Genomic DNA, 144,179 nt, shown 5'->3' on the forward strand with positions numbered 1-144,179 from the left:
AGTAACAGGAAAATAACAGACTTGCTCTCTTTGAAGAATTGTGGGAACACTGCAATGCCCTGAGTGTTTGCAACATGCCTCTGAGCTAAATCTCAATTCAAGTAAGCTTACTTTTGAAAGAAAGCCAGAAGATGGCTAACTCTGGCTTTCTTTGGAATTCTCATGATTTTTATTTACAGCTTCTGTGTTTAAAGAAAAAGTAAAAGAGAGAGAATTTCATATGGCTGCAGAGAAACATGATCTGAGCAAATCCTAGTAACTGCAAAGTCAGAAAGCAGAGTAAAGGGTTTAGTACAGGTAAGCAGGCCTGTCTTTTAAGGTCTAAACTACAGAAGAGCTTTAAGAGCTTTTAAAGCTAAACTACAGAAGTCTCTAGAACACTGTGGTCTTGGTATGGTCTGTCAGGAGCTCTCAGGAGCTCTCTCTCCTCCCTAATAGTATTTATCAGTAGATAAATTAGGTTTAACAGTATCAGCTGTTACTCTGAACTCTGCAGCACAAGGCAGTGGGGCTGGTTTCACGATCTCTGTGGTCTATAAGTCTCTCCACCAATTCTGAGTTCCTGGCTTTCAGTTTAGAAATCCTTAGGGCTACCAGTGCCAGGAATGAAGCAGAAAGTAGCAGAAATGTTGTTTGGAGGGGAAGTAAGTGACAGAGGAGAAACAGATGGGAGGGGGGAAAATCACCTTATTCCTATGTCATTCATATGTTTCAATTAGTTTTTTTTTTTTTTCCATGTGTTTCCGTGATTCTTTTTCCACTCCTTCCTCTGCTCTCCTTTTCGTCTTCTCACCTGCTTAGGTTCAAATATTTGATAGAAAACATTTCTTCCTACTTTTTATCTGCAGAAATGCATAGAAGAGATTAGAGTTTAAGGCACCTCTGGTCCAGGTTAGAATTTGTGTAACAAGAATAGATTAACAGCATGGAAATTTGGCTGAGAATATTTTGGCTCTTCTGCTGCTAGAGAATAGTTGGTCTTAGAGCTCATGAATTTGACTTGACTGGGCCAAATGGGAGCTAATCGGTGCTAAACATGAGACTTTGGACTTTTTTTTTTTTTTTTTTTTTTTTAATTGGAACAGCTGTACCCAGAATCCAGTCCCCAGCACCTCCCTGGGTGGCTGTGTAAAAGTCTTTAGGAAGTGAATGTGTTGTTGGAAGGTCCCTGCTGCTGTACTTTGTCAAAGTTGGAGCTCCAGGGGGTTCTGCTGCCTGCTGAGCACTCAGCACAGCAGCTCTTTGTGCCAGACTGGAGATCTTCTGGGAGAAGCAGTGGGCAGATCTCCAGAGATTTCTCCTGCAGGAGGTGACTTCCCACCCCCTGGGCCTCAGGGAACACACCTGGAAATGAAAGGCATTGCACTGAAGAGGAGAGAAGCACATCTGGAAAAGGAAGCAGAACGTTGTGCCAGCCCAGTTTATAGAAATGATGTGTTTATTTAACAGGAGGGGATCTTCACTGGAAGATTTAGTGGAGAAGTGTTTCTGCATGCTGTGCCAGGGGAAGGTGTCAATAGTGAAGCTTTTTGAGCTCTTGTTGGCCACATGTGTGGTTTCTCTTCTGCTCTGAGGTGTGAGTTCTCCACAGTAATATTTCCAGAAGGGGGGAAAGGAATAAACTTGGGCAATCAAAGCAGTAACACTGGCAGTTCAGGTATACTCTGTGTATTGTTAAGAATGTGACAAAGCAAGAGTGATATAAAGGTTCAGAGCTCTAAGTCTGAATTCAGCCACCATTTGTTTTGCCTGAAGGAGTGGTTGAATTTTTTTTAACCATATCCTGGTGTGCATCAGGAGGTCAAAGGAGGGATTGTCCTGCTCTGCTCTGCACTGGAGCAGCCTCTCCTTAAGACCCTAGGGCTGGCTGAGTTCAGGAAGTGTTTGGACAATGCCCTTGGGCACAGGGTGGGACTCTTGGGGCGGTCCTCTGCAGGGCCAGGGGCTGGAGTTGGTGATCCCTGAAGGTTCTTTCCAGCTCAGCTTATTTGTTGATTCTACAACGTTGGTTGAATAATGGCTACTTCAAAGGAAATTACAATCCTCTAATTTGCTGAACTTCAAGTACCCCATTGAAACAGTGGACAAAGGCATATTTTGCTTGTGATCTCAAAAAAAAAAAATGTTGCCAAAACCACTTCTAAGAGCTTATCAAAGAACTAAGCTATTATGGATTAAAGCAATGTCCTGGTTTACCTACAGGTTAAAAGATAAATGATGAAAAGCTTTTTAGTTAAATTTCATCACAAAGCTGCATTAACTATGACATACCTTAGGATATTAAGACCTCTGTTAAACTGCACAATATGCAAGGAACTGGTTTTTTCTGAGGTTAAGGGAGATGGATGTGAAAGGGACTACAAGGAGATTACAGATCTCAGTGCATTCCAATGGCAAATTAAACACAGAATCAATAAATGCTATATAATGCTAAAGGAAAGAATGAGTGTATTTAAAACATGAGCACTGAAGAGTTGTTAACTGATTAATGAAAGGCTTAGGAAAAGGCTTGAATGTTGCTGTGCATTGCTCAGCAAACTGTGTGACAGGTCAAAAGACAGGTACCTAACACATGCAGGACAGAAAAGGGGGCTGGAGATGTGCCATAGCATGGGAGAGCTCTTACCTGATGCCACATTTGGTCCTCAGCAACCTGGGAAGTACATTAGAAAATGAAAATAACTTATCATATCATAGAGCAGACAGAGCTTTTTGGGATCATTGCACAGTGTCCCCAGAGTGTTTGGATTGTGTGTCACACCCTGGCCTGGGGCAAGCTTGGGAATGCACACAATCACTTCAGACTTGTGCTTGTCTGTCTTTATTTGGCATGGCGGTCCAACAGCTTGGCTGCTTTTTGTGAGCCTGCACAGCTTTTCCTGGAATGGCAGAGAGAATGCAAGGGGAGGGGTCTGCTTTTACCTTCACCCACTCGTGCCAGGGATGGGTATTTCAAAGACAAGCAGACACTTCTGCATCACCAGCTGCCAGGGCCAGCAGGGAGGTTGCACTGGAGTCCTGGACCAGCAGCTGAGCCAGGTGAATATTTTGCTCTGCTTGGCTCTCTCGAGTCAAGCCAGCTGTCCTGGCAGTTTGAAGGGACAGGTAAAGTCTAGGACAGAGGGCAATAGCTTGGACATCACCTTGATCACACGTTTGTGGTACTTTGAAGGCTGCTGGGTTAGGGCCAGCCCTTGGGTCTGCTCAGTCAGTGTGGACAGAGGTGCCTGTCCCTGTCACCTGATCCAACCCTGCAGGGATGGGGAGGTGCTCCCTGCCTGCTCTCTCATCTTTGGGCTCCTGCTCTAGGAGTGCAGCTCAAGGCAAGAAATCTTCATACACAAGAGCTACTGAGCATTTTCTCACTTCAAAGGTTTTGCTGTGGAGAGGGGGAAGAAGGGAAGATGAGGTTATGATGTGATGCACGAAGGTTTCTCCTTGGGAAGGAGGAGGAAGGAGCAAACGCCTCAGGCTTTCACCATTCTTTCCAGGTGACTAAGCAGCAATTTTATTTTTAACAAAAGCTAATGCTGGGGAGGTGAACAGAGCTGATGGTACATCTGAGAACTCTTGTGTCACTTCCTGCACTGCAAAAATGTGCTTAGGCTGTGGGAGATGCATTGCATTGCGTTGTATTGATTTTTCTCCTTCGGGATCAGTGTGCCTGGGAGCTTTCTCCCCTGTGACAGATTAGCTCATCCCTGCTGAAGGTCACGATGGCTTTCCAGCATCTTTCTCCTTGCTGGAGCTTGGGGTTTTGGCTTCCCTGTCTGTGCTTGTTTTGGCCAGCAGAGGGTACTAAATGAAAGGTTAATAAAGGAAAAAGTTTTCTCATGCTGTCAGGCTGGGCTCAAAGTTGAGAACAAAAGCTGTGCTTCTGATAATGGGGAGGCTTCTAATAGGCAAAACCCAATTAGAAATGCTGATATCCTCAAATTGGCTTTCTATGCAAATTTGCTTTGGTTTATGATTAAAACATTTGAATTTAAAAATTGCTAGTCTTGTAAATGACTGCTGGTTTTATTCAGTATTCCATTATCAGTGTATGTTGTTTCATGTCCATGATGGCATTTTTTGTAGAAATTAATAAATGATAATAAGAAGGCTTTTTTTTTTGCAAAAATGGAGCTATAAAAGCAGTCGTGAAGAGATTTCATTAGGGGGAAAGAAAAAAGAATTTCCTTTAAACAATACATATTTCAAGCTAGTGCTTGAAAGCATCAATCTGAAGTGTTTATCCTGTAAGATTAACATGGAATTTTCACTGGCTATTTTTATCCTCTTGCCACTTCACTTCCTCTTAGGTCAGAGCTGGTGTAATCCATCTCTCATTGCCAGATGTTGCCTGTCCTGCACTGGGAGGGGCACTAGACCCCCCTGCTCTGCCTCTTTCCAGCCAGGCTTTTTGCACAAGCTTGGACCAAGATCAGGCTCTGCCTTTCCCTGCCCGTTGCTGCCCTTTTCTGGGAGCCCCAGGCGCTGTCAGTCCCTGTTCCAGCGTGCAGCTTCCTCCTGGCTGGAGGAAAGGCAGACTGGAGGGATCCTGGGAGGATGCTCTGTGCCAGCAGCACCGTGTCCCCTCTGTGTCCCCACAGCCAATGCAGCCTGGGTGGCATCTGGAGCATGGTGACACAGGGATACAGGCAACAAGTCTCCCTGCTTCAGCTCATTCTGTGGCATCTCCATGGGTTTGAGTTCCCCCTGGCCTGCCACCTCTGCAGAACAAAGGTTAATGCTGTAATATTTCACTTCAAAATTGTGACCTGCACTATTTTTTTTTATTTTAAATGTGTTATTGCCATTTTGCTAACTTCTCCAGTCTAACCTTGTATTCCCATCTGGGAGTAACTACATGTGGAAGAGTGAAATATAACATTTACCAGGAAAAAATAGGGCTTTCAGGATACATTGTTAGAAAAACAGGCTAGAAAGAAATAATGGTGGCAATTTTCTGCTTGAATTCTAGTACAAGTTTATGTTACATCTGGGAAATTCTTTCATCCAGCATTAGAATGGTATTTTTAGGTATATTTCATATAAAATATGTTTGTCCTTTTGTCTTCCTGGTTTGTATGTATAATAATATGACTAGTAAAAGTGCCAACCAAGTATTTATCAGCAAATGCAATTTAAGGTTGAAATCAAATGGGAGTGAAATGGAGAGCTGGGGTTCAAAAAATCCCAGGTGAGGTTCAAATCCTACTTCTCGCCTGACTTGTGACCCCAGCTCCCTGTTGGATGTTAATTGTCAAACAAACACTGCCAGCAGCATAGGGAGCATGGTGAGCCGTGGCTGTGTGGAGGCAGCCTCAGAAAGGCAGCACAGGGGTGGAACAACCACAGTCCTTTGCTGATCTCAGCACTCTGCACCTTTCACCCTATAAGCTGCAAAAAAAAAACCAAACAAACAAACAAACAAACAAAAAAAACCAAAAACAAAACAAACAAAAAAAAAAATTATGGAAAGCCACGACCTTTAAGGATTTTGTATCAGAAAGTGAGAGGGTGTGAAAGAGGTGTTGGGATGGAAGCTGGAACTGGACCTGGACGATGTGAAGCATGTGTCTGCTGGCTGGCAAAATCAAATGGGAAAGAATGTTCAGAAACCTTCCCATGATCTCTTCCTGCTTCTCCAGTTTCTGCCTGCTCTCCTCCTTAGTGCTGTGATGAGGCTGCTGTCTGTCCCTGCTGTCTGGAGTCCCTTTCCTCCCAGCCTGCTCCTGGGGCTCGGCTTTTTCCCTAGTGATTCTCCCCATGCCACCAAAGCCTCTTGAACACCACAGAGCTCATATCATGCACAGCCTCTTCATCCTTCTGGGCCAGTCAGCTGCCTTCAACATCCCTCCCTGTGCTCTTCCTCCCCCAGTCTGTGACCCTGTCACTGTCCAGCCCTTTGTCAGCCCTTCAGCCAAGTTTGCTGGAAGGTTCTTCTGGAATGGTCTGAGAGGCTGCTGGCAAGGTTACAGGAGTTTGGATCACATTTTCTTCCTCCTCTGCAGCTTGGCTGCTGGAAGTCTTGCCTACAAAGCCCCAAAACCACTGCCTGATGTGTAGGCTTCAGTACCCTTCTCTTCTGAGATCGCTTCCCGTGGCCAGTCCTGCTGGCTCCATCTCAGTGTTTGCCTTAGCACAGCTTTTGAGCTTTCCTTTCTGACTGCTGTGGGCACCACCATGTCCTGGTGTGACTGAGGGTGCTGTCTGCTGTGTGTAGAGCATCCGTAGATGTCCTTATGTACAAAAGGGGCCTTTATTTCACAAGATGACCTGTAGGGAAAGCTGTGGAGGATCCAGCTCTTCCTTTCCCCATGCACTAAGCCTCCTGCTCAGATTGTAACCCTTCCCATCTCTGTTAGTGCACCATGCTCCTCTCCATTTTAGCAAACCTTCCTGCACGCTCATGGCAGGCTGAGGCAAGGACTTGGTCTTGATTTAATCTGGTTTGCGTTTCCTCAAACCTGAGGAAATCCTTCCCCCCCGCTCTGTTTTAGCACATGGGATGTTACTGACCTCTCCTTTGGCTGTTTTTACAGTCTAGTGCCCCTGACCCCTGGGCAGTGAGATGCCAAACCTTGCTTCTGACTGGCCCACAACAGCTTTCACCAGCCCTTTGGCTATGGCAAAGTTCTTGTTATGTTTGATTTCAGTACAAGAGATTTGTTCAATTCCTCTGGGCCTTCCATAACAAATATTAGCAAAAATTCTACTGAAAAAATCTATGTGAATTTCCATCTGAATCTTTTCCCAGCTGTTCTGTGTCTCAACTACAGACTGAGAGGTTTAAGAGTCAGACAATGCTGGTGGTGTGCTGGGATTGCTGCCTGTCACAATGACCAGTGCTGTTTTATTGGGTTTGCACTCCTGTGCTTTCCCCTGCCACTCCTGCCTTGTTCTGTACTAGATGTGAGCCTCTGGCAAACAGACAGCTTCAGGTCTTCTCTCTATCTTATATCTCCTTCTAACTGACAGAAAGGATTAGTGGACAGAAGTTAGTGGACAAAATGAGCCCCACTACTATTCCTAAAATGAGCACCTAAACAAAAACTAGAGGAGTTTAACTGATAAACCTAGATTGCCATACCTGCCTTTGTTTGTTTGCAGCATAATCTCCCTGGAGAAACTCCATCAAAGTGTGAGCTGGGAAGACTATCTCCACTGCCAGGGATGGAACAGCCCTGCTGTGTTGGAAAGGTGATTGACAACGTGGAAAGTAAAAGTGGGGTGCTTGATTTAGAAATCAGCCCCACGATGCCACGTTGTGACTCTGAGATCAGGTGCTCAGCTGGTGCACAAACCTGCTTCCAGAGGGGGGTGTGAGTCATTGAGGCTGTTTAGGTATCACCTAATATTGCTGCTGTATTATATATTAAACTGTGACATAATCCTTACTGATATTACCTCCTTGTACTGCTAGACCAATTCTTGAATTTCCTAGTTTTATTTACCTCTTTCAGAGGTTTGTCTGGAGATCTCTATACAACTCAGATCTTTAAGTGAAGTTTAGGAATTTCAGTAATTTTCAATCCTGTTTTCCCTCAGTTATTTGCTAAGTGTTCACTTCTGCTCTTGGATGCTCAACATGCTGAGCAAGTCAGATGGATTTTTCTAATTCCTAGATTTTTTCAAAGCCTTCTAGCATTTAAGCCACAGAATTCTGTCTAAAATCAGTAAAAGCTGTGTGTCTTCAATTCTGTGTAACTGCCCTGAAAGACTAACTGTAGCTATCATTTAATACTTCAACAGTATTTTTCTGCCTTTGATTCTTAGGAACAGCTGTAGGTTAATTAAACTATAAACTAAGCTTTCAATGAGTGATTATCATCATTATTTATTCAGAATTAATAAGGCTGGTGAACACAAGTCCTTGTGCTGTGACAGAAATTGCTGGTGTGTGTGTGTGCACTCAGGACAGAGCCCCACGAAGCCGTGCACGCAGCCTGCCATCAATCCTGCCAGCTGCACCCTTCATTCATATTTTGTGTGGAACACAGCTACACACAAAATAAAGATTCATTGTAAAACTCTCCCAGGGCCCTGCTGTGGGCCTGGTAGGTCAGCAAAGTTCAGCTCCCAACACTGAGAGCTTTCATGTGCCAGGAGCACAGGAGGAGAAGGAATCGTGTTGTACAGTGCCACATAATCACAGAGAGCCCTGTAACTGATACTGCTGCCCCAGGCTTGTTTTTGCAGTTTGGGCTAGACTTTACAACTAGTCTGCTGTCTGAGGAGGAGCTGAAACGTGAAGCAGCCTTGTCCTGCTCACATCAGAATCAAACAGAATGCTGGCCAAGACAGCCATTAGTGAGTTTGCCTCAGTTGTGATTTCACATCCTGAGCTCCTGTGAAGAAAAGCACAAGGAGCTGCTTACTTGTGGTGAGGTTTATAGAGCATCTATGCCAGGCACTGCAAAACGTTTTTCAGTCTTTTAAAGAGCTTTGCACTGGTAATTAGAGTAACTAATGCCTCATAACTGCAGTGCACCCAGGAGGAACTCCTGCTCTGAGCAGGTGCCCGTGCCTGGAGTCTGGAGGAGAGGCTTCATCCATTAACACTGGTCTGAGAATACAAACCCATTTAGCCAGCTGTCAGGGCCTCTGGTTACTTTCAATTCCCATCTGGACAGATTTGAACCAGTGACATAAAGGTAAAAAGCTTGCTATCCTGTTAAAAATCCCCTGAAGCTCAGCTCCTGTTTCACCAGCTCTCTGTGCTGGGAAAGCTTTTTCTGTAATGGCTACCTTCACATCCTGGCTGGATGGGGACTTCTCCCCATCCCTGGCCTTAAAATCCAGGCAGCCTCACGACTAAATTACAGTTCCAGACCATCAGTAATGTTTCTAAAAATGCCTGGCTGTCTTGAGCATCCAAGAAGGGATTAGCCCAGAGGCATCTCTTAGTCTAATTGGATAATCACCCTGTGCTGTGAAGGCAGCTAAGCATGTGTCCCCCCCCACCATTTTTCATACTATTTGTATGTATTTGGGTGACATAATTACCAAAATGCTCTGAGTAGCTGTTGATGCTAATTACAAGGCTGCATCTGGAAATACTTCTAACCTCTATTTTTGCTATGATTTTCCAGTTTGAAAAACACTATCAGATTTTAAAGCTATAGATTGCAGCACAGAGAAGAGAATGTGTGAGCAGTCCCTTGGGATTTTGCTATTAAACTGTGCATTCACAGTTTATGCATCAACTTTTGATTCTAAGGCATTATACAATACCCTGAAATATCATTAATTCAGCAGAAAGGAGAAAGAAAGCTCATCCAACTGTATTTTCATTTTTCTCAAGTAAAATTCCACATCTTACAAAGTATTTTTTGTATTATTAGGGTAACCTTATTCCTGTGTTGAGGGTGTAGTGTCAGATCCAGTGCAGATTCTGTCCCTTTAAAGTGGAACTCAACCCCCCTGTTCATACAGGCCATAAAACCCCATCCCAGTGCATGCTGTTAAACACCTCCCTTCATTAGGCAGAAATTGCAATGACTCCACAACAGTCACTTCCACATTTTATTTATTTTCTGTACACCTCCTTAGGAAACTCTCAGAAACCATTCAAGATTCGGCTATCCAACGAAGTACCTCATTTAACAAAAACTGGAAAGCAATTTATGTGAGACATGGGAGATGACTGTGTAAATTATATTTTGAAAATGTTTTTCTTATGTCTAAAAAGATTTTCTTTAGCATAAAGGAATGCAAACTGTTCTGGACACTTTATTTTACAGCTGGAATATTTTGCTTATTTCTTTCATTAGGTGAGTGTTAGAAGTAACATTTTGCATTTTATTCTGTTGGTGTAATGCTTAAGAGTCTAAAATAACTTATGCTGGAGTTTTAGTTGCTTCTGCAGTATCAAGCCATGGTTCTTTTCCATCAGACCCTAAGTCTGGCTCTGTTGATGTGAGGCTTCTGTGGGGAAAGCCCCTCTATGTCTTGTGGCCCTCCTTTGATTCCTTGTGTCCTGTGCTCCACAGCTGAGGGATCCCACACTGGGATAAGCTGGGGGCTCCCTTCTGCCAGCCCCCAGCACACCCTGGGGGCTCTCAGTGTGTGCAGAAGAGGAAGCTATGCAAGTTCTGGTGATTTAGGGTCTTGTTTATGTGTCTAGAGACATTTCAGGGAGGAAACAGTCCTCTCCCCTGAAGGGACAGTACAGCATTTTTACAGGGTTAAACCCCATAGACAGTCTGGATTTAGCTGGGAGAGAAGAGGGAGCAGCTCCTGTTAATGCCATGCAGCTGCTGAAATGAGCACATTGCTGGCTGGAGGCAGCAGCACAGCTGCTTTAAGTGGATTGCTGTTTACTGCTGCCCTTTTATTTCTTCTCAAAACACAGACAAAAAAAAATTATGTTTGTTCTTACAGAATAAATACCTGTTCCACTCTTTCTCTAGGAAAAAAAAATTGAATTGCTTGCTTCTGAAAAGCAACACAGGAAGTTAAACAGTAAGCACAAAGATGTATCCCAGTTTCCCATGCTCGTTTGGAACAGGCCCCTTTTCCTCTGCTCCATACCTTAGGGTAGAGGTTTTTTATTTATCTCTCTTTCTCTCTCTCTTTCTTTCTCTCTCTCTCTCCCTGTGCACCTTTCCTGATGGCTCCCTCTCACTGATCTCGTGGAAGGTGGCAGAGGATGTGGGAAGAACAGAGAAAGCCTGGAGCTGTAATTAAGGCACTGGGTGAGCATCTCTGAGCCTGGCCCTGGGCAGGCAGGGTGGAAGTCAGCACATTGAACTGCTGCTGTTCTTCACCCCCTCAGAGCACATCAGCAGAGGATGCTGAGAGGCCTCAAGCTGGTTCCAGTTTGTAGTGGCTGTGCAGAATCTGGATTAGAACCAGGTTTGTTAAAACAACTTCAAAGCACAAAGGTTTTACAGGGCAACCTCTTTTCCCTGCTCCTTTCCCCGTGTGGAGCCTGCAGAATTGGGATCTCACACGCTGGTTTTTCACAGCCTTTGATACATGTGCATAAAATGCTGTAAGTGCTGGTCAGTGCCTCTTAGGCACATAAAAAAGGGAGAAAAGATTTCCATTATCTATAAAACTCAAGAGCATAATTAAATCCCATGCTGCTGAGGCAATACAAAAATAAAAAAAACCCAAACACTGGCACTCACTCTTACTTTATTTATTTTAAAATGTGAAATTATTAAGCAGAGCATACCAGTTTGTTAAATTATTTTGTTATAGATGTCTGCAGTATAGTGTGCAATGTGAATTCAAATCAAAACAACTGGCTACTAAGGAGCCAGCAACAAAACAGTTCCTGTATGAGCTTGTGAAAGGAGCCAGCATTCATTTTATTTTTAGATATGGGCCTGGAAACATCATAAAACTGAAATTGAATACTATAGAGTGAATAATTGCAATCACACTGTAACTTTATCTAAAATTGAGGAACCATTTAAATATCTTTCCAGAGAACACCCCATTCTTTTGTAGAAATAAGGTTTCAACAATAGAAATACATTAATGAAAGCCCTTACTGAGAATTTAAATTAATTACTGAACTTCATAAAAGGACTTAAATTATTATATTAATATCGTAGAAATTCATAACATTAATTAAAATATAAATGGACTATGAGGGGAAAAAACCCTTCAAAGTTACTGCTTCAGTGGGAATCTTCCATTGACTTCAGGAAGGCTGGGTAGGGCTTTGATTGCAGCAGAGCTGGAAGGAAGGGCTGAAAGAAGGCGAGCAGGGAAGGAGTACTCAGTGAGCAGGGAAGGAGTACTCAATGAGCAGGGAAGGAGTACTCACTGAGCAGGGAAGGAGTACTCAGTGAGCAGGGAAGGAGTACTCAGTGAGCAGGGAAGGAGTACTCAATGAGCAGGGAAGGAGTACTCAGTGAGCAGGGAAGGAGTACTCAATGAGCAGGTCTCGGTGAGCAGTTTTCTGGAGGTGATGTGGGAATGGGCCCCAGCTGTTCTCCCTGTGCAGGAGAGAACTGGGCTCTCCCTGGGCTGCACCACCAGCTCTGCAAGGCTCCAGCACAGGGGTTACAGCAGGCTTGGCTCTGCACAGCCCCCAGCAGCTCCCAGCACAGGGAATTGGGGTTAATCACCAGGCTGCAGAGGGGTGACTGGACCTGGACAGCAGCAGGTGTCAATTACAGCTCTCAGCAGTGTCAGGATAGGGTTGGATTGAGCAGGGGCTTGGCAGGCATGGAGCTGTTCTGGGGCCAGCTGGCCTGACCCCAGGGCTTCCCCAGCTCCTGTGGGGCAAAACTGCCCTCATTGTGGCATGTCCAGCAAGTGCAGCCCAGGCTGTGTCCCCTCTCTGTGACATGTCCAGCAAGTGTATCCCAGTCTGTGCCCCCACTGCTGCAGGTGCAGTCTCTGTCTCAGACATGCAGATTATAGGAGCTCTTTTTGGTGCTCTAATGTCTCTGAGTGCCAAGGATTTATACATCCTAGCATCCCTCTGTGCACAAACTCCATCACAGCACCAGGTATTGATGCAGCTTATCTGTCAGCTGAGGAAAAAAAAATATCTCTGTCCTTGAGGTGCTTGTGACTGGAATAGAAAGAAGTGACTCATCCAGAAATCTCCAAAATCTGCACGTTCCACCAGTTCCATGTTGGTAGGGCAGTCCATAGAAATGTCCTGCACTGATTCCTGCTGTTTGTGATCAGGATGCCTGTGTGCAGGAGAAAAGGGCTTGGGTGCAGTGGAGAGTATTAATCTTCCATGCCTAGGAGCTGGGTTAGGTAGATGGACATACCAACAGGAGCATGTGGCAAGAATATTTTAAAATTAAACTCTTTTTGCTCACCTAATTGAAAGTGCTATGCTGTTCATTTAGCGTTTCTGGGCTAGAACTTACATGATCTACTTCAGGCGATTGTACAGCTCGAGACAGTATAAAAGGAAGAAAATGGCTATTCTGAATAGAAAAAGCTCCTAAACTATAATTACTGCATCAGCACTTAGATCTGGTAATTTCACTACAAATGTCATTGCAGTAACTCAAGAGCAGATGGACAGCATGCTCTGTTCATGTGCTAACTGCTGAAACTTTTTTCCTTTTCTCCTTGAATTTTCTCTCCCCTTTTGTTTAGGCTGGATATAGTGTTTGGGTATTTTCAAATATCTCCCATGAGCTGTCATACACTTGGAAGAGTTAACCTGCAATGTGTTCCTCATACTGCATGTAGGGTTAAACTAATAAAGGGTGCTTTGGAGAAACAGAGGGAGCTTTAATCTGCTTTGCAGCCCAGGGTGAGCAGCACTAATGCTCTGCTCTCCTCCAGAGCTGCACCGTGCCCTTGGGAAGTGACCTTTGGGAGGCTGAGTGCCTTCACAGGGTAACAATATACTCACTATACACACAGCTGCTGAGGCTGCTGGGCAGAAACTGCCCTCCTTGCTCTTTCTTTGGATGATCTGGAGGGAACTTCAGCATCCACTGTGTTCTTTCTGAACATGGTGTCTCAGGAATGACAGCCCCCATGGCCAGATGAAGAAAGTAACGCATGTAATATTCTGGAGTGGCTAGGGTCAGGCTTCTAGCACAAGCAGCCTGTTTCTCTGCTGGCTCAGAAGCTCCCAGACTGATGACATATGACTAAGACAAAAAGCCAAATGACCCTCGTGCAGCTGGCCAGGTCCCTGGAAGACGGCTGTGTCCTTGCCTTTCTGCAGCCAGCCTTGTGAGCGCTCCCATTTGAGACCGCAGAGATTTTAGGATGCCATAGGGTAAATGCTTTGCAGAAATGACTGTTATTACTGTTCTGATTGTTGTTATTACTGCCATAATTATGGTGATGGTAAGAGCCAAAAGCCCAAGAGAGCAGCCCATTGATCCAATTTGAGATAGCTTCTCAAATTTTCAAGCTATTTACATACAGTGGACAAAAGAGAAAAAAGAGAAGCTGGCTTATGAAATTGGATCAGGCAGTGTTTGAGCTGAATGCATTCCAGCCTGCAGCCAGTAGAGCTGTTACAGACTGGGGTAGGGGGGGAACTTTAATTAATTTTCTATCAATGTCCTGTAGCTGTTATCCCTTGTATTAACTATAAGGAAAATTCTGTAGCATTTGCAGGTTAAACTTCTGTGTGGCAAACATTTTGTTGATGCAGAATTTGCTGGATGCCCTTACACAGGTCCATTTCATTCTCATAAGCACATTAAAATCTATTTTAGATAGCTATATCGAGTGCTCAGATACCAGAAAAATTCCTCTTGGATCCCTTGGGGTGCAGCTCCCTCATTCTGCAGTGTCATCCTGTGGTGCATCGTTCTGCTGTATCACTGCAGACAAATCAATTCCCTGGCCCATTCCATTAACCCATGGGACTCTGGTGCCTCCTTAGCACATGAAGCAGCTTTTCCTGTTCTTTTGATGGTACAAGAGGAGCTCCCTGCTAAGGACAGAATGTACCAATGGTGAGCAACACACAGGCAGCACTGCAGAGCTTGACTTACTGTACTTAAACTCTCTTTTCACATTCACAAGCAAATACTCCTGTAAAGAATAGTTCAGACCTTTCATAAACATTTATTACCGTGGCCTAGAAAGAAAAGTTTGTGTTCTGCACTTTGATATGCTGTTATGGTAATTGAAAAGTGTGAAAACAAAGAGTCTTACTGGAATTGGCATTGTGGGAAACATCAGGAGTATTCCTGAAGCTGATGGGAGGTAAAAGCTTTTGCAGTACAAGTGTGCCCTTGGGTTTGTTTGCAAAATGTTTGTCCATGCTCCTACTGGAAGTAACTGCTAACACTTGCAGCTCCACAGCATTCTAGTAGTGAGGTTATGTATCAAACTGCCTGGAAATTAGTGGGGGAAGTGCTGGGATAGGATTTCTTGCTTTTGCAGGAGGGTTTTCCTGATCTTATTTGTTATCTAAAGCTTTGCTTTTGCAAAGGATTTCAGCAAGTGTGCATAGGTGTGTTCCACTATGCTGTGTTTTTATAGGCTCCTTTGAAAACTGCAGCTCAGTGGCTTTAGATAAAACATGAGAGCAACTCCTGTTACTGCCATTCTAACACCAGGAAGACAGACCCTGAGAGCTATTCCAGTTCTGCTTGGGCAGCTTGAAACAGTATATTTTGCAAATCTGTACCTCCAGACCACGCTGAATTTGTCCTGTCTCATCACTGGTGCCAGAATATTTGCCAGGAGTCACCTGAAGCTTTTTCTCCAGTGACTGGCTGAATTGGATTTACTCCATGCTATCTGGCTTTGCTGACAAGCACCCCATTGACTGAAAAGTGTTTCGTGGTTACAAGCTCCACATTAATAAGGTAATGCAAAAAATATTAAGTTAGTATCTATGTATCTGTCAAGGTGAAGCAGAAATATTATAAGCAAAGATGAGTTATCACTGATAAACAAGGGAGAATAATAGGTGTAATAATAGCAATAACAGTTATGGTGAAATAACTCATTAATATTTTTCAAATAAGGACTTTGGTGGGCACGTCATCTCCAGCCTTGGTCAACCCATCAGAGAAATACAGTTCTTAGGGTTTTTTTGGTTAGTTTTTTCTTTAGGCTTGTTTGTTTGTTTAGAGGGTGCAGTGTGGTAATTCTCAGTCTGAATTTGTCCCAGTTATGGTATCAAATATTCAATATGTAAAATAGTTCAGCCCTACATAAAATGTTGATTTTATGTAGATGTTTGAGAAGTACAAATACGTGATGTACAAGTACAATGAGATTTCCATTATATGATTAACTAAGTATAGGTCAAGCTTTATTTTAAGTCATGTGATAATCATCCTGTGAGCATTAATGTATCATCTCCTTACAGTACAGTTAATAGAACTGGATTATATTATAAGTAATAGTTAAGCACAGCTTCTGAATTTAAAATCTCAGAGAAGCCAAGAAATGAAAAAGTGTAGCACAGTATTCAAGTCCCAGGCAAAGCCTGCTGTTCATTTCAGAGAAGCACAGAATTCCCTGAGCTGGAAGGGAACCTCAGGGACCATCAAGTCCAACTCCTGGTCTGCACAGGGCAGCCCCAGGAGTCACCCCCTGTGCCTCAGATCATTGTAAAAATGCTTCCCGAGCTCTGGCTGCTTGGTGCAGTTGTGTAAGAAGCCAACAGACATCACCAAATCCTGTCCTGAGGTTGTGTTGGAGCTGGCAGCTCCCACCCATTCCTTTGCTAACTCCACATTAGAAAGATTAGAAAGAAAAATAGTATATCAAGCTGTTAGAAAGCAACTTGTTCTTTTCATAATTAATACTAATGGGACATTGGTGTTCCTGCTGCCATTGGGCTTGTGGGACCCAGGAGAGGCTCAGGCCAGCTGGACAGCACTTATCTAATATCCCTCCCTACAAAAATGTGTCCCATCCCTGGTGCATCCCTTCTGGAGAACTTGGTATGGAATCTGTCACTACAGAATTCCAGTTGTTCATCAGTCTGATCCTGACAAAATATCTGGAGGTTGTTGCTGCATCTGTGTTTTATTGGCAGATCACTGATTGCCAGTGGAGAAATCCAGAACAAGCCTTTTGTTCTTTGTGCTCCAGAACCAAATATCTGGACCTGGAAATTAAGTTTGAGTTTCTTGCCAAGATCTAGCAGTTCAGAGTTGGTTGGAAAACGTCTCACCTGTCAAGCTGAATGTTCCTAAGCCTTTCCCTTGGGAAATTATAGAAGTGATTCATTTAGGGTGAATTATGATGAATTTGAAAAGCTAGAAGCATCTTTTTTTCACTCTTGAGCTGCACATACAGTCAGCCCAACTGTGTTTTAGCCAAAAGAATGTAACAATTTAACTAATCCTCCCTCTCAGCCACCTATTCAGGCCAGTGCAGAACAGCCAGTCTTGATACTTCAAATCTTCCTGGCAGCATAACTAGGCTGTGTGTCACAGAGCACCCTCATGAGGAAAGAGAATATTCCCATAAAGGTCTTGTGAGGCTGATCAAAGCAGATTTTTTCTGCCACTGCTGATATGCACAAGTAAGCAACTTCTGTGCAGCTCTGCAGCGCTGTTGTAACTCATTCAGGCACCTGGGATGTTCTCTGAGTTAATGGACAAGGATTTTTTTTCTGAGCTAATGGATAATGTGAAGGATAAGGATTAATTCTAAATTTTCCCAATCTAGCAACCATTTTCCCAGTTCAAGTTGCCTCCCTGCTCTACTACAGCTGCTGTACAGTTTTACAGTAAAATACTGTAATGGGCAAAAGTACTGCTAATGGGAAAAAAATTTAAAAGCATCATTTGGAAAGGTGCATGTGCTTTCTTTGCCATCCTTTCAGGAGGCAAATTCATGTCCAGTGGCTTGGGTTCAACAAACAGCCATGGTCTCCAGATTCCCTAAAACTGTCTTGTTGTGGCTGCTGATAATGTTCTATTGCAAAACAATGAGGATAAGAAGACCTCTTCCAGAAAAATGCAGCCTCCTGCACTGTAGTCAGTGCAGCTAGAAAATACACAGTGGCTTCTAGAATTTTTTAATCTATTTGGTTAATTCATGAGCCTTTTTCAACACAGAAAGAAACAGCAAGTTCTGCATGAAAGCAAGAAGAAAAGCATGATTGGAAAAAAAATGTAAGGCAATAAAATACTTTGAATATGCACAATTATGGGGGGGGGGGGGGGAATACAGCAAATCTCTTCTTCCCCAAAAAGTAGACCTGTAAAAACTGTTTCTAAACCGGATGCCATCTTAGTAATCTAACTGCTGTTGTCCTCTTTATCCTGCAAAACTCTCCTGTCTATGGCAGAATGAGCTGGAATCAGTAGTTAAATCCTCTTTAAATAAGCAGCAGTTTCCAAATTGTTTTTGAGCTTAACACATGGCACGTGGGCCTTCCACAGCTTTCCTGCCTGGAAGGCATCTTTGGTAGGATAAAATGAACTATTCCAGCAGCATTCCAGGACATGATTGCACTGTAAGGGCTCTGAACATCACTGTGTGAGAGCTGCCAGGTTCACATCTCTTACCTGTTGGGGTGATGCCTCTGATCTAACCCAAGTGTCAGAGCTGGGAGAATCCAGCTGTAATGGATGAACTGAGTGGAGTTTAAAGTTTGGGGTTAGATGGACTTCAGCTCTCTCCTTCACACAAGACATCAATTCTCAGCTGAAGAACAGTGCCTGTGCTTTGGTATTTTGTGTTTAGCTTTGCAGACTGTCAAAGGTTCTCACAGGAATGACCTTAAAAACCCTCCAGTAATAAAATCCTGCAGAAAATCACAGCTCAACCCAGGATAACTGCTCCATTTACATCGCAATCCAAGGAGCAGCACTTGTGATTGCTGGCTGGTGGGCCACGGTGAATTCTTTTGGTTCTGAGCAGTGAAATGGCCAAGGATATGCACAGCAAGGCAGATGGGATTGAATCATTAGAGTTCAGTAGGTTATCATTGCTGTAGGAATAGGTAATGACAGATATTCTAATTAGAAAAAAGGACTCTGTGTTAGGGTAAATTACAGGCTAGAGCTGATTTGACCCCAATCAGTACAAATGAGGGTACAGTGCTCCATCATGCCGACAGCACCAATAGCATCAGGGTTCAAAAGCCAGCTGTTCCTTCCAGCCTTTTAAAAAAGTGTGCTCAAGGGTGTTTCTAGGACTCTGGTGTTTCAAACTTCAGTCTGTCACACAACTGGTAGTGATCTGGGCTTCTACAGGGCAATCATTTTAATTCTCCTTTAGGTCATTGTTATGTTTGGGTAAATTTTAGCTCAGAATTACCATGACTGCATTAACTGGAAATTTTAGCTAAGTATTATTTCATTTTCACTTGAAAGTAATAGATAGAACTAGCAGTTCATTTAAATGAAGACACTAGTCTTCATTGCTCCAACTCTCATGGATTGGTGTGGGTGGTCTTGGCCTTGAGCAGGTAGTGACATAGGAGCTTCCCCTCTGATCTCATATTTCTGGTCATTTTTGCAATTCCAAGGGCTGAAAAAGAGTGTTTAAGTCATTTCAAAGGAGATGATAACCTTGAGGCATAACTGCAAGGAACTGAATGGAAAAGTGAATGGATGTTTTCACATCAGCTACAGCAGATGCAGAAAGGGGGTAGGAATGTTTGAACCAGCTGGGTAAATAAGTACAAGGATTCACAGCAAACCTGAGAAAACGGGGGATTTCAAGTTTTACCTACCTCTGTATTCAGCCCCTTCCCAGCTTTCAGGGGACAGTGTCCCATTGCACTCAGAGCTCTTAGCAAGGACTAAAGCAGCCTGGGTTCCTTTGGGCCTGGCTGTGGGGGACATGAAATCAGGGATCTGATGAGGAACTGTCATCAGATACTCCCAGCTGGAGTCCCATGGGTGTCACCATCATATTTTCTGGAAAAATCCCCTTGCCCAGGATTCTTCTCCTGGGAAGCCGAGAGGCCTCAGAGAAAAAAGGAAAACAATATTATCTCCTTTGCTTCTCCTGTGTTTTGCTGCTTTGGAATGTGGTGGGAGATTGTTTATCCAACAGGTGATTGTTTCATTGGTTTCATGTGAATTGTTTTTGACTTATTGGCCAATTATGGCCAAGCTGTGTCAGACTCTGAAGAGAGAGTCACGAGTTTTCCTTAGTATATTTTAGCCTTCTGTTGGTATCCTTTCTGCGTTTCTTTAGTATATTTGAGTATAGTATTCCTTAATATAATATAGATCTTAAAATAATAAATCAGCCTTCTGAGAACATGGAGTGAGATGCATCATTCCTTCCAGTGTCAGGGCACCCTGCAAATACAAGACACGGGTCCTGAAAAAATTAAAGCAAGGAAGTGTTGTAGTCTTGCAGTGGCTTTTGCAAGTCAGCCTTGGAATGTTTCACTTTTATGAAAATGTGTGATTAGCAGTCAAGGTCTTGGTGATAATCAGAGACTTTGTGTTTTAGTATTCCCCTTATGGATGAAGTCTTTAATTGCTAATGAAAGTTATTTAAGGAAGAACATATGTTGAAATGTCTGACTTAAACTCACTGTAAATTATTTGATAATGAAAATCTACTGCCATATAAGCTGAAAAATGGGGTTTTTTGGGATCTATATGCTATTCTGGAGTATCAGGAATTTTAGAAGAGGTATATATTATTATCCATATCCCACTTTTGTTGAAATGGAAAAATAAATCAGTTAAGGAAGAATTTTTCATACAGTCCAAATATGGAAGAAAATTTCTTGGATAATGCATCATATGACTTAGCAGAATGTTAAATAATGCTAATTGGATATTGCTAATTGGACCTTGTATGTTAGAATATAATGTTTAATTGAGAATAGGAATAAATTTTTAATTAAAGAATAAGAAATAATATTCTTTTTTTAAATATTAGTTTGTAATTTTTGTATTTTTTGGGCTTAAGAAACCTAATAGAAATACAAATAAATAAAAAATACAATAAATACTTTGCTAAAGAAGGGACAAGGTCCAAAATACAAACTGAGCAATATTTGCTTATTTTGTGTAAGAGAAACCTCACACTGGTATAACACTTGTGTGGTTTTGATTCCAAAAATAGGGAAATAACCCTGGAGTAAGCTTTTTTCAGTTGATAAATATTGGCATTGGAGTAAGCTTTCCATATTAAAGCAGCTTTTTTCAGTTGATAAATATTGGCAAACAGTCTTACGAAAAACACAGCTCTTAAATAAAATAATGCATAGCAATGTATGATGTACCCAACTTTAAAGTACATTGTAAAACCAGTTTGGGAAGACAGAAATGTCTCTTTTTTTCCCTTTTATTCTTTTCTATGTAGTTCTACCTTGTTCATCAATTTTTTTCCTAAAAGGATTAGCTAAAGTGGAGTTTAGATTCCCTACCCCACCTAGTTCAGTTGTTTCAGTTTATGGATTGCTGATGCTTACCTCTTTGGTAGAGAGGTCTCTCTTCCTCAGTCAATTATTTTTCACACCTTGGACCCTGCTCTGCCTAGGCAGCTGTACAGGAACTCTTAAGCTTCTCCAAATGGAGCTAAAGTTCAACCTGGATCCTTTCCAGTGAGGAAAAAACATTACATTCAACTAGTTCTGTTTACTACAGCTCTATCCAAGGTCAAAATGCTCAAGAGAAAGGATGTTTCAGTCACAGCCACAGTTTAAAAAAGATCAGAAATAAATAATACAATCCTATCTTTAGTAACTGTTTAAATCCCATTGGCTTACAGTGATGTGGGGGACTGAAAGATTGGTGGGGCAGTGGCAGGTTTCCCCTTGGCAGCTTGATTTCACTCCTTCAAGTGTCACTTCTAACCTGTGGAATGCTTTGACGAAATTAAATTTAAAAGTCCCTTTCTGCTTTGGGCTATGGTAATTCAGATTTTACAGCAAATTTTACTTTGCATTATTGACAGCTCAATACCAACAAACAGCAGGGCCCAAAGAGTGGGGAATTGCTGTATCCCACTCCCTGTGAGACATGGGACAGGAGATGTGTATTGCCAAGGGCCACTTCAGTGCTGAGCACCCCCATTTCTGGGGGAGCAGCTTGGCAGAGCTGGGTCTAAAGGGCTTCCTGGGTGCAAACCCCTCCTGTGTTCCTGTCACTTCTGCAAGACAAATCTGCTGCCTGAAGTGAGCATCCAGAAATGTTGCATGCTTCTGAAGGTTTCACTTTGTGCCTTACTCAAGTTCACGCAGTAAATTTTACAGCAGAAGCAGGACGCAAAATTCTGGAGCCCAACTCTGTGGCCTTAACTCCAGTGCATCACAGGCCATCAATTTTAGTGTGACAAAGGTTTTTGTCAGAAAGTCAAGGAAAAGATGCAACCAAACAGCAGCATCCGGTCTGCTCCTAGGCCATATTTTGTTCTTGGAGTATTATGTTGACACAACACCTTTTATCCAGGATAGAAATCACCATATCACATTACTGGAGGTGTGATCTGCAGTGCAGGGAGTTTAATTCTGAATAATTCTCTCTCTATGCCCTGAGGTGAAGAATCAGACTTTTAGCTTTACTTTACGCATTTCTTGAACTGCTTGGACTAAAGGCTTTCTGTTCTGCTCTTGGAAGCATTAAAGTCACACATGAAAGGGAACCACAGATTAATTCCTCTTTTCTGCTCTTTAAAGGCTACCGTGAGAGCACAGAAGCGTTAGTTTATGAAGCCTTAGGATCATGTTCCTCTTGTCATGGCTGCTTTTTGATCGTGAACTCCATCTTGGTATTCCACCAATGGATTTCAACACGTTGGGAATAGCTTTATTGGCTGTTAAACACGTGCTCATGCAATCTCCATGTATTAAAAGTGGGAGGGAGGGCAGGAGCAAGGCAGAGAGAAAAATTCTGTTGCTTTAAAAAGGCGACAGGGATTTAGCACCTTGTGGGATGAGCAGGACAACAAAAGAGCTCAGTTTCAGAGGTTTTTTTGATCAGATTAAAAGGTTGTGGGTGGAATCTTTGCAAATATAGTTGAAGAGTAAAAACTCCATGGAAGAAGAATTCACTTAGAAGGAATATCTGTTAAATTACAGCTAATTAATTAAATAGGCCTTCAACAGCAGATGTCACTGAAGCCTTAAGATTTAGGAGAGGATTTCAGAAGGCAGAGGAACTGAAACAAATGAACCTTGCTGTCACTTTAACCTTGATCATACTTAGCATGTACATTACTTTTATTACTCTGAGACTCTCATCTCTGGAAGATGCAACAAATTAGCATTTTTTAAATTGCACTCATTACTGTTACATTTGACTCCAGCTTTGCTAATTTACAGCTGTGCTTTAAGTTTTTCTCCTTAAAATTGCCTTTCATATTTATAACTCAATTTTATCAGCAAAACTGCTGATAGGAGTCTGCTGTGGAGGAGGCATTGGGATAAAGATTGTTCATATTTGCCTTCAGTCTTCAGCCCCTGATCAGACTTATCCTGTTCTGCACAGCCCTCAGTGAGGAATGTGTTGTTGTAGCCTATTTAATGCAGATCCCAGTGACGAATGTTGCTTGAAAAAACTGCCTGCTCTCACCGAGCTGAGGATCAGTGAGAAGCTCCATGGCCTTGGGGCATCCTCTGGGACGTGTGGCTCAGCTGGGAGCCTGCGTGGCTGTCCCTGTGCCCATGTGGCTGTGTCTGCAGCAGGGCCAGGTGCTTGTGTGGCTGCCCCAGTGACCTCAATCACTGCAGGACCCAGATCTTCCCTGGCCCAGACAGGGCGAGGTGTCAGCAGAGACCCTGAGAAGGAGCATCCTGAATAAAGACAGGAGAGATTAGTCTCCACATGGTGACAGTGATATTAAGCTGCTCAGTTGTCCCACTTTTTCAGGTCTTCTTAATAATGCTGCTTAAAGTGGAAGGAAGATTAATATCTGTGTTGGTAGTAGTGCTGAGTGGTACAGCTGGGGACAGCAAAGCTGTGTGTAAGCAGGGTCAGACTGATTTTCCTGTACCAGATTTTAACCTTTCCTCATATCCAGCTTGTTTTGTCACCTTGTGTTAACATAAGGCAAATGTAATTAAATTTTCAAGAAATTGACCCAGCCTGTCTGACTGTTCTAAAATAAAGTGAGTGGACAGTCACAATCAATTAGGGCTGGTGTGGATAAGCCCAAAAAATCCCTATGGATGGAGTTATAAAACATCTACATCTGATTTTGTATGTTAGACATTTGCCTTTTTAAACACCTTTTGATTAGGGTGGGAGACTCTGGGTTATCCAAGCTGAAACTTTCATGGAGGAATAGGAGAATGAATCTACAACTCTTCATTTCACACTCTGTTGAGATGATTTGCATAAGAAAATTTAGATCATGGTATAAATATCACATGCTTTCCTGTTAAAATGTATGGTGTGAAAAAGGTTATTTTTTTTCCTGTTTTCATCTGCTTCTATTAAGCCACTGAAAACAAGTCAGCTTCCCAAGGTCTTCTGAATAGCTTCCTAACCCAAAATATCTGAAAGCACCATTATTCATAACAGTAATTCATTCCTGTTGTGTAAAAATAATCTGAGTCAAGGTCAGAAAAACACCTCACATTAGAATCCTAACCTTAAAGTGCAGGAATTGTAATGAGATGGTCTGAACCCACAGGTAGATGTGCATAATTTAGGTGGGCTGAAGAGGAAAGAAAAAAATTCCAAGCTGGTCTCCCATGCGAGCAGAGTGGGATGTGGCAGAAGAACTCCCACGTCCTGGAGGTGTTTGGCACCACGTGGCTGGGCAGAGCTGCCCTTCCCTCTCCCAGTTCTCCATCTCCCAGCCAGGGCTGGCTCTGGCTTTCTGGATAACCACACACTGCTTTCCTGCCCCGTGCAGCATGGGGAAAGCTGAGCACTGCTCGACTTACACAGATGAATAATGAATACCGTGCTGGAGATGTTCAGGCTCAGCTCCTGCACACCTTGTAAATATGGAGAGCCTTAGTAATGCTCCTGCTTTATTATAAAAATTCACCAAAGGACACTCTTGGTGATTCACCTTAGAAAACTCTGAGCTGTTTTGCATTGTGGAGGAAAATCTCACTGCACTGAGCTGACAAGATTTCCTGGCACACACACAGGCTGTATTTCATACCTTTGCTTTTGTGTAAGTGATTGCAAATGATGAAATCTGTAGATACTTTTGCCTGTTGCTTATGAACAGCCACAGGTCAAGAAGACTTCCAATTTTTAGCTGTGCTCTCCAGGGATCACTGGGAATTCTCCTAGACAGACTCCATATAAACAAACAACAGAACAATATTTCAATTTATATTGTAATATTGCCACAGGTCCTATAAGACATTATTAAAGAGTCTCATCATGTCAATTTTAGCTATTTGCTTAATTGTTCAGGCCCAACTTACTCCAAAGGATAGAGTGCTCTCAGGCACAGAAATAAATGGGATGGCATAGAGATGCTGACAAGCTATTTAAACATGTCTGTGGGGTAAAACACAACTTCTGCAAAGAAACCAGATTCAAAGAAGAGGCAGTAGGTCACAGTGACAGAAGAATTACTGAGGGGAATAAAGACACATCACAGGCTATACCGTAGTCATTGTATAGGACAGGAATAAAAAACCCACATATTTATTAGCAGCACATGATGATAAGTAAGCAGAGACTGGAGCACAATGTGTGTGCACCCAGAGGAGGGGATGTGCACTCATGCTTGGAGTTCCTGAATAATGAAAGCTGAGCCATTTAACTAGAGAATTTCTCCAAACAATTTTTTTTAATGCAGTGCTTGTTAACTGGTGATAACACTGGCAGACACTAAGGAAAGAGAATCAGAATACATTCTTTTCTCTCACTGCTCTTATTCTGCATCTGTTTCAGTCAAAAGGCAATTTCAAGAAACAGTTGATGTTTTTTTTCAAATAAACAATAACCAAAGCAGAGTATGAAATGAAGCACATAACTTTAAAATAAGTATTGATTACTGAGAATGCACATTTCAGAACTGATCTGAGTGCTGCTATGTCCAGCTGTGACAGCTGTGCCATAAAGAGAGATTGTACTGAGTTGCCAGTTGCCAAGCAGAGAAGCCGAGGTGGCCAGGGCAGCAACAGGGGCTTCTATGTTTGTTTGGAGACTTGCTTCAGTTCCCAGCACTGCAGAACACTTCTCCAAAGCAAGGATGCTTTGCCTGTCCTAAATTTAATCTAGTGGAAGAAATCTTTTAGATTATAGCTGTGTCCTTTACTGACCCTCAGCTCTTACCAGTAGGTCGTGGTGCCAATATCTTAATTTTTCATTTTATGCTGCTTGCTTTAACAATGTGTTCTTTGGCAGGCAGCCATGTCTACAGCACTCTGCTATTAAAATGTCTGCTCTCTGCTGCAGCTGTCCGTTTACTTTATGAACTGATCAGCCAGTCGAACGTAATTTAAGAGAATAGGGATAAGTCATAGCTGAGGGCACAAAGTATCAGCTGATGTGCTGTATGCAGGTCTGTCCTTCAGAGATTTCTGAACCTAACTTGTCATACTATATGCTTATTTTTTAATTAGTGCAAAATGAGAAAAGAGTGACTTGGCATGCTGCACATAGTGGGTGAAAAAAACTAATCCTGCCCTTGTGGAAATGCTCGTGGTACCAGGAGCACTCAGGAGCTGACAGAGTGGACACAGAGCATAATACTTTTCCTACTTAAATGTTATTACAGGTCTGGAGGGCAGACTAATTTGACTTTGTAATGGCATTAGCTTTAACATTTAAATAAAGATGGCCAGTTCATAGGGGACACTCTCATACTAGAACCAGACTGTAAGCTGGATTTTTACATGGGAGACATTTCATAGAATGTCCTATTTTCCCGTAAGAATGGTTTGTAAGAGAGGGTGGACAGGGTGCCTGCAGAAGGCCAGGAAACAAAAACAGCTACTGGTACAACCCAAGCACTGGGTTGACATCATGTCTGGTAAACAAGGGAGGAATGGAACCAGAAATTAGTGCATCATAATTGATGTGCTGGCAATTAGAACTAACTGGCAGGCAGGGCAATGGAGGGAGGGGGGGTGACTCTGCTTCTTATGTTTTCTGAAGTGATTAAAAATTGTGGGAAGTGGCTGTTGAGAAAGGCTGGGAGGATGGAAGGAATTCTGCTGTCATCTCTGCCATCTTCAGTATCCCTGGGATTTGGAGAAGCACACCTGCTTCCCCCACACCCTCCTCAATACTGCATCCCTGTTGGGCCTGACCCAGAGATGTGCATTGATGAGATAAGGCAGAGATCAGGAATGTTGAGATTACAGTCTCATTCCACCAGCAAACAAAATCTGGGACTACATCTTCTTTGTTCTCTGCCTTATTTTAAGTCTCCCAGCTCTTTCTTTTAAAAACTAGGCATTAGCAAGCCATGGGAGGCTCTGTCTCAGTACTTCCATGAGCTGCTGGCCTGAGAAGCATTTAGAGCAATGCCTGAAATGGCTCAGCAATGGTGTCCCTTTGCCAAGTCTCCTAGCAGCCAGTGGGACTGAGTGCTTGAGTTCATTCCTCTGAGGACAAGCTGCCAAGGCTATCATATAGAAACATATATATGATGTATATTCTTACAGATATAAATAGATGTGCAAAATGGAGACAGGAAAATGAATGCTAAAAATAAGTATAAAATATGTATCTAGTTTTTGTTCTTAAGTACAAACAAGGAAGCACCAGATGTATCATAATGATGATTTTTGCCCCTTTGGTAAGAAAAGAAACAGCTTTGTAGACAGGTCTCCAGTATATTCCTTCCTTCTTATCCTTCCCCCCAGTTTATCAGTAAACTAAACAATACAGAATTTACTATGCTGTTTAAAATACAGTCTCCTGCTGTTGTCTGCATTTTGATACAGAAATGTATTCTCACTTGTATATATTATTGTACAGAACTCTGTTGCAGAGCAAATATAAGCCTCATTCTCACTAATCTGGTTTAACTCTTTCTATCCACATGGATAAACTTTCAGTGCCAGCTTCATTCCTTCTTGGCAGTGACCAAAGAGCATCAAATACAGAGCTTTAAACATATTATTAGCCTTTAAATGGTAAATTTCATATGAAATTACATGCTCTGCAAAGACAGAGGTAATGGATAATAAGATCTTTATCTCAAAGGAGCTGTAAAGGGAACATAGTGAGATTTAATTCACTGTCACCAACTGGGTCACATCTCAGTGCAGGCAGTGTATTATTTCTGACAGACAATATGCTCTGATGGCTATTAAAAGAGCAACAGAGTAAGTTTTAGTCCTAGGCTAGTCCTCAGAGATCAAAGTGCCACTGAAGGATGGTTTTCTCAGTGGTTATCAGCATTTCAGTCTTGTGACCATGTGCTCTTCGTTCTCTAAGATTGAATGTTATGCATTTTGGCAAAAAGGCCACAGACTAATTAGACATGGGTTCCAAAGTGTCTTCTCCTCTGAAGAGGATTTCCTAGCTCTGAAGAGAGATATGTTGGCAGTGGAACATATATTCCCTAAAGCTGTTTCAAAGTCATGTTGAAATAGAGAATTATGGTTTTCCAGTTCCTTAACTTGGTACATTTATCATCATAGCTTTCTAAATTTGTAAGAAGCTGAAATCATCCTCTGTTGAATTATTAATCATGGAAATATCTGAAAAGATCCATCAACATATCTGTGGGTTGCTTTTCTTCCAAATTAACTTTTACTGTAAGAGCTGACATTTGTCATCAGCTGTGGACCCCTGCAGTAAGTCTTGGTGACAGTAAGCTGGAATAAACATAATTTTGGGCAACATCCTGGGGAAGAAAGCAGACAGCTCAGTGATTTTCATGATCCCTAACAGTAGTGAGAGATTAGGTATACATATTTTTAAAAACAAAGACCTGTTGAAATGCAGGAAAAATGGTTGTGTCTTCTAATATACCCTTAATTAAAATACTAATGTTTAAAATTCATTTATGAGGGAACATTATCTTAAGCAGTAATTCTAGGTATGTTCATTGTGCCTAAGTCAAAAGCTTATGAGGAAATGCTTGCATATCCATTATGCACGTACAGGAAATACGTGTTTGGGATAAATTAATTTTAAAACTATTTGAAAATAAAATATTTGAAATAAAATACTGTCCAAGCTGATATTGGATCTACAGTTTGTACCTGGAGGAGCAGGTCAGAAGTGACAGAGAACTGCAGATTCTTGCTTAAGCTTTTTTAAAAAGCCAATAACCTTGGTTACTGATATATCAACATTGCCAGGTAAGCATTTCTGCATTTAGAACTACAATGGCCTCTCTGGACTCATGGGATGGCATCTATTAATCCAGTGACAAAGGGAGAGTCACATAAACACTGATTCAGAAAGCAGATCTAAGGATGATCATGCTTCTATCCCATGCTTACATTATAATTCACTCATTGAATATGCAAAATGTATATTTACCTAAGTACTTGAAATTGGCTCAGGTGTAAAATTTTATAGATTGTACTTGTGTCTCCCCAGTGATACCCTTGTGCATCTCTCTCATTAGGGGGTGCCCCTGCAGGAGCATCAGGAATTAAAAGCAAATGGAGCAAGTACAAAGCAGGGGCTTCCACCACTGCAGGGGAAAATGACAGGACTTTTTTTCACTTCTCTCTTCAACATTTCATGAGACATGATCTCTTATTAACAAGGTCATCTTCTCCTTCTGAGTTTAAAAACTATTTTGTGACTCATTTTGCAATTTTCTGATTCCCCTTCTTCCTAATCTCTTATTTCCCTATGTCTTCTCCCATCTTTGGACCACTCTGGGCCATCTGCATCTGGAGAAATGACACTTCACATTCCTATCTGCAGCTGCTTTGATGCTTTCCAAAGCAAAGTTCTTTCACTGGGACTACAGGAGAAACACAGCTCCAGGGAAAACTAAGGCTCATTTTTCTTAGCTGGAGCCTGCAATACTGCTCATGATTTAGGTGCATCAGCAGCACAGGTTACTATTTCCTTAATATTGAAATAAGTCACTTCAAATGCACACTGTCACACTGTCTCTGCCAGGATGAAGGGTACAGTTACTTATTTAGGAGATTATACCTGTAAAAAATTCTTTCCTAAGGAAAATTACCATAAACCCTTTTTTTTTTTTTTTCCCGCCCCAACCAATTTCTCTCTAGTGATGTATTTTGGAATCAGTAGGAGAACTTTAGTAGCTGAATTTTCACATCAGTGAGGGTTGTCATCTTGGCACATTTTCACAGGACTAATAAGGTATCTCTTTTATAATGAAAATGGCTCCAAACCCCTTTTCCCTCTGCACACCACAGTGCATCTTGAACTAATTATGGTTAGACATTCTGGCTCCAAAAAGAGTTTTTTTTCCCTAAACTGCTTTCTGATGAGCAAAAGAAGATTACGTTCCATGCAAAGGTGTGTCACACTGAGTGTCACTCACACAGCAGCAAAATCATGAGTCTTAGCAGAAATTAAATACTCCAAGCATTCAGTGATGTGTGTCAGTGTGTGCACTGGAAAGCCTTAATTCAGGTAGCTCCATTCTCACTGTGGTAAGTGAATCATGCAGAAGAACATCCCCCTTTCACCAAGATCCTTCTTTCCCCACAGATGCTGTATTCAAACCCAGCAGCTGTCATTATATTACTGATTTCATTCTCTAAAATATTTGTCCTCCCTTTTTCCTGCAACTTATAGAGTCAGCTTGCCAGAGTACCATGCTGGCCTTGAAAAAGCCATGGCGATGGATTATAAAAGTGTAGCATAAAAAACCCCCAGCAGACATATAAAACATGTTTGCAATCAAATAAACAGCTTAGAATGATATTAAATGGAAGAAAGCCAGGCATTCCCTAGAAGTTTATTCACTTATCTGGGCATTCTACGTAGGTTTTTAATTTTCTATGTGCTTATCTACTAATACTTTCAATATGTGCATGATTGCAGTCTGAGTTAGTTCTGTACTTCAACTGCCCTCTCAGTAAGGAGATAACCCCCAGCTTCTTGGAATTGGCCTCTTCTTCTGGGAGCAACCCTGGGACTTCTGGAACCTTGGATTTAACCATCAACATTTAGGCAAATATCCACAAATACTATTTCTATTTACTCACAGCTGTTCCTGTTAAAGCTGTTTTGCACTCAGTGTATCAGGTTTGATTTTCTTTCTCTGCACCAGTTTGGCACAGGATAGTTCCATATAGGGTCTGCATGGGTCAGTCCTAAATGTATGGATCTGACGGGGGGGATGGTGGATTCTGCCTCTGTCTCTGCCATGAGCTTGCCAACTTGATCCTGGCACCTTTCTACATTTCACTTTATTTACAGTTAACTAGAAGTACCCCTAACTCTGTCAAAACAAATTCTGAGGGTACATTCAAGTTTGTACCACACCAGGAATTCCTTGATTTCAAAAGATCTTGAGTGCAAAATATTTCTCACAACTGTCTTGATAGTGAGACTGAAAGAGCAGCAGCTCTTCCCATGATTTTGCATTTAACTTTTTGTCTGCCAACATTTTCTATTTCCTACCATAAAATAAAATTTTCATTAATCCTAAAACATATTTTTAGCCATTAAAATGCCAGAGTCATGCTGTTAAGAATTTGTCATTGAGCCTTGTGACAACCATGGAAAGCATTATTATTTATTGCATACATTTGTAAAATAGTTCAGTCTCTTTCCAACTTGCCACTATCTACAATTAGAAATTATCAACTCAGAGAAAAACACCTTCTACACCTCCTGATTTAAAATCACAGCAAAACCTTGCCTTCCTAGACAGAGCAGTGACTGATTCTCTGGTGCCAGTATTTCAGGAAGCTGTCAGAATCTCTTGGGATAAATTCCTTCAGAAGTCCATGTATCAAGGGCAGTTATAATAATAAAATTTCTGGTTGGTCTTTGTGAGAATCCAGCTTTCTTGACAGGAAAGCAGGCACTTTTCACTCACTGCAACTGAACTATGTCAGACTTTGAAAACAATGTCCAGAAAGATTCAGTGTTTAGGAAGGACCCTGGAGACAGTCTGAGGGCTCATCCTTTGGCCCATGCTGAGCTGGGCTTCCCAACCCCATGTGGAGGAACAGACACTAATGATCCAGTAAATTGTATCTCCAGCTGCCCAGGGTCTGTATTTATCAATCATCTAAACATCCACTGCCAGTCTCCAGATGATTCCCAATACCTACAATTATTTTTATATTTTTATATCTCTATATATGTACACGCAGAGATGTATGTATATACACACATATACACATGCAAGTAAATGAAGATATATGTAAAAGTTATGCTTTATAGAAATATATTTTTATTTGTATACATGTCCATATATAAGCACTATTTTCCTGAGTAACCAGGGTTAATAAAATAGGAGGGATGGAGTAAACATCAAAGAAGAAGAAAATTTTTATAAAACATTTTGTGAGATAATATCTCATGATTTTCTAAGCGTGGATGATTTTGGGCATATAGTGTTACTGTTGTTGATGTTCCTGTGGAGCTGTGAAACACTGTTGTTCAGTTAATTACTGCTTGGTCACACATGATTTGGGCTAAGGTCAGCTCACTCCTCAGTGCACGTGTTACTGCCACGTGCCCAGAGGAAAAGCAATTGCATCATTTAATCTGATCTTTGGTTTTCGTTGCCATTTAATACTGCAAATGTAATGGAATTTCAGCTTTCATTTTTTATCTTCTGATGCTTTGACATGTTCAGAAAAGAAAGATTAGGATCAAATATATACATGGAATAAAAATATTTTTAAAGTCCTGACCTGTATTTTGAAACCTCTGTGTGCTATTGGAGCAGTCTACTTGTAATTTTTAAGATAATTGAAACGAATTAGTTGCATATTAAAAAAATAGCATGATTGGAGTAGTATTCATGGAAACAACATCACTTGGAGTCAATTCCTTTCTGCAGTCTGATTCAGCTATGAATCAAGACTTGAAAAATATATGAATCCTCTTGAAACTTCTTCATGTTTCATGTGAGCTGGCAGGAAGTATTCCCTGTGGCAGCTTCTGGTGGGCTGGAATCCTGCACAGAGCCTGACTGCTCACACACCAGGTGCTCAGCCAAGGACTGCCCTGGTGCACAGGCAGCAGGGGCTCGTCAGTGGGAGGAGAGAGGAGCCAGGCTCGGGGAGGTGGAACATGATCTGCATCTGTCAGGCCAGAGACTGAGCCGTCACTCTGCTCTCCAGCAGGATTTGTAGCCTCATCATTTCAGGCTGCTGTGGCCAGAATCCCTGTGAAGTAAAGCAACAGTGCAGGATCTGTTTTCTTCCCTGTGATCTCTCTTATCTATCTGCAATGAGAAGTAGGTAATTAAATTGATCAGAGGACATATTTTAATAATTAGTGCCTCCTTACAATGCAAAAGCATCTCATGTAATAGTTTTCTCATATAATTCCCTAATCAGTGAGTGGGAATTTTCCCTAAGAAAGGAAGGTGGGGTTAATCTGTAAATCTGTCTGGTTTAGGATTCTTAAACTGAAAGAGGGCAGGTTTAGATAGACATAAGGAAGAAGTTCTTTTCTGTGAGAGTGGCAAGGCACTGAACAGGCTGCCCACTGAATGCTCCAGTCCTGGGACTGTTCTTGACCAGGCTGGATGGTGCTTGGAGTGACCTGGTCTAGTGGAAAATGTTCCTCCCCATGGCAGGGGGGCTGGAATGAGATGATCTTTGAGGTCTCTTTCCATCCACACCATTCTGTGATATCACTCTGTCATTCTTATGTAGTCTCTCATTGATTACAGAATATCTGTCACTGGTACAGTATCTAAAGAAACAAAATTGTAGCTCATAAAGGTAATTTTGGGCACTCCTTAAACCTCTGTAGCAAAATAGCAAATGTTACAGTGAAACAGATAAGGAAACAATGCAGGTATCTTCTAAAAATATTTGAGTGAACATCATATAATCAAGCTATTGTTACGGCTGGCGAGATGACTGGCACTCCTAGAGGAAAAGGTGACACTGAGTTTGCCAAGGATCAAACTGCTCTTTGTGTATCACATTTAACTGTGTGCTAACAGCATGTAGGAAACTTTGGTCACCACACCACCCAGGTGTCCTGTCCTTTCTAAATATTTTTTGAACGAGACTCAGAAGAATCATGTTTAGTTCACTTCCAGCTGTGAGTCTTCCCTGTGGATGCAAGTCAACAGGAATGCTGTTCTTCAAGCAGTCAAATGAACACATAATTATGATGCTCTTGCTCTGTTCTTCTCCTAGAGGATTTCTTTCCTCTTACATTTCTTAATATGTACAGCTCTGTTGGTCCATTATCCACTGTGTTGTGTACTGATTATAAATAGATTACAACTTCTGCAAATCTCAGGATGAAAAACTGTAATGATATCATAAAATGGAGGACGCTGCCTATACAAACAAAAAAGCTATCATTTCATCGTCACTAAACATTTTAAGGATTGTAGAATTTAATATGTTATTAAATTACAAAATCAGCAAACCCACAAATTATCCACACCAATCAGTTTTGGGATCAACATTAATTTAAAAGCTCCTTTGTAACAGTGTTTACATAAAGATAAGCCATACAGCCGCAAATAAATTTTCATCTTTATTACTGATTTCTACTGAGATTTCATTGAATTCCAGTTAACTTTTCTCATTCTGTTAAATTCGAAGGCCATTATTAGAAACATGACTGTTGTCTTTTCTCTTGTGTAACCGAATGCCTTCACAGATAAAGAAAGAATCCCAAATACACGAGATAAAGTCCCTTAACAATGTCACTAGTAAAAGGCTATTTTTTGAGTTCTGAGATTATCAGTCAACCTTTCAGTTATAAAATGCAACAGAAACATTAATCTGTCCTGATTTAGAAAAAAAATTAATTGCACATAAAGAAATAATTTCCATAGCTGTATATCAAGCTGAAATAAGGAGGAGTTTTATTTATGTTCCAGAATCCTCCAAAACCCTACTGAATAAAGGAAACAATAGGCATTTGGATTCCTTTGGCCTTTCAGCCTACATGAACCCAAATTAAGTCACAATTAAAAATCAGGAAGAAATGGTATCAGACTTAAATGTGTTTTAACATTCAGACACTGAGAAGCAGTATCTTCTGTAAGAAGAAAGTCGGCACACTTGGATTTTAGAAATGTGCCACACCATTTTAATGACTGCCCAGAAAAACTTCCCTGTGTTTGTAAAAGTGGTGTGGATGGTTGGAATGTGGCTGCCAAAGACGGTGCAGAAAACCAAGACTGTATTCTAGAAGCACCTTTAACCAGGCTTCTTAAATTGTTTAACTAGTCTGCTTAAATAAATTAGATCTAAGTAGGTCTAAATTATTTAGACTAATGTAGTGTTTTGAAACATCATGCATGGTCAGCCCTCAGAAGTAAGAGCCCAGCAGCAGCAAGGTGTAGAGATTCCTGAGGTGGGTTTCAATTTTACTAAACTGGTCCATTCTACTTCTACTCCAGCAGCACTGAAAAATAAGAGCAGTTTAAGCCCATATAAATTCACTGGTTTTCCCCACATGAACAGACAGTGTAATGCATCCTGAGCATCTCTGAATGTCAGCAGGGCTGGCACAGAATAACACAACACAGAGTTTTAGAAACACATCCTGGACTGATATTTGAATATTCTTTCAGCAATGTTCAGAAGAAGAGTTTGACCAAAATAAACTTTTCTGAAAGAAGGGTATGAAAGCTCACCAAACCCATAAATACAGCAACACTGTCTTTGCAAGGTATGCATCTGAGACAATTATTTAAATAACAAAGCAGCTGAAACTGCAATGAATAGGTCTTCATTCCAATATTGCCCTGTTAACTAAATATTATTTAGAAAGTGGTAGATAGCACTGAGGCCTGAAAAGATCCCATCTTGAATTGCTCAATGTGGATTCTTTTTCAAAGCTAAGAAAAACAAAAGACCTAGTCTTAAATGTGACAAGGTAAACGTGTATTTCAGCAGAATGAGTTTGAGCTCATCTCTGTGTTTACCCTTCAGTAAAAAGGAAGGAGATGCATTGATGGGGAACCACTATAAGACCTCAACTTGCACCAAACCCAATTCTTTTATTCCTATACAGAATAGTATATATTCTTTAGTGCAGAATGGTACAAAGTTTCATTACTTGTGGACACTATACATGTGAATAATACATACACACACATATGACCACACTCATGGTAAGTATTTCTCTATGTGACATTAGCCCATTGCTTTCCTTATTATCTCAGTAAAGAAGTTCATAAACTTGAAATATCCATTTCAGTGAGTATTTTTAAGGTAGTACAAAACCGAAATTACCCATAGTTTAAAAAGTACAAGAAGTTGAAAAGTAAATAGGTAATTTTGGAGGCAGTGACGCCTTAATGTCAAAAGAAAATGTGTAAAATATAAGGGATATATTCCTTAATGAAAAAAAAAATAATTTGTAGAGACTCAGATTATGAAGACAGGTGAAAGTTCATTTTTGATGCCTGCTGATGAATGCATTTTACAGAATAATGAGACATTTTGAAATGAAGAATTTCAACCCTTAACCATCCAACTGCCTGCACTGTCATACATTTAATCAAAAGTGCACCTAGATCCCAAGCATATGGTTTCTAATTTTAACATCTGTTTTCCTTTTCTTGAATGTTGGTGAATTAGTGAGAATCCATGCTGCAGTACTTTGTAAAACTAAAATGCTCACAATGAATACATTATTACTTATATGTGGGGGAAAAAACCAGTGTCACCTGGGTGCTTAGCCCTTTTGAACCTGAAAGAATGCAAACCAAGAAAATACAGCTCATCTTCAGACAGCATAAAATCTGAGTTCAAGCAGAATGTGTTTGAAGGCAGTAACAGAATGTGGATGCACAAAGTAAAAGTGAAATTACTATGAACAGATTAGTTTGCAGCAGTCACAGCATATGAACTACGGAGGAAGGATTTTTTTTATGGACATCATGGCAAAGTAATTTTTATGAAGTGATGCAGGAAGCAGACTGTCCTTGCTTTGAGGATAATTTCAACTCAAGCAGACTAACTCAGCTTCATTGTAATGAAGAGTATTAAGAATATCTAATTCATATTTTCTAAAGTGTAGGGGTCTGCTACATGTTCAAATTTGAGAAATCCTTCTCTCCTTTTCCACTAGAGTGGAGTCCTTGGCATGTGAACTCTTGGGGCTGGGAGAATATTTGTGTGAATATCACTAACTGCACATCCAGCTCTTCTTGGGGTGGTTGCTGTCACCCACTGCTGTGTCTCTGGCTTTGGTGGCAGCACACTGCCAGGTCAGTGAGCAAAGGGGATAATAACAAGCTTTTAGTCCATCTCCCAGTGTAATATTATGTCCATTTAAATCAATTTAATAGAAAATCAATTCAAGGTGAAGACCTCAAGCTGAAAACATGTGATAATAAACTGGTAGGAAAAGATACTGCAGTTGATCATAGCTGGCCCTCAGACTGCAGTCTGTCTGTAGGGGGGTTAACACCATTTCCTGAAGCAAGCAGTCAGAAGCTGAAGTTTTGTATGTAATGCTTCCTTTTTTAAAAACTCTGAATTCTGCCTCAAGACTGGATCTTAATCTTTAGCTTATATAAGCATATGGAAATCTGTTAAATGCCTAAACAGATAGTGGAGGTTCTCAAATCTGTCCTAAAATATCTCTAGGTTGCTTTCTTCTTTTACATGTGTAGTTTTCTTTCAGAGCTCTGTTTCATAACTATTTCCAGATTTTAAAAGCCTGATCTGGAGTTAAAAAAAAGTGGTCATACCACCACTTCCAGGTCAGCACACACAGCATATGTGCCTCCTTTGTGCTGGTTACAAGGGTTCCTGGTTCTCTGATCTCTATTCCTTGATCTTGCCCACTGTGCCTCAGAGATGCACCAGGGGAGCTCCACAATTGCTTTGTGAGAGAGAATTTCAAGTACTGATGTTGAAGAAGCACCCGCCAGTGCCTGCAGAAAGGCAGTGGGAAATGTAACTCTCCCAGTGAGTCTCTAATAGAATTTCTTTAATTTTGGGAAGGAAATGGAGAAGAAAGTTATTAGGAAGAAATTTCACGGGGAATGGGGAAGATGTTTTGATGAACAAAGCAGGGAAAAATCAAATCTATGCTAATGCAGTGGATGCTCAGAAGCTGGGAATGACTGGCAAGAAAGGATGATTGTGTGGTTAAAGCCTGACTGAAGAAATCTGAGTTCATTTCCGGGCTTTGCTATCTTTTCAGCTTTGAGCAAGAGATTTAATCTCTCTGCTTGCCTTTTTTTTTTTTTTTTCCCCCTTCCTGTACCACAGGAGAGTCATTTTACTTCAGATTGTTCTAAGAATAAATGCATTAATGTGGCCAGTACATTTAAGTTTAAGCAGAAAAAAAAAAAAAAAAACCACCATGTAAAAGCTTCAGTTCTTATTCCTTCTTTTTCTAAGAAGGCCTTTCTGCTGGGGCAAATGTACCAAAGTCTTCATGCCCTGTATCTAGAAAGATGAGGAGGCATTGCAGTGACTGGGCTGACATCTGGGCACGCCCAGCTTCTAGTCAAGAGGTGAAGAAGGCTTATCAATTACAGGGTGTTGGTTTAATTTCTGCACAAACATAGCCTGAGGTGACTGCACAGCTTCCTCCCTCTGGGAGGCCTGGCGAAGCAGGCAAGCAAAAGCTTAGAAAAATTGGCTATCGAAACTTCTGAGAGAAAAGAAGCTTAAAACACCTGATGTTGAAGCACAGCAATACGAGATGGTGAAATGCTGTGACAATGCAAACGTGAGGCCCCAAACCAGGAGAGATGCAGAAACACAAGCCCCAAGGCAGAACATTGAGGTGCAAATAATGACTCAGTGATTCACCTCACTGGCAAGGAACTTCCTGAACCTTCTGTCAGTGCCTTCTAATTCCTAGCACAGGCAGAAAATTTGAGGAAATTAAACTCTCAATTAATACTGTGAGCACCGGCATGGAGAATGCCTGGTCTCCTGTGGATGACTGCAAGTCCTTCAGGATTTTTGTACAGCCAGGTCACCACCTCTCTCCTTTGAGCACCTCTGATGTAGTGTGGGCAGCAGGACCAAGGCAGGGATCATCCCAATCCCTGTGCTGGCCACTGCTGGGGCTGCACCTCGAGTGCTGCCTTCACTTCTGGACCCCCACTTTACAAAGGGCATTGAGGGGCTGGAGTGTGTCCAGAGAGGGGCAACAAGGCTTGTGAAAGGTTTAGAAAATATGTCTAAACTGAGGAACAGTTGTGGGAGCTGGGGTTGTTTAGTGTTGAGGAGGTTCAGGGTTGGGGACATCATCGCTCTGTGCAGCTCACTGAAAGCAGGCTGTACTGAGAGGTGGGGCCAGTCTCTTCTGCTGTGTGTGGAGAGAGGAGGAAATGGCCTTAAACAGGAGAGAAGACATTTTTTTTCACAGTTTGGATAGTCGGGCATCCATTTTGGCGTAAGTTGTGCAGAGAGATGGTATGGGTTTGCCATGGGGTGATGGTTCAGGGCTTACAGCACAGCGTTGGGCGGATGGCCGCACTGGGTCATGTTAAATGTCTCTTCCACCCCTGACGATGCCATGATTCCACCCTTCCACGCCGCAGGGCCGGGACACCCGCAGGCCGATTCCTGCAATGCTTTTACCAACTCCCATTTGCCCTTGGTTCTGCCAGCCACCTCCACGACTGCTGGGGCGGGCTGGCAGGGGCGGCCCGCGGGCCCTGCCCGCCCGGCGGAGCGTCACACGGCCGAGCTGCGGCGGCCGCGCTGGGCCGGGCTCCCGGTGGCTCCCGGGGCACGGCGGAGGGGGCGCTGAGGGCGACGATGGAGATGAGGCGATGCCCCCGGCCGCGCCGCCGCCATGGGCAGGGCGGGGCGGCCGCGCTGACGTCAGGGCGGGCCGAGGGGCGCGGGGCGGCTGCGTGTTCCCGCCCTCCGCCCCTCCCTGCGCGGGCCGGCCGGCCGGCGGGACCCCAGGGCGCGGAGCGGGCCTGCCCCGGGAGCTCACCTGCGCGCCGGCTGAATGTCACGGGAGAGCCGCCTGCCGTGCTGCGGGCCCGGGGACAGCCCGGCACGGCGGGCCCGGCGCCGGGAGCGCCCCGGTGGCGGCTGTGCGGTGCTTGGTGCGCCCTGTAATTCGGTGTTCGGGCAGACGCACCTGCAGGTGCCTGGGAGCAGCTGCTGGCAGCCCCGGTCGCAGAGGTCTTGTAGCGTGAGGTTTCGTGTTTCGAGGGTTTTAATCTCCGGAAAGGGGAAGAAGCAAAAGCACCCAGTGTGTGTTCATAGACAACAGTTAAAAAAAAAAAAATAGTGACGGTGGAAAAGAATTGTAATGGTGGCATTTCTACTTTAGCAGTGGTCTGTTGAGATTTATACCGAGGGGATGTTCTGTACGTTGTGGTGATTTCACTTTAATGACACCGAGACTTTGCTTTCGTCACCCAGAGCCTGCTGTTCCCTTCGCGTTCTGTCAAATGTACTTTGGCACACAATGAAACGTAGGCAACCTCAGCCTTTAGACTTGAGCTGGAGGAGGTCGAGCTGTTTATCTTCAGTTTAAGAAAGGAAAACTGCATGGGAACTTTATGCTCTAGCACAGCGTTAGTGTCCAGGCCAGACGTCGAATTAAGGTAAGGATTGTCGATCTGGTACTCCATCTGGTATGCTATGTGAAGCACTTTTCAGGAGAACTGGTGCATCTTGTAGGGTTAGAACTTCATGTCTATAGCAGGTTTGTTCTTGGTGTCTGCGGCCTTTGAGCCCTGATTTGGTGCATAGTAGAATTTTTTGTTATGATGGTATTAGAAGTGAAATGAAGTTGAATCTAAGTCCTCGTTTTGTTACATTTTTATAATTGAGAGCCACTTCACATAGGTATGGAGACTTTAGTAAATTTCTCTCTTCCAGAGAAATACACAAAACTCTGGAGTTAGCAGGTAGTAAATATTTACATTGTTTGCTGATAATGAATGAAACTGGCAAGATTTTTTCTCATGTTTGTGAACGAAGGCAATTGAAGGCAATGATCACATGCCTTTAAATTCTCTGGGCCTGTTTTGAATTACACGCCTCCAAGTTGAAGAGGTGATGGTCTAACAAATGGGACATCAGTAAGGAGCAGTTACCTAAATGTCAACCAAGGATCTATGTCAATATACAACTTAGAGTAGAAAACTTGTTTTTGAAGTTGAAGTCTAATTTCTGCTCATGGATAGTATTTTTCATTATAAAAGTATCAATGTTTGGGTTCCAAAAACTGCCCAGAATTGTCTTTTAACTGTAAAGCTGTTGAAAGGGTAGAAATAGCCTCAATTAACATAATGATCTCATTTAATGTATTGTTATACTAATGAGTAATCCTGTTTAATGGAACTGTTCGTGTAAAAGCTCATTGGAGTAAAATCCATTACTTTTGGACCTGATCATCCTTTAAGAGGGATTGGTTATTTGGAATAAACCAGTTAGTAGGAAATGTTGGCACAGGCTCTTTAGATAAAAAGCCATCATGCCATCAATCTTGAGATGAACATTGCTTGCCTGGAATCCTTAGAAAGTGTGACTCTCTCAAAATGGAGAGGAGATGAAGGAATATAAGATTACAGAAAGTAATATGATAAAATATTTCAACAGTGGTTGTGATGTTCTCTTTCAGCCACTATTCACTGAAAACAGCAGCACCATCTTCTTAATTAGAAGCTTTCAGGCAGGGTTAAGTCCCGTGCCAGCAGGGATGCTAAGGAGATCAAAATACTAATGGTGCTTTTGATAATTAGGTTGAAAATCCTATATTGTGTTTCAATCGGAGCAATAAAAACAGATTATGTAAATCTCTGGATACCTGCACACATGTATGTTACAGTAGAATCCCAAGAGCATTAAATAGTTGTCCCAAGGTTGAAGTTTGGCTGGTTAGGAAAGGTCTTTGCATTTCTTCACAGGTCTTGGACACACACCCCAGCTCACTCTTAAACTGCTACCAAGTAGGTGCATTTTGGAAGATATTCTGAGAATGTTGTTTCCTCCTTAATCAAAAGTAGCTGGATTTGCAGAGTTTTGGACTTTGCTCAGTAGTCATTCTCTGCTCTAAAAGGAGGATTCAGCTGCAGCAGTTGTGCTGACAATATCCCATAGGAATTGAAGAGTCTCCTCAGGGTGGGGGTTTTGCTTATCCCTGGTCACATGGGGAGCTGGTGTCGCAAGTTCTTGCTAAAATGCCTGATTCACTGCAGATTGTTGGGTTTTTCATGAGCACTTAGTCTGTTCTGAGCTGAGGTCCTGCTCTGCAGAGTGCATTTTAATGGCCTTTATTGAAGAGGTACTGGCGCTGCTGGCAATGTCCTCACTGCAAGGAGGCTTGGCTTCTTAGCCAGAGGAAATGGCTGATAAGGATTTACTTTGATGAGGTGGCTGAACAACTTATGGATCAGGAATAACCCTGAAATTGTACATAATTTCAGCAATTATTCCCTGAAGCCTAAGAAATTCTGTGCTTTTAGGTTAATCAGCCCAGATGGCTTGTGACACACACAGCACAAGAGAAGCATCCAGGGAGAACTGAATGTCCCAGCTTCTCTTGACTCAATAATATGCCTACTTTAAGCTGGAGATTCAAAAATCTCTTCTAGATGGACGCAGAGTTTATCACTACAATGTGGAGTTGGATAGTAATTCGATTCACACTCTTTTTGTAAGTTGGTTTAAAGATTGGCTTTACTTAAATGCTATTTTTTTTCTGATCTTATATGTTAAAATACTTACGTGGCCATGTTGATATATGTTTTCGATGAGTTGAGGGTTGCTGTGGCTTTTGAGTAACCTTCATCACAGTAAGGCAAACTTGCATAGGTAGAAACTTGGCAAGGCCCAGGCTGCTGCTGCTAGCAGGAGACTTGAGGGGAGGAGCACAATCTGTCAGCCTGCATAGCCTTGTCCATCAGTAAACAGAGTTAAAAACAGAAAAAAAAAAAATCTCTGTGTAAATCTTTTCATCATGGAAGCTTTCTGAAATGGTAATTTGGATACGTATAGCTTTACTATGACTCCATTGAGGTCCTGGTTAAGCAAAACAATATGTATTGCCTTCCTGTAAATTTGAATAAAACACAACATAGATGACTAACTCTGAAACTGATCCTGTGACAAACTGTCACTCGTAACTGAAGTTACATCTCAGTTTCTTGAAGAATCTTTTTTTTTTTCCTTCAGTTTCAAACCTCTGAGGACATAACAAATATCTGTGTCTTCCACATTGTAGGAAACTGACCTTGAGAAGTACATTCCAGTATAGCTGTTGGTGTTCCAGAAAGCTGGTAGGAAAACACAAAACACACATTAAAATCCTGGAGGCTGCCAGTGTGTTGTCAAAAACATGCTGGTATTTGTTATGCTGTGGGAAACTTGCAGAGTTGTTTGGTACTCAAACATTTTCAGGGAGTCTGGTTTTGAGACTGGAAAGTGATTTATATCAGTGGAATTGTAGACAGAAGCTGCGTTGAGTCCGGCACTAATGAAATGAAACTCAGTAGCAAGAAAATGATACTTTGAAGATGTATTTTACAAATAAGCAAGTTTCAGCTGAAAGCTGTAATACACAGGTGTGTGGCTGCAGTATTTTTGATCAAGAGTGGATGTTAAAGAGAAGTCAGACTTCAAATAATACAGTATCTTCAGGAAAACACATCAATGTGAAGCAAACTGGTGTGTTTGGTAGCAAGGAGAGCATGTATCAGGTGCTGATACATTGCCTCTTCTGGCCATGTAGGGGGTTTTGAAGCAGTTTTAGTATTTTTCCTTGGGAATCCGTGCAAGACAATGAAATAACCTTGAAAGAATTGTTATTGTTATTGGGGCTCTGGAACTCCTTGCTTAAGGCAGTCAAGGATGCAAAAAGTTTGGGGCTCAAGGACAGGTTACACGAAGTAGTAGACAAGAGATCTGTGGAGGGTTCCCGAACAAACTGCATCAAATTTAAGAAATTCTATGAGTTGAGAGCAGTTGAAGGTTGAGGAAGTTGCATTCTGTCTTTGCCCTAATCATCCCTTCCCTGGTGCATTTTTGTTTTAAGGCAACCCCAGGAGTTAATGGGGTTTTTGTATTCCTCACCTCTAGAATAAAATTGACTGGAGGAACTATATGGAGAATTGAACTGGGCATTGAAGTGCCATGATGCACACACAGTGAAATTCCATAATTTATATATTTCCAGCTTATGCAGGATTCACTGTCTGTCTTTCATGATAGCAGTGTTAAGGATTTTCTCTGTCAGTTCTTTTTCTGGTATTTTTTTTAATCCAGCAGTGGCTGACTTAACAGTATGATTTTTTTAGATACATAGCAATGTGCTGATGTGTTCTTGTTTCAAGATCATGATCTTCTATGAAAAACTGAACTATGCTGAAATGGCATTGGCAATATGTAGGAAAGAAAATCTCAAAACTATTTTTTGTCTAGCTTCTTTCTGCTTCATCTTGTCTAATCTTACTCGGTTATCACATGTGAACCTCTTCAGGCTCATGGAAGATATCCCAGTACCAGTGTGTCTATGAATTACATGCAGTCCCTTCCAATTTTTTCTGCTTGCCATTCAGCTTAACCTATAACTAGAATTCTTACTCAGACAGCATGAGAAAGAAAGAAAGAAAGAATAAGTGTATGTGGCTGGAGGGGGGAAAAAAACCAGCTTAGATATTGGTTGAAAGCACAGCCTCACTGAAGATTTAAACCCATGGAAATTCTTCATCTTAAAATACCCACATACATAAACTGTTCAGCAGCAGTTCAGACAGGAAGTATTGTTTCTGTTATTAGTCATTATTTAATTCTTACAAAATATATATTGAAAAATATGTTAGTATCAGTGTGAGAGGCTTCTAGCTCAAGATAGCTCAGTGTTTTTACATGGAGAACATGCATCAGTAGAACAAACAAACCAAAGGAGTAGGATGGACAACATGGCAGTCTAAAGAGGGACATTTCCAGTTATAATTAGCTGTATACCAAGTTTCACTTGGCTTTCAGCCTGCCTGTTCTTATGAGCAAGAAAATCCTGCTCCAGCTAACATGTTTGTATGTAAGAAGTAGAAAACAGTAACTGGTAACCAGCTCTTTGAGTTTGTTACTGAGTCAATGGTGAAGTAAATCTTTCCTGGAAGAGTTAGAAATGGGAATAGTGTGTTTGAATCACTAGGTAACAGTGGATAGTGCTGAGGAAAAAAAGGTTATTCCTCTGTTTTTAAGTGAAATATTTGCTGGGGAACAGCAGGTGATTCCTACTGGTTTGCAGTAGGACATTGCTTTTGAGACAGATGCAATCTTTCTGGATTTGTTCTTACAAGAGAGATTAAATTACCCATGTGAAATGCTGTTGCTGAAGGACTAATACCATCAGCAGAAGCTGGGGCCTGTTTCTGCTGTCAGTTGCTTTGATGCTGACATCACAAAATGTTTTAAGGAGAGATCAGGATCTGTCATTTCACTGGTAGAAAGCTTTAATTCTAGACTGCAATTGATGTTTGGGATTTTTCAGTCAATCCTAGCCACAGCATAAAATTTAAATTGCCTTTATGATGGTGATGCCACCTTTAAAAGTCTTCTGAAAGGCAGGTTTCTGATTACCTTCTGCCTTATTCTTCCTGTAAGAATGCCAAAAATGTTTGAGAAACCTTGGAAAAAAGACGCTGATGGGAAAGAGGAGAGTCTTTCCAAAATCTATGTACTTGCACACAAGTATATACACAATTATGGCTTATCTTCCAGGACAGAAATCTTGCTAAATGCATGGAAGTATTAAGACAGCATAGGAACCTAGATAAAAATGTGCTGTATAGTCAGAGTATGTTTGTTTGGGGTTGTTTTTGGAAGGGCTTGGGAGGTGCTGCTGGTGAATGATTAACAGGTTTTGGCTTCTTTGTAGCTGTGTGACTTTGTCTCTAGGTTGCAGAGCATTGAATCTGTAAGACAGGCAGACAGTGTCTGTCTTTTCTTACTTCAGTTTTTCCCCTTTCTCTTTGTTATCCCTGCAAATTTGGTAACAATTTAAAGTATCATCAATGAGAGCAACATGTAAAGGCTTTTTGTTTCTCCAACAAAGATGTTGAAAACATCTGGATCTTTTGCTGTTTAAGAGCTATTAAGCAACCCTAGTGAAGAAGCTTGACTTGCTCACTGGGGTGGAATCTTCTGGGTTGGTTCATTCCACAGGAGGCTGTTCCTTGCATAACATAAGGAGTGAAGTAATCCACGTAATAAATTCGTTCTGGCAGGGGTGTTTCAGCCCTAGAGCCAGATGTATTGGTCATGGTTATGGTAATTGTTTCTGATATATGGCAGTATATCCCTCCCACCTCTTGCAGCATTCTTGGGGTCAGCACACCTAATGTAGTGCTCTTATCATCTGGGCCTTGTGTTCCTTGGATGCCAGTGAAAGCTACTGTGCTCTGGGTCTCGTGTGTTGGTTATGCAAGGGCTGCCTGGTGTTTATATCTGCAGGTACAGGCTTGACATTGCTCATGCAGGTTGAACAAGGTCTGCTGAAGAAAGGAATTGATGACTTCCTGCACGAGGATGCATCAGATGCAGAGCAGGTTCAGAGAAGAGTCGTGCATCTCCAGTGCTTTATTCCAGTTTCTGGCTGACCTGTCCCTGACAGCAGTTAGGCTGTCAGCACTAGGGCAGGAGAGTAACTGTCATTGCACTTCACATCTCATTTATGAGCAATCCATAATAACCTGCACTAACACTTAAGAGGAACCTGAAATTTCACTCTTTCTTCTTGTTTACAGACCTTGATATTCTCTTTTACTGGGAGTAATTTGTCTGTACCCTCAGGTATCCTCTTCCATCTTCTTTGTTCTGAAGCTGTTCTTTGCTGCAGCTGGATAAACATCTGGACCTTAACTGCCTTCCACATTGTTAGTTGTGTAAGAATTCCAAAAATCAGTGCAGCTTTACTTGTTTGTGAAACAGGTTTTTAGCAGTTTTTCTTGTAGGTAAAATTTGCATGGCTTTTTTCAATACAAACTAAAGGGGCTTATGATAACTCATACCCTGTTTTGTTTAAATGTTTTGGTTAGGTTTGATGTAAAAATTTGGAGTTTAAAATGCAGAGTTTCTGTTTTACTAATATGGAAAGCACAAGTGGGGAGCAATTACAAAGTATCCTTGTCTGGGCAGATAACACTTAGCCCTTTTTTACTTCCTTGAGGTGCCTGATGTTCTGTGTAAACAACACTAATGGCAGAGTGAACTGACAGAGTGGCCCTGAGGGATGCAGAGGGAGTTTTTGATTCTGGAAGTATTGTGGTAGCTTTCTTCTGCAAAACAGAGCTGCATTTCTCAATTTCTTTTTCTCCAGTAAGTGCTTATGTCCTCTTGCCATATCAAACATTAAGAATTCTGATGAATAGCAAGAATGCTTTTAGAGATGACAAGGGATGTCACATTTTCTGCTGTATTGACCCAAGATATTGCTCAATGTTAGACATGCTGAAACTCTTTGTGATGTATTTCTTGCTTCCTTCTTTCTCCCTTTATTCATTATCATGTTCTGCTCCTGTTCTTTGACCTAGTATATTTTGACAGTAAATTGAGCACAAGAGCAGCCAGGATAACTGGTTGTTTGGTGTTTGCTAGATCAGCCCTTCCAAGTGGGTAGAACCTCGTTAGTGTGAGGGAGGAAGAACAGAAAAGAGCATGTATCTAAGCTGTTTTAAGACCTGAAAACAAAATCTCACAATTTGGGACACACAAAAGGAAGGTAATTTCAGAGAAATAGAACAAGAAGCCCTCGCAGTCTTGGAATTCCTTGCTGTACTTCCTGACTGTGGTACCTTCAGAAGGCAGTGTCAGGGAAGCTGGTGTTAATCACTGCAGTTTGGACATAGGAGTAGGACAGTGGCTGAAATTCAGGGATGCCTTTGTAAAGCATTGGAAATTGATTCAAGAACACGTGTTTTGGAGAAATGGAAGACAGGAGAGGAAGGCAGGCTGGAGGATTTTACTGCAGAGCTGATAAATCTTACTGGATCTTGGAGTGAAGGTGGCACTTTGGCCTGAACTGAAACCACACTGTGCAGAGTAAACACAAAAACTTGTAAATACTCAAAGTTCAATCTTGAAGCCATCAGCATTTCTGGTTGCATTCTGATTCATTTTAATTCATACAGCATGCATTATTTCCTCAGGATTCATGATCTTGAATTCCCCAGGTCTTGTCATGCTCAGAGCAGGTGTTTGCCAGCTGGATCTCTTGCTGTTTTCTTCTATTCTGTTAAGCTCCCATGGTCCTCTTAAAGCTGAAAACTGACTTGCAGTTCTGTTGCCCATCTTGCAGTGTTCTTAAGTGAGTGCTAGGGAAGCCTTTTGCTGCTTCTGCTGTAGGGACCTCCCAGATTTTTCCCTGATGACATTCAATACCTCCCTACATTGGTGGAAACAAGGTATTTTCACATAACACATCTAATACATTTTTAATAACTCAGAGGTGTAAGAGGTGGTTTTAAAAGTTGTGCACAGGACACAGTTGAAATACACATGCATTTAAATTTCTGTGAATGAAACCCAGATCTGAAACTGCTGCCATGGCAGTAGATCTGCAGAGGGGAATTGCTCTGGCCTGTCACCAGTCTGTCAGATGTGTTCCATCCCTCAGCTGGGTATTCCACACTGCTGTGACAAGAGGAGGGGAATTCAGTCCCATTCAGGAATCTGGAGCTGGAAAATGCTGTTGTCTTCTTGCTGGCAGGGATCGTAGGGATTGCAGTATTTTAAGGTGCTTAAGCTTTCAAATGTTTGAATCTTTAAGCTGTCTTCTGTAGGGCAGAGTCTCAGATGCAAAGCTGGACTTTGCTGGGAAGCTAATGTATAGGAAACTGCCTTCCTGGTGGTGCTGAAACGAACTGTGAATGAAATTACAGTGAATGTTGTACTTGCCACTTGAAACTAAGAGTGCAGGATTTTATTGAGGTGTAAATAATCCTGTAGAGGAAGTACCAAGGAGGGTGAGAATTAATATCCTTTTGCTTATCACCAGGATCTTGAATATCCTTGAAGGTAAGGATGTAGCAGCTTTTCAGTTAATTCAGATTATACTTCAGAGGGGGTCTGTGGATTTTAACTCCTTTTCCCTGGATCATTATGTAAGACTAGGCTCTTTATAATTAGCTTAATTCTGATTAGGCTTGTGTGCACTAGATAATGTATTTCCCAAGGCAAAGAATATAAAACTTATTTGCCCAAATGCCAGTTTTTTAAAAAATCCATAGATTTCTTAAGTCTAAAAATACTTTGAATTTCTTTATAGTACAGTAGGCTGCAATTTAAGTTGTATTGAACTTGAATCTTCTGGGATGCAGAAATCATACTCTTAAGTGGTAACGGTGCTGCTTGGTAAGGGAGTTTAATTGTGAGGCTGGTGTAATCTTTGCTAGTAAACATAGCTAAAGATTAAGGAAGTTTTAGAGAACTTAATAAGAAAATTCCCTGTTTTCTGGAAAACATCTGCCAGGCATGATGCTGTTAAGTTTTAGTGGTTTTTTTTCGATGACATTGTGTTTCAATGAAACACTTGAAACCTGGGCTTGAGGAAGTGGCACAGTAGTTACAGTTATGTAGCTAATAAAATACAGAGAGGTATTGTTTGTTTTTTAATTTAATTATCTGAAGTGTTCTGGACTGTCAGTACGGTTTTGTTGAAGATAATGTGTTGTCTTTGCCTAATCAAGGATAAATGAGCAAGAGCCCTTCCTAGAGAACCCTAAGGTCTCCTTTTCAAGTTTAATTTGCAGCACTTGGTGGAGGATTAAAGTAATCTAATTAAATGGCCTCATTTAAATTTTGCAGTCACCTAAGAGATGGTAGACAGATGTGAAAAGGGAATTATCCATAAAGCATGCAAGTTAAATTAGCAGCTTTCTAATTTAACTTTTTCAGTTTGGAAGATTTCTTCACAAGACTTGCCTTTTCTTTAGAGTTAGGTTATCTTCTGAGGGATCTGCAGTATGATGCTTGCTGGGAATTAATTCATCAACATATTAAAGGCCATTTTTTATTCATGGAGTTATTTAAAAAGGTATACTTTATTGTATGTAGTTGACATGAAATAAAGATCTTTGATGTTGCCTGATATTATTTTCCTGTGCAAGGTATGCAGGTGCAGTGTAGGCAAGAAGTCTGGCATTAGACACTTCAATCCACATGCAGGCAGGTGTCATACACGGTGAATGAAATGTTCTGCTGGTCCCAGGGGGAAATACTTGTGTCCTTCTTTGCACACCTGGGTGAGGGCAGTGTCTCTCGTGTGCAAGATTTCACTGAGTGTTTGAAAAGTCACAGTTTGTGTATTTCAAAATGGACGTGCACACACCAGTTGCAGAATGTGGATTCGGATGTTTTCACAAGTTAGGAGCCCCTAAATGCCCTCTCTGCAGTACCTTTTTCTTTCAATCTTTGTAATGTAATTCTGCTTCCAGAAGTACTGCTCTGGGGCATCCTATTCACTGACAAATCCTCAGGGTATTTCAGTTTGCATGAATTTAATGCCGTTTCGATCTTATCTTTGATTTTATCTTCAATTATATCACTGAGAATTTAAATGTTTCTTAGTGAGTCTCGCAGCTTGGGAATGATTCACTTTAGGGTAATGCTTGCTGTGGTTACACAAGATATTCTGTGTACTTTGAATAAGTAGAACTTCTGAATTTGCTTACCAACACTGACCTTATGCAACTGTTGCACTGTACTTCAGGTTTTATGTGTGAATAAGATGATTTCCAAAATAGACTACAGTCTCCATACAAAGTGGAAACAATGACTAGGAATGTGAATCTTGATTTGGGGATATCCATAAGGTCTGGGAACAAAAAATGTTGTGGTGAGATGTATGATGAGTGGCTATTTCCTATATTTTAGGCATTGGGGAAATGGAAAACAATCTCAAAAAATTAGCTTTTAGTCAGATTTTACATTATCATTTTTTGCAGGTTTATGTTGCTGACCACAGGTTTTTGCTATGTCATATTTGTGGCTTTTTAAAAAATACTGAATCTTAAGTTTATAACTTAGTAATTGTAACAGTTGAAAAGTTCAGTTTGTTGCTGAAAATGGGTAAATGAAAAAAAAAAAACCCAAAAAAAATCATCCAACCTCTTCTCAAGTTTATTTTATAGATTACAAAAGGAAAACAAAAAAAGATGGTTTATGTAGAAGAACGAAAGTTGGGAGAGGGAGCTGTTGTCTGAAGAACATATTATTGCCAGATAACTGCTGCAACTCTGGAGTTCACAAAATGTGTCTGGGTTACTCTTTATGGTGGAGTTAGGCACAGAAATCTAGGAAGCATATAGCTGTAAATGTATAGAAAACTGTGTTTCATGTGTGGTTGATTCAGGTTTAATGTTGCTTTATTTTTCTTTCTTAGATTCAAGCACCCTTTAAGGACCAATGTACCCAATAGCTCATGGAAGAAAAAAATCAAAACAGGACATCCTTGGTTTCCAGGCTACCGAAATATGGAACGAAAACTTTAGGGGCTGTTTTGCAACCTATGCCAAACGGGACGGCTGTGAACTTAGCAGGGAGTAACGGTGGCAAAAATTACAACAAGCACAATGGCACTGTTGGAATGTCTTCCTTTGCTTTCAACTGGAAAAAATCAAATAAATATCAGCTTAATGATCAGAATGGGAGAGAGGCCAACGCCAGACGCAATTCTAATGAAAAATTAATTGATTCTGAGAAGTACCCTCAGTCTCAAGGAGCATTGGGCAATGATGAGCTCAGGGTGGGATTGAACAGTACTGCTTCAGTTGCGTCAAAAGCAGCAAAGCAAACCAATATGTTTGTATCTTCTACTGAGGAATTAAATCCAAAGTCTATACCTGGACTCTCTAGTTCAGCTAAGTTCACCAAAGGTACCCTGTCAGGAAGGACATACTCTGGACTCAATGCTCCAAGATCAAATTTAAATGGATTTTATGGAAATCGGCCAGTGGTAGGTTTGCAGAGGCCTAGAGCTAATTCTGGTGCCACAAGGACAAATTCTGGAGAAAGCCTGGCACAATCTACAGACAATGCTAGCAAGGCTTTTTCCTGTGACAAAATGGTAAGATCACAAAGTTTTTCACATTCCATTCAGAATTCTTTCCTTCCCACTACATCTCTAACCAGGTCACATTCCTTTAATAAAGCTGTGGATCTTACAAGGCCTTACCATAGTCAAAATCTCGCTGCCAGGACGTCTCAGAGGTCTGCTCTGCTGTCAAGAAACGCGTGTCAGCTGGATGTACCCAATGGAAATGAGCCCATGAAGTATGGATTTACCAGAGCGTACTCGGCTGTGTCAGCTCCCTGTTCCAAGAAACCCCCACTGTCAAATGGATCTGGGTCAGCACCTTCCTATGGATACAGATTAAGTCGGCCTTCTCTGCTGAAGCCTACCAGGCAGCGGTTTGCTGGGAATGCCGTGGTGGATGGCAGCAAAAGCGCTGCTCCCGACACGCGCGCGGTGGAGAGCGCGGAGATTTCAGCAACCATCAATAGGGCCGTTGATAAAAACAGCATTCTAGAGAGCAGGGCTCAAAGAACAGAACCTGGGGAGGCCTTGCGTGAAGGTCTGGGAAAACATGGGTCAAAAGTGATGTGTATGAGCGATGATGGAGATGAAATATCTATATCTTCTTTGTCATCCTCTGAGAAAAACGATTTGAGTGAAGACTTCAGTGACGATTTCATAGATATAGAAGAGGCAAACAGAACTGTACAAATCCAGCAGAAGGAGAGCTGCCTTCAGGAATTAGAGCATGGGAGCAGAACATCCATCGAGCCATTTACATCTCTCAAGGAAGGTGGAGGATCTTGCTGTAATGCTGATGACTGGCTTGATATAAATGTGTCTGGTAAATACATTTTTATGTTCTGTTTGAAATTTTAGGTGCTGAATCAAAATTCTGTAATGGTAATTAAGTTATTTAATATAATTGCCCATTGCTTCAGATTTGTTTCAGAATGGAACTGCTCTATGCTGACATATGTATTTGCTTGTGCCTTTTCTGCATTATAGTTTTTTGTTTTTCCCAAGCATTACTTTGAAGAGCTCTTTGTGATAAAATTGAAGGTGACCTCCTTTAAACACATGTGCGTTGTGATTGTGGGATCCCTCATATCCTTGCTATGCCATTCATTTTCTGGGTTGATGATATTTTAAGAAGATTTCACCTTGTGCTCCCTCCACCTCTGTAGGCAGAGAACAGCTGTAACTGCTTCTAAGTAGTGGAAATAAGTGTAGGATGTGTAATTGAATTAGTTCAGTTATAAACAGGATTGTTACTGGGTCTTTTTTGGTTTTTTTTCTGATGCATATTAATTCTTTTAGTTGAAGACAAAAGAAGATGCTTTTGAAAGTCACATTTTCAAATCTTTCTTGGGCTTCTCATGATACAAGCTTGTTGGAGAGATGTTGCAATTGAAAGACTAGATCCAAAGGGTATATTTTTGGACCCACCTTCTAATATGTTAAAGAGATGCAGATTTCTAGAAAGTAGCTTCCACAGTGGGTGAATTAGGGCAATGTAAAAGGTTAGCAAAGATGCTGGCTGGAAGTTTCCTTGGTTGTAGCTGCCAAACCAGCTTGAGCTTTTCCCCCTTCTGGGCTGAGGGAGCAATGCTGTAGGAAGCTTGCAGGTATTTGTGTTACAGTACAGCCCCAGCAAAGGTAGCACACCAGTAACAGGCATTTTAGTGTTTATTTTCTGAATATTGGATTGTTTCTGTAATCTTAACTGATGCCATTTTCTTTAAGCAGTGGATGACAACAGTGAAAGCACAAAACACACTACTGACAATGTCATCTCTTCAGAGATGAACTACAGAGCTGGCTCCTCCTTTGAGCTTTCTCCATCTGACAGCTCTGATGGCACATATATGTGGGATGAAGAAGGGCTGGAACCTATAGGAAGCGTCCATCCGTGTGGAAGTTACGACTCTTCAGAAATGAACAGCATAGTATGTACCTGTATTCATAACTTGCATTATTACAGTGTGTTTAGTTTATTGCTTATTAATTATTTTTTTAATGTTAGTTATTTTTTTAAAAAAATATAATTGTTCCCTCTTTCCGCTGTAGTTGATTGCTCTGCGAAACTTCTTGTTTAGGGTCTCCTGTTTCTGGACAGGTGACCTTGATCAGGCTGTTTGCACACATTTTTTTCTTTCTTTATTCTAAAGTCAGGACAAAACAGGTCCTTCCTTATGTAATCTCATAGCAGTGCTCACAAAGAGTAAAGGAACTTGATTTCTGCAAAGGATAGGTTCAATACCTCCTACTAATCTCTAAACATAGGAGTGAAAAAGCCAGAAAATAGCTGTTGCCTCTGTGGCTTCTTGTATTTGTTGTTCTATACTGTGTGCTCATAGGGCCCTCGTGAGCTGAAGCAGACATTTGATTTCTCTGTCCAGTTAATCATATCATCTTTGAGGTAGAGACTTGGCTGTAGCTCTCTGTGGCACAGCTGTGCATCTCCAGTGGGGTACACAAATGCAGCACAACATTTTCTTGCTGCTAAACTCAAGCTGATGTACAAGAAGCATCATGAAATATAAGGAGAGTGGATGGAGAGTTGTTGCTGTGCTGTGATCCTCTGAGATCAGAGAGCCAACCTTGGAATTTTAGTGGGCCTGAAGAAAATTCTGTCTGTCTCCCCTCATTTATACTGCTTTATCTGCACGGACTTTTGAATCAAGCAACCTGGATTTTATTGACACGATGTTAACAATCAGAAGGTTTGACTAAACCAATTTGGTTTAATCAATGTGTCATGCTTTGTGTGTTTCAGGTGTGTTAGGTACTGTGTCACCACTGCCAGTTTAGTGATGTAGATACCACTTTCAGACTTGGGCACAGATAGGTAATTATATTCTTTGTGTATAAGTGAATAGAATTCCTGATATATTTTCAGCTGCTTGTGGTATTGTTTGCTCTCAGTCTTAAATTATGATGTTGGGATCTAGTGCTTGAAAGAGTTTAGCTGTGGTTATTAACTTTTTGTGGCAATTGTGACCAGCTTGGAAAAGCTGTTAGAGATTTTTATAGTGTGAGTTTTGTAGCTTTATTGGTGTTTATAGGGAAAACCCAAGTTTCATGGAGGCCACTGCAAAAACAAACACCTTTGTCAACACAGGCATGCGCATGCCAAGAAAAAAAGGAAGTTTTTATACTCTGTCCTTGGTAAGTTTTAAACATAGGTCTTTTGATACATATTCTGAAAAGTAACAAAGTAATGGAAGACACTTCTTTTACTGTGCTTTTGGAGTATATATCTAGGTTTTGATACATGTAGCCTCCTTGAATTAATTTGTGCAGGGGTATGAGTTCCTGTTGAATCAATGTGCTGATTGACAGAAGCTGTTCTAAGCGGATGTGGAGCAGAGGTACATTAGAAGCCTTTGATATTCTTGTTCACTATTTTGGATTATTTCTTTGTTTATTGAAAGTAAAGAGTTTTTAGAGAGGGCTTAAGAAAGGAAGAATGTATTTACTCGTTTTTAAGGAAGTGGAGAAAGGACATTTTAAGCCTTGATGTTGAATCTAGAAGATCACATGTTGTTTCTATCCATTTTGATTTTTTTTTTATCCTGTTACTGCTTTTCCTGAATTTCAGTGCTTACTGTACTGTGACATTTATCTTTTCTCATCTGAAGGAGAAAAGCATCAATAGCACGTTTCATTTTTGCAAGGCAGAAATGTATTTTCAGTAGCTTGGGTTTTGAGGGGAAAAAATGTAGCTCTGAAGTGTTGAATTGCCTCTTAGTAGTGGGATTTTTTTTTTCTATACTTGTGGTTTTGGTAGAAATTATGATATATTCGATTTCTTTAGGCTAAAGATTAAACAGTGATCTTTTCTAATCTGAAGATGCAGAGGAATTTCTGATGCAGTTTTTCATTCTTTCTGAAAAATAGTACTCTTGAGTAGGTTACTATAAGCTTTTGTTCCATGTTTTTCCTTTTCTCTGCAAGCAGGGAGTATAAAGACAAAAATGTGAATGCATTGAGAATAATTATTGTGATTAGTCAACACGTCAGATGTTTTGATTGCTGGGAGATACGTGATCAAATTATGCAGTTTCTATCCTCCAGTTTGGTGAGTTAAAAGCAGTTCATATCTGTGTGTCAAAATCCAGTTGATGAGAGTCAGATTTAAGAATTTGGAGTGCTTGGGCTAATGCCAGCCTGCCTGCCCCTTGGATTAAGTATTTCCAGGGCAGTCACCAAAGCAGTAGTTCTGGAGTTCCTGTGGCACCAGGCTGGGGTGAGTAGAAGCAGTGTGGCTAAGTGACAATTTAGGGAACTATGTGCAGAGTAATTGGTCGTGTTTACTGCACAATTGGCCTTTTTCTTCCTCATTTCCATTCTGCTGTTGTTCTGGTAGTCTTTTAAGCTTTATCCTTCTTAGTATCAACAAATGCTAAATGCTTTTCCTATGCTTTTCCATAGATGGCAGTGCAGCTCCCACTAGGGTGATTTTAGTTTAGGAGTGTTTGGACCATCTTTGGAGGGGCAGCTTTTGCAAAGGCATTTTAACTGGCTTTTTGAAAAGAGAACCAGCATAGGAAGGCAAAAGCAGGAGCTTGCTGGCATCTGAAGCTCATTGCTCCTTTTTGGGGAGCAGAAAAGCCAATATATTTGCTATTCTCAGTGCATCTTGGTTTTAAAGACATGGGGATGAAGAATAAAAATAAATTTCACCTCTTTTAGTACAGTCCTTCTGTTCTTTACTAACTGAGTGAACGGCTGTGGAGAAAATGCGTAATCCAGTGTTGGAAGTTTAAAAGTCATACAAATCTAAATAATATCACAGGGAGGACTTGGAGCTTGGTAGGAATGTGTGAGGTTTTTGTAAGGATGAAAGTACTTCTATTGTCTAATTGCATAAGAGAAAATAACTAATTCCACTATCCCTGTTGTTGTTCTATTTCCACTTTCGAATGGAAATTTTGGTTAATTTGGATAACTTTCTTAGTGCTGAACTGCTTTCAAATTTCTAAGCACTGATTTTGTTGGTGCCCTTTATAGTTTTCTCAGCAGCTGGTCTTTGCTGCTGAGCACCAAGTTCAGTTCTGTGTGAGCAAACTGATGCTTAGCAGAGCAGTTGATGGCTCTGTAGCTTAGCAGGAAGGGCAGTGTTTATTCATAGGTGCTCTCACTTGATTTTAGCTGTGCTGTTTGCTCCTGTCCTGGGTTTTAGTCACTTACTGCAGTGCCTAGTTCCTTTAGTGCTTCATGGCAGAAAGCTGCTCAGCAGTGCGAGGTACAACTGCTGGTTATAGTTGAGTCTTGCTAGATTTTTGTTTTCAGTAATTTTGTCTGAAAATGCTGTTCACCGTACATGCAAGCAATGTGTTCTCAAACAGGCATCCTGATTGGAGTCTCATGGCTCCTTTGCTTGCCTTCTCTTGCTGTAGCAAGGTTTGAGCTGTTTGCTCATCTCCAGCACATTAAGTAAGCACATGAGAAACAGAAACTTTAATGTGTGTTTTTTCAGAGTGAAGCTTTGAATGTTTTTGGCAAGTGCACATCCTTATTTACATTGAGAAGGGTGGGTACTACAGCTGTTCTTGTTCTGAGGTATCTGCTTGTTTTTAAAGATGCTACAATATTCTAGAGCTCAAAGTCTGCAAGAAGTAAAACTTTAAACTGAAAATATTCCAATAATTTTGGCTTCTTTCTGTAATATTCTCTAGAGAAGAAGTCTTTGCAATATAATTCGGGGTTTGCTTTTTTTTTTTTTTTCTTTTAAAGCAATTTCATTTGGGTCAATAGGCTTGGACAGGAAGCTTTCAGAGTGTTCCCTGTACTGTCAGATCGACTCTTTTTCCTGTAGGCTTCAGTAGCAATGTGAATCTTTGCTCTGTGTTCATTTTTCCTGAAGTAAATAAAGCCAGTATTTTTGGGTATGTGCAGAGTGAACATCAGTGTAATTATAAGGGCATAGGATTAGGGAATAATAATTGAAATCTGGCTTGAGAAGACAGATGGGTTTTAACTGCTTTGCTGAGAATTTAATTGCTGTTGGGATGAAATCTGGATCTCACTGGAATGAATCAGTTTGACACATGGCCAGAATTTTAGCCGGAGTATAAAATAGTTACATTTTTCTCTTCTTCCAGGCAATTTTTGAAATCTTGTAAGATTTTTGTTGTTGTTCTTTGTTATATTTTTCCCCTTTGTGACTGTAACTTGGGCAGGGGCAGTTCTGAATTAGTTTTTGAGACTGGGCAGAATGCTTTCTGTCCTCTAAAAGACTGGTACTCAGTGAAGTGTGCTCTACTTCTTAGAGGAAATGAACTTGCTAAAAGAGAATTGTTTATTTCAGTTATTAATTTCTTTCAGTAGTTATTTACAAGTAAATTAGTGTTAATTAGCTTAATTTTTTTAATAATTCACTTTTCAAAATGACTCTGTAGTAAGGTTTAAATTGCTAGTCTGATTTCTCAAATGAGTAATTTATTAATGTGAATTCAGACTTGTAATATGTGTAGTTCTAATACATTTATTTCCTTTATTATTTTATTTATTTCCATTTATTGTACTTTCTTGATATTGCCTTCTACACATTCTCCTTTCTTTAGCTGAACTTTCTTTTCGGGAGGTTACTTTCTTTTCAGGAGGTTAATGCCAAAACACTAATTCTTGTTCTGTGAGAAGCTGGGCTTTTTAAACTTTGTGATGTTTGGTTATAGCTGTAATGAAAATAAAACTGCAAGTACGCTAAAGACAATGTAAAAAGTATGTAATCTTTCCTCAACACAAACTTTTCTTTTTTTGCTATGACTTTCTAAAAGAGTAGTCATGAAATGAGTCCTTCAGGTGCAAGCTAGTTACAAGAAGCACACATTAAAAGCCTTTCATTTAATGAGCCAGTTGAAATTCAGGTTTTTTTTCTCTTTACATTTTTCAAAGAACAATGAGTATCTTGCTCAAAGCAGAGAAGTGCATTAAAAAGACACATATTTCTTGACAGGCTGTACTCAAATGAACAGTGTTGACTTACTGCATTTCCTCCTTTCTTAGAATACAAAAGGTGAGGTTAATAAAGAGAATTAATTGCATTTTGTGCTCCCATGTTGTTTCCTAAAAGTAATTTGTGTACTTCAGTTGAGCACTTCTTAAAGAAGTGTCTGAGTTTGTTCTGTACCTGAAAGCAAAGGATGATTTCACCTCAGTGCATTTTGACTAAAATTCATTATGGAATTAATAAATACACACTTCCAATTTTGTATGTGGTTTGAGATTTTTAAATTTTTTTTTTTGCTAGTGAACGTGATACAGTGAGAACTGATGATACTGTTAGATGCCAAATACTCTAGTGAGGTTGTGAGGTTGGAAAGAGAGAGAAGACTTTATTTTTGTGGTATAATTATTTAATGAAGTACAGTTGTTCTAGTCTTAGGGAGTCTTGTTATATATCTGTGTTGGGGTGATTTGAATTTTGAAGCCTGTTGCCTTTTTGCTGCCTACCAAGCCTGTAAAACCACAGAGATTTTAGTTTTCTTGCAGCTGCCAAGTTTTATCTGGCCACTGTTGTGACAGGACCATGGAGGAGGAAACTGGGCAACCTCTCCCTTCAGGTGTGTGGGGGGATACCAGGATTCATCAGTGTGTCAGGGGAATGAGGCTATGAGAATGTACGTGTGACTGTAGTGCCAGTGAAAGGGGAGGTGATTTTATCTGCCCAGGAGGTATTCAAAAAACCAAGGTTTTTTTCAAGTGCATTCAAATGCACTTGAAAAGTCACCTCATACAGGTGTGGAGGTGTGTATGGGCAGTGATAGAAATCCTCAGTGGCAGATACTCCTCACTGGCTGTGGGTACGCTGCAGTGTACAGTGTCTGTGAACCTCCTGGGAGTGACTGAGAGCAAACCCAGAGAGAGTCAGATACTCTGCAATTTGTGTTGTCCCTCCTTCGATATTGCTCTCCATGACCAACATAGAGGAGAGCACCTTCTATGGATACAGAACACATAGCATCACTAATGTGGTATGGTGGTATGGAGTTCTGTTTTCTGCTTCTGCTCAGGGAATTTTCATTATTTACTTTCATCACCAAAAAAATTCTGTCCTGTAGGACAAATTTAATTCATTGGTCCTTCACATTCCTTTACCTGAAAGCCTGACTTCTGGGTTAGACCAATATATCTCTTGGCAAGAGGTATCACAGTAGCACATGAGGTCTTCTGTGAGTGCTTAGCTTTTACTGCTGCATTCTAGATAATGTCAAACAATGTGTGAATTTTTACTTGGGATACAGAAAGATTTCTTGGAAATACATTATCTGAGAAGCTGCCATTCCTGTAGTCAGACTTCCTGCCCGTATGTGTATGTATATATATGTAAAGAATGATTCTGGGACTGGAATCTAATACACATGTCAGCCTTGAAAGCTGTTTTTCATTGGAAGCTGTGTATTGGAAGTTGCTGTAGTTGGTAACCTCTGTTTAAGCTCCTAAATTCATGTCTAAGTTCCAGGTACTTTTGTCCCAATATCTTCATGTCATGTTCCAGAATCTGATAAAAATTACTCAGATTTACTTAAATTGTACTGTTCTAACTTCACAGTTTTAATTTTTTCCAATAATACAAGTACAGAAATCTGGCAATTGTTTTTTATCTTCTTAATTGCTAAGAAGCCTATACCTAAAAATGTATGTTTGGAAAACCACTGGACTGCTTGGTTCTGATTTCAAAGCCTCAAAAGTCAGTGTCATCTTTTTGCCTTTAATCTTCGTTATGAACAGATAATATTAGTGAGCATACTGAAGTAATGGGAGAACATCCTTGAGTAATATTTCCACCAATAAGTTTTTAGTAGAAAACTGCAACTGCTGTGAAAAATTCAGTCTGTATTGTTGCTTGTCAGTACAGAACTAAGGGCACAAACTCATTTCAGTCTGTTACATCAGCTCCTCAGCCATTCCTGCAGTGGAGTTTGCTGGCAGGCAGTTTTCTGCTCATGGCAGAGAAAGGAAATGTCATTACATTAGAGACTGATTTTTAGAGTGAAAATAGCCACCATCTACTGTCCTGTCTCTTCTCCAGTCTTTAACTTTTGAGTTGAACTGTAGCAGCAAGGAGAGGTGGTGAGAAACTGAATTACTTAATGAGATGGCACTTCTATCTGTCCTGTGTTATGTGGGTGTCCCTACTGTCAGACATTATTAGGAGGTAGTATGACTTTATTACAGTGCACAAAACTCTTGTGATACTGGTCTGAGAGACATGACATTTGGTGAACATCCTTTTAGGCAAATGACCTTTTTTCCTTTGGGAAAGCTTATATGCCTTTGAGAGCTGCATCCTTCAGAACTGACACTGGTAGAAGTTAGGACTAGGTTCATTTCCTAGGCTTGTAAGAGATGTTTTCTGTATGAGCTGGTGACTTGCATGTCCACATGTGAGCTGGTTCTGAGCTTTTGTGCTCTTGGCTGACACTGTGGAGATGTGTCAGGATGATGTGGCATAAACACATTTCTGCAGTAATGCAGTAAGTGGGGCAACACTTGCTGTGTTGTTAGTTTGGAGAGATTGGTCAAAATAGAATAGAATAGAAAGTAGCTTGGAGATATTTGAGGATGGTTTTGGTTTTAATTAGAAACAAGTATATTAAGCTGGCTGTGTAAGAATAGAACACATTAATGCTGTGTAACGTGTCATAGTCAGGTTACTCCAAAAGTCTCTTAGGGTAGAATTAAAACTCTTGCACAGAGGAAACAACTGAGCTCCTGGTACAGCCATGCCCACGCTGTTCCTCTGAGGTTTTTGTTTGGTTCCTTTCTCAGCTGGGAATTATTTGAAGCATCTATATTTTCCTTAAACCAAACATTGTGCATTTAATACAAGTGCAAGTCAGTGGAGTGAGAATCATTCACAATCATTTCTGCCAGTCAGAAGTAGCTGTAGCAATTACACATTGCTTAATAGGGTAAAATGCTCCATTGCTGGTTAGATAAACTGTAAAAGCAGTGCTGAACCTCTGGTATTGGTAGGCTTTTTGTGCAAACAGACTGGAGGCAGTGAGTAGGAAGGACTGCTCTTCCTCCTCCCCTGCTCTTCCTCTGTCACTATTTATGCTCACTGCTGACTGCTTTCTGTGATTGTGTTTAAAAGTAAACAGGAAACTCTCTATTTAAAAGCACCAGCCTATTAAAAAAACCCCAAAAATAGAAAATCTTTTAAATTTTGCTGGAATTCTATTGAAGGATGGTTACAATGCTTCCCCCTTTCAGCTTTCCTCATTGCTGGAGGCTAGATGGCAGTCAAGGAATGCTGCATGTGGCAGTGGGTGTAGCTTGGGCTGTGTGTTTCAAAGTGCCGTTGCTTATGAATTGGTCAAGTCTCAACAGAATGGCTAATGTTTCTGGTTTTCCTCTTTCTCTTCTTTCATTGTGTTATTGAATTTCAGATTTTTTACACAGTCTGACATCTGATTTTATATTTTAAAAAAAAAAAAAAAAAACCAAACCAGCAAGTATAGATGCTTTAGATACAGCATGTAATAACTTAAGCTAATAATGAATTCCTCTATACTTTCAGTAAACCTAGGTATAACATGCCTCTATAAAAATGTTTTCAAGAACAGTGAATCTTTAAGACCGTTCTACTTAACAGTTAAACCAAAAATGCTTTGGATTTTCCAAACCAAGTTGTTGTTACATGTGTTGCCACAGCAACCTTCAGTTACAGAGCATGGACAAAATGACAAAATACTTGTTTGCCTGATTGGCCTAATTATCTTTAATGTGACTTGTACAGAGTACTCCTTTCCTATCCTGTCTTTGGTGACCTGCAGAGTTCTATCCCACCTCTTTCCTGGGAGGTTTTCTCTGTTTTAAGGACTTCATTTACATGGGGTTTTTCTCTTCAGCCCTATGGTACACTATGTGCTGTTCCTCTGTCTGTGTTTTCTGCCTTCACTTAAGAATTCTGTTCAGTTCCTATATAATGTCGCCTTTTTGGAGACTTCCTATTTCTTTTTTTATCTCTATCTCGGATGTTGTCAAATGCTGAAAATAGCATTGAGAAAGACCCTGGAGGTTTCCCTCTTTTCTTCTGTCAGCCTTGCCTTGTGTTTGACTTTGGCAGTTATTCTTTAGCTGCCCTTCAGATGACTGATTTATCCAGTCTACTTTCTGTTTGTTTTTAAAAGCCACTTCTTTTTTTTCATTCCTCAAGCACCTGAAATGATGGTTTCTTAGTTTTGGTGCTACTCTCAAATGCTTCACTTGAGTTTTTTGGCCTGATTCTCCTGTAGTTCTTTCCCTTTACTCACTCTTATCTTCTACTGTGGTCTTTTTTCAGCATCATCAAAAACAAGACCTAAGTCACTAAATCAGTAATAAAAACAATTTGTTATTTTCCTTTAGCTGGCTGTTTCCTAAAGGTGGAACAAACAGGTGAGGTCTGAGATTGTGAGTTATGGAAACAGGTAAAATGTTGTTCCTAACGCTCACCACCAGTTCATGACTCCCTCGAAGCAATTGCTTTTCCTGCAAAATATCCTGACCTGGAATTGGTACTTTGAGCTCAGACTCTTCTCAATTCTGGTAACGCTCTCTGAAATTAGTTGAGGGCTTTGCATTTCTGCGCTAACCTCAATGCCTGACTTCATTTTTTTAAATTCCATTGTAATATACATTGTGTTATAAACTTTCAATGGTCAACATTTTTAGTTTAGTAGGGAGAAAATGCAGATATCTGTCTGTCTTCTATTTTGGGTACTTTGTGCTTTACTTTGGTTGCATTATAACCTTACAATACTTCATGCAGGAAGTGAGAAAGCTGAGAATCAGGCCTCTTGCCTAGGTTCAGCTGTTAAGCTAAATTGAACTCAGATTGGTTGGTGGACTGAAAAATAGCATTCTTCAGTTTAAGAAAAAGCTTATGATGCGTGTTGCATGAGGAATTTTTGAAAACTGAACTTTTTGAGAGGAATATTTTGCACTCCAGTTCATTATGGTGAGCATTACTTTATAATGAAATCTGGAGTTTTGCTTCAGCAAAAGCAGCTCTTCTGCATGGAGCTCCCCAGTCTTCAAAGCAGTGGTCTTGATGTTGTGTGCCTCCCTAGAAAGAGGTGCTGGGCTCCATGACTCCAACAAACTGGGTTAAATCCCAAGCTGTGGGTGAGTGCTGTTGGGTGTGCTTGCTGAACACAGCATCTGAGGACAATCACTCCAGAAAGGATTTGCAGAACATGGAAGTGAACTTGCTGAAAGTGGTATGACACATGTGGTGTGCCTTGCCCTTTTAGCCTTTTCCCTTCTCCTTGTGCAGCATGAGGGCTCCCTGCACTGGGGTGCTCGAGTTCCTCAGTTCTTACATCAGGACTCACAGATGGTCTGTCTCACCTCATGCTTTCCCTGTTCTATTGCAGGAAGCCAGCAAAGCACGCTGCCTGTGTCCAGCAGAAAAGCTTTGTGGAGAGAGAGCTTGGGGACAGCAGTGTAGTTGGACCTGGGATTTCACAGTCCCAAACTCAATCTCTTCCTAGGTTGTACCAGCTTGAAAATCTAGTGCTGAATCAGCCTTGCGAAAATCATACCCCTTTTAGTATACATTACTCTTTTTTTCACTTCTACAAATAGAATGGGATTCTTCTTTTTCTGTGACTAGTAATAATTGCTGAAACATGTAATATTCTCTAGGGTTGGAGCTGATGCACTTGGAAAGAATTTCTTTATTTCCTGTTCTGTTTGAGCTCATTGCCCTGAATCACTTCATGATGCTAATTGCTGTTAAGCACACATTATTAACTATGTTATTCCCATGTAATTACCTGCAGTTCCTTATGCAGTAGAAACAACAACAGTAGAACTATCCAAATTTTATTTTTTTAAATGCACTAATGTGCTGATGAAACTTGTACTTTATCTTATGGCTATGTCAGGACGACATTGCTGACACCTATTTGTATATTGTGTTTCCCAAGTAGCTCTCAGGGGGAAATGCTCAAAGTGCATTCACACGTGGCCCAGTGATTACAAAGTCTTGGTATTTGCAGTTGTGGGGTTTTTTTTGTAGCATGGAGTTTCCTTTCCTCAGTGTGGTGAAGAATGTGTAATTAGGGAAGCATAATGGAGTGTGCTGTTGACAGGAAAGTATGTCTGGAATCTCAAATACTGACCTTCTGTGACACCATTACACTTCCAAAGTTCTCATTCAGAGATAGTAAGGTGGCTTATCTAGGTTTATTAGTAAACATTCTGGCATATTGTGTTTTTATTTTGTGCATTTTTAAATGCATTTGCACAGTGATGGCAAAGCTTTTCCACTTTTTGTCTTTGTGGCCACTGTTTCCATTTTATTTGTCATGCTCATTAAATTTCTTGCAGTAGAAGAAAATAATGCTTGTTCACACTAATTTGGAAGATGAAAGCATTGCATAGAAATAATTTATCAACTACCAAACCAAAGCTGCCTCTCAAACATGCCTGTATTTTGCAGAATTACTTGAAAAAAAATATGCATTAGTTTAAAAACTCCTGGTTCCTGAATAAATGGAAGCAAAAATAGCATAAATATACGGGCATTTTGTTGTCTCAAGTATTAAATACATGTTTCCTTTAAATGGCTTCCATTTTTTTGTGAAGCTTTTTCATAGTTGGATTTATTATTATTTCCAATGCCTTGCTATGTAGGTTTTCCTGATTTTTCCTGTAAATGCATAGAATGCTACTTGTGGACAAAGCAATTCAGATAGGACTTTGAAATATGGCAGAAACAGGTGGTTTTGTCTCAAGTATTCCATCTTTCTTTTGTATTGCTCATGTTTTACAAAGTGCATAATAACTATTTTCATATCACACTCTCTCTCCTAAGTCAATAAATAACTTGCCCTGCAGAAATGCGAAATGTTTAATGTCCTGTGTCACAACCCAAATCCCCCCAAAAATCTTAAAATGTACTTAGCTCTTGTCACCATTTGCAATAAAATACAGTAGTGCTTTGTGAGTGCTGTAGGAAGGCTGCTGAAGAACAGCTGGAGAAACATTTCAGACAAATGCCTGTTAATGTTCTTCCTTTTCACCTGTGCATCTGTGACAAAGCGAATTTAACAAACGATGGCCAGCAAGGGGGTGGCTTTGCAAGGGAATGTTTTTGTGCAGTGTGTTCATAGCTTGTATGCCTGTATTCATGTAAGTATTTAATGATCACGTTACTGTGAGAAATAATTGTAAAACATCTGACTTACTTGACTTAATATTTGGTAAATTATACAATATTGGTGCCAGGCATCACTTCTAGGAGTAGCCAATAAACCAATAAACCTAAGAAAAATCTATGGTTTTGCTGTTAGGAAAGAGGTCAATGTTTGGTACCTGAGTCTGGTCTTAGGCCTTAAAGGTATGATTTTCACTGGGAACTCAGGAGCTGGAGCTGGATATCCATAGGAGTTTCCTCAGGCCTGCTGTGTGTGATTGTCACTTGGTGTTCGGGGTTTAGTTTCCTTGGAGTACTGGAGTGAAAGGGTTTCTGGTTCTCTGCCCAGGCTGCTGTGGCCGTCCAGCAGCACTGGCAGTGTCTGAGTGAGCTGTGAGCTGGGTGTTCCACAGCCTTGACCTCAGTTCCTCCTCCTCTTGGAATTCTTCAAGCAAGAGGGTCAGTCCCTGTCTTTTTAACACTGACTTGGCTTGCCCTCATTGCAGTACTTTAATATACCTGACTGTATTTAATACATATAATTCATTTAGCACTAAATAGCATTTTTCTTGTGCCATTAGCATACCTGTACAATGTGATGGTTTATTAGTCCCTTTAGGAACAGCTTTATATGAACCACAATCTGAAAGGCAAAAAGAAGCAGAGTTTGGTGCTCATAATAGCATGTTTGAAGCTTTGTTGTCCCAAAAAGTCAAGATAACATAGATTTCCCTCACTTCTTTCAGTGATTTCGTGATAATATGAGAGCTGAAATAAGAGGAATTAACATCATCTCTTCACAAAGCTGTTTTTGAATTCTAAGTAAACAGAGTAGTTGAGTTTCAAAATGCTCCCAGCTGCGGAGGAGGCAGGATATTAATGAATACAAAAGTCTTTGCAGTGTTCCATAGGCATCAGGCAGAAAAACGTTTTAATCCATCTTTGTTTCATGTAGCACTGTTACTGTGTCATATTAGCAGAGGTGTGATGATTGTTTGTATAGATGGTCTGAAATAAGGCTGTTCTTCCCTGAGTAGAGGAGGCTGCTGGTAACACTGGATGTTTGCACAATAAAAATGTAACAAAGCTTTTTGTGATAGTAGGGTATATGAAATATCGTGGAACCAGCTCTATCTCACTTTTCCTTTCTTGCAGGATATCTTGAATAATCTTGATTCATGTGATCTTGAAGATGATGATCTCATGCTTGATGTGGACCTGCCCGAGGACCCACCTCGTGACAAAGGTGAGTAAGGCAGCCAGGCAATCTCAGTATGAAAGTGCTTCATGGGCATAAGAGACTTTTTAGTTGCAGTCTTCTGACTCCTGACTTAGTAAGTCCATGCACTCATTGGGGTGGTTTTTTTAAAAGTAACAACTCCTTCTTTTGTGAGATACAGGAAGGGAGATATTTCTGTTTTCCCAAATACAACTCTTACATTTGAAAAAATCTGAATATAGAAATGTACTACCTTGAATAAAAGTGCAACCTCGTTTCATACTGGTTTTTTCCTTAGGATTATTTCTATAGAAAAAATTTGAAATTTTTAAGTTAGTCTTTCAGTGTCATGATTCAGCTATATTTGGAAATGCTGGGACAGTATTTTCTTTCAGCTTTGCTGAATGGCAGCATAATTCTTTGAGATAAATAATTTTCTTCTACAAAAAGAAAATATCTCCTAATAGATAAACATACACGTCAGGGTAGCAGAAGATGTAAAGTTTAAGATATGTGTTTTCAAATTGTGTTTTATGCACCCTTGCTTTCAGTGAGGGTGCTGACAGACTTTTCACAGAGAGGGTAGAGGTACCTAGATGTCCCTGAAATAGAGCAAATTCAGAACAGAATGAACCTGGTAAGGGAAATTACGGCTGCACTTACTCCAATCTCAGACTGGAAAGGCATTTACTTTGTTTATGTTTGAGGCATTTGCTTTGTTTATTCCTGAGCTACTCATGGGACTGATGAGTATTGTTATTATTATGAGCTACCGTTGTGTGAATATGGGTGTTAGTTTTACCTGCAAGTTCAGTGAAGGGCAGTCTGTCTTCAAGTACAGAAACACTGAATGTGGAGCACTGTCAGCCCTACCCAGTGCAAACAGGCACTGAAAGGAAGAGGCCTTCCCTTGTTTTGTGTAACATTCACCTCCTTGCTGAAGTAAATTCAGGGGTTTTTGAGAGCACCTCTGAGTTACCTGGGTGAAGACTCCTTTGTGCATGTTAGATATGAAGCCAAATTTACAGTAAATAAAGGACAGTTTTCCATCTGTGATGATGGTGGCATATCATGTTTTAATTCTGTGCACATGTGAAGTGCAGTTCTTAATCTTTTAAATCTCAGAATGAGTTTTTCAAAGTGCTTGTGTGAAATGATTGAGAACATTGCAAGTATGCAACTTTTCAACCCTGACAGGTATGAATTTTTTACTTTTTTACTAATTTTCCAGAATGGGTAACAATGCAAGCCTAAGGCATATTCTTTCAGTAGGAGTAATTTAATTCTGTTAGGGAAAAGCTAAAGAAACAATTTTAAAGGGTAGATCAATTTCTCCTAAGTTTCCTTGTTTATATGAAACACGCACTGCATTTGCATCAGTAATTCCATTACAAGTTATTAATTTGAAAACTGCTATATGGGCATGTTTTTAAAGGTAAATGGTTACCACAAAAACATTCGAAACTAATTGGTGCTACTTTTGACCGTTTTTTAGAGGTTGGGTTTCCTTGTAAAATTAGCCTGGCATAAACTGGGTATCTCTGCTTCTTATCTTGAAAATCCTGTGTTTTCAGCAAAGAGGATCTGAAAAGAAGAATTCAAAAGCCACTTCCAGGCCTTCCCTTATAGGCATGACCACTTGACAAAACAAAACTTCTCGGTTGATGTCCACCTGTCTTTATTCAGTGTCTCAGTATTTACTTTTCCAAAGCTGAAAATCATAATTGCTTGTAAACTTACTGAGTGCTTATTTTGTTATTAATTTTCGTGTGTTATGAGCTGTAGAAAGACACTGCTAAAGGATAATAAATCTTGTTAGTTAAGGTGAATACGGTTATTTTATTATGCAATTTTTTGGTTATTTGCTAGGTGATAAAAACTGAATTGTAGGTATGAGTACTTGTTCTAGTAATGTTTAACAGCCCTTTTTCCCAACACTTTTTCCATAATTATGTGCGACTTCACTGACGTCAGCCTCTTAAGACTTTCCAGGTCCTAGGAAACTCTCCTGGTTTCACTTTGGAGCCTGGGATGCTGCTTGGCCACTATTTATAGCAGCACTTGTAGCTGCACAAGCATGCAGGGAGCGAGGAGGGCCGTGTAAATCACAGGGTGACGCGGGGCTGGCTCCCAGCCCCACGCAGGCTGGGAACCCAGCAGGAAGGAGGGCCTGTTCGGAGCCGTGTGCGCAGCGGGGCTCGGGGCAAACACTGCTCCCTTGTGCGGAGCCGCTCCCAGGAAACCGCTGACAATGTGAGGGAAAGCTCCTTGGGTAAGTGAAGGACGAGATGTGGTGGCAGAATAGCAGTTTAGGATTGTTTTTGCCTGGTCTGACTCCTGGGTGGATGTTGTTTTGGCTTTCTCTCAGTCGTTTCCGGGCTGTTGCCAAATTTAGCGTTTGTTCCCTTAAGATGTTTGTGGAATTCCTGTGGCTCTGCAGAAGTTGGTGTTTTAAAGAGATCATTTGGTTTCCTTCTTTTAAATCATGCTGGTTGTCCAGTTAAATACAGATTAAATGTCTCAATCTGAAAACCAAACCATGTGAATAGGGCGAGGTATATCTGTATTTTAAGTAACAAAGTTGTTTTCTTTTTGCAATGCAATGCTCGCCTTTTTTTTACAAAGTTGCCTTTTTGTGTTTGTGTGTTGTTAGAACATGTTGAAGGCCTGGAGATACAATCAGCAAGAAAGAGAGACAGGAAATTGTTACTTTTAAATTTATTTTCTTCCATAATCTCTAGCTCCTCCAAATGATTTTTTTTAAAGTGGAAATACTGTTAAAGCTGGAATCTTCAGTTTCTGCTACAGGTTGCTATTCTTGTAATAAGTTTATACTGTTTTGGATCAGTTAAAAAAACCAAAACAAACCCCACAGACTTTACACTGAATCTGTTACCAGCACATAGTTAATATTTTATTTGCAAAGTCCTGGGAACAGGTCTTATGATTTTTTTAAACATTATGCTCTCTGTAGAGGAATGTGAAAATATGAGCCGCTATGAGAGACAAGACAGAAATGCGAGACCGCATCAAGAGGGATTCTGGAAAAGAGCACCACAACAGCGATGGAATACACAGGAGCACTATCATCTTGGCCATACTGACCATTATATCCATGGTAAAAATGATTTAAACAGGTAAATCACTTTTCTATATCCTGACAAACATTTAAACCACCAGTAAGCAATTCCTTTTTGGCACTAAGGGATCTCAAGTGATATTGAGTACGAGTACAACATTTTCAGAATAGTTTTATGTCTGAGTGGAAGCACCGCTGAGGGTTGTAACAATTTCTTTTCAAAACCTATGCTTCTGTTTTCAGTCCAAGTACTTGTTGCTCATGTTGATACAATATCATAGAAGTTGATTCAAATAGCTTATGCGTTTCATGGAAAACCATTGCAATGTCTTACTACTTGGGTTTTGTAAGTTTGGGCAGCTTTTTGCAGTTTAATTTGTTGGTAAAGTAAATGTAACCTTATAGTCTTTACAGGGTTGAATGACAGTTTAGAGAAATTCGGCTGTACTGACTGGTTTTAGGGTACTGTAGTTTGTAGTCTGAGAGGGGTCTCTGGGAGTGGAAAGGAAAACTCTGGATTTATTCATATATTTTATGCTGTGTGCCACAATATGTAAGTATAGCCTGCATTACATAGCACTTTCCTTCTTACCATCCGCTGTCTAGCTCCAGTTTGTCATGTGTATTTTTCTGTTTTGTGTTTTTTTTAGGGGTTCAAACTACCTGGAGCCCGCCGTGGGTCCCCGGGAGAGCTACGGGGCGGGCAGCGGCTGCGCGGCGCCGCGGGCGCTGGCGGAGAACACGGTGATGCTGGACGAGATGACCCTGCGGCACATGGTGCAGGACTGCACCGCCGTCAAAACACAGCTCCTCAGGCTCAAGAGGCTGCTGCACCAGGTGAGCTCTCCACAGGGACTAAGGCATTAAAATAAAGAGAAGACTGCGCCTGGGTGGGTTTATGTTCTGTTTGGCCTTATTAGGATATTGGTGTTTCATTCATAGATTGAGTTACAAAGTTCCAGAAAGTGACTATACTTTGTATTGCTGTTTCCAGTAGTGCCTTTTCTGCCTTGTCAGCGCTTTGCTGACTGCAAAACACTCTAAGTACCAAATTTTTTAATATATATTCAATATTAAAATTTACTTCACCGAGGAAACATCAAATTAAAAAAAAATCAGCGTATGTGAAAACCAGCTTTTATCCAATAAGATTCAAAAAAGCTGAGAGTTTAAAAAAAAAAATTTAAATTGATCCCATTGATCAAACTTGTATTCAGCATGTCAATGCTATTAGCTTTTTCTTAAGGCTTTGTTTTCTGTGGTAATCATATTTTTTAGAAAAATCTCTTTGCTTAGGATTCTTCTCCTGGGAAGCTGAGAAGCCTCAGAGAAAAAGGAAAACAATATTATTTCATTTGTTTTTCTTGTGTTTTGTTGCTTTGGAATGTGGTTGGACATTGTCTATCCAACAGGTGGTTATTTCATTAGTTTCATGTGAATTGTTTTGACTTAATGACCAATCAGGGTCAAACTGTGTTGGGACTCTGGAAGGAGTCATGAGTTTTCATTAGTATCTTTTAACCTTCTGTAAGCATCCTTTCTGTGTTCTTTAGTATAGTTTTAGTATAGTATTCTTTAATATAGTACCATAAAATAATAAATTAACCTTCTAAAAACATGAAGTCAAATACATCATTCCTTCCTTCATCTGGGAACCCCACAAATACAAAGGTTTTCCTCATTCTTTTAATCTTTTCTTTGTGTTTTGACAAGAAGCTTAGCAAATCCTGCTGGGTCATCTCTATTGGAAGTGTTCAAATTTAACCTTCCTACGTTATGAAATTGTCATAAGCTTTTAAGGAGCTTTTTCAGTGTACCTCAAAACTTGGAAAATTGTGGGAGTTGGTAAAGTGCTGAATGACTCAGCAGATGTATGGCATTTCAGCTACAAAAATTTCTTTGTTACCATAATAAAGAACAGTCCATGAGGGTTTCTTTTGAGGCATACACAGATTAGCATTGGAAAGTGTATGATGTTGTCTTTCAATACCAAATTCATAGCTGTTCTTTTTTAATATGATAATGTAATGGGAAAAACTTTGTGCCTTAAAAGTAAGGAACTAAAAACACAACAAAACAAAAAGCAAGTCAACCTTGAGACTAATTCAAGGGTGTGATTGTGCCTTTTAGAAATGCCCTTGCTTCCTCTGGTGAGATCTATTCCTGATTTTGTCAGGGCAAAAAACAATTGCAACAAAAATAATGCAGTGTCAGAAGGGGAAGGTGTGTTCTTAAAACCCAATGTGTGAGTGGTGGGCTGCATAAACTGTGCCCCCCAACAGCCCCAGGCATTAATACAGAGGTGACAGGGAAACTTTACCCAGGACTTGTAATGTCTTTAACACAAGGACAGTTTGGCAGCTTGATGGATGATCTGTGTGTGTGGTTCATGGTATAAAGGCTTGCACGTTATAGCCAAGTCATGTGTGGCCCTGCAGAGTATCATGTGTAAAATCTTGATCTAGTTTGTAATAGCCAGGTTGCAGTACAAGAGCTTTGCCTCAAGTAGGTCATATTAACTTTTTTTAAAGAACTTAAGTGCACAGAATGAAGCAGTTACTCTTAATTATGTCCGTTTTTCAAAATTTGCTCCTGGTCTTGACAAATGCTTGATCCTTCTTCCCTGTACAGTGAGTTTCATAACAACAGGTACTACTCTTCCCTTCACACTTTGTCAGGCATACTTGGCTGTATTTTCCTGACCTAAATCAACCCTGTTTTGACTCACCACTTCCAAAACTCATCACTGGACTTCTGAATATTTATTTTACTTTCCTGTGTGTAATCCTGTCTTTTAATCAAAGAACATGAATAGTAATGTAAAAGTAAATTAGCCTGCTACAGAGGAGGAAACTTCAGACCTTTACTACCTAAATTGCTAATTAGGGCAAAACTTGTATGAAATATTTTTTCATTACATTAAAGTGTTAAGTCTTTACTGTAAACATCGAGCTTCATACTAACAGGAATCGGTAAAAATACCACAATTCTTCTTTACTTCTTGAACAGAAATACAGTTTTGAAAACAATTAGTTGGACTTTAGCATTCTGAACTCTGAACTAGAACTGGATCACAAGCAGCTTCTTGCAGAATATAAAAAAACCAAGGTAGAGAGTCAATTGCTTTCAAACCCCAGTTTTATTATGGAAGCAGAAGTTCTTCTATTAGCTCCACCAACATTACACATTTAAGTGTACGTGTTGTCTTTCTCCAGTTGTGGCATTCAGCAATAATATTTAATTTGTATAGGTAGAAATAGAGCTGTAGTCAGGACTTACGCTCAAGGTCCCAGAGGAACAGTTACAGTAAAATAGGAAGAGTTAGTAATTAAATTCAGTTTTATACAATTATCTCATCAGCTGTAGTGTGACTTACTGTAGAGCACAGCACGTAATGAATGTATACCTAGCACATTCCTGGGGAGGCTTAATGTGCTGTCCTGGATTCATTGCTGTGACTGGAGCTCACATAACTGGATATAAATTAGCTGGTGTATTGCTAGCAACACAGCTGCAGCACTTGGGGTTGGTGCTGCATTCCCAGTTCAGCTTGGAAGAAGAAATAGTTCTTTGAGTAACAGAGCCTTGGCTGAGCTCCGTGTGAGCCGTAACGCGTGCTGGCTGCTTACTCCTCACTCACTGCCATCTTCCTGTGCCTTCAGACAGTGAAATCAGCAATAGGAGTCACCCTCACACAGAACTTACAAAACTTTCACAATAGTGTGTCTAACCTTCTCTGACTTCTCAGTAATGTAATGTAAAATAACCTATATGGAGTGAAAAATGTGGCTTGTTCTTGTACTAAATATAGCCATATTTACAGAGAGGTGTATTGCTGGAGAGTGTTCTCTCTTTAATGCTTAACTGAAGTACTAACTTTGGATTGTAAGAAGAAAATGTTTTGGAAGTCTAATTCTAGTAATAATTGACATGTAAATGTTAGTCCTTCTTAAACATTGACTAAGGTACTTCATTTGCATGATTATTAAGAAATAAGTTTCCTTCTGGTCTTAACATTTCTTCCTCCTCCTCAGTTAATTTCATAAACTTGCTGCTCTGAGTGGAGGCTAATGTGTTAATGCAATTTTAAATAAAGTTTTTCTGTTGCCCTGGAGCCTTTGATCTTTCAAAGGATTGACCATCCTCTGTAGTAACCCAGCAATGACTTGCAGCCACCCTGTCTTACCTCAGATTATCACTCACTGCTCTTGTAGGGAGGACTGAAACATGAAGCAGTTCTCAGAACTGTGAGATCTGTGAAGCCCTTTTTTCTGTGGGAGGCAGGTTTTATAAAATATGTTTCACTTCAACTTATCTTTCATGAATGGAAATGAAATTCTATTTTTCAAGCACAGCTCTTCACTGTAACTTATCAGATATGGCCCATTTGAATGAAGAGCTGTGAATGAAAACGTGAACCATGTAGTGCAAATTTGTTAAACGCATCAGTACATTTTGCTGAGGCTTTAGATCAGTAAGTCACTTGTGTACCTTTGAAATACATATTCGTTGTGTTCTTTTTGCATCTGGTGAGATTCACAAGAGAGATTAATATTTGTTTATGAGAAGCCTGAAGTTAAGAAAGAAACAGAGTTACAAAATAAAAAGACGTTTTTGTGTCACGCATTAAGTTGTATAAACGCCTCTACAATTAGTATTTTTTACTAGCTACAAAATAGTTCACCTCAGTGACTTAGTTGTGCTTGAAAGAAACAGAGCCAAAAGAGATGAACAAACAGTAGCAAATCAAATTGGCAAATTGTAGGTTTAAGCCATTGTTTAACTGTCAGATTGTCACTGTGACACTGTTTGACGGTGGCAGTGAGATTGACATGGCCTGGATGAAACTGCGCTCAGAATGCCAAGCAGGCAGCAGGTGAATAGCACCCTCTGCCTGATGGCCACTTTACACAGCTTCTGCTTGCATCATTATAGAAAAGCCATTAGCAGAAGAGTCTATTCAGATCAGTGATTTGTACTGAAGAGGGCTTGGAATTGGGAATCAAAACCTAGACCTTGGTAAAAATTCAGTAGACCCCGATAAACTTGCCACTGCTCTGAATAAGTGATTACACCAAAATAAATAATGTGTTCTGCTATGGTAAAAATGTTAGCAGTAGTAGCTTTCTATATTGCCTGTTGTACTGTGATGTGCAATGTGGTGATACCTTTATAAAGTTTACTGTATCTTTACCAAAAGATTTAAAGCAGATATTCTCTCCAAGTTTCCAAATTTGATGGCATCTTGGTATATTTAGTATTATTTCTAGCCTACCAAAAATAGCATATGCATATAACCAGGTGCATTTTCTTTGCTGATTCTATCATCTTTTTGGTAATTCTAATACATTTTTTTGTACAGGGATGACTCTATTTTGCTGATTTCCCCTGTTTCATTTTAGCAGTATAATGACAAAGAAACAAAAAGCACAAGATTCACAAAGGATTGAAAAAAAAAGACAGATTTTATAGATTAATCCTAGCATGTGTTCAAATGGAGGCTTGAGTTCCTACTGATAGAGTTAGAACTGTTTCTTTTCCAGTAGTGCAGTGTTCTCTACATGTGTACTGAGGTGATTGCAGCAGTGGTGAGGGAATTGCTGCAGATGACCTTTGTCCCTGCTTTGCTGGTGAATGAGTCAGGTGTAGCACAGGCCTGGAGTACGGATTTAAATCACCAGGGGCTGTGTGACATACTAACCTGCTTTGCAATCGGGTCTTAATCTGCTGTTGTGGAATGTCTTATTGCTCCACTTCCCTGCATTTTAATAGCAGTAAAAGGTATATTGGAGGTGCAGAGCTTTGAAAAGCCATGTGAGATAATTTTGCTTGCAATAGTTTGTCTTGTTTTGTATTTTTTCCCATTCCCATGGTGACTCTTTCACAGTTGTAACTGTGACCATCTGTGGCGTCACTTCTGAGTGTGCATATTTGTTTGAATCATTGCTTAAAATAAAATGTTGGTGACATTTTTTAATTGGAGAATATAAGATAAATATAAAATACAATATAAATATGCAAAAAAATATTTTGTAAAACTGAAAGTAATTCTAGGATTCTAATTGCTGCATTTTTCCTCTAGCATTTTACCAATGTTTTGAACTAACTAATGTTTGTATTTTTAAGCTATTACTGTGCAAATTATTTCAAAGCACTCTGGTAGAACTCTCTGTGACATGGTGTGTAAACTGCTGCTTCATCAGTCTTCCATTTGCTGGCCATGGGCCTGGAAGGGATAAGCAGCTGCTTGAGAACTGATGACAACTGAGTGCTGGACAGTGTAAACTTGACTGTTCTCAAAATTAACAGTCAATTTATATAAAAGCCCAAGAAACAAAACAAAAACCCAAAGGCATCCAAACCAAAACAGCACCAGAAAACTGTGAGATGTAAAGTTCTATCAAGTTATAGAAATGAGATATAAGTGTATGTAGCATGGGCATTACCTGGGCACTGTACACAGGCTGCAGCAAGGGTGGCTTTCCTGTGGGGGGAAAAAGGAAACTTGCTGTTTCAACAGCTGATTCAAACTTGTATTCTTGTCTGTGTCCCCTGGTAGAATGATGAAAATGTGTCACTCCAGGACATCACATTCTCGGTTCCATCGAGTCCAGAACCACAAGAACCTGAGTCAACTTTTAAGGTAAATTGCATTGATTGACTCTAAGAAATAAGACCTGTTTATGTTTAGAAAACACACCCAAAGCTTGTGTGTTACTGAAGTACTGCTTCTTGCTTCTTTCTTTGTTTAAATGCTAACCTAGGTGAACCCCACAAAGTCAGTGGCAAGTTTGTTTTTTAGAATGAGTATTAAAGGCAGAAGTCGCAATAGATATTGCAAATGGGGTCATCTTTTATAGTTGCAGACTGGTAACATTGTGTTTTCTGTGGTGGTAATGTTTTGTAGCATTACTTGGCTCTTACTGTAAAATCACTGTACAAAGATCACTAATTCTGTATTTATGGGAAGGAAACATTGCTTACTGGAAATGTAACAGGGCTATAAATACTTCATGAAGTTGAAGAACACTTAAAATCTAATGCTTGTTCTGAGTTCAGTAATTTCTGTTGTTGATAGAGAGGACTGTAGGTAGTGTTTTGCTGACTAGGCCTTTTCATCGGCATAATGTCACTTGTTTGCACAGCACATTAATTACTGCTTCAAAAATGCAGCTGATTTACTTACCCTGGGAGTTCAGTGGGTCAGCTGAATTTGGCCTCTTAAAGGGACTTTTAGTCAAGTTTCTTCACTCTTTACCTGTGTGCCTGCAGCCCCTCTCTCTGTGTGAATAGGAGGAGAGCATGTGCTGTGTCACTGCCATGCCTCCAGGCATGTCTCATCTCCTGTGTCCTGTAGAGGTGTTCCTTAGATCAGGCAGTCCTAACACAAAACCACTGTTCTGTTGCAGATGGATGATCTGCTGAACGAGATCAGGCAGCTTAAAGATGAACTGAGGAAAAAGGATGAAACAATCAACCAACTCGAGCAGCAGCTTGTAAGTATAATCTAAAATGTTTAGCAAAATCCCAGGTGTGCTCTGCAGAGTGCAACTTCAATAGGCAGTACTGATGAAGGCTCTAAGAGACCTTAGACAGCTATTTTTTTCTTGCACTTTCACTGTAACAAAGGTAGGTTTGGGTTCCCAGTTGTGCTCCTGGGATCTTTAATTCCATAATCTGGTCATGATTTTGTGTGGCACTAAGCAAGGATATTTATAATGCTGTTGAAGGTATTTAATTTCCAAAATAGTTTTGAACATAAAATTCTAGAAGCTGCTCAGAAAGAACACTGAGGAAAAGATAAGGCTACACTTGCAGTATTTTAAAAATGGATGAGGATTGGGCCTATCATTCTGTTAAAGATTTTGTTACTGTTTTTTTCTCCCTCTCCTTTCCTCTACTGTCCATTGTCTTAATAAAGAATTACACCATAGAATTTAAAGCTGAACAAATTCATATTCTAAGTTGATTGTTTTTTAAGGAAACAATACAAAACAAGTTGAATATTCAGATTTAATCTGCCAGCTGGGAACAACTTATGTGTCACTTCATCATAAATTAGGTTCAGGGAAACACAAAGCCTCAAGCAAAAGTCACATGTGCCTTTTACCTCTTTGCTCTTGTTCTGAGTTTGGATTTGCCATGCATATCTTTGCATTTGGTTTTGTTAAATTCACCTACTGTGATAATTCTTGTAAAACAACTCCACATTTTCCAGCCATTTCAAGCCACAGCTAGATCCTACAGGCAGGGTAGATGAGATGCCAAGAGGTGCACGCCATACATGTTTATCATAGCTGGTGACAGTGCTTGTGTGACCATAATCTCTAATGAAATGTTAAACATGTGCTTTTGTAGGTGTGTGCAGTAAAGCTGAGCTGTGGCCTTCATCCTCTCCCTCTGAAACAAAACTGAGAGGTGAAGATTTGGTGTTTGCTCTGCTGTTTAAACAGCAGAATTCCAGATCACAGCATACCAAACCAAATTACCTTGTTTGTTAGCATTTAGCAGTAAGTGTTGGGTTTTGTGTACACTTAGTCTCACTCTTAACAATAAACCCAAATTGCTTGAAGGAAGTTTCTCCTTCCCTGCTCAGTTGTGTGATTGTGTGACCTGATTGCTGGAGTAACCTGTAACTGCTGCAGTGGAGGAACTCTGCTGTAGAGATGGGTAAAAATTACATTTGTCATGACTGAAAGATGACTTGAAGAAGTCAGTGCTTCAGAAATTTAAGTGGAAAAACTCTTTCCAAAAGTCAGCATTTATTCTGGATTACTTCACAGTATCCTTTGGGAAAAGCAGCAGTTGTGCAGTGCTGTAAACAGCGGTTTCTACAGTTTAATCATATTGTGGTCTACAGTCAAGTCATGCTTGATGTTTGAACACTGGGCCTTGACTATACTTTTCAAAAGGCTTGTTTAGTTAATTTCTAACTAATTCTTATTTGTTTTTCTCTTTTTGGGGGTGATTAAGGCCACTAGATGTAACTGCCAGAAGGACAGTCAAAAATCTCCAGGGGCAGTGCGTGCATGTGCTGATAAATTCACACAAACCTCCTGGAGGAGGAGTTCTGTGAGTAAAGTTGGCCCTTCATGCTCGGGTACCTCTTTCTGCCTTTCATTCCCCACTTCTATAACCTTGGCTCTCACACAACTCAGCCCTGTTTAAGAGATTCTGTACTGTGTGTGAGTAGTGTCCTTTCCACTGTGCAACCCTTGCATTTTTTTGTAGCCCTGTTATGTAAACAAATATTGCAAACATTTATTTCAAAATAAATAATTAAACTCTAGAAATCTTCTCTTTAAATAATCACCCTTTGCAGTATTTAAGTTGCAGTCAATTCTAGTCATACTTAAGAGATTTTCTTATATTCTGACTTCAAAGTACTCTTTGGGGTTTTTTCCTGGTCAAATTTTCATTGTTTATGTTTTCGTATTTGTTGAGGAAAATAAACAGTGTATTCTAAGTTCTCATGCATAAGTGTAAAAGCAAAAGTTAATATTGTTTAATTTTTTTTTATAATTCATTTTTATAACTTGAATCATTAAAAAATAATTGTGTGAAAATCACTTTGACAAAAGACATCTTCATTCCCATATGTTGTTGCATGGATCACATTTGTTTCCACTATGTAAAATTTACATTCTTCATAAAACACCAATAGAATATTTAAGATGGGGGAGGGACAACATATTTGATATTATATAATAAGAAGAAATTACCTTTGCTAAACAAAGCTTTTGTTAGTCACTAGCAAATAGCATTTGGATCTTAAAGCTACTGCTCTAGCTAGAAAACATTTTATTAAAAGCTAGGACATTTTATTAAAAGGTTAAAAATGGGTTTGATTTTTTTTGTTTCTTTGTTTTTATCCTACTTTGAGTTACTTGATGTAAGCTTGTAATAAAGATTAATCACCCTGTTTTCTTTCTAAAATTGCTCTTTTAAATACATAGCACTATAGGGCAGAAGCACCACCACCCTGTGTGTTCACCAGTTACTGGCAAACAGCCTTACCCATGTTTTCCAACCTCCTTCTTTCTGTCATGAGAAGCTGTCAAGAGGTTATAACCTTAAGTAGTTTTTGGTTTGCTTTGACACCTCTGCTCCCCCATGTACATGTAACTTCTTGGTTCATCACATGTGTTTCTTCTCCTTTTACTTTGGAGCTTCTGAGCCCTTGCATTGTTTCTTTTTCCCAATTTAATTTCATGTGTGTGCTGTTCATGGCATGTCTTTGTGCATTGATACTGTTACAAGGTTAGTGGCTATTGTTGCCATGTTCCTTTTTTTCTAGCTCATTTATCACATGGCTAGAGAGTCAAAATTAATAGTCATGGAAAGTCAGTGGATAACTACAGGAGTTTTAGTTTGTGCAGCTTGTGGTGTTACTTGATAAGACAAAGATAGTGGAGAAGATGGGGAATTTGAGTTGCTGTCTCAAGTACACGAGTCACTCAACACCATTGTCTGGTTCGGGTCAGGCTGGCCAGTATATTTTTTGTAAAGTTGTATTGTAGTTGTGTTCAACAAGACATTTTTTTTGTCAGGAAGAAGTTTGGGTTAAGGGACAGTATCTTTGAGAAGAGCTAAAGGAGCCTGTGCTGTATTTGTGGTTGGGTGTGTGGATATGTGCATATGATACCCATACGTGTTTCTGGGCATGTGATCATTGCATGCACAATCCAAACATCTTGGTATTTTTATCCACGTACAAAGTTTCTCATGAAATTGATAAAGGACTTAGGAAAAGTCATGAAATGTTAACAAATGTTGAAATTCTGCTGCTTTTCAGGACCTTTTAATAGCTGGGAAGTTTTGGGCAGAATGTTTTGGGCATGTTTTTTGGGTATTTTTTTCAATGTCTTCACCTGCATATTTATAAGTTACAGGCTTTCTGTCAGCCAACAGAAACAGGAACTCTGTAATGTGGGATTTCTCCAAGGAGGACAGTGGTCTGACTGGTGCAGCCGAATTTCTGTTCCAGTGGTCAGACCTCACCTTTCTGGTTTAATGCTTCCTCTGCTAACATGCATTTGGATGCTTCCTTGCATGTAAAAGTTTTTGATCTGAAACCTAATAACAAAAAAGGTCTCTTGCAATAGAAAGGAGACACAATCAGCTCTTATTTTCTTGAGGTAAGAGTACAATAAACAGAAGGAGACACCTAAGTAAAGCATATTCTCACTACTCAAATCCCAAAAATCTCTCAAAGAAATTCTTGTGCTTTATGAACATTCCTGTTCAGTTTAGTTCAATGGTCTTGACCTAAGAATAAAAACTAAAAAAAATCCTGTTTATATATATGTAGTATAAATCTTGAAATACTGTTAATGCTCATGAAATTACCAGGTTTTTATGTAGACTAGCTTTTTTTATATAGACTAGCTGTTTTTTTTTTTTTAAACCAAATTGTAATTGAAGTTGTGGCAATGACAGAGTGGCTCCTTTGAGGCATTTTAGCTTTTTGCTTCTTTAAGCTTGTAATAGTTTTCAATTTTGATGAATATTTAACTATTTCAGTTTTTCCTATTAGTGTTGACCTGCCAGTCATTTCAAATTATGGTGGGTATTAGGTATTTCAGGTATCAAAATTTTCAAGATTAATGTGACTGTACTATACAAATCAGAACTGATACAATGTATTTATTCCTCAGGAGTTTGTACCAGTCTGAGAACACAGTGACTTAGTGTTCCAAGGAATGCTTTAAATACTTACTGAAATGTGCCTAATAAACATTGATAATCCAGTGTGTCATAAAGAATAAATGCTAATGAACTAGGAAACAGTGAGAGTGGAAAGCAGCTATTTCAATTAGGAATTTAAGACCATATGAATTACAGCAATTCAGCTGGCCATTTGAAATGGCTGCTATTTCTGATCAATTCATGGTTCTGTCACTAAATAAATAAATGGATATCACTAAATATACTAATTTTTAAAAGTCATGTTCACATAGTTTCTTTGTTATTAAATATTTCTAGAAAATGGCCCATTCTGATGTGATTATAAACTTGTCTGGCGTTGTTCTCTTCAGGGACCACAGTTTTTCAAAGAACTCTTAAGATTTTTTCAGATTTAAAGGTAAATATGTACATAAGTGGAAGCTGTAGAACTTTAACTTCATCCTTGGAACTTAGTGTTCACGTAATAAAAACTAGGGGCTGGAAAGAAATGTTTGGGAAACCTGGTTTCTTAAAAATTGATAGGTAGCTACCTATTGCCTGTCTGCTGTGTCTGTGATATGGTATTTCTTGTAAGTGTCCTGTGAGGGTGCTCAAAATTTAGGTAACTTTTAGGTTAGGTTTGTGTTTTATTCTTGGTTAACCATCCGTGGGATAAAGGCTTGTAGAAATATTTGCTGGCAGGGTAGACCATGACATTTCTGAAAGGGTCTCTTACAGGTCTCTTATACAGAATGCATTCCAGTTAGTGTGTCTTATGATTTTACTATCATGGAAGAAAATAATCAAGCCCTTGAAGAAGATAAAAATTACCTGAAGAAACTGATGTTAATGAACAGCTTACAAGAAAGAAAAATGTGAGCATCCATTGCCACACTTGCAGCATTGTTTCTCTAATAGTAAATGCTGATGTTTTTAAGACTTTGAGGATAAAGGGATTAGAAGTCAAGTTTTTTTTGATAAATAGTTTGTTTTCTTGGGCTGGGAAGGATGTTGGCAGATGCTGAGAAGTAAATAGACAAGCAAGCAAACTGCAAAACCCTGAATTTGATCCAAGATACCTGCAAAAGATTCTGGCCTGTGAGGACCAGCTCCTCCTAGTTGCTGGTTGCTCTTCCACTCCCTGCAAGAGGAGATAGTGTGTACAGTAAAAGCTGGGTATTTCCCCTTGGTAACAGCTCACAGTGATGACATGAGCTTTGCTGTCTAAATGTACATACAAGTTCATTCTTGTCTCTGCTGAAATGACATCAGAACCTCTCACTTTGCATGGGAATGTGCATGGTCTTGTTCTTTGCTCAATCTTTTCTCTACTTTTGCACTGAGATATTCTTTGCCTTCCTTTAGAATTTTCTTCCACTTTGTCATTCCAAAGCCTTTCGTGTCAATTGTTTTGATGAACCTTTGTAATCCTTTGTCTGTCTTTCTGTATTGCTGGTCTTCTGGTTTTAGAATCTTCCTTCTCCTTAGCCTTAAACATCCTGTATGTGTCAGCTTCACAGCCATTAATTTAAGCTTGCAGCTTTTGAGGTCCAGTCATTGTATGTGTTCATCTTCACAGCCAGCCTCTGTTTCTGTCACTGTCCAATGCTCTGCTGTTTGCTTCATGTTCTTGTACATGTACTTGGTGAAACAAAACCATAGGTGGACTAGGTGGTTGTGCTGTGCACCTGTCTCTTGTGCTGTGACTGTGCATGACACGTAGGGACTACACAGAAGAGAGGTCCTTGAACCCTTCACAAGCAATTCTTGTTGGTTTTCTTTAAACCAGCACATAAAACTGGCTTGGTGAAGTTTTTCATCTGAATACTTTCAAAACTGCTTATTCATAATCTCTTTCTGGGTGCAAGGCCAGTAGGAGAAGACTGCTGCAGAAACATTTGGTTTGCCTCGGTAGTGAAGTCTGTCGTTCTAGGTTTGTTCATGACGTGGAGCTCTGAGAGTGTATGAAACAACAGGCAGTGCTTGGTGAGAGGCAGCAAAAAATACCTCCTCATTGAAGTGCTCAGAGGCTCCAGCTGTATGGATTAAAAAAAGGATCTTTAATGTATTTGTATTTGTTTCTGCAGCAGGAAAGACTTTTTAAAGCAGTAGCAGTTTTGCATGTGTATCCTTGGGAAAAGAACTGAAGTATCTGGCTGTTGGACTAAAATGACAGTGTGGCAATAGCTTAGAAATATTTTGCTTCTCCTTTTCTGGCAGAAGCAGTTGCTTTTGTTCACATGATTTCTTACTCTAAGGTTGAAGTCTGCTCATAACTAGCAATGGAAAACTCTGGCCTTTGTCTTCATAGTAGCATTTAAAAGAAGAAAGAGTCACAAGGTTTTCCCAGTGCAGTTGGGAGTCTGAACTTCATAAAGCATTTAGTACAACACAAAGCAATAGTACAATTCATCAGCATCTCAGAAGAACGTTTGTCCTTCTGATTTGTAGCCTGCTCTATCTCAGCTGCTGTTATTTTTCCACTCCTGAATCTCATGTTGTTTTAAAGTTCTGATTCACTTCTCTTTGGGGATGCCTTTGCTATTTCACAAATCCAGTACCTGGAAAATAAGAGGAATGGGATTTAAGAGTAGTGGCTGGATGCACATAATAGCTGTGGGGAGGGACTGTTCAAGCTGCTGTCTAAATTAAAGTCTTAGTGGAAAAAGTTGCTTCAGAGTCCAGGAGATTCCCACCAGATATTTTTTGTTTGGGTTTGTTTTTTTTTAATAGAAGTTGAGGTAAGTCATGTTCTCATCTTTCAATTCTAGAATTCCATGCTTGTGAGTTTTATAGACATTGTAACAAATTCAGGTGATTCAGGTTTTTTTTCTTTCTTAGTTTTAGTAGGAAACTGTCACATTATCTGTGCATTTTGAATATGTACTATCATCTGAGGAGATGTGGTTTTTAGTGGGTTTCTTTTTTCCTCCTCTTTTGATTTCTTGGGAACCATAATGCACATTTGAGTAATAGGAGATGAGTTGATGTTTAAAGGAGAAAGCTTGGTAAATTTCCTGGAATTTTGTACAATAATTACTATTAAAAGAAAATTAATCTTTTTGTAAGCCAGGCATATTTGCAGATACTTAAATCTTAATGTGCTATATCAATGGGGTTGCTACATCCTTTATAATTTTTATGATCAGTTTAAATCATAACACTCATCTTAATACATTCCCAGTGCTGTATCTGCTGATTTTTACTTTTTCAATTGATGTTGATTTTATCACCTTATTTGTTGTACAATTAAACAACCCTGGTTTGGGGTATTTTTAGAAAAAAATTATTTATTCGTTTATTACAAAAAAGAAATCTGGCATTTAGTTGAAACTCACCTATATGGAGCAATGCAGCATTTGGGAGAAAGGGATTAAAATATGCCTGGAGACTAGTTCAGTTCAGCTGGCAAAAGATTCAAGGAAGCTACTTGCACTTTCTTCATTTGCCTCTCTAGTCAGAGCAATGATAGAGTAGCATGAAGAATTATTGAGATGACTGTACTTAGCGCTGGGCTTTGAAGTGCTAATATGGATGCTTAAAAATTTCTGGAACGTATCAAGACATGTAAATGTTTCATTGCCTTTACAATAGCGTCTTAACTGTTATGTAGCTCAGATGGCTTGTGCTTCTTTTAATCTCTTTTCAGAGAGTAAAAGGGAGAGATATAAAATTTTCACCTCCCTTCTTAATGTGTTAAAAATTTCAAAGAAAAAAGCCCATTGCCAACTCAGATGAGTCTCTGCAAAATCAGACTTGTGCCTGGTGATGATATGCTTTCTACTATTTGGAGATTGAGTTATGTTTAGGGAATGGAAAGAGTTTTACTTGGTTCCAGTACCCTGGCACAATTTTGGATGAAATGTGACCAAACCTGTAAAATGTAATGTTGTTTTGTACAGCGCTATGAATCCAAAGCGTTGGATAATTTTCTCATCAGTCAGAGTGATAATTCGTGTTCACAGGACTATTTATGTATCCAGTGTATGTACCTGTTCAGCTGATGCAGCACATTATATTATTTTGTCACATTGCTTGACTGAAGCTGGTACTGCTCCAGTACTTTCATGCAATCGTCTAAAAATTGTGATCTTAATGACTGCTGATGGAGGACTGTAAAAACCCATTAGGTAATCAATACGTCCATCTAGAGATAATCAGACTGAAGAACTTGTTTCATTTTTCCCCTTAGATTTTGCTGCAATAATTGTTTCATCTCAGCTTCTGAAGAACAATAAAGGAGTCTTGTCAGGCTTTTTTCTTTTTTTCCTGCTCTAGATGAAAAGTGTTCTGACTAGCAGGTTCTAAGACTTGGTTAAATGCATGTGTTAAGTTCAACTTAGCAGTACTGAAACCTGGAATAGTGCTGGATAAAATCTGATTAGGTAAGGATAACAGGAATATCAGGGAGGTGTTTAAAACTCTCCTAAGACAAATAAAAGCATAATATTTATTTATAGAAATAATGTGATGTTTAGCATTGTTTTAAAAGAAGAATGGAAATCAAATACTTTATTATTTGTCCAGCTGTGGCAGTATGGTCTGCAGCAGAGAATCTGGAGGTGGGGGCAGACTGGGTTCCTGTTTTCTATGATGTGGGTGCTGTTCAGATAGCTTCAGCCTGCTGGCTCACAGGGTAGCCACAGTTAGTTGCTGTTGGTCAGGAGGTAGTGGGGCAGTCATTATTGTAGTACCAGTGTTCCAGGACTTAGAAAAGCAGTTTGCAGCTGCTTAAATGGCAAAAGGATTGTAAATACTTAAACCTGCCCTGCTGAAATAGGAAATCAAGATTGTGTTGTTTAAGAGGGAAATTGCAACTTGGATTTGCAAAGGTAAGGATGTGAGAAAAAGGAAAAGTAATAAGAAAATGGCTTTTTCTTCTTTTGAGAACCTAGCAAACACAGTGTGTCACACTTGTGGTGATTTGAGAGCTCTGACAGGCAAACCCTGCACTGCATGGATCTGCACAGTTCCCTGATCCTTTAATGGAAGACTCAAGCTCCAAGAGCAAAGTGCAAAGAAAACAGATCTATGTCACCTCGTCTCTTCCACAATAAAGAATACTGATGAAATTGGAGTAAAGTGGCCTCTAAAGCACCAGGAGTTGCTGGAAAATTTGTTTCAATGCATTAGAAATTTTTGTTGTAAACTACAATTGACTGGTTTTCCAGTAGATTAGAACTTAGCAAGCTACTACTTGGTGAGGCATTTCTAAAACACTTTTGAAAGCTGTGTAAATACAATTTTCTCATAATTTTTAATTATGAAAAGCTCAGCTTCTGTACTCTTCCCCTACTGAGGACAGAAGTGTATGCTTATATATTGAATGAAAATGGAGGTATTTTGTAAGATGTCTAACTAGTTTAGGACATCTGAGCTCTGGTAGCGTGTAACATTTGCTTTTACAAAATAGAACAACTGGAAATATAACGATACCTTTCTGGGGGAAAAAGAAAAAGAATGGTGTGGCTTTTTGGTGTCTTGTTTTTCCCTGTTCTCTTTTTTTATTATACTTCTCCCCCTCTCTCTTTCTGCACAGGGTGGGTATTCTGCTCCCTCCTTCTCTCCCTGGCAGGGCTCATTCCAGGGCATCCCTCGGAGTGTTCCACCGCACCGCAGACAGAGTGAGTCTGTACCTCTCACTCATCTCCCTCACCGTGTTCCAGTAGAAGCTTCCCTTTGCACGCACCGTTCATCTCGTAGTCTCCTCCTCTCTCAGGCAGATCTCCAGGCATCCACCATAGTCTGTGCCTAACAAACCGCTTCCTTCAGCCAGCCTACGAGCAGCTACGACTTATAGCTTTATAACAGTTATTAAATGCCAATAGACCTCAGCAGTTCTTCAGGCAAACCCGAGTAGGCCCTTGTTTCCAGTCCTGTCTTAACATCAGTTTTGCTTGCTGCATTTCCCTGTTTTCCATGGCTGTGATGCACTCTCCCGTCCGTGTGTGTGTTCTGTTTGCTCACGCGTCTGTGGGCGCATTCACGTCAGCGCCTCGTGGTTGTACAGAAAAGTGTTGGTGGGAAAGTGTCACTTGCATTGTCTCTCACAAAAAGTTTTAACTTTTCAGAGTGGCTTCCCTCAAACTAATTATTTTCCCACCCATTTCTTGGTATTTGTTGTAAAAAGGCTTCTCTTAATTCAAGTGGCTGTTGCACAACTTGCATGATTTATTAACGTTCCTTATGTGCTAGCTACAATGTGGGCTGATATAAGATGCATTTGTTCACTTGGCTTGGATCTGCAAAACAAAAGACAATTGCTGATTTTAAAACTGTATGCTTACGTAGACATAGAGAAATGGTAAGTCTTATTTTGTGCTTTGGTATTGCATTTTGAACAGATAAGTGTTTGAAGAAATATAACTACCTCATAACGCTAAAGTTATATTTTTTAATGTACTGTAATTTGCAAAATTACAGTGCTTGTCTAGCAAAGCTCAAGAGTGTATTTGGACAAGAAATAAAGGCAAAGTAAAATTACGGAAACAAAGTACTATTTCCAGGGCCAGTGCAGACCTGAAGAGAAAGCTGCACCTTGGAAAACTAAGCTTACATATATTTCACACTGCAATAATCTTTACTTGTATCAATCACCAGAAAAAAAATCCAATATTTTGTAAATTGTGCTTCAAATACTCCCTTGACGCTTGTGTGACGATGTTCATGTAAACAACTCATCAGGAATGCACAGCCTGTTTCATGGGCTTTTCTCTGTGCAATAAGGGATGTGCTTCATTTTTCTGTGGTGTTTGATGTTGGGACTCTGTGTGTGCAATGAACATAGAACCCCAAAATCTTACGATTGTGTCTTCTGTTGGTGAGTGGAGGAGCCAGCAGTAGCACAGCCTGGGTGATTCACTGTCCTAGCAACAGAGGCTGATTTCAAGATCAGTTTTAGATCTGAGGATCCTATAAATGTTACGGCTTTGGGGCTTGGAGACTGGAGAGTCAGAATGGGAGGATGGTGTCCCAGCTGCCCCGTGAGCCTCTGGTGTCACATCACAGTGGCTGCTTAGCTGAAGAAAACTTTACTTGCTAATCTCACTGGTTCTCTGAGCCTCTACCTCATCCCTCACTAACAAAGCTGGCCTCTTACTTGGGATTCTGTAGTAAATTTTTATTACTGAAGCAGGTTGGATTTTTTAGTATGCATCTCATATGTTGCATTCAATGAATTGCTAGTAAAGGAAGTGAAGTAAATGAAAATGGGCCCTTGACTAGCTAAACTAAACTGTAACTAATGTATTGTTTAGGAAAGTAAGTTTCCACTAGTGGAATGTTCCTAGCTTTTTTTCTTTAAGCCTTAGGTTTACTCTATAGACCAATCCTAGGAATAAAAATAAAGTATACATTAGGAGTTTCCTTAGACATTTTTAATTAAATTCTTGAAAAATCAATAATTCATCACTATGTGAACAGTTCTGTAAAGTAGAACATTACTGGAACAGTCACTAGTATCCTTCTTTCCCACTTGGTTCAGTGATTTCAGTGTTCAGATTTTGGAGCTGATATGAAATGTCAAATATAGGGAAATATGCCAAATATTTAAGTCAAATGCTGAGCTGAGCATCACCACTGGGTGTAGGACAGCCTGAAACACCAATGTCAGCGTTCTTTTGCACTAATACAGAGAAGATGATGGAAACATTAAGTAGTTTCAGATTTTGTCTGGTTGTGTTTTCTGCATAGACTTGGAGGTCAAGCATTTCTTTCCTAACTTCTGGATTCTGAACCTAAATTATCATCTCTGCATGTGAATTCTGCAGGTTTCTTCACTGTGCTGTTGATGGGTGATGGACACATAGATCACTTACAGGCACTATAGATTATGAGGGTGTAAATCTGTATACTGTTCACATTACAGTGTGTAAACAACTAAAAATAATTTCCCTCCTGCTGTACAGGACAGGAAATATATCCCTGCTAGGCAATATTGCACTAGTGTAGGTTTATGGCTCTCTCTAAACACCAGTCACAATGTCAGCACACCTGCTGCTGAGCTTGCCTTAGCATATCACTGCACTGCAACACACTTCAGCACTGGATTAATGTTTTTCACTTTTAATGACAATTTTTAATGCTTCCACATTTATTAATTTCATGTTTTTTCACCAGCCTTGGAAACAATTCAGCAGTTTGCATTTCATAAACAATTTGATAACAGTACATTAATTTTGTCATTTTAGGAATAAAAACCAAATTGTTTTGTTCCTGTAATTCCCACATGTCTTGAACTAAACTCCTGTGTAAGGGTCATTTCTTTTTTTTTTTTTTATCATGGAATATATTTTGATGACATCTCAAACTTTGTTCAGTACAATTAAACCCTTTCCATTTGTGTTCTGGAGCTTTAATTATACAGCTCTAGAAATAAAGATTTAGAGTAAAAATTGGTAAGGAAGCAATCATGACTTTGTGTTGTAATACAAGAATATTACACCACCTTCTCTAGGCCCCTTACCCCAAGTGCTTCTCCACACAGAAATGCTGATCAAAACCACTTTGTTATTCAAGCATTGCAGTTGTTACATCTCCACTTACTGTGCATGTCCTGGAAGAAGTATTTAGACTTTTTGTGTGTAAGTATTACAGATAGAGATAATCTAAGCAATTATAGAAGGTGACACACAGCTTGTTATCACCAGGAAGAAAGCTGCTCTATGCCCACTGACTATAAATCAGATCCAGGCTGTGCTTTTTCATGCATTTTCTTTTAAACAAAGACATGTTGCTGAAATGTTTCCAAAGCTTTATGGAATGCTACAGCTTTGTAGGGTGTACAGAGTGTTTATGTTAGCAGAAACAAGTTGCTCCAGAGCATTAGCTGGGAAGTTCTCTGACAAATTACTAAAAAGATCCTGGAATCATTACATTTACTGCCTTTTTAATGTAATTATTTTTGCTCCAAGAGTGCTCAGCTGTATGAAGGAGAGTCTTTTAGGAAAAACTCCTTTCCTCCCAACTTCAGTACTTGCAGAGTCAACTACAAGAGAGAGGACTCTTGTACCAAACAGAATTTATGTTTGCAAAAAACCCCTTGACTTTGTATGTGGTCATATTTATCTGCTTCCTGCACATATATCTATATTTATGGATGAAATACCTGCCTTGATGTAGTTATTTATTACTTGAAGTAATTTTTCTTTGAAAAAATAGTTTTCCAATTGGGATTTCTGTACAGATTATGCAGAAAGAATAATAATGCTTTGCCACATTGCTAATTATTTTACTAGCCTCATGGCTGTGGTGAATTATGCTTAAAAAATATGGTTGTTTTGTGTCATCGTTTGAAATCATTCTCCATACTGCAGAATCCTACATTTTAATGCTGAAATGTGGATATAATACAGCTAGATCAAAGGAAAAGAAGAAAAAAAAAGTTCAAAAAGAAGGTATTAGCGTGCTACAGATTTAAGGTGTGAAATGTTGATGTTTTCCAGAGTTGGAAAATGAGAGCTATCTGGTGCAGCCTTTCAGCAGGGCTGTGTCTGCACAGGCTGTGGTTTGAACTGACAGCTTATCCTGTGCCAAGGCAGTGAGAGGAGGGATGGCAGAACTGATGAGGAAATGAAAGAGTTACATAGAAGTGTTTGCGACCCTTCCCTTCCACCCCTTTCCAAAAAGAACCTGTGGTAGTTGTCTCTTCCAGCTTGTGAGTGAGCTGCTGGGAAGACTGAGCTATGAAAAATGAGGGCAATATGATCCAAGGATGGAATGCTGTGCCTTTAATGACCTTGCTGTTCAGGGTTAGATATTGAACATGCATATGCATGGGTGCTAAGATTTTTCTTTTATGCAGTTTTAATGATACACACAAATTCTAGTTGCAGTATTTGGAGTATAAGAGGTTAATTGCTAAAAACCTTGAAGTTGTAAGAGCAAAGGTCTTGCTGTAAATGTTTTTGTACTGCATTACTTAAATACTGTTGCTTCCTTTGTTTCTTGAAGGAGGATTAAAAACCAGTGGGGAACACGGTAATTGCAATTGAAGTGAAAAGTTGCAGTTTGTCATGGCAATTGCTCATTGTTTTGTCTTGGTCCTCTGACATCATTGTCCTTGTCTTTTTCTTGTCTCTGCTTTCCATTATGCCATTGGCAAGGAGTTGAGAAGTTAGTCCATTACTTCTGTGATAAAGCGTGGTACAGTACAACTTCAGATTTATTCCCATCTCCTCCTCATGCATTTTCACTGTTGGGTTTTTTCTTTGCCCCGTGCATGATGCATGTCTGTGGGAGATGTGCATGCAGTTCTCAGATTTTCCATTGCATTGCTTCCCTCCTTCCTCAAGACACTGCAGGGAGAAAATTACTTTATTTCATTCTACAAGGTATTATAAAGGGAATCAAGATGGGGATCAAGATAACCAAAACTGAAGGGAATTTTCAGCTAATGAATGAATATCACAGCCATGACCACATTTTTAACTTCTTTAATAGTCCATTTAACTTCTTTAACAGTACAACGTGATGTTTGAGCTTTCCAGCACAAAGCTAATACGATCTCAGTAGTTTGATAACTGTACAGTAGTGGTAATCCTTGTCGTGGATGTCATCTTTCTCTGGATGGTGTAACAGCCAGTTTCACTTGAGAGAAATAATAGGAAAATCTCTTAGGCTAACGAAGTAGGGAGTGAATTGACTAATTTTGATTAGTACATCAATATTTGGAAGGCTTTGAAGCTCTTGCCAGTACAGAAAAATCCGTTTCTTTGTACAGAAAGGAGCATGTGCCCAAAGCACTTTGTCAAATGTACTTTCAGTTTGAGGAGGACTAAGTGTCCTCAGTTACATTGTACTTGAAATGTTTGAGTCCGGCTTTGCATTTTAGTGCCATCCCAAAGGAGTGCAGGTGTTTGCCTACCTGCACGTTTTCTTTATGGGACATAAATAGAAGTCTGGATAGCATGGCAGTCTGTTCCAAATCATGCTCTGTCCCCCCCCCAGAAATATTACCAGAAGTGCATTTAAAACAGTGCAGATAAAACCCTATTTTAGGACTTGTGTGAAATAAAATACTATGCCTGGAAGGCAGAATGCTTCTGTATATATTTTTCTTCCTTCATGTGATGGAATTCACCAAGTACTTCAGTCCTTCAGCTGGCTTATTATTTTTACCAGTAACATGGTCAGAATTTCAAAGACTTTCTTTGTGAAAGGAGAACTTGTATTTAGTACAAAGATATGAGCTGTGGGTGACAATAATGTCAGTGCTGGATACCTTGTGAACTATTACGTGCATATTTTGCAAGTGGCATTTTGCTGCTCTTAGTGTCATTTTGAATGTCAATGCATATAAAAATTTGATGTTAAAATCTGTCATTGTGATAATTGGACAGATCTTGAGCAGAAACACACAATTACAAATCAGTACAGTATGTAAAACAACAGGGCAAAGATGATACCAGAGCTTTAGTGTCCTCATAATTCTGAGCACATAGCCATTTTCTACCTTAGCATCACTAACTTTCTGGGTAATAAGCTTCTTAGACCATTTAAGGTTATGAAGGATAATGAGGAAAACATGTACTTGGCTATTTTTATATGTAAAATGCAAAATTGCCTGAAGGGAAGAGCTCAGATACTACCTAGCCTTTGTCAGAAGAATGCAAAATAGCATTATTGAAACCTTGATGGCTTTTTGTACTTCAGGTGTGTTTGTGTTTAACTCAACTTTCCATACAAATTTAGTTTCTTCTGTAACTTAGCAATTTTTAAATTTTGTTGATTAGTATTGCTAGAATTATTTGATATTATGTTAGAATTTTTATTGATTAGATTAGATATTTATCTGTGTTTTTGAAGACTAGCATTTAAAAACCCTTCCTAGCTGAGGGACAAAAATTTTCTGACAATTATTTTTTCAATTATTTTTCAGTTATTTGACTCAATACTGTAGGCTATAAATGTTTTAACTTTTTTTTTTTTTCAAGTGGGATTAGGAAATAGGATTTGTTGTAGTATTTGCATGAGAATTGGGTACATATTGCTTTGATTTCTGCATTCATTAGCAGTTTTGGTTTTGCAGGTGAGATCTCAAATCAGTAAATCATTTTGGCTAACATCTGGCTGTCAGCTTCTAGACTGGAAGAATAATAACTTCTGTAATAAACACTGGAAAACGGAAAAAATATCTGGAGGACTAATTTTATTTAAGGTGTAATTCTTTCCATGTATGCAATTACTCCTTGTGTTTAGCATTTCCTTCTTGTAGGCTTGTATGTTTAAGAAGGATTTACAATGTTAAGCTAGTTTTGGGCAACATAAGGAATAATGTTTTGGTACTCCTTTGACACCATTTTGGAGGCTTTTTTGCCTTTTTCAAAAAATCTTTTCCCTCTTTCCAAAACAATAATGTTTTGACTGCTCAGGATATTTGCCTTATATGTCTGTCAGTGATAGTGGATGTCACTGGTCCAGATTTTGCCTTTTCTTATGAGATAACTGTTCTATTCTAAAGGGAAAAACTGCCCATAAATAACAAATAGACTGAGAAATCTTGATTTTCCTCTCATTAAACTTCAACTTTTTTCTTGATGAGGAATTTTGAGGATTCAGTTTTCAGTAATAATACTGCCAGGGAAAAGATGAAAAGCCTAAAGAGTCCTGAGATGGGCTATGGCCCTAAATGTGGCATTCATAGCAATCACTGCATTCTTCCTGCTAATTCAAAGAAGAGCTATGAAGACCAGACAAATAATGGGTTTTCTCTTTAGAACTTTTGAATAATACAGGAGAGTGACTAAAATGACACTTTTAGTCAAATCTTCCAAACACAAACATTGCTTTTTTTTTTTTTTTTTATGACTAAAATGACACTTTAGTCAAATCTCCCAAACACAAACATTGGTTTTTTTGTTTTTTTTTACTCTATTTCTCTAGTAAACAGAATAAACCTGTTTACTGTGTACATGCAACCTGTCAGCTGGTAAGAATCCAGGTAGTTGAGTGATGACTAGTTGGCAGGAGTTCAGTTCCCCTCCTTTGTAAAGAAAATGAGAAAAATAATGTAAACCTGCTAAAACCCTAGTTTAGGTTTTAACAGATTTTGTGTTTTGCCATGAGTTGCAGAATTTTTAGTAATGCTTCCAAAATCTGTATCCAAGTCGCAGGTCTAGGATGTATTGTGAAGCTAGTACACCATTAATCTTTTAAGTCTCTTTACAGGGCAGAGCAAAGAGAATAGAAATTACCCAGAAGAGGTACTGGCAATTCTCTTGTCTGATGCGTGTCTGATCAGATTGTATCTTCTGATAAAATGTAAAATCTTCTACAGTTCTCTTTATCCCATGGCTATCAGTGTGGTAGAATGTGGTCTCTACTTTCACATGAACTCTGTTTCTTTATCAGCCCATTCGAAATCAGTTCAAGATAGAACAGTTACCTAAGCTTAGTCAGTAGCCTGATTAGCACATACTTCCACCAGGCTTTCTGGCCTCAGTAAGGCAAGGAAACGGCCTGTAATCCATGTGGTCCATCCAACTCCTTTCCTGCCTGTGCAGTAAAAAGGTTGGGGTAGTTGAGGTCAGTATGCAGTGAGCAGAAATTGAAGCTAGACACAGCTGTTGTGTTGGGTTAAGCACTTGGTTAGGATTGATCTGCACCGACGTGAATTCTTGAGCTGTCCTGCGGATTTGGGTGAAACCATCAACCATGCCTTCTTCATCTTTCCTTTGTAAGCCGGTCGGTTTCCTTTTTGTCTTTATGTTGTTGTTTATTTCAGTGCTGATATATTTTTTTCCACTTCAGTTACAAGTTCCATTTGTGTGCGTCCCGTGACCCATCCTGTTTTGCCGAAGTCAAAGTTTTGATTTAAAAACCCAGATATACAGCCCTTATCAAACATCCAGTCAGCTCATGTTGGATTCTGAGTGTATCTGGTGTCTCCTGTGCCTAATATATTCTTGTATTATTTTATCTTCAACAGCCTCAAGTACTACAGCCTTCCAGCAGCCTTCCCAATTCCACAGACCTCGCCCAGGGAAAACTAATAAAAACTCCACGTATCGAGGCCCACAGTGAATATCCTAAACCAGATCTGCATGACAATAGAAATCATCAGAGTCGAAATGCTGCACATATCTCTCTCCAAAATAGCCTGAATGACGTAAACTCTTCAACAAATGTACAGTTAAATACAAAAGATGAAAATGCATCATATTTGGACAATCTGAAAAGCAAAAACACCGAAGACCCTGGAGAGGTGGCTAGTAATAAGAAAGGTACATTACCACCTCGTTCCCACTTTCAGACCTCTGCACGAGCTGATGCTCCGGAGGTGCAGACTGGCTTACCTGTGAGAGGTCAACCCTCATTCACAAACCAGGCTTCTCAGCCAAAGACTTCGAGAATCGTGAAACCCCCAACTGCTTTAGTGCCTCCTACCATGGCCGTTCCCTTACGATCTGCAGATCACTCCGCTGCTGCCAAGGAACTTCTACCACTGAGTAGTTCAACTCAGCCACAGCCAACATCTGGGCAGGATAACCTAAAGGGTAAACAGAGTCAGAAAGTGTCTAAACTTCGCCCACCAACTATGTCCTTCGTCAAATCCAAGCAAGTGAGCAGTCAGAAATCCACACCAGTACCTCCAGAGCCTCAGAACACCTCCCTAAAGTCTAACATCCCAAGGCCACCAGTGCAGAGAAAGGAGAACGTGCAGACACACTCCTCTGGTGTGCATCCCGGGGACAGCATGCCCTCCGGTCGGCATTCCCGCCTCCCGAAACCAAAGACACACTGAGGCCGTTCCACATTCACCGCCCGATGCCACGCCATGTCCCACTTCCCTTGTTGTGACTGCCTTGGAGCCTGCCGTACCTGCAGCCTGCAAATCCTGTGTCACTGTTCCAAATTGCATCTTCGTTAGGGTTTGCATTCTCCATCCTGCTGTGTTCTGAGGCTGATGTTGTGAGCTGTGCAGTTTCTCCTAAGAGTGCTTTATTTTATCGTTGGTCTGTAATAAAGATGGTATTGCAATCTTTGTAATTAAGCAAATACTGAAGTCTGTGATGACCACAAATGCCAGAATGCTGCATATTTATTTCAGGATGGCAGAAATTATTGCTTACCTCTGTTTGAGTTATTAGACAATGCAATTGTTGTTCTGTTGAACTTCTTGGTTCTGAGTACTCGTTAGGTCAGAGTGGTAGAAAGTTAGACTGACTAGCAGATGTTTTATTGGCCATAATTCTGACTCTGTATTCCAGAGGCCTATGCAAAAATCCTTGTATTTATCATTCTCTCAAGACTGACATATTTAATGTTATTTAATCTCATGGGTTGGGTGGGTTGTGTTGTTTTGTTTTGCTGTAATCTGAAGTAGCTCTGTTCTTTATTTATCCTGTTTTCACTGTTCACAGACATTAGGCAGATTTCACAGGGTGAAATGAATCTTCTCGTTTAAACATCCTCATTTGTTAAATGATTGTGGTATGTTTTTATTGTGTTGAATAGACACATTACTGGTAGATTCTTGAAATGCAGTGCTAAGGATGTTTGTCCAAACCTTCCAATGCAGGCTCTTGGGAATTGGTAAGTAGGGAGCCTCTGGGAATAAGGGGTCCAGAACACCTATGTTGAGGTTGCACAACATGCATTTTAATTAATATTTTAAACTTTTATTGTTCTGCTTGTATTTATTGATTTCTGTTTAATATTGAAAGGCTCTGAAGTACCTGACTTGAAATTTTGCACAAACTTTGCCATATGTGTAAGAATTTGAAACTATTTTACAGAATAAAACTTATATTAAAAATGCAACTATTTTTTAAAAAAGAAAAAAATTAACCCCACTTATTTGCTTTGAGCAATCCTATTATGTCCTAGTGCAGAGCTGGTACTCTTAAGAGTTTTTCAAAGATGTGTTATTTTGGTTTGTTTTTCTTTTCCCTTTTTTTTTTTTTTTTTTTTTTGTAATTTCTGAAGAAGTGCATAACTGGTAAGGAGCTTCTTGGGGAAATTAAGTAGAAAAAAAATCTACATTTTTGTGCTCTGTAGGAGAAGTATTTTTTTCTGAAAGTAGTCTTGGTGCACTCTGGGACCATGACACGAATGATGCGAGTTACATGCGCGCATATCCAGTGAAGCTTTCCAGAAATTTGATGTTATGTCCCATCTCCAATTCCCAATTCTTCCCATCTTTACCATTACTCTTTTGGATGTTACTGGGTTTTTTTTTCCTGTTCTCAAGTTGGTTTTAAAATCAGCAGCAGAAGGCTGCTGCAACAATTTGGCCCAAAATCTGTTCCTGAAGAGCACATAATGTCAGTAAAATGCAACACAGTGTTAGTTTGTTCTAGGCTCTGGCTGTAGGACATTGACATGTTACAGTATTTTCTTTGAGAGAATTAAAGTGAGTAGGTGTAGACATTTCATAAATGAATTCAATATTCAGCTTCTATAATATAAGCCCTTTAACTGGGGGTATCCTGATGGATACTTCAGTTGGGTGAAGGAAAAAAGAGTCATCTCATCTGAGTTTTCAGTACATCGTTGATATTCAAGATTGTTTTGGATTTCTTACACTGTAGTTTTATTTAACTGAAGATGAAGTGGAAGAATGAAAAATTTGGGGAGGGAAATGGGTAGGGGGAAGATTCTTTTTCTGAACTACTTAGATCAGTCTGAAATAAGGGACCTGCAGGACCTTCTGTGAACTGAGGTGATGACAATGTAAGCAAGACAGACATAACAAGACAAATAATGTTAATTGTTATAGTTGGTATAGGATCAGAAACCACAACTTGAGATTGCAGTAACAATTATGCTCTGGTAATAATTTATTTCTATGAAAAGCATTGAATTAGTGGTATTTAGTGTACGCATTTGCTTTCAATAAGAAAATAAAACTCATTTTTTATATTCCCCAAAACTAGCTCCTGGCAGCTAACTGTGTTTCTCAGGAGTTTAAAGACTGCTGAGGGAATGATCAGATTCCTGGTTGATTTTCGGTCCATATAGATTTCTATGGAAGGTGTGTTTTTTAAGTTTACTTTCCTTGAAGAGAAGCTGATTTTATTGTTTGTTTTGTATGATTTTGTGTAAAAATACAATTTTCACCTAATGTTATTGACAGAAATTCATCATCTTCTGCTTCTTACTATGGAGGTATCGCCAGCCTGATTTAGTGATGTTTCAATTTTTATGTTTACATTTGAAAGTATAGATATCTATACCTTTATTCATATCTGCACCTTTACTGAAAATTAAGGAGCTAATCAAAGCAAATTAAGCAAAGAATATCGAGATGATCAAGGTTTTCATTAAAAAGACAGTTCCTAATTTTTCTTTCCAGAAGAAAATCTTATATTTATATGGGTGTGTATATATGCATTAAAGGAACATAGGTAGATTACAGTCCTTCTTTATAGCATTTCCCCGTTTTGTTCTGACAGGTTAGTGAGACACTGAGCTGGAGCCAGCAGGATTTGATCATGGATGAGACAGATGCTAGCCTGGCTTGTGTTTGTGTTCAGCTGCTAACCTCGCATCCCTGTAGGACAACTGCATGTTTGGGCTCTTCAGAATTTACCAGGGAAGGCTCTGTTGCATGTATAGTAAGTCCAGAGTATGGCAAAGCCTGTCACGAGATGGGCAGCTGGGAGAGAAGTGGTGAAGTGAGGTTTGAAGCTTCACCTCGGTGAAAGATGGGGTTTGGGGAGTGATGGATGAGAGGGCACTGAGAGTGCTTGTCTAATGGGATTAAGTGAGTGTTTTCAGGTATCATATCTACCTTATGGAAGGTGCAGATATATCATCAGTACTGGTGCAGATTATCCAAAATGTGTACATTTAAGTATTTGATATCTTCAGGGTTTTTTTTTTTAGGTTTATAAAACTGATTTATTGCCATTTTTTTTTTCATTTCTCATTCTTTTGTGCAATATTCACAAAAGTATTAAACTACTGTTCAGTATGCGTGTACAGAGGCAATTACGCGTTTTAACAAGTGAATAAACACAAAAGAAAAGAACAGAATTGCACTTTAAATGAGCTTTATTGCTTGGAGTTGTGCCTAAAATAATCTAGATGCCTCCTGCTGTGTGTGGCTTTGGTTTGAAACAAATTTCCCTGGTAGTGTTGCTGTTTCCAAGGTATTTTCACATCACTTTCACAGGATCGATATGCACTCTAGCATGTTTAAAAGCATTCATATAGTGTACTGCGTTTTTGTTGTGCAATGACTTTAATTTAACCGTGGAATTCTAACACTGATGATACAGCCAGATCATTATGACCCTCCCCTTCCCTGAAGCTAGCACTTCCTACTGCCAATCAAAGCCAGTGGCAAAATTTCCCTAGGACTAGCATAGCTCTTAAAGAATAATGGTCCCAGAATATGGTTGTGAGAAAAGAAGTGCAATATTATCTCTCCAGCTTTCTCGAAATAATTATGAAGGCCCTGAAAATCCAAAACGACACAATTTTGATACAGTTTGGAAAAAGCAAGGGGTTCCTCGACTTTCTATTTTACAGCAGTGAGAGTAGGCATAGCAACTAGACTGCATTACAGGTCAGTACAGTTCATTTCAGCCTTGATCTACATGCTGATTTGTTGTAACAATGCCTGAAAACTGAATACCATTTGCGTGATTTCCTTTGTTTGCATGTCACAGCCATATGCGCATTCTAAAGTGTCATACTGGGATAGGTTGCATGTTGGGGGGGGAAGTATTTCTGGTTTTGCACAGCACATAATCCTCTTAATATGGACATTTTATTGCCGTACAAATGGAAATCAGTTCTTGAATTGGGCTTCAGTAGCTGTTCCTTATCTCGTTACAGAGGTTTTTTCTGAGCAGAGTGGATTTCATGTGGCCCTGGTGGTAGGGCTCAGTGTAGTCATATTACAACTGTGCTTTCAAGGAAATTCAGTCACTGTTATGGTAAAGCTGCTCACTGCCTACTAATTGTAAAAGCACCACCATAAAGCCAACATAATTCCTGTGTAGCAAAATCTTCAATTCAATACTAGCTAAAACAAGAGGTACCCTTACTATTTGCTTTGTTGTTTTTGGTTTTTTAACCCAGGCCAGAGTAAATATTGTATATTGGAATTTGCTTGTAAAGTTGATTAAAAAACCTGTATGTATAAATTCTTTCCTCAATGTTGCTCTAGTGAATAAAAATAAAAGTCATAATTCTAATAAGTATCTCTTTCTCCTGACTATTCATGTCTATGCTTTTTCAAGTCATTGTGCAAAATGCAGACAGAACTGTAGGCAGAAAATCTGGGGGGACAGGGAGATTAGGCTCTTACACTTACAATGGATTTTTTTCTTGGAATTGTCTTTCTCTAACAGAAATGGTAGGCTTTTAGCGTGAGACTGTTATTAAAGGAAAAAAGAAAAGGAGGGGAAAAGACTTAGCTAAACATTTTAGTGTATTGATTGCAGATGAACGTGGGCTGACATGGTTAATTCTTAAAGGTATGTTATGGCACCTGTAGTACAGTTAAGACAACTATTAAATACTCTTCCTAAGTATTTAACAAATTAAAATCTTTATCATAAGATACTTTGAGAGAGTTATTTCCCCACAGAAGTCCAGATGAATACAGTGTGTGCAAATACGCAAGTCCTAATTGTATGTCAGTATTTTGCCCATGGTTTGAATGGTTTGCTGTTCTTGAGATGAAAGGAAATCTGCTCCATTAATTAATCTGACCTATTTCAGTAGATGGAAGTTCAAGTTTGAAATTGTGATCAAAAAGGGAGGAAAATCCTGTAGTTTGAAGTAAGAGCATTTTAAATATACTGCAGGCAGGGACTTGTAATCTTTAACCTAATGTTAGCTCCAGGATGGACTTTGAAAATTTGCATGGGTTTTGGGGGTGGAAAGAGCTACACAGGGTTTCCGAGTTCAAACCAAGAAGAAAGGAAGGGACTGGGAATGAATCCTCCTCCTGTAGTCCTTGTGGGTGAGTGTGCTTTGTTGCTTGTGGCCCACACTGTGTTACTGTGATGTCTGATCCTTATCAGTGTGATTATCAGGTGTTGAACAGCTGATGCAATGACTATGGAAATAGTGTCCCTGAAAGCTGTGATTGACAGCTTCCCTGTCTTCCTCCTCCAGAGGCAAAGGCTTCCTCAATCTGCTGCTGTACAAACTGAGAACAGTGTTTCCTGACTCTGGAGCAGAGCTGCTGTATTGCTGTTGGGCAGAATATTACACGTGGGGAGAAGGTGAGAGAGGGTGAGACATTTCAGACATTTCCCTTCTTTGCAGCCCAGACTGAACACGCCTGGCACCTTCCCTTTGACAGAAATGTCTGGGGGTTTTATGAGCACCATTGAATACAGCTGAACCACAAGACAAGTTAATATCAAACTGCTTGTAACATCAACGAGATTTGTGCAGTTGCTGCTTGCCCTTGTGGGTAATGGGTATTAGCTTGCCCTTATTGGTAATGGGTATTAGCTGCTGTTTCAACAATAATTGGCTTGTAGTAGAAGGCACTAAACATAAATGCTCCAGCTCTAAAAATTAGTTGCTCAGATATTTAGTGCTAATCAGTCAATCTGAAAGCCAGAAGGGTGGGTTTCTGTTAGGATTTCTGATTGTTTTCTCTGAAGCCCCAGGCAGTAAGAGCTCTTGGGTCTCATACAATATGTGGGGTGCACTGCAGGCTTGCTCCATGTCCTCACTGAAAACACAGTATGAGTTCTTGGTAAGATGCTGAAGGCAGAAGTAAATGACCAGCAACTCTGTTTTAAGAAGGATTTTGAATATGATTATTCCAAAGCAGAGCACAATCTGAAAACTTCTGAGATGTTTAAAATGCTTCCCTCCATCTGAGAATCAGGCTCTGAGAATCTCTTCAGTTGTCTAAAGCATTTCATGACACAGGTTGGCTTTTAAAGCCTATTACAGTGCAAGCCCCTGAAATAGTCCAAGACCAGTTGTAGACATGGGATATTCCAACAGTTACTTCACTTGGGTTTGGTTTGGTTTTTTTCTGAAAATTCCATAGCAATGCAGCAATTTGGGAGAATCATTTAGATTTCAGTGGAGCTTCACATTCTGAGAATCACAACATGTGATTCTCAGCACCTCTCCAGTCAAAACAATTATTTAGATTTTATTTTGAAGATACCTGATAACATCATTATCTTGGGTGCTACAGTTAGAGGCGCCCTTGAAAAGCAGCCTGTGCTTTCCCTCATTGGCTCATGATATCAGAGCACCCTTTGTGTGCACAGTGGTCAGTCTAGGTTTGGTAAATATACTAATTTAGCTATATCAAAAGCATGTATATAAAAACCTATGAGCCTTTAAAGACTTGGATCATTTGGTGTGATACGTTCCAATGCTTAGTAATCCAAAAATCCAGCTATTCCCACAATTCCATTTTAATTGCTACTCAGTTTGACAAACTGTACTAATTATCCCACGCTACCTTTAATCTCTCTGCCTTAGTGTCCTCGTAAATAAAATCAGAATTGTACTGGTGTTAGCAAAGTCAATGCTTGCAAGATTCTATGCTGACAGCATGAAAAAAATTCCCTGAGGAAATGAATCCACCCTTATTTTTTTGAACACTTTATTAATCTTCCTGCATTTGCCTGCTCAGGAGTCTTTAATTTTTTTTAAAGTAATTCCTTGCATGCAAGTTTTGTGGACCTTGTTGGGACTCTTTTATTAGATCGAGTGAATTTCCATCTTATAAGGGTTCCATGGCAGTTATTTGCAGGAATTCATGAAGTGTAAATGAGAGGGAATGGTCTCTCTGTGTGAGTTACATGCAGCACAGCAAAGAAGTTCTCTGAAGCTCTGTAAGGAAGTCCTCATGGAAATCTGTATCCCAAACAGCACACTGGCAGTCTCAGGGGGTGGTAGGAACCTGTGGCCCTGTCTTCCAGGAGGATCCCAAAGGTGTTCATCATGTTTATGCAAACAGTTGTGAGTTTGTGGGATCCTTCCTTTTCAATCCCACCCACCTTTGGCCAAGTGATTCCATGTCACTGAGGCTGCTGCAGGCAGCTCTGTGCACAGCCCTGGTTTGTAGTTCTCTGCTGTGTAGTTCCTGTGGGTTGTTGCTGTGTTTTCCTGTCCCCCAGTGGTGAGGCAGCAGCCCCCAGTCATGGGGGACAGCCCCTTGTGTGAGCTGCTGGATCAGGCAGGAGGAGGGAAGCAGTTACTGCTGCAAGACACAGCAGAAGGCTGTCAGGCTGAGCTGATCTGCCAGCATCTGAGCTTATGTTTCTACAAAGTCTGATGTGCAAACCATATGCTTATAAGCTGTTGCAGATCTGGTATTCCCGTGCAGGAAGCCTAATGATGCACAAGCTCTCTGCCAACCGTGCTCCTGAGCTTTTCATCCCAGCATTCAATTCCCGACTTCAAAGGAATTAGTTGTGATCTGTGCATGAGCATTATATTAACAGCTGTTAAAACCCCTGTGTGTGGCACTTCTGGCACATACAGGGCACTGAAAAAATACTGTATGTTTGGAGTTTGTATTTAGGCATGAAAAATACATATTTCTGTTAAAATGTGCTTCTAATGACACTTTTTTGAGCTGCTTTGAGGGTGTTAATTTTCTTAAGGGATTATCTTGGTTAGTTATTATTCTGCCAAGTAATATTGTCTGATTTCATAGAAATTTATTTGTTTTAAGGGAAAGAAAGGTTCATAGAGGTTATTTCACAGAGCTGTATTACACTTCTTATGTTACTGACACAGAAGAACACTGCATAATTTTTTTTATATGGTTTCTTGTGTCCCATCCTGCAATATGCTAGTGCAGGACCAAACTAGCAAATTTGAGGAAGGATGTTAGAAACACACTTATGGCTACATGATGAATGTTATAGAAGGGCTTTTCAGCTGTTACTGTAGGTGGGAGCATAGGTCTCTGTGCTAAGTGCTCTAAGCTCAGTACTAACTGCCCAGGCCTTAGCAAACATGTTTTAGGCAGTGTCTGAAGGGTTAACCCCAAAATCTGATAGTATACATTTTTTTTTTTGTAAAGCACTTGGAGCTCGACTAACAGAAGAAGACAAGAATTAGGATTATTACTTTAATTGTAAATTCATAGCAAGCAGGTGGATAACAGTGAACAAGATGAAATGCTTTGTGTGGAGAAATCCTCCCGTGATTCCCTTTCTCTTCAGGTGAGGAACACCCAAAGCCTCGGGTGTTGGCAGCGGTCGGGTCCCTGCTCAGGCTGCTGGGACAGCAGAGGGCACTGCAATGCAGGCAGCCGGCGCTGCCAGCTCCTGTCCCCGGGTGTCACCCGCCTTCCAGCCACAGCCGAGGCTCTGGGGATGTGAGGAGCACAGAGCAGGTGTCTCCTCAGCCTCTCCTCCTTGCTCTTGATGGGCCAGCCCCAAAGTAAGCGCTACTGATTTATTGTTTGGTGCTCAGCGCAGAGAAGCAACCCGCTGTTAGGAGGCGGAGGGGTAAAGCAGACGCTGGAAACCACTGCTGAGGAATCTGTGTAATTTGAAGGGGAATAAATTGGTTGTTTTCCCTGCTTGGTCTCTGTGATAGGCTTGCCTTGTACCAGCTTGCTGTATTTATTGTTCAGCTCACTGACTGCTCAGGTGGGAAGTCCACAAGAGATGGGAGATAAAGACTAAATGCTCAGATGTGTTGGCACCTCCAAGCCCCTGTAGAAATCTTTGACTGCTCTTTCAGTGCACAAGCCCGGCAGAGCAAATCCTGCTGGGAAGAAACGATCATTTCACTACACCAACACAATTTGTTGTGCTGGTAGTCACTGTTAGAAAATTACTCAAGGAGAACTTCTGTGTATTTACTTTCCTGTTTAATTGTGTGTAAACTTTCCTGTACATAACACAGATGAAATAAGCAGAAATCAGTCTCACTTGGGTTTTATTCATATGAAAGATGAAGCCTGTTGTGATCAGATTTAATTTAAAGAAAAGACTTCTTTAAGTACAGCAAGTATGAACTAAGGTTAGAAGAACTTACCAATTACACATTACTGACCTGAATTGAGAGAGATATAAGCAAGCAGTTTTTCAGGGAATTTAATTATTGATGTATTAGACTCGGGTCTTTTCGTTGGGAGTCTCTTTGTTTGATCTGTCGCTCTGTGAAACCTTGGACGCAAACTTTTTTATTTTTCTAGCAGTTCTGTTCCAGTACACAATGAAAAGATTCTTAATAACCCCTGAAATGGAACTGTTTAAAAATGTCTCTCTGACCCTTCAGGTAAACTGAGTCCACATTAGCCTCTCCCATGTTCACATACAATTTTTCATTTCCCATGTTTATTTAGAAAATTTTTCCTCATTGCTGTTTTCAGACGGAATCTTTATTTTAACCTATAGCAAGCAAATCACACTTAAATTATGATTTATGTTAGTTTTAGCAGGAAGCAACCAGAGCTTTATTTATATCAGCTCTGTAGAAATACAACAAGGTACTCAGCAAACATGTTGCTGCTGGATCTGTGTCACCTTTCAGGGCAGTTGTGCTTTGTACCATTCTGTAAAATAATTCATTTTTGCAGACTGAATCCACCAGAGGGAGTTCTTTGGGCTTTGGTTGGATTTTTTAAAGCAGTGATGGCTTTTTCTCTTATGTTTCACAGATACTATAGTATGAGTTATTGTTGGTATCTCCCACCAGTCTTTAGAGCAGGAAGGTGCTGCTGCCTCATGGCAGTGTAGGTTTGGCAGTGGCTGTTGAGGGGGCAGGAGGATGCTGCATTACTGGAGGTGTGGGAGAAAGCTGTAACATCAAATCCTGTAAAATCTCTTGGAGGAAGGACAAGGCAGCAGGATCCAGTGCAGACTTACCTGAGACTGCAGTAACTTTTAAACCAGTAGCAGAGCAACTGTGTTAATAACTATCCCTGTCCCAGCTCAATGACAATGCATAGTAACTGAACCCAAACACACCATTTTCTTTTTATTTCCCTGGGATATTTTCATACATGTCCACACTCTCTCCTGTCATGCAACTGCACAGTGTTCTCGCTGTTTAAAGGTGTGGATTCCTTTTGTTTGTAATTTTAAGTGTATCAGCCCAGTAACTTAAGTAATTCTGAATCTTTTCCCTTCCTCTGTGTTTTAAATCAATCTGTAGCTAATTTGCTCAGGCCAGCTTTTGATCTCCTTGTCACCTTGCCTGCTTTTCCTGACAGTCATAGATTACATTTGGTCTTTGTACTTTGTGATTTGATTATTGGTAGCTACTTCATTGTTCCTCTCTTCCCCAGAGAGCCATGGGCATTACTGAGTTTGTCTTTTTATTGCGTAACTACAGAGGACACAAACCCTTCAACAGCAGAGAGCAGACTGACAGGGAATTAACCTCTCACTTGTGGAACCAAGGAAGTGTCCCGAGTCTTCTCCTCAGAGATGTTTCCTGGCTGTCCAAAGCCCTATTGTCAGCCTCTGTGCTATCAAAGGTGTGGGACTAATTAATTCTCAGCTTTGGGGTTTGGGTGGTTTTGTGAAAAACAAAGCAGACACTGTATGGATTCATTTTAAGTAAGCTATTTTTAAGCCTTTTTGAAGCTGCAGCTTCGATAAGGATTCCACCCCTATTTTCTTCCTTTAATTTGCTGGATTAGGACATGCCTGACCTCTCAGCACACCTTTGGCACTTGCCTGTGTTCTGACTGGCTGCAGCTGAGCCTGCTGCCATGGCAGGGCACCTGAGTGAGATCTGATGGAAATGTACAGCCCTTACTCCCAGAGCAGCTGGCCCAGCTGCTGCCAGCTCTGAACAGAGCTATGCCTTGTCCTTTTCTTTTGTTTTTGGAAGTTAATGGCCATGGCTCAGACAAGACCATTTCCCAGAATGGACCATTTATTCTGACATGGTCTCTATGGCTGGTTTTTCTGGGGTTCCTTGGGTTCTTTTGTTGTTTTGTATGAGTTTTTAGCTGCACAACACTAAGGTGCCTTCCTGCCATGCTGGAAGGTTCATGGAAATCTCTGGCCGCTTGCCCAGTGTTGGATGTCCTGCAGACTTTGCTACCTGCCTGTTCAGCAGTTGCGAAGTTGGGGTTGGATGCACGCGGGTGCCTTGGCTCTCTGGTGACCACAGTGACCACTTGTCATGACTGACCTGATCAGTCTCAATGCTCAATGTGGCCAGCAGTACCAGTGCCAGGGATTAAGGAATCACTCACTCTCTCAGCCCAGGATCTCGCTTTTCTGGCATGTTTTGTGGTCTGGGGGCTGATGATGCTTTGCAGAGGCTGTGGCTTTGCTGAAGGCAGCGCTGAGATTTCTGTGAACCCTGGGAGTGTGTTAGACCAGGAGAAAACTGCACATTGCAGCTAGGTCAAGGCAGCATTGTTCTGGAGCAAAGATCCACATCTCTGGAGGTTTCTGGAAGGGGAATTGCCATTGGTGGGCATCATACTGGTGGGTGACAGGCCCAACTCCCTCCTCTTTGGCCATTTCACATGTGTGACACAGGACACCCGCAGGGGCAGGAGCCAGGATTCTCCAGTGCATGGGAACTCCCTGCACTGCACTGCAGACAAGGCTGTGAATAACCAGCTGCTGGGGAAATTTCTGGAAATTTCTGGAAGAGATGCTGTAGCCCTGTGGTGCATGGTGCTCTGTGCAGAGGTTTTTAGCTAAAAGGTTGCAGCTGGAGCACCTGGTGTTGGACCAGATTCATGGAAAGGATTAACAATGTGTGTTACTGTGTGTGGGTGTGACTCATGAGGGGGTTGAAAAGTACAGAGGGTTTCTTGGCACTTTGAAATGGCTGTTACTTTTTCCCTCTAAATACAGGGATTGAAGGAAAGAGTTGTTCAGTTTGAAAAAAGAAAATGGTGTACCTTTTTTTGTCTTGGTGCCTCAGGTGCTCCATGGAAGCCGGTTCAGTCTCTGTGTACTTTGCACAGCATCAGTCATTCAGGTGACATTTCCATTTGTCTCACTGCCAGCTGAACAGCACCTTATGGGCTCTCAAGGAGCTCACTGACGTGAGTGCCCTGACTACAGGATGCTCCTTTTCCCTCTTTGGGTGCCAGCACTTTGAGCCAAGCAGCTGCTGAATGTCAGACTCTGTGGTAGACCTGGAGTTTAGCTGATGTATTCCTAAGGAAGAAGCTGGGGACAAAATTCTGACCTGACATCACCACTTGTGCTTTAGTGGATTTAATTCTGCAGGCAAGTGATCTGCTCTATGTAAATAGCTGATGCTGGGTGTCCTAAACCAAAGTGGAATGATTCCTGCCTAACGTGAGCAGTGGATTTGCTGTCTGTATTTGTGTATAAATGCTTTTGCATCATGTTAATGAGTCATTAATGGCCACAGATTTTCCTCTTTTTCAGAAGGTTCTGCCACAGAAAAACAACTACATTTTATTTCTTAGGTACAATGAGCTTGCTCACTGTTCTCTGGTATCTTATTAATGAGTCGTGACTGTGAAAATTAGGGATGCAGCCACTTTTGGGCAGGTTCATGAGCTGTGGTGCTTTGCTAAAGCCCAAAAAGATGTTATTTTTGGCAGTCCTAGAGAAGTTATGAAAGAACATCAAAGATCATTAATGCATCTTTTGTAAACACTGTCTCTTACTAATCTCTGTGCTTCTGCTTCTGGCTGGATAAAAGCTGCCCACTGAGATTCCTGCTTCAGCTGCTGCCCCTTCGGGGTCTGGTAAGTGTGAGGCTTCTGAGCTGGTGCTCATTACTATCAATTAAGGAGCAGCTCTGTTCTTGGCAACCTGAGGCACAGTTTCATGAATCAAATGCAAACTGTTCTGAGCTGATCAACGAGAGTCTGTTGCTTTTTAAAACTGGAACCTCTGGTTTATAATATAGTGATATTGGGTTACTTTATTTGTAAGTTAATTGCTATATGATCAGCCATAAAAGGTGGTCCAGCAAGATCTACTTTCTCTTGACAATCATTGCCCTATAATAGTCCTTCACATTCCATTTGACTGATTTGGAGGCAGATGTGTAGTTTTTAATTGGTTTTTAATTCTCCTCAGCTCTGGGAGGTGGTGACTGAACAATCTCCAATTTATTTATTGATTTGAGTTCACAGCTGTAAATTATTCTTTTATCAGCCTTTATTGCTGGTTCTTCTCCTTGCTCATGCAGGAAGCTAATTAACACTTTTTTTTATTATTATTTTTAAAAGAATGAATTAATAGGAAACAGTTAAGCAAAGCAGCAAGTGGAAGTTTTGAGCTGGTGCTCAGCTGAGTTCCTGTCTGTCTTTTCCAGAAGCCATACTCAGGAATGAGCACAGCTTGTATGGAGGAGCCAAGGGTGAGTCACTTCTGGAGCCAAGAACTGAAGGATCAGATCATAAATTCAAGCTGACTAAGTGTTTAGTGAAGTTCTTTACCAGAAGCTCTTAATATCCTTCCTGATAGTCTGTGGTGGCTTCTGTACACGCTGTTTATCACGCTGCAGTTTGGGACCCATAAAGCTGCTACCTGAAGCTCACTTGGAGCTCTTGCACAGCAGAGTTTTCTCAACACAACCTCAGCTGGGCTGGAGGCACTGTTCAGAGGGGCTGAGCAGTGCTGTGTCCCTGTATCAATCCATCCTGCCTTTTGTTTGGGGGTTGTTACTGCTGACTGGTCTCGCAGAGTGCAGGGTGTGCACGTGCATGCTGTAAAGGTGAAAATAACACTCTTTGCATTGTTTCTGGTTCTGCATGCCTTGCTATGTTTGATGTGGACTTAGTTGGTTCCTCTTCTCCGCTATTTTATACTTACAGGTTGTTTTGGGTCAGGGTGGGTGAGCCCACCAGGGCTAGTCACTTTTCTTCAGGGCTCTGGGCATGATGTCCTACAGTGAAATGGCTGGGGATTTGTGGGTTCCTGTCTGCCCCCCTCACAAGTATAACTGCTTCCAGCTCCCAGCAGAGTCTCTGGTCTTGCCCAAGTCCACTGTAGACACCAGCCATGAGTGTGTTTCAGGAGGGGAAAAGCACTCTCCTGGAACATTTGAACTTCCTACCCTACCTTTCGGAGAGCTAGGAAAAGAGAGTGAGAAGTGGGGGAGAGAAAATCAATATGGACATCGCCTATCTGGAAAGCTGCAAGGATTTTCCTTGCCATCAGCAGTGTTCCAGCTGTGGGGTGACCAGCTGTGCCACCCCCTTGCTTGAACAGGAAGAGGAACAGGCAGAAAAGAGATCTCTCTGCTTCCAGCAGCAGCTGCATTCCTGGGTTGAGTGCCAGAGGATGATGCTGCCATGCTGGAGACCTGCCCTGTCATTGAACAGCATTTTGTGAGAGCTCCTGCTGCAGTGCCCAAGCTGGGTCACTCTTGGTGGGAGCTTGGTAATTAAATCTTGTTGTTTCCACCCCTTGCATGCATGTAGTAATTAAAAGAGCTTGTAATTAATGGGGACTGGGGAGGGAAATCAACTGGAACCTGTCAATTTGAGCTCTGTTCTGATGGTGAAGATTTACTCAGCCAAGTAGCTGGTTTTCTTTTACAGCTTTTATGGGTCAAAGCTGTACCTGGTCCTGTGAATAGCCAGTGAGGCTTGGCATACCAGGGGGAAAAACCTGAACTCATTAAGGATTTTAACTATCCCCGACTTCTACCTGTAAGTATCTGAGACTTCCACTCTTGTGATACAAGAACATATAGCTTGTGGGAGGGAATCCTTGATTTAAACACATGTATATTTCCTTTAGCAATGAGAAAAGCTACTTAAATAATAATTAAAATCCATTAGTGTTCTCAAAGGGGTACATATATGTGACCCTGAGCCAAGGATCTTTGGAAATCACTGTAAAAAAACACCCAAAAGCTGTAAAATAACCATGAAAATTATGCCTAACTTTTCATATTTTGGTGTTTTTCTTCCTTTTTTTTTGCAACAGACACAAACAAATTCTATGTATTTGTAGGAGCCACAGCTTTCAGGTTCAAATGGCTCCTGTGTTGGGAATCATTCCTGGCCTTCTAAGTATTCCCTGAACAACTGAGAGAGTAACCAGCCCTCTCAGCAGGCCATGGTGGGGTCTCTGCTGGGATCTTCCCAGGAACCTGCTGCTGCAACAACAACCTGAATTTGTACTTCAACGTAAATTTTACAGCGTCATTCCCAGCATCCAGAACTCTGCATCAATCAGGAGAATTGATTTACAAATAGGTTTAGGAAATAATTGAGCTATATTGGCCAGAGACAAATCAGGCTCCAAGGCAGTGGCAGGAGGAATGTAGATACTGTATGGGAGGGGATAGACTTGTCTATAACTGAGATAATTACCCCACTGAAATGACATGCCACCGCTCTGGCATTTAAGAAGTGTGACATTGGAAGGCATCCTCCTTGTTCTAAGTGGCCCTGGCCCAGCTCACAGGATGGCCTTAGCCATGCCATGCATTGCAGCCCTTCCAGCTGCTGCTTTCCTGCCAGAGATGCCTGGAGGATCCAGCCTGCCCTGGAAGCTGCTTAGGCAGTTTTACAGGCTCAGTGTCAATTGCAGGGTGCAGTGGGCAAAAAGCCCACAGCAAACTGCAAAAAGCCCAAATCAAACTGACTTGGAAGAGCAGAATAAACTCCTTCTTTGGAAGCCTCAGTAACTTTCCCCACATCTGGGAAGCTCTGCAGAAGAGTAGTGCCCTGTGTAATGAGGCATGGAGGGGGAGCTGCCAGACTCTTCCTCAATGTCTTTTTAGAGCTGCTGGTTTTACAACAGCCAAACTTAGCTCATATATTCCCCCGTCCCCTTTCCTACAGCACCTGCTCCCTCATTCCTCAGCCTGCCCTCCCTCCTGCAGCTGCTGAACTGCAGAGAGACACCAGAACATTTAGCAGGTAGCTTTCAAAGCCTTTTTAGGGGTTTTAACTGCTCACTTCCTGCTGTTCCTAATGGAGCCAAGCAGTTAAATCCTGAACTTGAAAACCTGAACAGGTCAAAGGCAAGCAAATTCCAGGTGTGTGGTGTTCCGAGGTTGTCCCTGTGCCTGTAGGAGCACTGGTGACAGTGTTTAGTGCACAAGCTGCCTCTGCTGAGCCTGTGTGACACTGATCTATTAGCAGGGCCATCAGACATCGTGCTGCTCAAAGCACCAACCTCACCCTGGCTGCTGAGAAGAGAATGCACAACATGAGTTTATCCAGGTAGGCGTAGTCCTAGCAAGTACCACCTTTTGAAAACAACTGAATATGGACTTGTTTTCAGTTAGTTTTCGAATTGAAAATGTCTTAACTAAATATGAGGTGAAATGGAGAGATCTCAGCTGCTGGATGAATAGCAGAGAGGCTGTTTTGTGCTATAAGGTGGAAAACACCTTTGCTAGGGGAAGAATATTAACAGGCTAAATCTGTACCTTATTAGCATGGAGTGACTCGACTGCAGAAGCACTGGAATAAATCCCTTAGGAATTTATGTGAAAGGGTCAAGACAGATGACTTTAGTGAAGAATTTATGTCTTTAAGTTTTTTAATTTGCTAAGTGGTTGGGTTTTTTTGGGTTTTTTTAAAGAATTGCCTTTACATTTTACTCTTCTCATGGATTTTCTCTCCAAGGTTTTTACAAGTAGTAATTTTATCTCAATTTCAGCCAGCTACTGCTTTTAACTGGCTGAAATGTGTATTGCCTTGTGATGTATTCCTTGTTTTGCAGTCCTAATTAGACTATTCAAAGAGTTAATAGATGCCCATTTCAGAGGCTGCTTTCAGCATCTTAATTGCAGTATAACTAATTCAAGCCTGTGTGAGGTGTACTTATCAATGTAAGGTAATAAAAGCAGCCTGAAAAGCGCTAGTAAGTGTTTAAAGGATTCTCCCTCTGATTGATATTATGAATCTTTTCAGTTTGTGTAGGAGTCATCAGTGGTCAGTGATTGACACTGTGGGACCTTCCTATCCCAAAAAGCTACTCCATTTCCTTTTGGATTTTAAATACTTGGGTCCTTCCAGTGAAGTCTTTGCTTGATTTTGTTATTATTCTCAGTTCTGGAATGAAAAGAAGCACTAGAATCTTATTCCATCTTATTTGGTGTTATTTTTATGTGTATAGAGTTTGTTCTGTTCATGGACTGCACAGAATTCCGTGGAAGTAAGATGATATATCCCCTCATAGAAGGGGATATTTAAAGGAGGAGGATGCTGAAGCACTTTAGTCACTACCAGTATTTCAGACATTTTCAGATATTTTATCACTGGATTTCATTGCATATTTCTTGCCATTTTGAAATCATAAAGAGAACTTTCATAAAGAATGATAAGACAGGAGATAGCAGCTTCCTTTAGCCTTTCAATCATGCACATTTCTTAAAAGAAAAAATGTATTGCTGCTGTGTTTAGCTTTTACAAGCTTGATAGTTGGCACAAGATAGAGATTTGATACTGTGTCAAAGTAATATGACTGAACAAGGTTGAAGGGTCAAAAGGAGAAATGTTAATTTTCAGCATTCAATTAATCACGCCCTTAACAGCAAGCTGATGATACACTCTTTGATTCACAAGAAGCAATTGCTATTCGCCTTGAGGGACTCAGAGCTGAGCATCCAACAAAACAAGAGGACAGGACTTTACAGCTCTGCCACTCTCACTGTATCACCCTGTGCAACAACTGGGTGTACCTTATTTTATGTGAGCTGCTACATAGGCTTCCCATTTCCCTCTGCTTTTAGTCCTGGATTTGGTTCAACGTACCAATAAACAATAAACTGCTTGTTCTCCAGTCTGGGAAGTAGCTGTTTCTGTGCTTTCAGCTGCTGCCACTGTTGGCATGGCAGATCTGTGTCTGAGGGCTGACAGCATTGTCAGACCCAAGTCTGAAATGGCTTCAGATGCATGGGTCTGCTTTCCCTTTTCCTTTCACCAGCCCTCAGCCAGTGCTCCCTATTTCCCCCGAGCTTTGTTTCTGCAAACTAAATTGACCAAATTATGCTCAGGGACCCAGGCTTGTGAATTAGTTTTAGATTGTGAAAAGCTGCCAACTGAAGAGAAGCCTTAACAGCATTTTGGGCCATTCCCCTGAATTTAAATCTTAACTGTGGATTAGCTGCCTTAGAGGATTAGGACTGTGACACACCAAACTTGCCACCTTTAGATTCCTCCCTTAAGTGGTTATGAACTGAGCCTGGGTCACTAATGAGTGTCTTGTGCTGCATGAGGCCTGGGTCCACACGCTGATCTGGCACCAGTGCCAATCCTGTCACGGACACGTGTTTGCAGTTTAAACCTGTCCTTCTGATCCGTGCAATTGCTGCCTGATGCACAACATCTCTCAGTCTGTAGCATTTATGCTGCTGTGATGAACCACATCCTTAATTCCAAGTTAATTAATCGATGTTAATGAGCACTCATTGCCCACAGACGCCCACGCTCCTTCAGAGGGTGAAGAGAACAGTCGCTTAACATCCCAGCAGCCACAGGAGGCACGAGGGAGTTCTGTTTGTCTACAGCTTTTTGTTGGAAGCGTCTCAAAGTATTCTGTCTCCTTGCCTTGAGCTGACTCTCCAGCATTTCTTTGTTGTGCCTTCCTTGAAGCACTTTGAGCTGGCATGGGTGTCTAACACACATCCAGCAATGGCCTCTGTGCTTGTGAGGTGCTTTGTGAGGCTGTGAAGCTGCTCTGTGCCTGAGGTTGCTTTCTGACTCCTGCTCCAGTCTGATGATCCTGGTGAGCAGCTCTGCAGGGCAGTTCTGAGTTTGCTGGAGAGCTTTGTGCAGGAGCTTAAAGCTGCTTTCATAGCTTTGGTCATGGGACTCTGTGGGAGGCATTGCCAAAAGAGATGAGAAACCTGTGCCCAGGGCTATGGCTGGAGGATTGGAGGGAGTGCCCTGGGAGACCTGGCCTTGTGAAGGTTCAGGTGCAATGTGCAATGTGTGGAAGGGAGTGACCCTCAGCGTGTGAAACTATCTCCTACAGCCTAATATGTTATGTAGGAGAGCACCGGGGGGAGTTAGAAGTGCAGTATGTAAACCAGAGCTCTCTGTTTCTGCATAGTATGAAACAGCTTTCACCAGCCTTGTGTCATGCTTTGTATGAAGGTTTAGGGCACATCTTGACTTGTGCTAGGACTGACAGTGCTGACAGGGTTTTAGACACTTGCACCTCCTTGTTTTGGAAGTAAGGCACTTCCTGCAGTAAGGGGTCATTTTTGTTCTCCACAGAAACAACACTTTGTCCAACAAAAGAGTTCTGGATGCATGTTTATAAAAGGTAAATCTCCCTGGGTTTTATTCTGAAATATTTTTGGGTTTCTGCTTTTCTGTCCTGAGCTGAGTTTGAAGTATGAAAAGTTCATGATCCAGTTGCATTGACTTGCAAAGAAAGAACTCTTCCCTATACCAATTTACCAGGTGTAAAGAAAAAAAAAGAAATCTGTGATTTTTTTTTTGTCCTTACTGAGCTCTGTTAGTGTCTGAGTATTTCTACAGGTTTTGTCCCATTTTCTGTACCCCTGGATCTTTGCAAATCAGCTTGGAGGAGACTTCAGAGAGGCAAGGTTAAGAACTGCCTGGTAAGTGAAAGTGTGTAGTCAAAGTCTGCCTCAGTCTGTTCCCTTTTTCTTCTCTTTTGGGGAAAGAGAATGGAGCTGAGCTCCAGCAGCGATGGAAACGAACACTCTTAAATGAGGGACCATTATGAATATCAGTGCTTTAAGGAAGATGGACAGTGAGACTTGACTACCTCCTATAGACCACAGTTTTGTAGGTTATTCAGAGTGTATTGATTGCCAAGAAGTAGTCTCTGAGCCGAGTGGCTTTCGTTTTCTTTCTTATTTTCAGTTCCATATTTATTGTTGCAGTAACGGAGATTGTGAGAACAGCTAATAATCTTGTTGCTGCACCAGAGAGAAGGTAGAGGAGGGGGTGATTATTACTGTTTTTCTGTTTGTTAAAGTGGCAGGGAGGCTGTTTCCAGCAGGGCATATCCATATCTGTCTAGTTTCTCACTTAATGTTTAGTGCAGTTATTAATTGTGAAGTTGCAATGTCAGGTAGGTCATGTATACCTTTACATATATGTATATATATATATATATATATATATACATATATGTAAAGGTATACATGACCTACCTGACATTGCAACTTCACAATTAATAACTGCACTAAACATTAAGTGAGAAACTAGACAGATATGGATATGCCCTGCTGGAAACAGCCTCCCTGCCACTTTAACAAACAGAAAAACAGTAATAATCACCCCCTCCTCTACCTTCTCTCTGGTGCAGCAACAAGATTATTATGTATACATAACATATATACATGCATATATATATATACACATATATACATAACATGTATACCCACACACACACACACATACATATATATATATATATATATATTTATATTTACACATGTAGAGCTGTAGCTTTTTACTGGTTAGACCCAAAGACCTGAGGTTGTGTGAGCTGTGAAAAGGACCAGGCCTTGCCTATATGTGCTGTGGAATTAGAGAGATGCATTAGAGACAAGATGATGGTGGCAGGATGGCAGTCTCACTGTAAAGATGGAAGTGGCACTGAGGGTTCTTTCAACTGGCCTTGCTGTGGGCTCAGTTATGAAAAGACTATTTTGCAATGTAATGGCAGGGAGAGTATACAAAGGATAGAGCAAACACCTTCCTGGAGGTGTTTAAGGAAAGGATGAAAGGCATAGAGACAAATTATAGCAAGGGAAATTCTCATTAGTTATTAGGAAAGACAAATTGATCACGAGGGTGGTTAAATGTTGAAATAGGTTATCCTGAGAGCAAGCTCAGCTGCTAACCTGACCTCAGAGCACCTTGCATGGAGGGGGACATTGCACCTAGAGGAGCTCAAGATTCCTCCTATACTTACTTTTTCTATATTTTTTGCTTCTAATTTTGAAGAGTTCCTCTGCCTTTTGGAGAAGTAATGTGAAAGCCCAGTTGAAAAAAATCATATGTCTTTAATGAATCCTGCTTGTGCCTTCTGAGCACTCCATTCCTGTACTTAATTTTCCTATATTTTTTGCTTCTAATTTTGAAGAGTTCCTCTGTCTTTTGAGACATAATGTGAAAGCCCAGTTGAAAAAATCATATGTCTTTAATGAATCCTGCTTGTGCCCTCTGAGCACTCCTGTGGGAACAGCCAGTGTGGAAAGTGAGGTCTGATGTTGAGTTTGGTGAGAGCAGGCTCCAGCTGTTTGTTCCCTAAGTATTTCAGTGATATTACAAATTCAGCTGATACAAATCACAGTGCTCCTTGAAATCCAGCAAATAACAAATCCCACTGTATTTTTAGCCCCATCAGCAAGAGACAATCACACCACACCCCCACACCCCCCCATATTTAAACACATCCCTGAGGCAACTTCTCCAGCATTAAACACAGCCCTGTGCTGCCTGTGCCTCACTCCCTGCCTGCTGTAAATCCAGGACAGGGGAGCTTTCTGTTATTTGCAGATGTGCAGTAAAATATTTCAGGACCATCATGGAAACCATGCAAAAAGCAAATTGTGGCACAGAAACAATCGCATACTTTCTGGATTTGCTAAAACTAGCCTGGGCTGGGTATGTCAGCCGGAGCAGGATGGTGTGGGTGAATTGCCATTGCTGTCCCACCGTACTGCCTTGAGCATTCCTATTGGGAAATGAGTTTTATATGACTGTTTTCTTTGTTCCCACAGTGAAGGTAACATGGAAGTTGTCCCTCTGAACCAAGCTCCTCAGTAGCAGGTGAGAGTCTCACTCGTGGGGCTGGAAGGAGGTGTGCTGCCTCTGTGCCAGAAAGCAACAGGACTTGAGGTCATACTGCCAAATCTAACAGAAAGATTTGTGGAAACAAAACAAGCAGGGGGAGGAAAAAGTGAAAATCAGTAATTATTAACCAGAGCCTAAACCAAAGTAGGAAAGAAAGATTTAGTTGTGGACAAGTTCAGGTATGGAATTTCTTTTTTGGACATGCTGGTATGGGTGGGGCAATGGATCACAAGGCAGAAACCATATCTTTAATATGGTTTCTATGTTGCTGATTCTGAATTCAAATCACAGAGCACTTAATCATTGTTACCTATAGAGGACTGTTGACTTCTAGGCCATTAACAAAATTATATAATGTCCCAGACAGGAAATAAAACATCCTTTGGAACTTGCCAGGTTGGGTTAAACAGCTGAGGCTGGCTCTCCTGGAGGCTCCCTGCAGCTGTGAGGTAGCTGGCACTGGATTCGGTGTCCTCAGCTTCTAAATCAGCCATGGAGCAAGGGAGCTGGAGCACTGGCCCTGTCACTGTGTCCCTGGCAGGGGCTGCATGGCCCTGCCCACCTCTGGTGGCACAGAGGACTGACAGCAGGAGCAAAGCAGCCAGGACCAGTGCTGCTGCTGGCTCTCTGCACACTAGAACAGACTGGCTGTAACAGTCTTTTCCTAAACACTGCACTTCCAATGTTTTCAACACGTTCATTTATTTGTTTTGGCCTACAAAGCATGAAAAACATATCATCTTCCAGGAAGAAATGCTTCAGTCCTGTTTTCAGCTGGAATACAGTGAATTTCTTCTCTGTAGCTGATACAGTGCTGTGTTTTGGACAATTGGTGTTTTAGACTTTATCAGCCTGTGATGTTTTATTTCCTGTGGGAGTTGGAATGAGAACCAAACATAAAACTTTTCTTGACACATTTTAACCACAGCTGCAGTTTATTATCATGCAAAGGTAAATAAATATATGGGGCAGCAGGGGTGGGTGTGTAGTGTGGTGATTTTTATCCATTTTTCAGTTTCTCAGCATTCAGACGCACTTAGCGGTTTGGAAAGCTGCTCAGTATTGTTAATGGGTTTAGCACCTTATCTTCAAACATCCTTTGTCCCATCATTGTTCTGATAGTTTCAAACCATGTGAAGACCCCTCTGCTAATATGAACGGCAGGTTTCAGTTCTGTGGGGCTGCTCTGCATGCTGGAAGAAATGAGGGTGGAAAAGGGCAAAACTGACTTGCCCAGCTACGTTTTGCTGTGATGTGCTCAAATTTCTTCTGTGGCACTTGGAATCAGGGCTCAGTAGCAAAGGAAAGGAGCAGAAAGGTGTGTGCACACAAGTGGGTTATGAGGGTGGACCAAAATCTGAGGACACCTGGAGTTAAAATTTATATTTACAGAGTTAGGTCAGGTTTTGCTTTTAGATGTACCTGTTTTGCTGCCTGATTTTGCCTTTGCCTCAGGGAGCAAGGGAAGACAGAATCATTGCCACTTGAGAGAATGAATTTTTTTTGTCTTAATTTTGTCATTTAACATAGTAACATGCAGCTAGAGACAGTAGATGTGATACAGATTTCTGGGAATAAATAATTAGCAGAAATATGTGGGCTATGCTTCTACAAAGCTTATTTGTATTTCAGACCAGGACAGGAGCAAGTTCACAATTGTTCTTGTACCACAGCTGTCTTGTCTCCTTGTCAACCAAAATCCCATGTCTTTTCTTGGCCCTTCCTCTATTGTGTGCATGCAACAGTTCCTCTGCTGGGGAAAAGAGAAACCTTGGACTTGTGTTTGCATTAAAGATTTTGTTTTACACTTGCACCAGCTTTTCTGTACACATTTCTTTACTCCCTCTGCTCTAAAATGCCAGCATTTCCCTTTCCTTGGACTTCTTTTGAAGAGCATTTTGCAATGTTACATAGAAGAATGCCACCCAAAATTAAACAGTGTGCAATTGCCTCAGTGTATTGCTCTTCTTGCAGCTCAGACCAGGTTATCTTCTGGCCAGCAACAAGGCAATGACATGAGAACCTAGAGCTGACTGTACAGTGTTATTTTTTATTATAGACAGAATAATAGGCTCAACTTTCTGCCAAATGCCCTTTCTTTGCCACACCCTTTTTACCTTCTTCTGTTTGTATAAGATTAGTGAAGTATAGAGAATGTTTAATTAAGTTTAATTGCATGACAGCTTAAAAGTGGGAAGGTAATTACTCATTTAATTATTGTGCTGCTTCGTGCTTAAGGTGTGTGTATAATTGCTCTTTTTATAAGGACAGTCAACTTTGCAAGCTTGCATGAAATTATAACAGCCCCACACCTTTTTAAAATGAAATCAAGCAAGGGGAGAGGTGCATTCTTTTACCCCAGGGCATTCTCCCTCCTCCTGTGAGGTTTGAATGGTGTTGCACTCCCTCCATGACACTTTTGCACTGGGAAGGACGGCAACATTAATCACAAAACCCATTCTCTTTTGCCTATTTTTCATTAACACTTGTAGAACATGCTGAGAACTTGGGATTGCAGACATGCCAGTGTAGATTATTATTTTCTGCACTGTCTTCCTTAATTATTTCTACAGTGGCAACCCAATATATCATGGACTATGACTGTGTTACACAGTCAAAGGTTAAGTGACTCCTAGTTACGAGTGCTAATAGGGAGAGAGGTTTCCAGTGTGCATAAAGATTCTCTGAGGTGTCTAAACAACTTCCCTTCTTTGCAACAGCTCAATTCTCTTCTGGCCTGACTAGTACTAGCAGTGAGGCTGAGACACTGAGGTTTGGGCAATCCAATAATGCCTGGAGCATCTACCCACGATGTCCAAAGAAATAATTCCCTGTAGAAATCACCAGAGTGAAGTGGAGCAGTGAAGGAGAAAGCCAGCTATTCAAACACAATCACTTTTGTAATTGCAAGGGGACTCAGTCCGAGGTAGCTGCAGGCTCTAAAAGATTATTTTTTGTTTAAATAGCAAACAGTTAGATTATATGAAATCCCAGTGCAATAAGTCCCTCTGTAGCCATTAGGCAAGCCACAGAATTCCCCAAACTCTCTCAAGGTTACTGTCAAATTATTTCTGTGTTGATGAGTTCTTTTCCCTTTCCCAAGTGAGAGGTTGTGTGTGGCAGGGGGTCTTTATGGTCAGTCAGAGCTTTTCTGTGGTGGCTGATGTGACACAGCTGTCACAAAGCCAGCACTGTGTGACAGCTCCTGCCAGAGAACCAAAGGGCTGGAGCTGCAGACACCCAAAGGACTGTGACTGGACTGGGGCCCTCTCCAGCCTGCAGCTGCCCTGGTCACTGCCCCTGTGCCTCCAGGCACTTTTCCTGCTCCTGAGGATGGGGTGATCTATGCCAGCTCAGGCTTGTCCCCTTGGGACAGTCCAGAGCCCCTGTGGGGCCCCTCCTGTGCCAAGGAGACTATTCCTGCTCACTGGCAGCAGCTTTCAGCCTTTCCAGTCTCTCAGTCTGTATCCCTCACGCATCTGCCATCCTTTGATACCCCGCGCTTCTCCACTGCTCCAGCATTCCTCCTGCAGCTCAGGTTTTGTTTCTGAGGCAGTACCTGAAGGAGGTGATTTAGCCTTTCAGTAGCTCTTTGGAAACTGCTGGCATTCAGACCATACGTTGTGAATCCTATGGCTGTTATGGAAACTTTTGTCAGCAAGATAAAGTTTAGTGATAAGGCAGTAAGTACATTTATGGCATAAGCTCTAGGGTAAGAAAAATTTTAGTGAAAATAACATGACATCCTTTCTTGCCTCGTCTTTTTACTGCTATCAGAGGGGGAAAACACATGACATTTCCTTGAAAAAAAACAAGAGAGCACCAAACTTGTTATTTGGATATTTCAGCTTTTGTCAGATATTTGAAAGACCTGTAGGTACATATTGCCCAGTGATAAATAACTCCTACTAGTCTGTCTGCTGGGGGAGTGGAGAGGCAGGATTTGGAGGGTGGTGACCTGAGAGGAAGCAAGTTTCTTTTCATGGTCTGGAAAAGAGAGTGGGATTAAAAGGGCATTAAAAGTGGGATAGGGGAAGAGGAGGAATCCAGAATCAGTAGGACTCCTGCTGTGTTCATAGACTCAAGGAAATTACTGCTTTGCACAGGGCTGTGCCAGCCTCTGGTGGGGTCCAGAGCTGCTGGGAGAAGCGTTCTTGGTAACACAGCTCTGTTTAAGCTCTGACTGCTGGCACCACAGGATACAGCCAGTTCTCTGCTGCCTGCAAGCCAGCATCTCCCAGCTCCTGATGGATCTGGAGAGAGCTGTTTTGGGAAATGTCCTTTCTAAGGCAGTAGGCTTCTGAGCCAGCAGAGCCAGAGTAGAAATGTAATGCTTGGCAGAGGGTAATGTTTGCAGCCTAATAATACTGTTAAATCTATGTTAAAGTTTTTTGTTTTTTTTTTTTTTTTTTCTAGGAGAAGGTGTGAGGAGGAATAGAAACACTCTGTGGTGGAAAAATGAACTTTTTTTAAAAAAAATTTCAATTTTTAAATTTCTTTAAATTCTATTTTTAATTTCCTGGAATAAAAGCATAGCCATGGGGTGTGCAGAGGTGTGAGAACAAGAGCAGTTGTGCTTAGTGAATTATGAGGTGATAAGGTAACTTTGGGCAGAACTGACCAAAATGAATGACATGTGGATGTCATTAATGCCAATAATGTTGAATTAACCTCACATGAAGACTGTTTGAGTAATCAGCTGCTTCATTTGATGAGCATCAGGTGATCTTGATTTTCTTCCACCTGCCACCTGAACCTCATCTGCTGATTTGGAACTCCAGGTAATCAAGTGCTAATTTCATCAGCTGTGTGACCTGGGCATTTATAGTCTGGAAGGTTCTGTTGACCATTCAAGGGATGTGGTTCTCCAGACTTGGATGTTTTATTTGTACTGAAGATCTCTCTTCTGTGTTTAAAAGGACCATCTCTCCCTAGGTGCAGCCATTTATCTAAAAAGTGCCCAGGGAAACAGCCATTGCCTGGTGTGGTGGGTACAGCCTTACTGCATGGACAATTACAGGTAAGGAACAGGAGCTGGAAATGTGCTGCAATGCTTTGCCTGAATCCTCAATTTGACTTGTTTGAACAAACGGGGTTTATTTTTTTCAGAGGAAAAATAATTAAGATCTTTCTTAATGGGTGTTTTGCAGATAATAATAGTGTCACTGAGTCAAGAAATTTAATATGATTTTTAGATAAACTGTGCTAATCCTACAGGCTTTTTCTCCCCCCCCCCCCCCTTTTTTTTTAATTTGGTGCAGAGAAATCCTTGCCTCAACTGAAGTAGCAAAATGGCAACTAAGATTTTTTTTCCTCCAGGAAAGGAAAACTTTCTCTTATGCTTCATGTTGAAAGCACAAAAAGCAGTTGATAAATTCAGTGCCTCAATGCCAGTAATTTGCTTTCTTGGAAATGTCACACAGACTTCTTATAAAATCTTGAGTTGAAAGGCCTATAGAAAGAAGTCTTTATGGATGTTTTTATCATTATTATACATGGTTTCTTCAAAAAATGTAGTAATAACATGTTGGAGAAAGAAAGGTCAAGCGAAAGCGGCTCCATGTAATTTTGCTCTTGGAAAGCATGGAACATAACTGGAATTTCTAGCACTCCTCTGGAGGTGGGCCCAGTTACCTAGGGGTCTGAAAGAGTGTAAGAGACAGGATCTGTGATGACAGACTTACTTTTTGGGACAAAATGGATTAACCTTGCACTAGATTTCTGAGAAGTGAATTCACTTTATAATTTCTATTCTTATTTGACTTTTTATTCCGGAGGATTTCAGGAATGCATGAAACTTTCTGCTGAAAAAACTCTTGCATAGGGGAGAACCATACAAACACAAGAAGCTGAAAGCAAATCAATTTACACTACAACTTTTTGGATGCAGTAGCTTGGCAAAATGAGGTGTTAGGTTTCTCAGATGCTGCTGGCCTGAAGGGTAAACATTGCTCCGGTGTGCTCATTGGTGCTTGCCAGTGATGAAGTGTAGGTTTGTTGGCCGAGGTGGTGCAAATGTTGCATTTTTTCCAGGAACAAAGCAGCTCTAGATCTCCTGAAGTGGCTCTTGTGCTTCTAGGCACAAAAGTGCTGTTTTGATCTCAAGCTCCTCAGGTGAGCTTGCTTTGTCTTCTACTGCAGCCCTGCAGTTCTGCTGGGCCAGTTCTGGTTCCTGTTCCAGACGCGCAATGCCCAGCCCCAGGAGTGTGCCCAGGAGTGTCCTGGGCTCCCGGGGCTTTAATTCCTCAGGGGAAAGCTGATATTCCCCTCCCAGGAAAGAAAAACCTTCAGAGCAGAGAGAGGGGTTTGCAAGGAAAGCTCCCCGGGCAGGGAACAGCAAGGAGAAGCTGGCAGGAGCACAGGAGGTGATTTGTTGAGGGAAGGAGAGGTTTTCAAAGGGCAAGTACTTACAAAGATTAAATGTTACAGAGCTTGATGTGCAGCTGGTAAACAGGAAAATGCCAGGGTGATATTTCTGATGTGAATGTCTCTGCAGATTAACAGTAATTAAAGCTGGTCTTAGTCTGCTTGGGGCTTTCTTTTCCCTCAGTGTCCACATGCTTAGCCATTAAGGCTAAGAATCAAGTCTATTAATACCATTTAAAAATGTCTATATATTTTTTTTCCTTATGAAAACTCCAGTAGATTATGGATCAAGTCTGTACTTTGTAAACCTAACTGCTCCAGTGACACTTCCTCTGTATTCATATTTCTTTCTAACTGTATCTCCCATTTATAATCCCACATATTTATGACAGATCATGCCTAAACTTCCCCACACAAACCACTCAAAAATCAATAATATTAGCTAGACTGGCAACAGAGTTACCAGTTGCAGACAACTGGTGTCTTGACCAAATTCTCCTTTGCTGTAAACATGCTTAGGAACAGATTTTTGATTTTTTTTTTCTGCTTGGTTTGTTGCCTTTTTTCCTCCTTTTCCCTTCTTTTGCCTCTTTTTTCCTTTTTCCAATAATATTTGCATTGAGAAAGAGCATCTTCCAGAGAACACTGTGTTCTTTTTATGCAGGATGACCTGTTTTTGGGAATACAGAATCCACAGAACTACATGTTGGTTAAATATGTGCAGAATTGTGCCCTGAACTTTCTCACTGAGCAGTTTGGGGATGAGTCCATCTCCTTGGCCTGGGCTCTGATGTGAATCCAGCTGAGTATTTCTCTATGTTCACTTCCTGCAAAGCATGAGAAAACAAGATCCTGCCATCCTGGGCACAGCTGTCTGTATACAACAAGGCAGTTGCATCCAAGGCTAATTCCAGGGGCCAGGATTGCATCTTAAACCCCTGTATTGGCATGGTATTGCATATGTATATATTCTAGCACCATCTAGCAGTTTTCCAAGGTAATGTCTGAAATAATAAAACATAAAATAATAAAACAGTGCTTAATCAAAGTTCATATGTAGCCCACTGAGTTATCTTTCCTGCCCAAGCTTATGTACAGATGTAATCATACTGCTAGGCTGGGACTGTTGGATCCCATTTGTTTCCCCTTCAGGTGGCATTTGGAATCCAGCAGTCACAATCTGCCTAAGCAGTTCTACTGATAAGCAAGGTCATGCCAGCACAGAATTTGTACTTCTCAGGGTATCTGTTTGGTCACTTTGCTGTCTTCCACCTGAGGGCTGTGAGCACGTCAAATGGAAGATCAAGTGCTGTTCTGAGCCCCAGCAGGGGGAAGCTGGAGTTCCAGTGACTGAGTCCTTCCAGGAGGTGCAGTGGAGCCCTCCTGAAGCCCGTGTCTCTAATAAAGCTGTTGTGAGAGATGCAGATGGATGGCACACCTGGTCTAATGCACAGCTTCTCCCCCCTTCCCTCAGGTGCTAGTCCTGTTCTACACGTGCAGTGGGGCTCACTTCCAAGAGCTAAACTGGCAGGATTTAACCTCATAGAAACAGTTTTAGCCTGTGAAGAATGTCAGTGTGCTCTCTGTGTATCAGAACCGTTAAGACCATAATTACCTGGTGGTGGGTAATGGGTGGGTGGGGAGGAAAGTCAGTGGATTATTCACTTTAGGCAGTTCTGAATCAAAAAATAAGAAATGCACAAATCATTGCATGTGATGTGAAATGAGACCGATGGCAGATTAAAACCTGTGTTTTTTTTTTTTTACTGAGCATATAATACCTCTGGGATCCCCCGTTCTCACTGTGTGTAATAAAGTCAAGTAAAGGGCAGAGAGATAACTCTACTATTGCTAGTATAAAAGGTTAGGATGTAAATGCTAGAAATACTAGGTTGTAAGATAAGGCTGTGTAAAGCATCAAGTATGGGTGTCTTATTTTTTTTTGGAGGCAAGAGATAAATCCAATCAAAGAAACAGACAAAAAACTGCAGCTGCAAGTATCAGATTTAAAAATAAAGCTTAAAACATCATTTTAAAATAACTAATAAAACTAAATTCCTACTGGCTTGAAACTACCCACAGCCAAACAAACAAAAAGAGTAAATCACCAAAACAATAAAACAAAGCCCATCCAGGCAAGTTTTGGAATCTTTGTAAATCCCAGCTTCCTCCAGTTATTTCTATCAGGCAATTCAAAACCTCAGCTGTTGTCCTGTTGAGCCTTTAAATCACTGAGCCCTTATCAGTGCAGAGTGGAATAACTTTTCCTGCAGCAGGTTTTTCCTGCCGTTTCATTTGAATGCAGCAGGGCAGAGCCCAGTGTCACTCCCCTGAGTTAGTGCAGCTGTTTTATATTTGTGCCGCTCTGTGGGGTGGGGCAGGCTTTACTCTGCTTCCCGTGGTCTTGTCTGCAGCGTTGCCCTCATCCTTGTGGGTTTATCCAAGAAAAAAAGCAGATTACAGGTGCTGTGCTCTGATCTGTTGGCCATTGTGGGTTATGTTAACAGGATTTTGGTTCTGAAGGAAGCTCTTTGGGTGTTTTCCTGCATTCTCCCAGTCAGCAGCTTGGGTGAGGGTGCAAGCTCAGATAAAATGTGGCAATGTGTGCTTTGACAAAAAGTGGGGTTATGTAGAGAGCACTAAGTTTTACTTATCTAGAAGTGGTAGCAGCAGACAGAAGAACTTTGTTCAGCTTTGTCCTTTGGGCCAGGGTAGGAGCATCTGGGTGATGTCTCTGAGCATTTTCTCAGGCTGAATCGTGGTTATGTGTTGAGGTATGGACCTTAGGGCTTTAGAACCTTGAGTCTATCCCAAAATACAGGTTGTGATCCCATTCATCACTCCAGAAGGGAGAATACTTCTTATACTTGACCTTATTATGCTGCTCTGTGTCCCTGTATTCCCAACAAGTATCCAAGAGCTGCCTTTCCTAATGCATTGTCTTTCCTAAAGCAGTATCTTCTCAGCAGTGGGAAGTGAAAGTCAAAACCTTCTGCTTCAAAAACATCATCTGTGTTGTGCTTCCAAAGATCTCCTTACCTACTACTGTGTCTTCCAAAATTGCTCAAACCCACTAGATTTTTATCTTGCTGTTACTTCTCTTAGTGCAAATGAAAATGTGGCAGGCTTCCAATTCCTAAATTCAAATAGGGTGCCAGGCAGATGTCTTTTTTCTCCCGTGTCATCTTACACAGAAAAATGAAAAATATGTGTGTTAAATCTGAACAGGAATTTAAAACAGATTGTCACCTAAAGCTGTTCTGCCTTTGAGACCAGCTGGTTTTGTCACACCTATGGTTAAATTCTGGTATCAGGTTTACTTAATTGTTGGGACTTTACAGGAGTTCAAGAGGAGAAAAAAATATATTTCTTTCCATGAACTACAAAATGACATAATGATGCCTTTCTAGATATTCTTCACTGGAAAGGGAATAGACTCAAGGATCCTGTGGTAGCCAGGAGAATCTGGTGTTGGCCAATAAACCTGCACACAGCTATCAGTTTTACCTGGGGTCTGCAAACAGTTCTGAGTATTTATCTTCTTCCTGAGTCTGAGGAAAATAAATTAAATTTCTCTGACACATTCTGAGTGTGTGCATACACTTGTTGCACTGTTCTGTTTTACTTCCTGTCCTCATGAGCTTTTGTGTTGAGGACAGTCCTTTACCTGTCTTGTGCAAGTCAAGGAATTGCTCAGTTGTTTTGTCAGAAGGCATTGGGTTTCCTCTACGGAGGGAATTCCTTGGAATCCTTTGAAAGAAAGTCTCCTGAGGCTCCCTGTGCTCAGTCTGGCCCTTACCTCGTCTGCCTTTCAGACTGTGCACTGGCCTATGTTTGCTCCTCTCTGCCCTGAGAATTACCTCTGTTGTTGGAGCTGTCACAGTGGCTGTTCCTGAGTGCCTGCCCTTTGGTGAACGCCATGTAAATGAGCTAAATGCTTCCTGGAGGTTTTTCATATGCCACTGAGCTCTGCAAACTTGCTATTCCTCATACTCCTCTAGCCCAGCTTTCTTGGTTTTGCTGCCAACTCCCCTGAACCATTCCTCTGGAGCCTCTACTGCCTCCCTGGATAAAGAAGGAAGTCTGAAACAAGACATAACATCCTTTTGCTGTTGTTTCAACTGCAGATTTCAAGTGTTCAGGTAGATAACCTGTTTAGTGGCACAGACAATGTGCTACTTTCTCACCTTCTACTCTGCAATTAACAGGAAAACCAAGGAGACAGAGCAGACGCTGAGGTTTGAAGTAGGAGCAGTGAGTAGAGTGAACACGAAGGAATGAGATTTTTCATGACAGAGTCTCACTGTGTAACCAATCACCTCTCTGTGTTGATGTAGAATCACTTTGTCAGCCTTCCCAGGTGTTTCTGCTCTCTATAGGTCCTGTTTTGGTTGCTGCCTGGTTTACCTTTGCTCTCCTCCAGCTTACCAGGGTGAGTTTCTAACAAAAGGCTCAGTGAAGAGGAGGTGAGTCACTGGCCCATGTCAGTGGAGTAATTTTGAAAGGCTGGCAATTGGCATTATTACACTTAAATTAACCATTTAGGCACACAATTACATACAATAGGAAGATAGGTATGCAAATGAGAATAAAATTTTTTGGGCAATATCAGGAGAGATGCCTGTTAGTGAAGCAGTGACTTCCTCTGAGAGCTTTCTGTTTTGGACAGCACTTTCAAGTCAGCTTTGGAAGCTTAGAAAGACAGAGAGAAAGTGGAAGAGGAGATGGCAGGGATCAGTTCAGGCATTTTCCTATGCAGACAGAAAATTCACTCTTAAAATGGCCAAAGTAGATTTTTTGAAGGTTTATGAATGGCCCTGTGGTAGCTTAGTGTTGAGAAATGACTGGAAGGAGCCACAGAGAAAATCCCATGGCAGATGAGTGAGCTGATCCATTGCAAATAGCTGTGTTTATTAATTTTCATTCTGAAATGAAAACGAAACAGAAGTAATGCATTTAGTGTCCAATACATCTGGGCCACAGCTTGGGGTAAAATGCTCTCTTATCACCTGCTGAGCAGAAGTGAAAAGGCTCATCAGTGCTGCCTTCTGAAGACATTTAGATGAACAGTTGCTGTGAGACTGCACAGATGGCTGCACAGTATCTGAGTGTTACAGCTGCACTTCAGCCACCTGGGCTCCAGGGGAACCAGAGCATGCCAGTGTAGGAGACAGCCTGGCCAGAGAGGAGGGATGGCTAAAAGCTTGGGAATTCAGGCTCATTGGCACATGGGCACTAGGAGATCCATTACAGTTCTACCATGTGCCACAGGACTGCGGCTTCTGGTAGGGTTGGGACAGATTGATTTCCATTAAAAAGATTGATCTTGGCATTTAGAAATGTTTTTTTTCCTAGGTTCATGCTCCTCACTGAGTAAATACATTTTAAAGGTATGGATATTTCGCAAAATTCTCTCTCCAGCTCTGCAAAAACAAAAGGAGCTGAAGAAGTTTTGGTACTTCTAATTTAATCTTGCACAAGACACAGATTTTATTCCTCTTCTTTCTAACAGATTTTATTAGTGGAAGAATTTAAAGAAAGGCTTTATTCTTACTCTAGTACAGCAGCTGCCATAAGTTTGGCTGGTTATTGAAACTTGTGATTAAAACAATAACTGCTTTCCAGTGATTTCCTGGAGAGGTGAGGCTGGAAGGGAAGGCTGCAAGGGTGTGATCAGACCTGCCTCACAGCATGGACCAAAGGCTATCTCCTAATAATCTCTGCAGGAAACCAAAATTTCTGTTTTGACTAGGGCATTTCTCTTAAAAAGACAGACTTTTGAATTTGCTGGTAATAATATAAGACAGGAATTGTGTTCCCTAGAGTGGAACACACAAATAGAGAGCTCTGGTTTCTCTGAATACCAATGCAGAAGTTCTTGCAATGGGAGAGAGAAAAGTATGCAAAAGAAGTACAAGGCCTAATTTATTTCAGTTAGAGGTGAGCACCTTTAGGCACATAGGTGAGGTTGTTGGAATTCATGGAATTATTGTGTTTCTAAATCATATATTCTTCCAGGCCCAGCTGAGGGGGGTTTGATTTAGAAATAGCTTCTTCGTGTGGGGAGGACACAAGTGAAAGGGAATAATCTGAATTATGTTTTGGAGTGGAATAGTTACTTCACACGAATCCTTCTGCTGATGCTTGCAAACCTAATTAACTGACATTTAATTCAGTTGGTGTCATTCACTTCCAAAGCTAGTTAAACTAAGCTAGAGACACACTTTTACTGATGGCTTTAGCTCAAACAAGTTTGTTTAGCAAATGTGTGCTGTGCTGTTGCCAAAGGCATTCCTGTCCAGCACAGAGAAGACAAGTGCATCTCTGTCAGTCCATCAGCTCAAAGATGGGGTGATCACTGGGTGGGGTGATTTGCCCAGCCTGGTAAAATCTGCTGAAAGCTCAGCCTCAGCTAAAAGCCATCGAGATAAGACCACTGTCAGTGGCCCACTTGGTCTTCAGCATCTATTTCACAAAGGCTCTTCTGCAATAGTTTATATGGATCTTTCGCGTGGTGGGATTAAAATGATGACTCATTTATTTTAAATATTGCATTCAGAACTGGAAATAAAAGGGAGAACTTCAGATGTTCTCTCTCATATTTCAGGAAAAGAACAATAATCAATTTTTCAAAGGTTTTCTTCTCTGACTGTTACTGCACCTCAGAAAAACCAAACCACATATCTCTTGTCTGGGACTGTCTAATTCTGAATTTTGATATGTGGCATGAATATTCTGAGTTAGGTATTGATTTTAAAATCTTAGCAATAATTAAATGCGGACACAGGCAATCTGTTCTCTGCTTTTTCTGTTTCATCTTGAAATGGATACTTCTCATATTATTTAATCTTTGACTGGAGTTGTACTGCTTGGGAGAGGTAATGTGCATCGTTCTTAAACTAATGGCATAATAAATAAAATTAACTAATTACACAATTCTAGTTCCATTCTATTACAGTAGTTAGGAGAAAAATAGCATCTTTCAACGTTCTTTAAAAGGTGTTTCATCAAAGACTGATAAGCAAGTACTAGCAAACTGAGGCTGCTTAATCACATAAAAACACAGAGAGAGTTTCTAGATGTGTACAATAAACATACATTTCCAGATAATTGCATCATTTTAACATTGAAGTGCCAATCTAGAAGGAGTAAATTTATTCAATCTCTTGTTCCTGTGAAACTGTCCAGAATGATGTTCATTGTCAGATATTTTGCAAATAGAGCCCACAGTGTATTTGAGTGTGATACTACTTACAAGTACTATTGTTGTTTTCTCAGTTTCTGTGGAAACAGAGGGGCAAATGTCATCACCACAACTACAGGGAAGGCAACTGGATCCTTTAAAATTCTGCTGTTCTGCCTTGGTCTATTACCAAAGATCAAAGATTTGTCATGGCTAATGAATGTCTAGTACAAAAAAATGGAGCTGGGTTAAAGCTATAGAGTAAAAGAAAACATTCATGATTTACTTCTTTATTCCTGGTATGGTGTATGGAAAACTCTGTAATTCCTGTTTGGTTTTTTCCCTTTAAGTGCTTGCAGTGTTTTCTGCTTCCTGGTTTTGTGGCTCTTTAGTTGGGGTTTCAGGTGCAAAATGAACCTCTGTCAGTGCACATCAATCATTGACCCTGTAACCAGAACCACTGACAAGGCTCTAAAGGAGATCACAGTGCAGAAATGGGCTCAATAGGAGGCAGAAATAGCGTACTTTCTGATAAGGTTAAGCCTCACAGATTTGTCAATTTTAATTTTTTTTTTAAGCCTCGCAGATTTGTCAATTTTAATTTTTTTTAGTAGCTGGAAAAGAAATGGATATGGGCATTCCCAATAATGCAGGTTACCTTAATATTGAAGATTTATCTTCACTAAAGCAGCTTCAAGAATGAAGATGCCCACTGATTTACCATTGCTTGCATGTCCTTGCCGTTGCATGGATAAAAAATTGGAAAAAACATAGAAATGGATGATCAGTTTTCAAGTGGAGAATGTTGTTATTAGAGAGAAGCTTGTATTTGAGTCAGTGCTAATTAACATATGATCTTCAAGATAATCATGGTCAAAATAATTCTGAAAGTGGATTGAACAGACAGGAGATGGTTTATTCACAGTCCTAAGAATGTCAGTATATTAATGGCCAAGGGCAACCTGAAATAAATGCAGAGAAATTATTTGAGCTGAAGTCATTGAGTGAAAGAAATGGCAGATGTAACTTTGTGTAGATAAATGCAAAGTGATGAACATAAGAGGAAAATAATGCCATCTGTACGTATTAAAAAAAATGGATTCTGAGCAGTTTCTTTCAGTTAGGAATCGGATTTTAGCACCCTGGTGGATGGTATAGTGGAAAGATTAGCTCAATTATCATTACTCTCCTAAAAATATATATAATGTGTTAGATATATTGCTGAAAGACTAGAACAAATCAAACCCATCCAGAATCCTATGCATACTCCTGGTTCCCTCTGCTCAATAGGCTTCTGGCTACAGCTGGAAAAGTTACATAGGAAGGTGTAGAGGAGGTCCTGAAACCTCAGCACAATCATTGATACAGAGGAAGAGCCTTTGGGGTAGAAAAGAGGTTGCTGAGAGGGAATATAACAGAGAGGCAGACAGAGAGGCAGAAAGAGGGAAGAGTTTGTTCTTTTTTTCCCCTCCTCCAATAGAAAAACTAAAGGGTAGCAAATGAAGCCAGCAGTGGTCAGTTCAGCACTGATAAAAAGCAAAGTAGATTACAGAGCTTGCAGAATGCTCCCCATGCTAAAAGGTGACATGAGTTCAGAAAAGCAATGGGGCAATTCCTCTGAAGACTTGGAAATATCAAGACATTGTTTCTGGCTCCAGAACTCTCCTAACTGCAGTTTTCTGGAGGTTAAAGGGATGCTTGGGGGAAATAACACTACATTTGTCCTGAGCATGTAGTGTGCCATATCCCACTGTCAGACAGGCTGGGCTGGCTGCTGGACATAGGAGTGTTTGATCTGTTCTGTGGTTATAGCTGGATGTATATGAAAAAAAAAGAAAAAGAAAAGATCCCCGTCTTCTGCTTTGTCCCTTCCCTTTGCAAAAAGTCCCTATATATCAAAGATGAAGGAAAAAGCAAAATCTTTGGCTTGTTTAAGGAGAACAGATTGTACAGCTTCTTATGCCAATTTCTTTTTGAAGTGTTGCCAAACAGAGAACTGTGGGAACAATGGAAAAGGCTGAGTCCAATGATTTTTCTTCTTTAAAATATACACTTCTGAAAGCTTGTAAGCATTCCTGCTTTGCTGGCTATACTGGCAAATGCTATCTTCAATGGGTCGTGGATTAGTGCTTCATAAATTTAAGCTTAAAATTAAAACCTGAAAAGGTAATTTGTCCTATCTAACCAACAAGGGAATGGTGTTTTGTTCAGCCTGCTGGAGCAGCCTTTTTGTGAAAGCATAGCTAATCTGAAATACAATAAACTGTATTATTTCCCATTCCCTCTGCTAACCATTCTGTCAGGCTGTCCATCCTTTTACATTTCTTAGCAGGCTAAGAAAAAGGAGTTTAATTGCACAAAGGAGATCATTTGCACACAATTGCTTCTCCCAAGAAAATATATTATTTCTAGCCTTCCTGATAATTTCTACAAGCCTTTCTCCTCTGTGCATCCAGCCTTGTGCTCATGTTGGATTTGAGCTCCAGAGGTACCAGCCCTCTTGGCCAGTGACCTTGGGTATGAGCAAGGTGTGTTTGCCCCTTGCTGCCACCTGATCCTCTGGGGACCAAGCAGCAATTTCTTGTGCTGTGGCAGCATTGAGCAGGGAGTTTTTGCTAACGAGGCAGCGTGGCTCCTCTTCATCCTCAGCCAAGAAGGTATTCTGGGTCAGCTGGGGAAAATTCTCATCAGAGAGAGGCACTGGCTGAGCAGAAGTTCTGCAGTGGTAGGAGAAGCCTAGTTTTCCATTAGATTTCAGAGGTATTTCCCTAATTCCCTGTGCTCGTTGGCATTTCTGTGAGACAGCTGTTCTCTAGCTCTCAGTTTATATTTTGTGATTTGGCTGGAGGAATCACTGCAAATGAAATAATGAAGAGCTAAACATTTGTCTTCGGTATTTCTAAGTTTGCAAAGCAAAGGAATAAGCTCAAGAAGGGCTGGGAATGGCTATAATTTATTGCTATTGTTATTATCTTTGCTTTCCAGACTCTGCAAACATTTATCCTACCATAGGGACAGCCTGTCCCTGCCTTCTCCGAGCTGCTCTGTGGGATTTATGAATTTCATTAGAATTGATCCCACTTTCAGGGGGATTTCTTGTTTCTGTGAACAAGCAGGAATGCTTTCCAAGCTACCCAGCAACCAACAGTTTTAAGTGTGAAGGGACTTTTTTCTGAAGATTTTACTCTTTCAGTTTTCCTCCATTTTCTCCATTTTTCTAGCTTCCTTTTGTGTTTTCCTTTACCTGTCTCTGACTCGCAGAACACACAAGAGAGGCAGCTTTTAAAATGCCTGTATGTACTTAAAAGTACATACAGGCATTACTTTTACACAGAATTTTTAGCTGTATTTCAACAATGAATTTAGAATGATAAAAAACGAGTGAGAGAAGAGGTTGTCAAGTCTTGTTACTGGAGCTGATTATACCTTAAGTTTGGGTAATTTGTTGCAATCTAAGAAGGCTGGAATGGACACTTTGTGGTGGTTTGTTGGTTTTTTTTTTCCCCATCATGTGCACATAGCTGATTTCAATGACTGCAAGGATAATTATTTCTTTGTTTGCCAGGAACATTGAAATTGCCATGGTTTCCACAGAAAATGTGTTCAGACTCCCTGAAAGTAAGTACACAATAGGCTGTTACAGCTGCCTTTTCTACTGGAATTATTTTAAGCAAAAGTGATGCAGAGCAATTAACCCTTTGTGCTTGATGCACATCAAAGTCTCAATCAATGGGCACTTAACATAATAAAAGGATGAGAAACTTCAAGATTCACTTCTGAAAAGTGTCTAGTTGAACTTCTGGGAACTTCAATAATAATAATCTTTCAATAGCATATTGGATTTCTCAGAGAGTTATCTCATGGATTACATCAATAAAAATACTTTATTTTAAACTCACTTTGAAAAATGTGGAGGTCAAGTTGTAACTTGGAAGACTGAGATGCAACATGTGCTGCTGGAGACAGTTCTCTTGCAAGTGAAGACTTTGCTGTCTTGCTTGAAACCTGACCAAATCACAGGCCTCCACCTAACTCTGCTAAAATCAACCCACCCTCTTCATCTGCCACACAGATAATTTCTGTTCCCTGAGAGAAGGCCTTGGACTCCCACTTGAACAAATACCTTTCAATTGTTATTTTTCATTTGAAAAAAATAAGATTGAGATGTTTCAATCCAAAGCTGAAAATGGTTTTTAAAATTTCCAAGTGTGTGCGTTAATGAGCAGTCCTGCATTGGAGAGCATGACAAACAGATGCTGAAATACTCCTCTTTGGGGTTTTGAGGCAGGCAGAGAATCCTGTGCTCTGCACAGAATTACATCTGACATTGGTTAAATTTTAAGCCCAGGTCAGCTTGAGATAATGGATAGATTTCCATGATTGGGTTCGTGGGGATGGATGCAATATTTCCCTGCTTCTGGTATTGGTAAATAAGCAAGTATCTGAAAGGCAGCAGAGCTCCCTGGAAAATCCATTTATCTTCAGTGTAGAAGTACCCTGATTTAAGGGATCCTAATTGAAAAATAATGAATTATTTTTTAAAATATGCCTTCCATTATATTTTAATCAGACTCCTAAACCTGCAAAATTTTCTGTTTTATTTGTTTTTAAACTATTTTATGATGCAAGCATCTGTAAAGAAACCTCTCTGTGATTGCACCTGCTCTACTGGGATCACAACAGATTTCTTCTTATTTGGTTAATTTGCTGAATGAGAGAACCTCTCATTTTCCCTATTTATTGGAAATCACTCAGGGTGTTGGTGGTTCACATTCTTATTTACACTCCAGTTTTCTAGAGCACATTTTTTACAGAAAAAGACTGAGTAAAGAAACACAAAGCCTGGTGGCTTGGCTGGAGTTTCTGCATTGTGTACACACGTCTTATATATTGATATTTTCACATCTGGTAACTGTAGACTTTAGGACTATGTTTGCTGTGACAGAATTTCTATTTTGATAAAAGAAGAGCAATAAGCTTAATAAATAGGGGAGGAAACAATGGGCAGGAAATGCAGTTGCTTTTGACAAGCATTTATCTTTTTAAGCTGAGCACATTTTCTTCTGTGCATCTCAGTGCCTCAGAAAGCTCTGCAGTAAAATTTGGGGCTGCTTTGACTGGTGAGGGAGAGAATGAGAGCTGTACATTCAAGGCCCTGTCAAATTAAACTATTAAATTACTTGATTGAATGTAGTGCAATGAAAAAAAATATCTTTGAAAACTCTCTGTGCTATTAAAGGGCAGGAAAATAAGGTTCTCTGTATTCAGTACTCCTGCCTCTTCAAATTTAACTAAATGTTGGCAAAATGTTTACTTGATATCTGAGATCGTCCTGTGTTGAGATTTAAATTCTGAGGCTGCTCCTGCTGATGCTGTTTTCTTAAAGACTTGAAATTCTGCTTGGTAAACAAATCCCTTTTACAGATCAGATGCCTCTTGCACTTGACTGCATCAGTGATTCAGATAATGACTTTGATAGGGGATTTATTGTGTTTTAATGTAACTTACTGCTGGGGATTCTTTTCCCTTCACGAGGTAATTCACTCGGTGTAGTTATGGTAACTAATGTTGATTAGCTGTCAGGCAGGATCTTGGGTGATGCTGGTGAGAGTGGGTTAGGAGAGAGCTTCTGTAAGACTGTCTTGGGTTTCACGATCCTTTGAGGGGGTTTTGGTGTTTGGTTCAGTTTGCAGCAGTGATTAGGGTTTTCACCTGGGCAGTAAGAGATCCAAAAGGTCAAAAAGCCTGTGGTAAGGACAGGAGAGATTTGCAGCTGGATCCTAAATAATGCTACCTGTTCTTACCACCTCTACTACAATATATATGGTCTCTGGTTATGAAACCAAATAAAAGGGTTTGGGCTTAGATGGAAAATTCAGTTTGTGCAGAACATCACTGAAAATATTAAACCTTTCTCATCAGAGCTAATACTCAGCACTCAGAGAATTGGCTTGAATTGTAAGCAATAATAACTCCAGGCAAATCCTGGGAGGAGATGGCTCAGTGGGACCTCATAAAGGTGTGCAGGCAGGATATCAGGAAGATGGAGCCAGGCCATTTGTGCCTGGAAAGATGGAGGCTGGAGCCATGGGAAAGAGAAAGGCATGCAAGAAATTGCAGGTGCTGCTTGTCAGTGAAAGTGTCCCTGCCCTGGGGTCAGAGCTTGGCAGTCACTGTGGGGAACAGCAGTGGAGGCACATCCATCCTTCATGGAGACAGGAGGAGAGCAGGCAGCTGCAGGTCCTGTCACTGTGTCCCATGTATGTCTTGGTGAAGGAGATAAAACCCACCAGGAGCTCACCAAGGTAACTTAGTGCAGCAAGAATTTCGAGAAATGTTCCTGATAAAAACTTTGTATTGTGTTTCTATCTGGGGCAGAATCCAAATGTGATGTGTTGGTGCAGCACAGAGATAGGGTAGTTCATGTGCTTGGTGAGCCAGAGTTAGGTTGCTCTTGGCATGTGTTTTGCCAGACAGTCAGTGTTTTGCATGTGTATTTACCTGAATTTCTGCATTTTAGCTCACCTCCATTTTATTATCACAAACTGATGATAAAAGTGAAGCTTTTCTGAATATTTCACTAACCCTGAATTGCCCATCTCTTTGCCAATTTTCTTTTGTTACATTCCTCTTTTCCATCCTCTTTAGATTATTTGCTAATATTTAGGTATTATATTGCTACTTCATCTTCTAATTTCTAATTTTAGATCTCATTGGATTCTGTCTCGTTTTCTATTATTACTTTCCCTCTTCTCAAATAACGTTTTGCATTTCAGACCCCTTCCTTTCTTTTGAAAGCAGCCTTAAAACCAATTCTATGTAATTGGGAGCGTCTCAAAATACATTGCTACTCAGTGCTCTCAAAGTTGTGTCTGCTTCTCAAAGAAAAAATGCTGCTCTAAGCAGCACTGGTGCTTAGAGATGTTGGTGAGAATTGTTTTTTTTTTCTTCTTACAATTCTCATCAGAGGTTTGGAATCTTGCTGGCTATCACTGTTAGATGGGAGAAAGACAACTAGAGCAGTGCAGGAAGGTTAATATCCTGAGAATTAGTCATCCAGCAGTAACATAACAGCTCAAATACACTCATGAGACCTGAATATTCTGAAACAGCTCTGCAAGCACCATGTTGTGAGTCATACATGCTATAAAACCCTAGGACAGGGTAAAGGATAAAGCTACTGATAACGTTCTGTCTGGGACTGACACTTGCCAGTGTGAGAATCTGAATAATCTCTGTCTTGAGGCTTTGCAAAATGTACTTGATGGCTGTTGTAGCCTTGACAGTTTCAAGATATAAGGGAGAAGCAGCATGGAGTGAGTGTCCTTTATCAGCCAAATGGGCAGAGAGGCACTGGCTGTGCCAGCTGTGTCCAAGGCTCCTGTTTGGATAGGTATTTGGGCCTTGTGATGGTATTTTATATCAAAAGGTAGGGTAAAACAGGAGTTCTGAGCTCCTCTGAAGTTCTGCTAGAACATTGTGCAGTGTCCTTCACGAGGCACTTTGCTTTAATTACTTCTGCTGCACTTGTCTCTCTGCACTAACTCATCTCTCCCTGTGTTTGCTGGTTAATGCAGAGCAGACACCAAACCTCCCAGCCCAGTGGATTTGGTTATACAGGAACACTTGTACCCTATAAACCTTCCTAATATTTGTGTGTCTGTCTTGCAGGGATTTACTGCAGGATAAAAACCTCTGTGGAGCAATAGCACTAGACAAACCTTGAATTTAATTTTGTATACATATAAAGATGCAGTGCTTTGATCCCCTGAATCAGCACTATCATGCAAGAGCAGCCTCGCAGACAAGGAACAGTGAATGAGCAAAACCAGCAAAAACAGGCAAGTCATTAATGGCTGCATTTAATCTTTGATTCTGCAAATATGGCTCCAGTTAATGCCAATGGAAACTGTTTATACATGCAAACCCCAGACTGCAAACCTGATTAGAGACTGAGACTGGAATAAGTTACCAAAGAAAGAGAGAATGCTTACTAGAAAGACATCTAGAAAAGACAAAGTTTGTGATTTGTTTAGGGCCGTATAAACCAACTTAAACAAGATTTTAAACCAAACAACAAAAAAAACCACAACCCAAAAAAACCCAAAAAACACCCAAATCAAACATGACAACAAAATCCCACCAAAATAAGGAAGCAAATAACCTCCCCAGGCCTAAAATGGCTAGAATGGACCATGAGTTGTCACTGCACATTGTAACAGTTCAGTTTTCCATTCATCATTCATGTAGCTGCCTGCCCAGACAGGAATGGAAGGGATGAAACAGACTGACCCTCTGGAGAGAAGCAGAGCTGGGCTTGAGAGATGGAAACCAAGGGACTTATCTGACAAATAAATTCAGCAGAGCACCTGAAGGTCTTGAAAGGCCAGAGAGATGCCCCAGTAATGCTGCTCATCAGGCTCCTGTTTTGTCTCTGTGCTCGATGTCCTCTGCTGGGAGGGTCATTGCACTTAGACACCTTTCTTTCCTTGCATAGCTTTTTGCACAGCAGCCACTTAACCATGCCAGGTGGATAAGAAAAGTCACTTTAAAGGAACTGCTCTTTGCCTGAGGTGTGAGAATAACTCACAGCACCTCACAAGGAGAAGCATTCAGTTTGTAGGTAGTATGAAACTCATTATGGGCTGGCAGGAAGGCTAGCTTCCATCTCTCCTCTCTGTGGATTAATCTCTGTGTGAAGACTCACCACTTTTTAAAATTTTTTTATTTTATTTAAGGATCTGGAACTTCCTATGCAAAATGCTCTAATTGTACTTTATGAAATAATAAGTTTTCACCTTGAAGCCAACAAATGCAGGAAAAAGCAGCCCAAGTGTACATTTTGAGTTGACAAGATAGCTGATTGTTTAATCTCCCACGAGTCCATGTCTATTAAAGAACTTGTGTTTTGCTGTTCTTCTTTCAATTACAGAAATAATTCTCTCTCCCAGGCACAGAGTTTGAATCTTTTCCAGAGGTTTTTAATGACTTGAAAGCTGACAGAAATTACTTAACATTTTAAACTCTCTTTCCAAAGCCAAGAGGCTCTTTTAAGATCCTGTAATATTTTTATGGTCATGCTATATTGCCTCTTGATTGAAAAATACCCTGGAAATGGAAGAGCTAGGGAAAGAAGATGTAGGTAGCAAAGGAGACATAATTTTTTTTGTATTTTCCTTGATTATAGAAGGGTTTTTATACTTTGGTACCTGAATAATTGAAAGACAGTGGAACTGTGGGGAGGAGGAGGATCAGGACAAAACCTGCTGCAGCAGCCTGTGAATGTCAGTGAATACAAACTGTTCTTTGCTTGCTTTCCATGATTATATTGACAGTAGGCTGGAACTTTGCCCTTACAAAATGTATTGTGATATATGTAGCTACCCATTCTTTTTTGCAAGGACTTTTGGAGCTGCTTTTTTGGCACCTGTGTGCAGAGGTTTTAGAATGAGAAGGTGTTCATATGCTTAAGTCACTGTGAAAGAGCAAGGAAATAAGACATGAAGTAGTGATGTAAGGGGGTGTGCCTGCCCTGCTCCAGAGGAATTCCAGGTTGTAATAACTAAAGGAGGCCTTTTCTCTGGAGATTTGGTGGTTTTGTCTTTCTTGGGTATCTCAAGCTGGTGGGCTTGTCTGCACTCAGCATCAGCCTGAGCTGGTAAATCTGTGTTGATATCACCACACTCTCATGACTTTTCCTGCTGCCTTTCTTCCAGAGGTGCCAGTTTGCTCCTATAGCCAGATTGCCCAGGATGGGAGTTGAGCTTGGGCTGATGATGAAATGTCCTCTACCAACCTGCATTACATTTTTGTACTTCCAAAGCTCCCTGCAGGAGAGAGTGGGTTTTTGCATGTCTTGAACATTTCTGTGTCTTGCATGAATATTTTATAATCTCACTGAAATGTGGTGAGAAATAGCTTTGGGTGGTAATCTGCTGAATGGCATTTAAATATATAGATGCTTTGTTGATATGGAGATTTATTCTATAAAACATTGTTCTATGTGGATTTTTTTTTTTTTCTGATAATATGAGTGGATGGATACTTAATCTGCCTTTATTACTAGAATTTGAGTTGTATTCTGAGATATCAAAGAGTTTTACTCTGAAGTGTAAAATTCTGAATATGGCTCTTGCAGTATGGAGATGTTTTTCAGGACTGATTCTTTGAGTGCTCAAGAAAATGCTAGCAACAAAAAAATCTTGCTTTGAGACAAAACCACCAGAGGCTGTCTGTATGCTTATATTATTTTTTTCTGTTTGCTTTGCCTACTTACTTTAAGAGATGAGAAACTTTTATTTTTTTTCATTTTTTTTTTTTTAGTTTTGATATTGGAGATTTGTAACAACCCTGTAGGCAGCTACCAAAAGAAAAAAAAAAGAAAAAGAAAGCCTGAGCTGTAACATTTAAAAAGCGATGCCAGAGGAATGGCCTTATTTTGTTACCTCATATCATATCATAGTGTTTTGCTTTTCCCTTGTTGTCTCAGTGATGCTTAGATTAGGAAATAATAATGATGCTTTGCACATTATTACAAGATTAGGAAATAATAATGATGCTTTACACAGTGCTTTTGTCCATATATCTCAGAGAAGGTTATAAAAAAAGAGGTTGGTGTTATTGCCCTGTTTCAAGATGGAGAAACACCGAGGTGAATTGAGTTTCTGAAGGTTATCCAGTGTGAGAGAGCTGGCAGAGAAATTTCTGTCAGTGCCATTTTTCATTAGGAAAAGCTGATTCACTGAAACTAAAACCTATCATGGAAATTCATTAGTGTCCAGGAAACTCTGCATCTCCAGAAGCTGAGGGAAATGTCACATGCTGTAGCAAGGAGCAGCTAGGAGCCTGGTGGCAAGGGCATCCAGTGTGACAGGGAGACCTGTGAGGTTTCACTTTTGGAACTGTGGTGGAAAGGGGTTTCAGTCTGTCCCTTGAGGGAATATCCCTGTCTGCAGATGTGGAATGCTGCTTAGTCATCCCCCCAGGTCACAGCATAACCCTTCTCAGACAGTTCAGCCCACAGTGGGTCTGCTGAAGGGTTTCAGTCTTCCCAAATCTGCTTACGTGGTTGATCCTCAGTGGGGATTGGATTTTCTGTGTGTTAAGGAGTGAGTGGATTTTACACCTTTCATATCTTTAGTATGTAGGGAACACAAAAAAAAAAACAAACCCAAAGAACCCAGCTAAAAAAATTACCAGCCAAGAAAACTCTCTTTGTTGCTGCCTTTTTTGAATGTGTTTATATTTCTGATTTGGTAAGGACAAGAGTTTTGGAGGAAAGGAAGGTGTGAGAACAGAAGGATAGATGGGCACAAATATACTGTAAAGGTCACACATGATATTTTCCTCAGGAGCCCCAGGCAGAGTCATCAGAGGATATTGATTATACCACGACTCTTGTAGAAAACTTTGGAAACAACAACCAACCAAATGTTCCACTTTTCAGTCCACTAACTCCACTGATGGTCTTGGACAAGGGATCATGTTTACAAGCAGAGAGGGTGGTGGCTTTTTGCCAAGGAAAAGCTGAAAGTAAAAATCCAGACTGAACCTCTCAGGCTGAGTGTTTCACCTGGCAATTTCAGTCAGACTAGAAAATACAAAGTTCAGATTGGATGTAAAGTCATTATTGAATTTGATGTATGTAAGCCTGAAGACAAGAGAATTTCTTTTGCTCGAAAATGCTGGAGCAGCCATTGAGCTTTGGGATAGACAGCTGGAGGCAGCTTGACTCAACAAAGAACAACAAGATATACAAAAAATAGCTACTTATTTTCAGTTATTTAGATTGAAATGCCGAAGAAGGGTTTTATTTTTTGTGCAAGTCTGTTGAAAAAGTGTTGCAGTCTCACATAAGAGAATTCTTCTCCAAGAATTTTTAGCAACAGGTGCCCATCACTGGAAAGTGCTGCTGACCCCTCTCTACCTTTTAAGAGATCCTTGCTATTACCTAAGTCAGTAATAATCTGCCCAAGATTCAGTATAACAGTCTCCCTAACTGTTATAACTCTCATTATAACTTTTTTCCCCACATTGAAAGTCCACCTCTTCCTCATCTTTGTCTTATATTTGTAAATCAATTCCTGGCATGGGAGGGTATTACAAAAATTTTCAAAAAAAAGTAATTGTGCAGCTGCATTGATCAGAAGAGTAGTGTGCCGAAGGAAATGTCGGCCTATTAGCTTGTCTGTGATCAGTGGCAGAAAAGCTGCTTTCAGCTAGTCTGCATTGTTTCTTTGACACTAATTAACAGATTTGCTACATTTTAAAATATGATAAAAGGGAGAGGGGGCAAGACCTCAAGATGTGTGTTGCTGTGGTGGGAGTGGAACAACAGGTCTTGCACGTGTGAGGATCTTTATGATGGTTGTCCTGTGTCTCTTTTTTGGTCTGCAGTATGGGTGATTCTTAGGAAGTCAAAATGCTAAGCAAGTCACCAGGCAGGTGTCCCCCTTTGTTCAAGGAGGAGTTTTGGGCTGCCTGGACAGAGGGGGACAGCAGCGAGGGTTCAGAACAGGCTGTGATTGAGCGGTGCGGTGGCATCTGACCGTGGTGTCCACGTGGACACTGCCACAGC

The 144,179-nt window shown here is 40.5% G+C and overlaps 1 protein-coding gene across 4 annotated transcripts; it reads left to right on the top strand.

The window, feature by feature from the left end:
- Window positions 1-39,735: 39,735 nt before the first annotated feature.
- CCSER2 (coiled-coil serine rich protein 2) lies at window positions 39,736-100,591 on the top strand. Of its 4 annotated transcripts, none has more exons than XM_041473670.1 (11): window positions 39,736-39,915; window positions 50,700-52,176; window positions 53,079-53,281; window positions 66,628-66,718; window positions 69,666-69,828; window positions 70,421-70,607; window positions 76,330-76,413; window positions 77,180-77,266; window positions 78,744-78,842; window positions 86,977-87,061; window positions 95,365-95,607. In XM_041473670.1, the coding sequence occupies exons 2-11, from the start codon at window positions 50,739-50,741 to the stop codon at window positions 95,457-95,459; spliced, it is 2,532 nt and encodes an 843-aa protein (XP_041329604.1). In that variant the 5' UTR covers window positions 39,736-39,915; window positions 50,700-50,738; the 3' UTR covers window positions 95,460-95,607. The 4 variants fall into 4 exon arrangements, with proteins under 4 accessions (XP_041329604.1, XP_041329613.1, XP_041329587.1 ...); XM_041473679.1 differs by having other exon boundaries at window positions 53,082-53,281; XM_041473653.1 differs by lacking the exon at window positions 86,977-87,061 and having other exon boundaries at window positions 95,365-100,591.
- Window positions 100,592-144,179: the final 43,588 nt, after the last annotated feature.

This window comes from Pyrgilauda ruficollis, unplaced genomic scaffold, assembly GCF_017590135.1.
Source record: "Pyrgilauda ruficollis isolate IOZ18807 unplaced genomic scaffold, ASM1759013v1 scaffold11, whole genome shotgun sequence".
Classification (NCBI taxonomy): Eukaryota; Metazoa; Chordata; class Aves; order Passeriformes; family Passeridae; genus Pyrgilauda; species Pyrgilauda ruficollis.

What these genes read in the sequence shown, in the direction of transcription:
- CCSER2 (XM_041473653.1), top strand. Translation starts at nt 50,739, where the DNA reads ATGGAAGAAAAAAATCAAAACAGGACATCCTTGGTTTCCAGGCTACCG. An exon ending in GGTAAAAATGATTTAAACAG is followed by an intron (nt 69,829 to 70,420) that starts GTAAATCACTTT and finishes TGTTTTTTTTAG; the next exon opens with GGGTTCAAACTACCTGGAGC. An exon ending in ACCAACTCGAGCAGCAGCTT is followed by an intron (nt 77,267 to 78,743) that starts GTAAGTATAATC and finishes GGGGTGATTAAG; the next exon opens with GCCACTAGATGTAACTGCCA.